Genomic DNA, 132,747 nt, shown 5'->3' with positions numbered 1-132,747 from the left:
GACCTATCTTGAGACTCAGAGATCCATAACTAGTTCCCCCCTCTTCAATGAGCAGATCTTGGTACAGGAAAAAATCTGGCTCCTAGAGTTAGGCACCTAAATCCATACTTAGATTCTGAAATAAGTGACCCAATTTTCAATACTTCTGAGCACCTATCAACTCCCAATGGGAGCCCAACTTCAGCTGGCTCATGTAAATTAGCTCTGTTTTGAACAAATTTAGATGGTGAAGCTGAATCAAGGCCAAGAGCACAAGACAAAAATAGGAAAATATCCCCAGTATAAACAGGACAAAGTCAGTTATACCATGGGTTGTGTCACTTTGTTTCCCAGTAACAACATCCTACCCAACATCACTACGCAAGAGGATTAATGGACACAAGTCAGATATCAGGAATGGCAATATACAAAAACCTGTAGGAGAACACTTCAACCTCCCTGGCCACACAATAGCAGATGTAAAGGTTGCCATCTTACAGCAAAAAAACTTCAGGACCAGACTCCAAAGAGAAACTGCTGAGCTCCAGTTCATTTGCAAATTTGACACCATCAGATCAGGATTAAACAAAGACTGTGAATGGCTATCCAACTACAGAAACAGTTTCTCCTCCCTTGGTGTTCACACCTCAACAGCTAGCAGAGCACCTCACCCTCCCTGATTGAACTAACCTCGTTATCTCCACACTGATATATACCTGCCTCTGGAGATTTCCATTACTTGCATCTGAAGAAGTGAGGTTCTTACCCACGAAAGCTTATGCTCCCAGTACTTCTGTTAGTCTCAAAGGTGCCACAGGACCCTCTGTTGCATCCTACCCATAGTTTATAATGGAAAATGTACAAAAAAAACCCCAACAACATGCTTTAAAAATCTACTTGCTATCCTTTCAAAACTAGTTTAATCGTTTTCTCAAGGCATTTATAATTTCTAATTGCATCAAGCTGATTTCACACTGGTTACAATGTTTTAATATAGAGTAGGAAAGTCACAGTCTTTATTAAGTTGGTAGAATAGGAGCATTTTCAAGTGTGAGGAGACCATTCATTTCACCTAGGTCCATTCACCTGCATAGCTAGTAAATGTTCTTTTCTCGAAATGCATGTCTGATTTCTTTTTGAACACATTAACAGTTGTCATCTCTGTTGCTATCTTTGGTGGTGCATCTTGCACATTAATTAAATGAATTATAAAGAAATATCCACAAAGCTTCATTAATGAGTCACCACTTCTTAGCTGTATTTCCCACCTTGCTTGTGTTTTTCAGTAAGGGATACTATTTTAGCTGGTTTCACCACAAAAATGTAAAACTGACTTTAAACCTTGAATGCAAATTCAAAAATTAGGGTTAAAACCTATGGAAAAAAGATTTTAGAAAAAAAAAATCCTATAATTTTACTTTGGTTGTCATTTCATAACTCAATGAAAACTGAAGTTTAATCTCCCTAACCAGTGACTAACTGTGCCCAGCAGACTCCTGGGTCCCCCATTTTGTGGCACAAAACAAACTGCTTCAGCAAATATCATTCTGCTGAAATTCTGTGCAGAAACAGGTAAGTTTCTTGAAGTTTACAGTAGTCTTAAAGGGCAAATTCAGTTGCCTGGCTGCGTGAATGAACATAATGGAAGGCTGAGCTGAACAGGAGGCAGAGGTGATTAACAAATCAATTGAAGTGAAAAAGCTAAAATGATTCACTCAATGGTGTTGCCTACTAATGTAATTAAAGGAAATAAGATGCTGGGTAGCTGAGGTACAGGCAGAGAATCTCAGATGAGAAAGGAAGAGAGAAAACAGTCGCATCTTGAAACACTGAAAAAAGGCAAGATTTTAAACCATTTTTGGGGGGAAAGGAGGGTGATTCGTTGGGGGGGGGGGGATGGGGGTGAGTCTCTGGATCTGAGTTTTCTTAGGCCCAATATCCTAAGGAGAAACACTTTGCTGTCTTCTTATCGATTCCTTTCCTAATTGTTCCCAACATTCTGTTTTTTGACTGCCACTGCACATTGGGCAGATGTTTTCAGCGAAGTATCCACAATAACTCTAAGATCTCTTTTTTGAGCAATAACAGCTAATTTTAATCCCATCATTTTGTATGTATAATGGGAGTTATGTTTTCCAATGTGCATTATCAACATTGAATTTCATCTGCCATTTTGTTGCCTGGTCACCCAGTTTCGTGAGATCCCTTTGCAACTCTTCACAGTCTGCTTTGAACCTCACTATATTGAGGAGTTTTGTATCATCTGCTAATTTTGCCACCTCAGTGTTTACGTCTTTTTCCAGATCATTTATGAATATGTTGAATAGCACTGGTCCCAGTACAGATCCCTGTGGGGACACCACTATTTACCTCAATCTATTTTGACCATTTATTCCTTCCCTTTGTTTCCTGACTTTTAACCAGTTACTGACCATGAGAGGACATTCTCCTCCCCCCCCCCATCCTAGGAATGCTTACTTTGCTTAAAAGCCTTTGATGTGGGACCTTATCAAAGGCTTTCTATAAGGCCAAGTACACTATATCCACTGGATCACCCTTGTCCACATTTTGTTCACTCCTTCAAAAAACTCTAATATAGGCATGATTCCCTTTACAAAAGCAAAATTGTGTCCATCTATGTGTTTGATAATTCTGTCATTTACTATACTTTCAATCAATTTGCGTGGGACTGAAGCTAGGCTTACCAGCCTGAAATTGCCAGAATCATAGAATATCAGGGTTGGAAGGGACCTCAGGAGGTCATCTAGTCTAACCCCCTGCTCAAAGCAGGACCAATCCCCAGACAGATTTTTACCCCAGTTCCCTAAATGGCCCTCTCACAGATTGAACTCACAATGCTGGGTTTAGCAGGCCAATGCTCAAACCACTGAGCTATCCCTCCCCCCAGGAATGTCTCTGGAGCCGTTTTTAAAATATTGGTGTCGCATTAGCTATCCTCCAGTCATCTGGTACAGAAGCTGTTTTAAATGATAGGTTACATACCACAGTTAGTAGTAATGCAATTTTATAGTTGAGTTCCTTCAGAATTCTTGGGTGACTATCATTTGGTCCTGGTGACTTCTTATTGTTTAATTTATCAATTTGCTCCAAAATTTCCTCTACTGACACCTCAAACTGGGACAGTTACTCAGATTTGTCACCTAAAAAGAATGGGTCTGGAGTGGGAACCTCCCTCACATCCTCTGCAGTAAAGATTGATGCAACAAATTACTTTAACTTCTCCACAATGGCCTTGTCTTCCTTGAGTTCTCCTTTAGCCCCTTGATCATCCAGTGGTCCCAGTGATTGTTTGGAAGGCTTCCTGATTATGATGTACTTAAAAAAAATTGCTGTTAGTTTTTGAGTCTTTTGGCTCTTCAATTTTTTTTTTGCCCTGCCTAACTATAGTTGTACATTTGACTTGCCAGAGTTTATGTTCCTTTCTATTTTCCTCAGTAGGATTTAACTTCTAATTTTTAAAGGATGCCTTTTTGCCTCTAACTGCTTTGTTTACTGTATTGTTTAGCCATGGTGGCATTTTTTTGGTCCTCTTTCTATGTTTTTTAACTGGGAGTATGCATTTAATTTGAGCCTCTATTAGAGTGGGTTTTTTTTAAAGTTTCAATGCTGTTTGTAGGCATTTCACTTTTGTGACTGCTGCTTTTAATTTCCGTTTAACTAGCTTCTCATTTTGTGTAGATCTCCTTTGTGAAGTTTAAATGTTACTGTGGTGGGCTTCTTTGGTGTTTTCCCTTTCGTAAGGATGCTAAATTTAATTATGTTATGGTCACGGTTACCAAGTTCTAGGATCCAATGGGACTACTCACCTCAGTATAGTGAAGCATTTGCGCAAGTTTTTGCAGGATCAGGCCAGGGTGCACGGGATAAGGAAGGTGGCACCCCACAACCACCACACAAACCCATCTCTTCCCCAACACACATGGGCAAGAACCAGGAACATCTTGGCCCTAAATAAATAAATGTAATGTTTGTGTGATTAATTAAACCACAAGAGTAACTAGTCATTCAGTACTTTGAGATATCTAGTTAAGTAGTTGCTCATTGTATAGTGATGTGCAATGTAGCATCTGGCTATTCTGGTTTTGCTGCCAAATTTTCAATCAAAAAGGCTTGTGCTTTTAGTACAGTGGCCAATAGTATGTCAGTGTAATAAAAAAGTGAGAGAGGGAGACAAATTTATCAAAAGATTGAAATGATTGAAATTTCAAATAAAAGAGAATTTTCATATTGAAAACATGAAAACACATTTCTTATTTTTCTTTGCAAAAGCCATCTTTGCTCAAAAAGCAGGCTCTCTTTCAACTAGAAACTTCTATTTTTTTCCAAATTATTGTATACCTTGATGAAATTTTCTACAAAAACTGGATCTTTTGTTAATTCATAATTAAATAATGTCCCTGAATTTTGAATGGTTTATCATTTCATTTTGAATATTTCACATGTATTTACCTAAGATTCTTGTGATAAAGTGATATTCACTATATAATGTTCTTTGAAATTAGATGTTACAAGTTCAATATATATGATTACAGTAAAAAAAGATAGCACCTGCTAAAGGAAAGTTATATTGTAAGTAATAAAATTTTGCACTCACATGGCACTTTTCATCTCTAGATCACAAAGCACTTTAAAGAGGTGGGTAAACATTATTTCCCAGGTTTACAGACAGGGTAAGAGGCACATGTTAATTGATTTTCCGCTGGCTCCACAATTTTGAGCAGTGTTGGAAATGGAAACCAGGCCATCTTATTTCATGTTATGCTCTGTCCACAGATGCTTATTACAAGTGGCCATACATAGGGCTTCACTAGTGGGGGTCAGGGGGAGGAAGCATAAACTTGAACATTTAATCAGCCTCTGAGATGTAGAGTATAAATTCTGAACAGACCAATGTCCAGTAAAGCAATCAAGTTCCAAAATATTGTACAGTGAGACAGATTGGAATCAGGGACTTGTGCACACTGCAGGATCCTTAGCTGCATGTGTCATCTTTGTACTAAGAGGCTGCACAGTGAGAGACGCAGTCAGGGCACACACAAATGGAAACTTGGTGAGTAGTAGGGAAGACTGATACAATAACATGCCATGTTATGCCATGTAGAAGTTTCAGCCTTCTACAGCACCGTTGGGTGAACCTTAGAGCTCTCCCTGGTGTGTATGCACCCAGCATTGTGGCAAAGAGCTCGAGCATGCTCAGTATAGCTCTCAGAGAAGGTTGTTGCCTTGTTTCTCTGCGGCTGCTAATGAACCTCACTGCAAATACAAGTATTTCATGTAGCTCCTATGGTAGTGTGTGACTGTACTCTGCTTCTCTATAGACTAATAAATTCCATTATATGGAGAGTTGTTCCCTGCATTGCATTTGAGAATGATATTCCAGTATCCCTGGGGACTCGGGGACTGACTATTGGCATGCACTGCTGACCTGGAGACCAGTATGTGACAGTCAACTAACCATTTTTCTGCTATTAACTACATTTTTTCAAACTTCACTTTACTCTTCCTTTTTTCATATTTTGTAATGGCATATCCATTTGTCCCATCCTGTATAGTCATATGCAGATTTGCTTTCTATTTTCCGCACAGATCTTTGAAGTATTTCAGCTTCTTGTGCACTGGGGAAGAAACTAGTCTAGATGCAGTTGGAGCTCTGTGGCTAGCTGTTAGTCATACCATTCCAGGTCAATAGAGTCCAGTGCTAATTGTTTTCCAATTTTATTTTGACCTGATACCTACAAGAGTATCAGAATCTCTCAAAAATATGATACATATGTTTTTACTTAATAACATTTAAAAATAAAGATTGAACATTCGTTATGGATGTCACACATACAGTGAGTACTATTAAAATAATGTAGACTTAGCTATTTTTAAAAAATCTCAGGTAGTTAGATGCCCAATCTCCAATTTCAACTGCAATAGAAACAAGACTTCTAGGAAATGCGGGTAAATCCTATCACAACATGTATAATTCATGATTTCAAGGTCAAGGGCATTCAATAGGCTCTAGTTTCACCACTTAACTGTAGTAATGTAGACAGAAACCATTGTTGTTCTTTAAAAGGCAGCAAGTAAAAACCACTGAAAATTGAGTGACTCTTCTGGAAATGAAAAACAAATAGTCATTACACTTGGCACCATAAAAATTAGTTTTTAGGGAGGCACAGTGTGTACTTTTGCCACAGTATGTGTAATAGTCTCTATCTCATATACTATAGTAAATTTAACCACTGCAAGTGGCAGATATCCAGTTTATAACAGTGCCCACTCCACTACAACTGGGTTTTTGTTTCACAAAATGATTGTAAACATTTACAATATGTCTTATAGTATTTCATTTCCAATTTGGCTGAAATGTGCAAATGTCTCATGGTTTTATAATCATGCAGTCTTGTTTGCAATGCAAAAAGCAATTTCCACTTATGGCCAAAACTTGCAAAAGCACATTAGAGGAAGTGGGATGGGATGTAGAGGTTTTTCATTAAACTAATGCTTTTTCGCTTCTATCTATCTGTCTATGTTCTTATAACATTCCTGGTATGAGACTTACTATCTGAGTCCTTGACTTTTGAAAAGTTGTAGTCAGCAGCAAATATAATGATGGATGATAAGGAAACATGGCTTCCATGGGTTGTAACTGCTTCAAGTTGTTGAATGTCAAATGTGATGTGTACATTTCAGGTTGTCTCTTCAATGTCTTTTCTTTTTCCTCAGCAAAACCAAGGGGTTAAAAAAAGTATATGTTCATATCTAGTGAGGTCTTTATAGAAAATCTGTTTTAAATCACGTTAGGGACTGATCCTGCAGAAAATCAGAATATTTCAATGGGATGGAAACCCTATAGACTTAAGTAGGTGTTGAGGGCCTCCATAGTTGGGTCCTCAATTTTTCTGTCAGCCAATCAAGCATTGCTTTGTATCTGCCATCCAATTACACTGTCATTTCCTACATGCAAATCTTATTTTTTTTAAAGTCTTTGAAGAAAAGGAAAAAAACTCATCACCTTTCCCAGCAAAAGACATGGGTTTAAAAGTAGAGTCGTTTTGTTTTTTAAACTGTACAGGTAATTTCAATTTGTCCATAAAATAATATCAGTGCAGGATTTTCAGTACAAAAGGTTTATACAGTATAAGCATGTAAGGTCGTTTTATAAAGAGAAACATAACTGCATGAACTTTAAAGTGAAATATTTTACTGAAAATAACTTCCTTATTTTATTAAATGTCCCCCCCCCCCTTTTTTTTTTTTTTTTTTTTTTTTTTTTTTTACACACACCACTGTCTCATGATTGTTTTTCTCTGTGCTCAAAGTATGTTACAAATATTCAACTGATCCCTATAGATCTAAACGTAGCTGTGTTTAAAATTCTGAACCATCACATTAAGGCAGTTTGAATTCTTTCATCTGGCCATATGGTAATTAACTGACTTTTTTTTTTTAAAAGATGTTCATTTGTTGCAGGTTTCTTGCCAGTAAAATCGAAGACATCAAAATGTTTCAGGGGCTACTATTAGCTCAACAAAGGGGCACAATAATTAGAGTGATGCATTAATCACCTAGTCATCTTAGTTTGCTGTAAAGGCAACTATCTATAGGTAATCATTAAAATTATCATTAATTCATGAAATAAAACTAACAAGATTTTTTAGGAGTCCAGTAAATATTCACCTCTAAAATGGCAATGGAAATACAATTTTGTTACTATTTTTAATGCATTTACTGTTGATGTAAGTGAAAATGCATACCTGAAATGCAGAATGCTTTTTATGTTTATTGCTTTCCATTTTTGGAAATACAACTTTTAAACATCTGCATGATCATAATACATATGTGTCCAAAATGACTACATATGTTTTTCAGTTCAATTCAGATGATTAAAAGCGGATTTAATGAGCTGTACAGGTGAAAACAATAAGTTATACAAAGGAAGGGTGTATATATTTTGCACTTTTAAACAACTTTTTCTAACAAAAAGCTTATTATTGTGTAGTATACCATAGTTCCACTTTCCAGTGGTACTCTTGCTATTGTCACTGTGTTGTCTTTACATCAGAATATTAACAGATGGTACATGTACACATTGTACTTCAAAAGTGATTTCTATAATGCAATATGTGCTTCTTGTCACTATTCTTAAATTCCACTAGGAAAAATATACCCATCATGAATCAATAAGTACATGCCAATGATTTTTTTAAAAATTGTGAATGTACAGTGTTAATTAGCAAACCAAATACTGTAGCAATGTATGAGAACCACTTTGGAAACGTAAAGCTGTTTATCTCCATGGACGTTACTTTTGTATAGAGGTTTTTCAATAAATAACTTTCTTTATTATTTGTGTTTATTGGTTTACTTATAAAATAAATGCAAGGGTTCTATTACCGACAGTTTAATGTCTGTATTGTACTACTAGTGGTTTAGAATTCTTGACCATTTTTAAAATAATTTATTGCAGTAGGAACAGTAAAGCACTCAATTGACAACTAACAGTCTCCTACATCCTGCTGGGTCTTCACTATATACATTCTAAGCGCTTTATCCAATGCCCATTAAATTCTATGGAAGGAGTCACATTGACACCAATGGGCATTGAATGAGGCCTTTAATGAATATTAAGTCACCATGGATGAAATCCAGGACCCACTGAAGTCAATGACAAAACTCCCATTGACATCTATCGGGATGAGATGTCACCTCTAAGATTGAGAGATATCTGGTATATTTGCTTTTCTATTTTCCCTCTGATAGGGAGAACTTTATACAGGCCAAAAAACAAATGAACACCCAGTACTGGAATCCTACAAAGCATGGAGTCAGATGATTCAGTTGATCATGGAAGGAGGAACCAATGACTTTCAAAACAGGCTCTTTAACCACATATTTTCAACAGACTTTCCAGTGGATCTAGCCCGCAGGCAGAAGTCTTTAGATTTGAACAAAATCCTTATAGTTGATATATGAAAAATACTCATAATCAAACTCCGTCATTAGTAAAATAGTAATTCATAGAATATCAGGGTAGAAGGGACCTCAGGAGATCATGTAGTCCAACCCCCTGCTCGAAGCAGGACCAATCCCCAGACAGATTTTTTTTACTCTAGTTCCCTAAATGGCCCCTTCAAGGATTGAACTCACAACGCTGGGTTTAGCAGGCCTATGCTCAAACCACTGAGCTATATGGAAAATTCACTGTGAAAGGGAAAGCTTCCTAAAGGGGATGAAGATTTTGAAAAGAGAATACAGTTTAAATTTAAAAAAAAAAAGTTACTTCATGAACCTAAACCTAAAAGAAAGAATCACTTGGTTCTTGCAGTTAGAAAGAGCTGAGTGTTCGGTTGTGGTTGATATTAATGTTATGTGATTTAAAATAATTGTCATTACTTTCTATAAATAGTGATAAACTTTTCGCATCACTAATGCATCAACTGGTAGAGGAGAGGCTAAATTCTCTATCTTTAAGCATAGAAGAAGCTAGCCACTTTATGGTAGTCCTAATGAAGAAATGCTACCTATCAATATTTAGTTTGGGGGCTCTATTCTCCAAAACAGATAAAGGCTTTTCTCCTGAGCAAAGGAAGGGTAAATGATACCATAGACATCAATTTAAACTTTAATCTTGCAATTAGCTGTGTGTGTGGATAGACCACTTAGCCTGCCTGTGCTGAAGTGTCCACAGAAAGAGCTATCTGTTGGAATGAGTTTCCTCTACGGCCCATTGTTAGAGTGATGTGTTCTTAATAGGCCATCCACCTTGAATAGTCCATTCGCAATGGGCTGGCTAGACTGGATGTAAACTACCTTGTAGGTGTTACCCCAGGAACAAACACATTTGAGATATAGATACATAGCCAATATTCATAACTTCAGATACAGTGATTATAGATGCATTTAAAGAGGATAATCTCATTTCGAAAATCATAACTTTTCCATTAACAATTTACATGACATACATTGTACAAGATTTGTTGCAATTGTCTAACAATGGCAATATCAATTATATAAATGGTCATATTTCAATTATACAGCATCACAAAAGTGGAGCAAAAGAACAAAATGAGAATAAAAGAAAATGGAACAGAAATGGAAGAAATGGACAAAAAGAATGAGAAAAAAAGAAAGAGGCAAAGAGGAGATAACACTATTCATAAGAACACTAAATACCACTAAGAGATTATTATTTTTTTTGCTTCCTAATTTATTTTTCTTCTTATTATTTATTCTTTACATAGAGCCATTGGTGTTTTAGATGCTTTAAAGATGTAAGAAGAAAGCTTACACTCTAGACAGACAGTTCTGACAACACTGAGAGTGAAGCAGCATTAAAACAAAGTGTCTGTGAAGGTGAGCTGGTCTGGCATGTTGTTAATTCCAAGGTTTGTGAGATTTTTTTTGCATTTGTTAACACGAGCAAAATTAAAGGATTATGAAGAGAAGTAGGTGCGAGGTTGAGAGGTTACAGATGAGATGCTAGCCAAAAAAGGTGAATTTGCAGGAGGAATTTGAAGGAGGGGAATGTGGTTGCTTTGTGTACTGAAGGATGGAGGCTGTTCTGAGCATAAAAAAGTCCTGAGATGAAAGGTTCTGAGAGTGATCTGAACATTCATAGCTCAGAGTACATTCTAATTAAATCAAGATCCAGAAGTATAAAAAGGGAGAGGGAGGTGAGAACCAAGATCTAGGCGGGGATGACAGAGTTGAAAATGAGACTAATGAGTTCAAACTTGTTAAGGAATTAGAGACAGGAAATCTATGGAGGAATTTAAGAATATGATATGTTCAGAATGGGAGGGGAACTTTACCTGCATTATAGTGAATGGACCAGAGCAGAAGAAAGGCAACAGATATGGAGTCTGGAGACAATATATTGACTCATAAACAACCTCAGCATTGGGGAGTGGAAAGTTCATTTGCCCTGTGAATACTCATCCTTGAATCTGCCCCTGAGGGTAGTTGCAGTATAGAAACCAGTATTTCCATGTCTAGAAAATAGAAAACTTCAGATAACTCATCCAGGGGAGTGTCAGCCATAGATTCCTGAATACCTGGAATTCAGTCTCTTTAGTCTGAAGGGGCCCAAAGATAACTGGCTTTATCAGTCTGTAATGTTTGCAGTTAAGTCCACTGACCTGTGTAGTTCTAACCTTAACTCATCTTTAGCAGAGGTCCTCTCATTGTACATACATATAGGCCAGTGTCTACTTCACCTATGAAAAAAAATCTATGGTACTTGATTCACCAGGGGGCTGTGCAACACAGCAGAGTGAGCTCTTAAGTGCTCCAGGTGATTACACCCTCACCCACCTCCAGTCGTCTCCTTTTTCTTCCCCACATGCCAAAACACGCACCTTTAACTTTGCTGATTGCCAGCTGGGGTCTCAACAGCAATGGTGTGCTCCTCTTTGACCTGCAAATCCAGAAGAGGGTTGGACTAGATGACCTCCTGAGGTCCCTTCCAACCCTGATGTTCTATGATTCTGTGATTCTAAGAGAAGAGACTCCCTGCCCCAACCAAGATGTCTGCTGCTGGCGATAGTGAAAGTGTGCTGACTGCTCACACCGGTGACTGCAGACACCCTCACAATAAAGCTCCTTTTACCACTCTCCTAACTACAGTGTCTGCTACTCAATCCTCCTTGCAGCTTCTATCAGGTAGGATGTCAGGGGCAGAGGGGCATAGGTGCTGACTCAGTGGGTGCTCCACAGGGAAAAAATGGTGGGTGCTGAGCACTCACCAGCAGCCCCCCTATCAGCTCCCTCCCACTCCCCCCAGGGCCTGCCAGCAGGCCCTGCAGATCAGAGCTTCCCCCTTCCTCCCCGCGCCTCCTGCCTGCCACAAACAGCTGTTTCACGGTGGGCGGGAGGCTGGGAGGGAGGGGGGAGGAGCGAGGCTGCAGCATGCTCGAGAGGGGGCACAAAATTGGGTGGGAAGGGGGTGAAGCGGGGCGGGAAGAGGCAAGGCAGGGTTGGAGACTTGGGGAAGGGGTGGGGCCTGAGGCAGAGCTGGGGGTCGAGCACCCCCCGGCACTTTGGAAAGTCGGCACCTGTGCAGAGGGATGTAATTTTTTTCAGTAAAGGATCAAATACAGGACATTGTTGCCAAAACTGAGAAACACCTCAGGGATATAAAATTAATTAAATCTGGATTGGCTGATCTGGAAGGCAGATCACACAGAAACAATCTTAAATCACTGGAGTCCGCGAGGGAAAGCTCTGGAATTTAATCCCAGACTTTTAATGGAAATATTTGATCTGTCTGAGGATTTTATAGCTGCCATTGAAAAAGCACACAGGCCTCTCCATGGGGCTAAATCCAGAGCCCTGGTAATCAGATTCCTCAGGTACATAATCAGAGAAACCAATCTATACAAGGCAAGGAGAAAAGACAGCTTTGCTTGGGCAGTCACCCAAATAAAATATTGCCTTTTCAAAATTTAGCCAGGGAGTTGTGGAGCAGGGGTTGGCTTTTGGCAGGGTCACGGCAACTGCCAAAGCAGAAGGGGCTAAAGTATTACAGAAGGTTTCCTCTACTATCTGGAGAAGTGACCCATTCATTCCAGAAGTCTCAGGATGTGGAGAGCATCATAAATATCAGTTACTTTTGATGTGTTTTGTTTCAGATTACTCCAACTGCTGGCACCTTGTTTGCCTTAATAACTGTTTGGATGCAGCTGCCCCCTATTATGTTTGGCCTCTTCTCCCATGGCCTGGCTTTTGGCTAGGTATGGTGGAGATGGAGCCCATGCATATACTGGGTTCTCTGTATGTGGGTTTGAATGATGACAACAGTGATATAGCCTGGACTGTCTTATTGCTGAATACTTCATGCTATGGTTTTGCACACTGCAAATCACTATGGCTGTCATTGCCTTAGTGAGCTTTCTGGTGTAAGGGAGAAGCACAACGCTCCCTCACCCAAATCCTGCACTGAAATAGGGGGATGGCAATTCTGGTGAAAAATTACCTCCAGGTGGGAACTATGACATTACAAGGAGCTTCATGTGATCTCAACCTACAGACGGTCCCATATCCGGTATCTTGCTGAGCCCATGCATCTAAAGTCACTGAGACTGATATAAACACATGAAGGGCACACGTCACAACATAGAATATAAACTTTACACACTCTCTTTGTTGGTGATGTGTCCCATGAGGGTTGTTATTTGTAACATTTGGTTGTTGTTGTAGTCTTTGAAGGGTTTGGAAGCAGGAAGGCAACACACACACACACCAGTCATCACAGGGGATTTGCCTAGGCCTGCCCCCTGGAATTCAAGAGAGTTTTAGTTATTAATTAGAAGTGTTCTTTACAGTGCCTGGTAATGGATGGCATCATTCCCAGGTGGTGCCAAGCACATGAAGTTAATATGTTGTTATAGTTATAATTTGTTTGTTTTTTTCCTTTTTGTTATGTTCTACTTTGTATCCCTTCATGTCACCCCACTACTCTTTTTTTCCCCTTCCTCCCGCTTGACCTCCAATGAGTGTGTTGGACCTGCTGGCACTATGTAGTCCTGACAGATGAGGTGGGCAGTGCATCCCATCAGTTCCTCATTTCACCCTTTCTACACTCATCCCATAGCTCCATGGATGTCTGGCTGCTGGTGTGATCTCTGCAAGGTAATCAAATGATCTACATTAGGCATCTAGGACTGCTTGTCCCTCTACTCCCCACTCCAATGGATTTGCACAAGGAGAGTGGTGCACAGGGTGACTGACAGATAACTTAAACTCTCTCTCCGATCTACATTAAAAACCTTAAGGTGCTATTGACTAAGATGTGCTGTTATGGCTTTAAACCTTAAACTAATATCTTGGGAAATCAGGGGATTTAACACTCCCATTAAATGTAAGAAAGTTTGTGCCTTGTTGAAAGAGACCAAGGTCAACATCGCATTTTTAATAGAGCTATGTCCTGGTGTCACACCTCAAAATCTATAGGAGCCTCTGTGCTGTTCCTTAGAAACCTAACAGCAAACGTTAGTGATGTTTGCTCGGAAAGTCAGGGTAGGTTTCTCATACCCAGAGTCACTGTAAATAGGTCTGAAATGATCCTGGCTAGCCAACATGGATAAGGCCCTAAGACTTTTCATAGACAATTTGCTGAGCTGTACAGAGATATGCACATCCCCATCAACTTTAATCAGGTTCCAGAGCCAATAATAGATAGATCCTCCCCTAGTAACAGTAAGCCAGCCAGAACCTGAAAAGTACTGGAGTCCATGATAAAAGATATGAGATATGTGATGGGGGGGGCAGATATATGCAACAGAAAGATTACTTGTAGCTGCCTCGCCTGTCCATAATACATATTCATAAATTTGAACTTTTTTCTAAGGGAAGCTAACCCAATCTGTCTCCAAGTAATTAATTGGCAGTCTCTGACCAGGCACCCGTTACTTAGATTGTAAAGTCTTTTGGGGGCAAGGATTGTCTTTTGGTTCTATATTTGTACAGCACCTAGCACAATCGGGTTCTGGCCCATGCCATACATCCAAACCAGAAGGGATTTATTAAAGGCTGGTATGGCTCAGATAACTTAGCACAGATAAAATAGCAGTGCAGTGTGATGGCCTGAATCCCCAAGCTCTTATAGCCTGGGACACAGAAAAGGCCTGTGATTGTGTGATCTGGGAATATGCTATATACCTGACAGAGATTTTGGGCCTGTTTTTGGAAAATGGGAGGGATACAATTACATATAAGGGACCACATCTATCTCTAAACCAATGGCATAATTTTTGAGTAGTAATGATACTCCACAAACTCTCCAGACTTGTATTAGTCATGTATTCTTTTTTGATGAAAAAGGATACTTTGAACCTTGAAGATATTACTAAAACCTGCGATAAAAAGCTGAAGTATCCTTTAAAGGCTCCCCAATAGTCAATTGTATTATGAAATGCAAAACATGCTTCTATAGATTTATTTACATTTAATTCAGCACAAAAAAACCCACTTTAGAATGTAGTGGACACTGCAAAAACAACATAAATTAAGCAACAGAGGGTCCTGTGGCACCTTTAAGACTAACAGAAGTATTGGGAGCATAAGCATAAATGATCTGGAGAAAGGGGTAAACAGTGAGGTGGCAAAGTTTGCAGATGATACTAAACTGCTAAAGATAGTTAAGTCCAAAGCAGACTGTGAAGAACTTCAAAAAGATCTCACAAAACTATGTGATTGGGCAACAAAATGGCAAATGAAATTTAATGTGGATAAATGTAAAGTAATGCACATTGGAAAAAATAACCCCAACTATACATACAATATGATGGGAGCTAATTTAGCTACAACAAGTCAGGAAAAAGATCTTGGAGTCATCGTGGATAGTTCTCTGAAAATGTCCACGCAGTGTGCATAGGCGGTCAAAAAAGCAAACAGGATGTTAGGAATCATTAAAAAGGGGATAGAGAATAAGACTGAGAATATATTATTGCCCTTATATAAATCGATGGTACGCCCTCATCTCGAATACTGCGTACAGATGTGGTCTCCTCATCTCAAAAAAGATATACTGGCACTAGAAAAGGTTCAGAAAAGGGCAACTAAAATGATTAAGGGTTTGGAACGGGTCCCATATGAGGAGAGATTAAAGAGGCTAGGACTCTTCAGCTTGGAAAAGAGGAGACTAAGGGGGGATATGATAGAGGTATATAAAATCATGAGTGATGTGCAGAAAGTGGATAAGGAAAAGTTATTTACTTATTCCCATAATATAAGAACTAGGGGTCATCAAATGAAATTAATAGGTAGCAGGTTTAAAACAAATAAAAGGAAGTTCTTCTTCACGCAGCGCACAGTCAACTTGTGGAACTCCTTACCTGAGGAGGTTGTGAAGGCTAGGACTGTAACAGAATTTAAAAGAGAACTGGATAAATTCATGGTGGTTAAGTCCATTAATGGCTATTAGCCAGGACGAGTAAGGAATGGTGTCCCTAGCCTCTGTCTGTCAGAGGATGGAGATGGATGGCAGGAGAGAGATCACTTGATCATTGCCTGTTAGGTTCATTCCCTCTGGGGCACCTGGCATTGGCCACTGTCGGTAGACAGGATACTGGGCTAGATGGACCTTTGGTCTGACCCGGTACGGCCTTTCTTATGTTCTTAAGCTTTCGTGGGTAAGAACCTCACTTCTTCAGATGCAAGAAGTGAGGTTCTTGCATCTGAAGAAGTGAGGTTCTTACCCACGAAAGCTTATGCTCCCAATACTTCTGTTAGTCTTAAAGGTGCCACAGGACCCTGTGTTGCTTTTTACAGACTAACACGGCTACCCCTCTGATACTTGACATAAATTAAAACACTTTGGATACATGCTGACAATCTGGAAAAGATAAGGACATACTTCTGCATGTGTTTTGGAATGTCCTCCAGTTAAATATCTGTGAAAAGTTGCCACTTTATAACAATGATTTTGGGCATTAGAAATCAAACATCAGTTGAGAACAACAAATAAGGATATTTTGGTCTCTTATAATCACAGCATTTATAGTTTCTGAGGGCAGCCATGATCATGAAGTGAATGATTTTACAGAGGTGGAAAGGTAAATCGATGTACACAACAGAACAATAGTATTCTGACCGCTCTGACCTAGTGGCTAAAGAAAAGGGATCAGCTACACACATTTGAAGAAATCTGGGCTCCATTTTTAGAAATAGTGAACTAAGGAACACCCAAGGCTCAGTAGGCAGTACAGATCTCCTTCTCCTTGACTTTCCCCACTTTCTTCCCCTCTCCCTCAGCCTCGTCTGTGTTGTTCCCGCAGTTAGCTATAAATTGATTTATTTGATTTTGTAGGTTAATAAGGGTTGTTAAAAATGTTTTTGCATATGTATGTTAACACTCAGCTGTATGTTACAAATGGCAAATTTAAGTTTTATTTTAAATGTTTTTTGCATTGCGACCTTTGCATTGAAAATTAAAAGTGAATAAAAAAAAACCTTAACAAAAAAATGTGGGTTTTTTTCAGTTTTAATAAGATAGGAACCAGGGAACATATAAAACTGTGTAATCGGTAAAAAAAATAATCTTTCCCACCAAAAAGGTAAGTTAGTGCTCCATTTTATATCTTCGGGTATTTAGTAATTATAAACATGATGGCTTGAGTGGAACATTTAAGAGCTTTTTTTGTTGCAGCCAAAACATTTATGTATGCATTGAAAACATAAAAATCCTTCTGCCCTGTTCCTTCAATTATTTGTTATCCCCAGTTTAAACTTCTACTAAGTGTTGATTCTCATTAATAGATGTTTAAATATGAATTTGTTATTAATTACTGTTTTTAATATTTTTTTCAATAGTCTCATATTCCTTTTAATTCTAATATTGGGTATAGATGGAAAAGCCATAAAACCTTGTTTGCTCAGTTTGAGAGCCTACTAGAAAGCACTTTATACTAGCTAAAAACTCAGCAGAGCATTAAAAATAGCAACTCTGTTTTTGCAGGATCTTGATGTGACGTCAAGTGTTGTTAGTCTTTAAAGTGCCACAAGGACTCCTCGTTCTTTCAACTGTTTTTCCTATTCTGTCAAAAGGCCCACTAGAATGTTAGCTGTTCCAGAGATTAGCTGCAATGTAACCTCTTAATATCCGTGCTTTTGAAGAATGTTGTATTTACCTTTAACTGATCATTTACTCTCTGATTTGTGACAATGTAATAAAAATTTGGATGCTAATTCAAGAACACACATTTGTGATTATGAATTTTCATGACTTTAGATCAGCACTCTCTCATTAGATGTGAAATGTGTTTTTTCAATTAACAAAATGTGTTTATAATGCAGAAGCTTTCAGTGTTTGAATAGTTTGTCTAATTAATCTCTCAATGTGGCTGCCAGTTTGCATTATTCAATTTACTCATGTTCATGTTCCACTGGTTTCTTGGGCTCATGCTCTATCTCAGCAGTTCTCAGACTGTGTGTCAGGATCCCAAAGTAGGTTGTAACCCCGTTTTAATGGGGTTGCCAGGGCTGGTGTTAGAATTGCTGGGGAACAGGGTCAAAGCTGAAGCCCAAGTCCCGACCACCCAGGCCGAAACCCAAGGGCTTCAGCCCTGAGCGGCGGGCATGGGCTTTGGCTTCAGCTCTGGGCAGCGGGGCAGGAGCCCTTGGGCTTCGGCTTGCCCCCCCCAACACACCCAGAGAGATGGGGCTCGGGTTTCGGCTTTGCAGGCCCTCCCACCCCCACCCAGGGCTCAGGCTGACTCAAGCTTCGGGCTTGGGGTCGTGTAATGAGTTTTGTTGTCAGAAGGGGGTCGCAGTGCAATGAAGTTTGAGAACCTCTGCTCTCTTTCTCTAGCACTGCTTGAAAACTGCAGCTATTTCTGATTATTACTCACTATACTAATATCTACTACCATTGCTGTTATGTTTAAATTTATGGTACACTTAATTGAACTTGAAAGAATAATTAGTAACACAAAACAACATTTACTAAAATGCTGTTTAAGACAACACACAGCCTAATGATCAATTAATTAAGTCAGAAGAATGGAATATGTGTAAGACGGCAGTCACTACCGCACAGTAGGACACTTTTAAAAATATACTTTTCAGAATTGTATTACACTGTCATGTAATTGCTTTTCTGTTTTCTTTCCTACCACTTCTAATTACAAAAGGTCAAATCCTCTGGTGCTTAATCAGTTTCTGGTTCATTTTTACTGGGCAAATTTCTGTTACCTTCTCTGATAGGTTTTTTTCTGGCTATAGTCCTGGTCCCAGCAAAGAAGCAGATACCATTAAACATAGTTGGTACTAATTGGTACATTTCTAGCCTGTGCAAAGAAGCCAAGCACTGAATAAGCTGGGGACCTGAACTGCCTTCTTATCCCTAAATATGCTCTGACTGGAAATGGTTGAGGTATGTTAGTAGAGCTGTGAGGAGAAACTTGCACAGCACTGCTCATGCATAACCTGATCTAGAGTCAGTGTGTTACTAAGCTGAGAGAGGAGGGATTTTTTCCTCTTCTCCTAATTTTAAAAGTATTTATTCGTTTTTGTGATTGCTGAAAATCCACAATTCTGTGGCTATAACCTTTTCATGGTTTGGATTAATCTCTTTACTCCTAAATCTAAGTTCTCATTTTAAAATCTCTAACCTTCAAGAATGCAAACAGATACAATTTTGCCCTTCTGAGTCTGCAACTAGTCAGAGAACAAACAAGGGAACATCTAGGTGGTATGCTAACTCAGAGGGCTCATTTAATTTACTATTTAAATACTAACATTGTTAACCATTTGGGTTCTTCATACTAGAAAATCTAACAGAATTGTTTAGTATGTATGTGTGTTTGTGCTGTTTCAAAGCACTGCACTGTTAGAGTTGGGTAGATCAGTGTATAGATAGGGCGGGAGGGTGACAACCAAGGCAGAGCACTTGATGCACAAAACACAGGAAGAAAGGATTCTTCCACCAGGACCACTTATCCAAATATCCACACACAGCTAACTTCTTAAATCCAACTTTTTAGGAAGTATGTATTAATGCTGCCTCCCAAGGTCTGTGAGAGTGAGGGATCATTTTCCAGGATAGGTTGTAGATCGTAGATGATGCGCTGGAGAGGTTTTAGCTGGGGGCTGTATGTGATGGCCACTGGTGTTCTCTTATTGTCCTTGTTGGGCCTGTCCTGTAGTAGGTGATTTCTGGGTACCCGTCTTGCTCTGTCAATCTGTTTCCTCACTTCCCCAGGTGGGTATTGTAGTTTTACGAATGCTTGATAAAGATCTTGTAGGTGGTTGTCTCTGTCTGAGGGATTGGAGCAAATTCGGTTGTATCTTAGGGCTTGGCTGTAGACAATGGATCGTGTGATGTGTCTTGGATGGAAGCTGGAGGCATGTAGGTACGTATAGTGGTCAGTAGGTTTCCGGTATAGGGTGGTGTTTATGTGACCATCACTTATTTGTACTGTAGTGTCCAGGAAGTGGATCTCTTGTGTGGACTGGTCCAGGCTGAAAGCTAGTAAGTGAACACTTCAATCTCCCTGGTCATTCTATTACAGATTTAAAAGTCACTATCATTGAAAAAAAAACTTCAGAAACAGACTTCAAAGAGAAACAGCAGAACTAAAATTCATTTGCAAATTTAACACCATTAATCTGGGCTTGAATAGGGACTGGGAGTGGCTGGCTCATTACAGAAGCAGCTTTTCCTCTCCTGGAATTGACACCTCCTCATCTATTATTGGGAGTGGACTACATCCACCCTGATTGAATTGGCCCTGTCAACACTGGTTCTCCACTTGCGAAGTAACTCCCTGCTCTCCATGTGTCAGTATATAATGCCTGCATCTGTAACTTTCACTCTATGCTTCTGAAGAAGTGAGGTTTTTACCCACAAAAGCTTATGCCCAAATAAATCTGTTAGTCTTTAAGGTGCCACCAGACTCCTTGTTGTTTTTGTAGATACTGACTAACACAGCTACCCCCTGATATTTAAAGGAAATGGTAATGCAAAACTGCATCTGTACAAACCGTTCCACAATAATCAATACTTCCTATGACTTGTAACTAAAACTTAGGCTGAGTATAAATGGGGAGTTAATACTCCTAAATGAAAACCAGGAGAACAACTATGGACCTGTGTTTAAAATTAGCAAAGAAATGCAGCACAATACAGATGTCATATTAAATTCACCAGCATAAATTAATGGTACATTTATGATCTTTTCGGTTAATAAACATAAAGGACATACACTTCAGCCTTAAACAGTGAAAGAAGGTTCAGAGTCCTCTAAACAAAAATCTTGACATAGGTACTGTGACAAAGTTTCTCCTCTATCTTGGTGGGTCCTGCGCTTATTGGCGGATTTTCTTGCCTCAGAGATTCACCATGTGGGTTGGAGGACAGCCCAGAGACCTTCCCCTCTGGAAGAACCCACAGTCCAGGTCAATTGGGAGGTTTGGGGGGAACCCAGGCCCGCCCTCTACTCCAGGTTCCAGCCCAGGGCCCTGTGGACTGCAGCTGTCTATAGTGCCTCCTGTAACACCTGCATGACAGCTACAACTCCCTGGGCTACTTCCCCATGGCCTCCTCCAAACACCTTCCTTATTCTCACCACAGGACCTTCCTCCTGGTGTCTGATAACGCTTGTGCTCTTCAGTCCTCCAGCAGCACACCCTCTCACTCTCAGCTCCTTGCGCCTCTTGCTCCCAGCTCCTCACACTCTCACACTACAAGCTGAATTGAACTCCTTTTTAAAACCCAGGTGCCCTGATTAGCCTGCCTTAATTGATTCTAGCAGCTTCTTCTTAATTGGCTCCAGGTGTCCTAATTAGCCTGCCTGCCTTAACTAGTTCTAGCAGGTTCCTGATTACTCTAGTGCAGCTCCTGTTCTGGTCACTCAGGGAACAGAAAACTACTCATCCAGTGACCAGTATATTTGCCCTCTGCCAGACTCCTGTACCCCACTGGTCTGGGTCTGTCACAGTACATTCTCCTTGAATACTTAGTACTGCCGTGAGTGCAGGGGACTGGACTAGATGATCTCTCGAGGTCCCTTCCAGTCCTGTGATTCTATGAATTTAATAGGAATGCTTTGATTTTTGCCTATAAGCCGACCAATATAGGCCTACTGTACATTGGAGCAATAAAAGTTCCCCACACCCTTCTTAGTTGAGTACTATGAGATGAAATACTGGATTTAGAAGAAACAGTAGAGCAAGAGTATTATTAAAGGGGAAATGTAAGTGTGAATTAGTTGCTGCCAAGAGAAGAGGATAACAAATTAGCTCTCTGGAGGCTGATGGGCCATGGTTCAGAACGAATGAAAGGGAGTGCATTTCTGTAGGGTAATGGTGATAAAACACATAGTAGCATATGATGTCTCAAATTCAGGTTGCTTGAGAACTTTGAAACAAATGTGAATTCAGCAATGATTTAAGGCAACATTCTTATTTTAACTGAATGGGTTTGCCTGGCCCTAGTTTACATTCTCTAAAAGACTGACGTCTGAAACATAAAAACAACTATAGATAGGTAGCATTTGGTGTCATTGGAATGATAGAGAGAAGCATACCTAACATTGAGGTGAACTGCTACATTTGTATAAACAAGCTTTGGTCAAAAAGACTTCAAGACCACTTCATTTCTTAAAGCTTGAGTGAATATTAGTGCATAGCGCCAGTTTATATGTCTGCCTGGTCCCTAGGAAGCACTTCACTTTCACATTTCAGAGGAGTTACTGCCACCGATAAAGTACAAAACTGTAGAAGATAATCTCAACAGAAAAAAAGGTCAGATTGTAAAACTATTGCTTTCAATTTTCTAGAAAAAAATAATCATTTTAACTTCTGAAATGTAACAAAGGCTGTTGTCAGGTTTCTTTGAGCAAAATTGTTTCCCTGAATTTTCAGAGCTGATTTGTTTATGATTTTTTGATTTGTGTTTTTAAAGCCTTTAAACTTAGGTTATTGCACCATATTTGAAAAATGGTACCACTAGGGTGTTTTAAATGAATTTGCATTACTACAATACCTGCCACAAAACCAATGCATTGAAATAGACAATTTAGTCCCTTGTGCTGCATGAACTTATTTCTGATACCATGATGACACCTAGCTCTATAGAGAGATTAGATAGAAGTGGTTTCTGCAAGAACCTGATTCATTGCCTAATGTGGAATGACAAGCACAGCAAAATTACAATCTCAGATTGCATGGAAACCATGTTATTTGTGTGAGAAGTAGAAAATAGGTGGTCAAATATTTTTTTTATTCTATTGCCCCAGGGTCATCTGACTTCTGGGTTAAATGCAGATACTGCTGTAAAAACATATTGTGCGTCAAATAAGGATGTGCATTTCACTTAAATAGAAGTTTTCCAGGAGGCTTTCAGTAACAACATGAAAGAAAAAGTGAATGAACTAACTATATGAGTTTTTAAAAAAACTTTGACGTAATATCCAAATGTGTGACAACGTATTTAATGAAAAGAGAACATATATTACTGGGCTGAGGAAATTATCTAGAGTGCATACTGTATATTTCTTCTAGGAGCTGTGATCCCCTTTTTTCACCCACCATAATATCTTCATTCCTTCAGATGAGAGTGTTCATTTTCTTGGGAGTTTCAGCAACAATGGCCTGCACAGCTCTTTTCTTTTCTTTTATTCAGAAAGGCAAAGATGTCTTCTTTGGTAAGTAACAAATAAAATGTTCTTTATTTCCTGTTTCATTTGGCTGTACTGTTGGTGAAACTGAAAACACACAGGCAATGCTTGGTAGTTTAGCTTATAATACTTTTTCCATTCAGAAAAGAGACAATGATTGACTTCAGTGAAAGTTTTTCCACAATTGTTTTCCTTCAAAAAAAAAAAATTACATCTTTATAAATTCACCACAGCAAACACCCTTTGCACTTGTGATGGATGTGTCTGATTCATGTACCTTGTGATTAGGAATGACTGGTTGTACTTTCTTGGTTGCATTCACAAGTCACATACGGTATTTACACACATAACTCTGACTTCTTTCCTAGAATCACAATCCGTACATTTAGACAGTTTAAGACTTCAGAACTACTATGAACTTCAGAACTTACGGTGAATTTTAAGCCAGTAAGGTCTATTGAACCATGGGTGGAGAAATATTGGAAGCCCCATTGTTTGGCTCATTTTAAAACTGGATTGAACTAAGATTCAAGAATATGAATGAATGAAGAACACTTCTGCCATAGTGGAGAGTAGACAAGATGAACGGTCAGGGTTTTTTGATATGTGTAGCTTATTATTTTATTCTATAACTTTAGGTAAGATTAAGATGGGAACAATCTTGGAAGCTTTTGCATTTCAAAGTAATGTATAAACACTTTCTCAAATAAGATTAGATTTGAGATGGGGGAAAAAACAACATTGCTTTTCATGGGAGATTGTGTTCTTTTCTAGACCATAACTGCCAAACAGGAAATCAAATTTGATTCCTGTTATGGACTCTCAGTTTGGTATCACTGTGTGAATTGTTAGGGAGGTCTTGGCCTGGAAAGACCTAACAAAACAGTTGGCTAGTTCATCCAATATAGCTTAACAAACTTAGCACTGGTGAAAAGCAGCTATTTCTGGCAAAACATTGTATGGAAATTAAAACTTGTGCTTCTCACTAAAAAGAGGCAGAGGCAGAGGCAGAAATCCAATTACACTATGTGTTTCAGATCAGAATCTTGTCTGGGGCAAGGCCATCAGCAATGCTCAAAAAAATGAGGCAGGCAGAGTAAATGGTTTGGTGAAAAACACCCATAAAATTATTGAAAATAGTAGTACCAATGCCACAAAAAGACATACTGTTATGTGGCTTGAACAAATCAATCTTACTTTTTAATGTAGACATTAAAACCTTTTCAGATACTCTGGCTAGAAGAACAGATGCAGAGCACTCTTTCCTCAGTTGATATACATTGATCAAACATGTTTCAAATGAAGTAGACACCTGAGTGATAACGTTAGATGAATCATAGGAGTAATTCACAATATGCAGGGGGGAAAAAAGTCTGCTGCTATCCTTAGATCCTGACATCTTTGATGACATAGAATGGCATTTTCTCAAAATACAGGTGTCAGGGATGGATTTTGGAGGCATTATGAAGACATAGATCCACTAGGATAAAAATTAACAGGGTATGTTCCAAAGAATTTCAACTGTAAAGGGGAGCCAAAGTTGGCTCTTTTCCCCCTTGTTCTTTTCCCTCTTTATTGAACACCTGGCACTACAAAACAAAGAATAGTAATAGCATAACGGCACTTACAATTAATGAAATAGAACATACAATTGCATTGTTTGCAGATGATGTGGTACTAATGGTACCAATTCAGTACAATCTATAACTTCTATTCTGAAAAAAAAAATCAATTCACTGATAGATCAAGCTGGAAAATTAATTATAATATATCTGAAATATTCAATATATATATATTTGTAAACTGTAATTAAACAGCTACAAGATTAATTTTGAGTTTGTATGGTCCAAACAAATGTACTTCAGAATCAATATGTCTCCTAACTTCAGTCAGCTAAAGGACATTAATTTTTTTCCTGGTATTTCAAAACTGATTTGTTGGATTGGAAAAACACAACATTTGCCTTAGATTGGTTGTAGCACTTAATGAAAATGGACTGGTTGCCAAAGCTTAATTTCCTATTTCAGGCCCTACCAACATGGGTAGCAAAAAAGATCTCCAAAGGCAACCCAAACAAGAATTATTACATTCGTATGGGACAATAAGTTCCCATTTGTAAATAAGAATTCTCTTTATTTACCCACTGTGGATGGGGGATTGGCAGTACCAAATTTAGTAAAATATTACTGGGTGGTTTAGTTAATATCACTATCAGCCTGAAACCCTGGTATTCCCAGTAAATATGGGTGGAAATTGAACAACAGGATTTTAAACATATATTTAGCATAGTCTTCTTATTCTTTTTAACCTAGAAGATATAGATCAGTACAAAAGAGAAACAATCCAGGGAATATGCAATGTCACATCATTCTTTCACAAGGACACTTTTGGAATGGAATTTGATAAGCTGTACCCCCTTTCCAACTCACTTAAACTCATCAGAAATAATCCAGAATTTCAACTGGGTTCATCTAATCGAATATAAAATACATGGGAGGAAAATGATACACAACCATTGACCACAATGATAAAATTATGACAATCAATCCCATCAAATTACTTATGGAGAATATTAATATGACAGTTCTGGTTTATTGGCAAATAAAGTAGTATATCAAATGCAATTCAGGCAGCCCAATTTTTAGGAGACCATGAACAATCGTAGAAACAGTAATTATGGGAAAGATCACGTCAAAAGTCCTGATCTCTGCATGGTATAACCAATCGTTACCAATGGAGCCAGAAGATATGACCTTTATGGAAAAATAGAAAAAAGGTCTAAAACCAGACATCCATTTTCAACAATGAGAAAATATCTGGATCTTGCTTGAATCCAGTTTTAAAATATCTGGAGGAAGGCTGGAACCTTATCATTTGTATAACTAGTACGCACAATTATTATAAAGTACTTTATCAATGTTACCTCACTCCATTTATACTAAGGAAATATATAAAAAGGGAGTCAAATGCAGGAGAGAACATGGCAGAACAGGGATCTTTGTGCATGTATGGTGGGACTGCCCTAAGATAATATTTTGGAGGAAAATAAACAGAATTTTCAAGGTAAGTAAAATTAGTTTACACATAGACCCCATAGTGGTTCTATTAAGTTACAGCCCAAAGGAGGTTATTGACTCAGAGAAGACCCCAGTACTAACATAATTACTGCTCGGCAGCTATATGTGATGATAGCTCCTTTTTCTGGAAAATAATAGCTCCCTCAGCATTGGCCACATGAAAAACTATGGGAAATCCTTTCAATGGAAAAATTACAGACAGCCTTATATCAATATTAAGTGGATTTTATGAAGGAAAGTTTATATCAGTAAATATCTCAATGATCAATACTCTTTGGATGACTGTTGTCTACAATTTAACTTTTAATTTTTTAATGTGTAGGAGAAACTGAAGATACCTACATTACCAGTGCTATCCAGGAGGGGGCTAACATGGTGGATGATCCTATATACCATACACTGAAAAGGTAAAAATGGTCTGTATGTCAGTTTTGCCATTAATTTCAATGTGACCCCTGTTGGGCCATAAGGATATCTCTTTAGGGGAGCATGCACTGTCTCATCGTCTCTTCACATGTTAAAAGCAACAGAGGGCCCTGTGGCACCTTTAAGACTAACAGAAGTATTGGGAGCATAAGCTTTCGTGGGTAAGAACCTCACTTCTTCAAATGCAATGACTTGCATTTGAAGAAGTGAGGTTCTTATCCACGAAAGCTTATGCTCTCAATACTTCTGTTAGTCTTAAAGGTGCCACAGGACCCTCTGTTGCTTTTTACAGATTCAGACTAACACGGCTACCCCTCTGATCCTTCACATGTTGTGAACCAATCTAGTTTGTATAACATCATATGCTGCACAGTAGTGCAATATTTTATTCATTAACTACTAAAGCATTACTATGTAAAAAAACAAAAAATACTCTAGCAAACGAGTGTTTTCTGATTGTTTGAATCCAATGAAAGATGTCAGACAGCATGAATCTTTGAGGCAAACTAGTCTGAGTTTTCACATAACCTCATTTATTTATTGGGCTAAAGTGAAGCTTTAAATAGCAACTATATTTTACCAGCATCTGAGTGAGAGAGAAACAATGGGTGATGTCATGGCTCCCTCAAAGGTAATGGCAAAAATCCCCTTGACTTTGGTGAGGCCACAATTTCACCCAGTGAGTCCATGTTAAGGAGATTTTGGCATGAGATGATGTTAGGGACTGAATAAATTCAGTAGCTTAACTAATGCCCAATGGAAGAATAGAGGTGGGTTGTTAAAAGAAATGTGAGTTAAAACACAAAAACAAAAACAAAAAAAAATAGCTTGTTTTTTTCATAGTGAAGTTGGAGCCTCGATGGTGTCGGGGAGAACAGTGAAGACGGTAATCCAATCACGGTTTGGTCAAGATGGTCGGGAGGGCACTCAATGTAAAATGTACCATTATTTGGCATGGGATCAAGTGATTTCTATGTACAGGTAGCTCTAAATATCTAAATTTATGTGCTACCCCAAATTTGTTTCTCTCCCATGCCCTCCAGCATTTTTACATTTGTAGATGTCCCTGAGGCCATTGTGTAAACAGGGTTTATCTGTATATGGTGAAAATGACTTGAGATTCGTAGATCCCAGGAAAGCTTCTTGCAGCTCTTTGAGTAGACTGAGTATGATAGAAGGTCACTTTTGCTTAGTTGCCTAAATATGGATTTGGGGGTCTACAGCTCTGCAACCAAATTTGAAAATGTTGGCCTTAACATATTGATGTCTCAGTTTCTTCATGTATAAAATGGAGCTGATAATATTTACCACTCTCACAGGGATGTTGTGAAGGTTATTTGATTAACATTTGTGTAGTGCCTTATGGATGATAAATGTCAAGTATTATTAGTACTGCCAGTTGTGCTGCTGGATTGTTGCAATCCATTAGAAACTAAATTGCAATCCAGCTAATTTCAAATAGGGCACCATACTGTTTAAATTCTTTCAAGATGTTAACAAAATAATAGATATACAAGATAAAAAGTGTTGCAATGTTCAAAGTTCATTTTTAATGTTCTTCTTAATAGAGGCTTCTTAGGGAATAATAATAATAATGAATAATATAGAAAAGACCAATCAGCAGGTCCTATTTTCTTTACCTATTATACAAAGAACACAATGATTGAAAATCCGATGACAAATTATATCTGATAAAATGAATATTTGGTTGACCCGTGGAACCTTCTAAGGCAGGATGTTATTGGTGAAAACAGCTTAGAAAGAGTAAAAATGTTGTAGGCATTTTACATGATGGGCTTGATCATGTAAGCCTCTGAGCACTCTGACCGTATCCACTAAGCACATACTTAAATGCTTAAGAGCTCAGTAGCTGCAGGCTTCAGTTCTATATGAATAAAAGTAGCACCTCCAGTTACATTAATTAGTATAAAATAGCAGAGCTGTCAATCTTCATAGTTCAGGGCATAAAATGATCATTAACTGAAGTCCATAAGAAATATGCCTTATCTTATATAATATTACACAATTCGGTGCCTTTAGGCCAATTCAGTAGGTCAATGGGTCCCATAGAAGTTAATGGAAGATTTGCTATTGACTTAATTTGGCCCTATGAATGTGTCTTATACCTTCCTCTTAAACATCAGACCCCTGGCCTTTGGAAGAGACAGGATACTGGACTGAGGGGGTTGTTGGTCTGTTTGGATAGTCTGCTAAAGCAGGTGTGTTCTTAAGTTCTTAAAATGCTTCTGTATTTTCAAGTTACTTTAAAGGTATGTGCAATTTAATAACCTAAACTATTTTCTTTATATGTAAAAGAATATGGTGCAGTTGCATTAAGACTTTAGTGAGTACAAACCTTAAAAACTATGAGAAATGAATCTTACTGCATATTTGAACTTCTGGAAGTTATGGAATTCACAATACTGCAAAAATTCAAATCATCACGCTTGAGCTCATAAATAACTGAAGAAGGCCACAATACAATACAAATGAGTTCAGCTCTTGAGAATGAAAAGCATTTCTAGGATGAAATGGCAGTTTCCTATTCAGTGTGGGATTGGGAAACTCTTAATTATTCCAAGTACAACAGTACAAAATTGTTTGCTGAATTCATGAACTAGGTTTCCAAACTGCAAGCACACTGAGTGAACAAAACTAGATTTTATTTATTACTTCAACTTGAACTAGGTATTTAATATCACCATTTGGACTCTTGTATTATTTTAGACCCTCCCCATATACTTATAAATGCTGTAATTATTGAAGAGCAACATATTAAACTCACTGACTTCAGCTACTTTCAGTGCTGCTAACTTTTTAAATGTAAACTTGATTAGACCTACAGGGGGCCAGACAGCTTCAGAATTAGAGAGGGAGTGTACACAGGTGTAGGCTCCTCCTTCCCATGGGCACTCTGATGCCCATTGGCCAGCCAGAGGGAGTTGGGCGCTAATTGTCTCTTGCTTCCCGCGATCATTAATTTAAACCCTTGCCTGGGATTTTTTGTCTCACCCTTCCTCCCCTTAGTTTTCATATAGGAACTGTGGTTTAGGATGCTTTGGGTCAGAGAAATTGAGTACTTTAGAGGTCAGAAAGGAATTTATCCCATTGGGGCCAATTTGGCTGATACCTTTGTAGTTTTGTTTTGGTTTTTCTTTCTTCATAGCCTCATGATTAAACAGGAATAGGACTTTCAAATCTAAAAACTAGGAATTTATATGAATGTTTAGTTCATCACAACTTGTAGCTAGTGCACAGTGCGGATGAAAGGGCAAAGGGTCAGCTCCCAGAAATAAAGGAGACCTAGGATTTCACTGCTGGAACTTGGGCCTGTGGGAAAAGGGGAGACCTGAAGTCTTCACAGAACATCGTCCCTCTCTGGTGCCTTCTGCCCCCTTCACAGTGGGACGAGGGAAGGGGATTCAGCAGAATGTACTGAATCTTAGGAGTAGGCAGTGGAGAGTCTACCCTGAGATATGGACTATTTCTGAGAGGCCCTGTAAACCCTGCACTGGATTACTAAATACCTGGTAAGGGTAGAGGGGGCAGATAACACCAGGGAGGGGTGCTAAGTTTAATAAAGTTGTGGCCTGCTGCTTAAATCCATCCTTGTATCTGTTCTCATTCACTTGCATGTCCTGATCAATGAACTTCTAGCAAAATGCAATATTTTTGAAATAGCTTTCCCAGATTTTAATATTATTTAGGGCCTGATCCAACTCTCACTGTTTGTTGTGCAGTTTATAATTGTCTCGTTATTTCTTTGTGCTGCCCAGGCCCGTTTGTTGTACCCACCTGTTGTCTCTCACCATATAATTAGATTGTTGGTTCTTTAAGGCAGGGGCCATTGTTCTGTCTTTGTCATTATCATAATACAAATAGTCACCATTGTTATAATTTTCATTACTATTACAATTATTCTTATTAAGATTTATTCTTTTTATTACAGTAGTGCTTAGGCATCACAATAAGGATTGTAGGCACTCAACATACACAGAGTAAGAGACTGTCCCTGCCCTAAAGAGCTTACAGTCTAACACAGACAAAGAGAGGGAAAGTAAACACAGAAAAGTGAAGTAGTTCACCCAAAGTCACAGAGCAGGTCATTGCCAAAGCCAGCAATAGAACGTGTGTCTCCTGACTCAGAACTCTAGCCACTAGACCAGGCTGTCTGCCTATGCTCTCCCTGCCTTAGGTCCTGCCTAACCAGAGCTCTGTTGGACCCAAGAATCTATCTCCAGGTGCTAGGCAGCAAGGAAACAGACTCAGTATATTCCACGAGAAATCTCTCAAATTAATTTGTACTTTACTGTCAGCAATTATGACGTGGTAAATTTGTTTCAATCCATTGGTTATTGTTCTCTCTGCCTGCTGATTTGCTAAATCTAAAGTGTAAAAAGATGATTGTCTGGTTGAAGTTAAGCTAACTAGGCCATGTTGGTTGTAACAGAGAACAATACAATTAGTGATCTAAAGGCTCGCTGCACTTTGGCCAAAATGTGATGTTCTCTAGTGAACATGTAAACCTAAGAACAGTATAACTCAGCAGTAATTTCTGGCTACATGTCATGAAGGATTCCTGGAGATCCTTAGATTTAAGTCACTGGCTTTAGATGTGTATTTCTTGTAATAATTATATGTGCCACTTATTTTTATAACTCCTTCATCCAAAAAGCTCAACGTATTTCAAATCATTAAATAATCAAGCCACTCAAAAACTTGTGTCTTAGGTAAACATTATTGTGCTCAATTTACAGGTAGGATAAACTGAAGCATAGTTAAAGTGACTTTCCAAAGTAAGACATTGGCACAACCAGTCATAGAACTCAAGAATCCAGACTCTCAGAGCCAACCATTAACCACTAGAATACACTAACTACCCAGTGAAAATACAATGGCAGTTATACAAAATAAAATATATTCATTTTAAATGTATTTTTCTAAAATATACACATATATATTTTATTAACTTACAATAACATACACTGCAATGTAGATTTAAAATGTAATTAATATACATAAATATCACTGCACTATGGCCTGCAAAGGAAAACCATACCGCTCCAGTGAATCTAATCAAAACATTAGAAATACAAGTTATGGAACAGACCACATCTTTAATTAGAGAATTCCCAACCCAGTTTCAGGTACATTGGTACTGATTTTCTATTCCCTTTCATGAGACAGGCATGCTTTCTTAGTGGGGGGATGTCTGCAGCTTAACTAAAGGCCCGCCCAAAGTCAGCGAATGCTAGCTGAGCTGAAAAGGTTCCATGATTCTGAAGAGATGTTATGAGCTGAGGGGGAAAGATCCTGGACACCCCAGAAAGCTCTGCCTAGGCCCAAAGAGCTCTCCAGAGTGGTAAGGCATCTGAGACAGGGAAATGCATATAGGTGTGTTCATTATTTTGTATAGATCTGTGTATTTCTCATGCTGTTAAGTAAAGAACAATGGTGTTTTAGAATCCACTCTCAAGGATGTCTGTGTATCTGTTTGTTTTGATTGCTACATTTCTCTGAAGAGGTAAACTGTAAGCCACAAGGCTCAAACCTCTGGAGAGGCTTTGGAAGAGATTTCAAAGTCTAGGCATTTGGCTGTAGGGTCCCCCCCTGCCAAGAGGAGTGTAAGACATGAAGTCTTCACCTGGAATATATGCCGAGAGGCCCAAAGCTAGGTACAGGGCTTAAACTCTGCCCACCACCAGCAAGCTAAGGGCACATGGGATTCAGAGCTTGGATCCCCTCACAGCAGTCTGGCAAGTATACAGCAGGAGGAGCATGACCAGATCCGTAACAATAACAAACACCTGGCCATAAACAAAATGTATCATTTAGATTTTTTTGGATGAAAAGTTCTATTAAAAAGGATCTTTCCTGCAGAAAATGTCAGTTTTGACAAAAATCCATGTTTCCAGAAGAAAAATATTTCATTTGAATTTTTTGACCAACCTTACTTATAATATTCTCATCACTGTGATATCTGTCTGCAAAGAGATGCAGTATCTTGCTTCAAAGAGTAAAGTTAGTGGCCTTTGAGAAATGTACAAAGCTGTTAGAAAGTATGTTTTGCTGTCAGTTTTTCCTGTTACAGAAATGGGATTTTCTCACTTCCCAATACAAATGCTAAATGTTCATTTTGGTGCACCAAAGAGTTAAACACTCTCTCTGTGTCACAAGGAGGTAAACTTTTCTTAATGATTTTACTCTCCTTGCCATTGAAATTCATCTTATCAAGAGATTAGATTTCAGAGATAATCATCAATGAGTTTGCATCAGAATAATCAAGAAAGAAGCATATGCAGTTTCCATTTAACCAGTGAATACAAAGGCATTTTCAAAAGTTAAGAAAAATAATATGAAGAAAAGTAGAAGGGATAGGTACAGTATATAAAGTGTCCTAAATTTTTGGTGTAAAGAGAAACTGCAGATGAGATGTAATATCTGAAAAGACCTCAATTTAGCCCTGTCAGAAATCTTTTAAGAAAGCTTCTTCCTGTGAGATTTCCAGCCCCATTTGGTATAAACTCAAGATATTAGTTTGGACAAGCTGTAGACAAGCCCTAAACTCAAAGATTCTTATGTGAACTGAACCTAAATGCTAAATATTTTGAGATTGGCCTAATTCTAATGAAAATAGATGAGATTTTCTGAACCAGACCAGAGCTAGGAATGACTGAAGTTGGGTCTTTCAAGGTGGAGGAATATCTTAAGGAAGCAGAGTACATTTTATCTGGGGGGAAAAAGACAAATGACATCCCTGGAAGTGTTTGAGTTTTAATGACAGATTACAGATGGCTCAGAGTCTTCGGTCAAAAATAAATACTTTTATTTAGTATGTACTGCACAGGAGCTATCCTGGTTTCATAATTCTAACCAAAGGGGGAAATAACCTCATTTGCAAAGCCTGTTCCAGATGCCACCACTTCAGATGCCTTGCAAACTGCTGTCTGCTGCTGGTGCCTCTGTATACCCAGGCGAGTGGACAAAAGGGACCATCTGTATATGCTGGGAAGTGAAAAATCAATTTCTGTGCCCCAAATAAGAAACTACTGTTACAGAAGGTCACTAAACATTACCAGTTATTCACTGACACTCAAGTCCTCAAGGGAGTGTCCAAAAATGAAATGAGTTTCATTTAATATTCTGTAAAACTTCACTGATCTAGGATATCTCTTGAGGGGTATAAGGTAACTCAGGCTTAAAAGCAGGTTATGAATTTTCAAACACTACCTTCAATAAATGTTAGTTCAAGGCAAAAGAAAGATACTATATCTAAAGCTAAAGGAGTATGGCCAATTCAGATGAGAAATCTTTTTGAAAATTGTCCATCTGTATTTAATTGTCCATCTCCCACCTTGTGAGAAGGCTAAGGTAATTGAGAACTGATATTTGAGAATTTGAAAAATAAGTGTAATCTGTGCAAGTTGCTCATACACTTTAGGATTTAGGCAACTATGCTCACATGTAAACACCTCGGGCCTGAATTTTCTCTCTCATACACTGTTTTTTGCACTTCTGTAATTCTTTCGACTTCAGTGGAGTTGTTCCTGAATTACACAACAATAAGTGAGATTGTTGGTTACTTTTACCCTTGTCTCCCTCAGGACTAGAACTCGGCAAATAACTGATTTTTTGGTAAGTTGGTAATTTCAAAAAATCAGGACAAAAATCATTTTGGATCAGACCAAAATAAAAAAAAATGAATTTGTTGGCAAATGAAAAAGTTTGAGAAAAAAAATGGTTTTGGATGAATACATTCCATTTTGATTTTGAGCATTTTTACATGTTTTTATAATTTTAAAATTAAATTAAAGGAAATTTGAACATGAAAAGTTGTTTTGAACCAGAAAAATCAAAACATTTAATTTTTACATTGTAAATACAAAACATTTTGATTTTTTTAGATTTTTTGGGGTTGATTGGTTGCACTGTTTTTTGTTTGTTTGTTTGTTTTTAAACAAACAATTTGTGAAACACATTGGTTTTACCAAACCTAAATTTTTCACCATAAAATTTTGGTCAAAATGTTTTGCCTCCTTCTAATCAGGACCCAGTTCCACTATCCTCTCACATGCAGAGCTCAGCTGCAGTGGAGCTCACTGAACGTAAGGCCTGGGAGACTGGGAATTTCACTCTTTGTGAAACAAAGTGCTGCACAACAGATTTCCATCCAAACTATATGTAAAGCATGAGCCTAGAGAACACATCACCAAACTGAGCGTGGCTTGTGTTCAGGGTTTTTTCACATTCTAGGGATCTGATTTAAGACTCATTGAAGTCATTGGAAGCTTTGCCACTTACTTTAGGTGGCTTTGGAACAAACCCTAAATGGTTAAATATTTGTGGGAGCTTCTTGCTATAGATTCACAGCACTTCACTGATAGAATATGAGCAGGTGCACAGTGAATTGGAACTCAGACAGCTACCCATTCTGTGGAGCTGTTTTTCTTACTATAGACACTTGTATGAGGTCTCAAGTTTGATTGAGTGGCATGTTTCTTGATTGGTTTCAGAGTAGCAGCCGTGTTAGTCTGTATCCGCAAAAAGAACAGGATGCATCCGAAGAAGTGGGCTGTAGTCCACGAAAGCTTATGCTCTAATAAATTTGTTAGTCTCTAAGGTGCTACAAGTACTCATGTTTCTTGATTGAGCACTTAACTCTATATTTTATGCCTTAAGTTGTCCATGATCTTCAATGTGACATTTAAACTAAACCTACCATTTGGATTCACTGTTCGGTTAATGCTACATTGTGACTATTGTATTGGCATTGATTAGTATTTTGTCCACAAAGTATCTCTTCCTATCCCTATGTAATACAAATTTTGCTTCAGGGCATCATCAACTCACAACAAGCATAAAAGGGAAGTGGTTTAGTTCTTCTGACAAAGTTTATTCTTATATTCCTTCTGTTCTGATAACTATTTGCCACTTGAGATGTTGAGTGACATTCCTTCTGTCCTCTGTCCAGCAGCATTATTTCTGATGTAGCCATAGAAATGAGAGAATATTATTGCAGTTATTTTCCACTGAATATCTTTAGCATTTGCTTCAGTCTAATCTGAACTATCCCAAGTGATGGTGTTTCCAGCTAAGATGAAAAAATGAGGCACAGATATGAATGCAATATTCAGAGTGCAGTTTTACCAGAGGGATTACCACCTTCTTGTTACAATTTGATGCCTTAGAAATTTGACGTGCCTGTTTTGTTGCCATATTGCTTTGCAAAGTCATATCTAATTTGTTGTCCATGAGCAACCTAAAATCTCTTTTGGCATGATAGCTTTCCATGTTACTCCCTTTCATGGAGTAACTGAACAACTAAATAGATATTCAGAAAACTTCTGTTAGGTTTCAAGGAACCTTAGTTTATATGTTGGGTTCTTTCCTAAAATATAGTATTTCTAAGTCAAATCTTTAACTATTTCCAATATGTGTACACACATTATGATTTGTTGTATTGTGGTTTCAGACCATGAGTGTTTTCCTTCTCCGTCTAGAAAGAGCTCTGTATATAATTATTAATATGTTTCTTAAAAAGGGGACCCTGAACGGAATGCATTTTCCCTTGTTAACATGGATACAAATAATTTTAACAAATATCAAAAGATGATAAAAATCTTCCCAGGCTCAATATTTTCCACTTAAGCCCTAATTACAAATATCACTATTAAAAATACATATTTTATCTATGTTATAGAAATCTCCAAAGGAGGGGAATAATAGCTCCTGCTCTGCTGCTGGCTTTTTCAAAATTTCCTGAACAAGAAAGTCAAGATATTTCCCAAGCATCTGAAAGAATGGAAACTTCAACACAAGTGCTGGAAAAAAAAGTTCACCAGAAGCAGAAACGCTCACTGCATCCAAGTGGTAAATACAACACACAGGCAGAAATCCCTGTTGATAGTTTGAGGGTTATCTCCTAGATTGAAAATGTGTTGAGTTCATTTTTATTTTATGCAGGCAGGAGTACTATTCATACCCACACCAGGACATGCTGTTCAGTTCTTAAAAGCATCTTACAAAATAATTACCTCTATTGTGTTTTATTTCTGATTGTACTACTATGGTTCTTGAGTAGCTAAACAGTAGCATTTAGCCATTAGCATCCTATGCAATCATACACATGCACTTGTATTGTCTACAAATCATCTCACAAATATACTGAATGTCCTGTGTGTTTTGTTGAGCTTCTTAGGTCGGAGGCTTTGGTCCTTCTGGAGCCTGAGGTTGGCAGACACAGAAGGGTACCGTTTGTATCTTTTTCCTCTGGGGCACTGAGTTCCTGAAATGCATTTCCTCCAGACATGGAAGGACTTTTTACTTTTCATGGTGCATCAATTTTATGCATTTTATATGCTATTATCCTTGTTGCTACTTTTACTGTGTTTTATGTAATGCACTGGAAAGTTCAAAGTTGGAGAGTTGTCTAAGTAATACAACATTATTATTAATATTTTATTTTAAGATGGGCCAAACCAACCCCCCTGGCATTTGGGATGTTTGAAATTCAGACCTAGATCCAAATATGTCATGACTTAATACCATCTCTATAAATAATAACATTGCAATAATATCTATTTTCTTTCTTAGTATTATAAATGCACCTTTTTTATCGTTCAAGAGATGGAAGACATAGACTGTTGCAAACAAATATCAAGTACTACAGTTATCCCTCTCTTATTCCCTTATTGGGAAATTCATGCCATACACATAAACTCAGGGCTTGTCTACGCTATCCCACAGTTCGGAATATGGAGATATGAATAGCAGTGCACACTGAAGTGCTATGCTGTAATTCCCTCCTGTGGAATGCACAAGCCCACCTCCTGACCCGATTGGCTTTGAGATCCTTAGCTCCAGGCCAGATCTCAACATCTGCATTGCTATTTGTGGCATGCTAGCTGGAGCCCTGCTAGCTTGAGTCTGCCTGCCTGGGCTGAGAGGCTCGCTCCCAGTAGACATACTCACACAGGCCCCAAGAAGGAGGGCTGTGAAGTCCCCAGACTTGAAGGCAGAGTTTAGAGGCCAGGGAGGGCAGGGATAAGAAGCACATAGCCCTGAGAAAGGGGGCTGTGAAATTGTGAAACTAAAAGGAGGTTAACCCAAATGAAGTGGCCCCAAGAGAGGAGGAATCTTGTTCTTAAAGACTCTGGATGTAGGTGTATTATTCTCAGGACTCAGAGGAAAAACTGAGGCAGGGTGTCTGCAGGGCCATCCAAGGTCACAAGGTGGCACTCTGGGACAGCACGTACCCACATGCTGCCCGATGGTGTCTAGATTCCAGCTTCTCCCCACCCCCCAACATTCTAATTCATTAATTATGTGTCCTCTCCACCCCCACATATGTCCATTCTCCAGCCCATCAATTAATAATTCACTTTCCTAGCCCCGGTATCAATTCTACCCATCCAGCGCCACATCTGCCCCGAGCCCCCCAGCATCACCATTGATGCTCGTTCAGTTTTAAGCGTTCTTCACCCCTCTTTCCCCAGCCTGGGGGATGGGCAGGTGCATCAGCGTCCTCTTCACCCCTCTCCCCATTCCCAGGACTCATGTGAGAAGAGGGGGGAGAGCAGACTGACCCAGGAGGGAAAGAGGGGGGCAGGATAAGAGCCACCTTGAGCTGTTGGACTCTTTCTGCACCCTCCTCTCCATCTCCATCTCTTGTTGGATGGTGTTGGATGCTTCTACTCTCCCTCCCCTCCCCAAAACCTTTTTTTGGCTTCTGAGGGGAAAGGAGTAAAGCTGTGCCTGCTTCCTGCAGCCGCAATTATTGGCTGCCTTCCCTTTCCCCACCTCTTGCAGAAGAGCAGCCAGTCTCCAGCAGATGTGAAATTCATATGAGGGTTGGAGTTTCTTGCTTTACCCTGAGGCTGGCTCCAAAAGGGGTTGAAATCACATGACTCACAATGAACACTGATGGCCACTGGGCTCCATCTCTTGCCTGTAGCTTCTTCAGTGCAGAGGCATGGCTCTTGTTACATATGGAGGGGGTGTGGCTGCAGAGACCACAGGTCATGCTCCACCTCAGAGGGTGGGGCTCTGGCATCAGGGAGTTGTAGGCCGTGGTCACTGTTGTGTTGGAATGGCATTATGTTTCAATAAAGGAATGCAGTTGTTAATGACAAGCTTTCCATGCCTTCATAAAGAGAGCACCACACTCTTAAAGTGCAATGTTAGCTCCTTTCTGTATTTAGGTCAGCTCACCTGTAACTATATTGGCCCTAATTTTTCACTAACTTTTTGGGTTCTTTCCTTTTTGTTTGTCATATGCCCAGTTCACTTTAGATATTGTTATAAGTTTTATGCAGCTTCTCAGATCCCGGAAACTACAGGAATTTGTAACTAATTCAATTAATAATTTAACCAGTTCTAATAAAACTGCCCAGATCTAGTACCTAATAAATACTATATACCTTTTCATCTAGCCAGGGAGCAGAAATAATTCTATGTATCTAGATGTTCAGGGATATATATGTATCAGGAAAGACGAATAGCTAAAATGGCCTTATTCGTATAAACTACACGGTGAATTACTTGTGAATAACAAATACATTAGCAGAAATGATGGGGTAACAGCTGACTAATGCTAATTTTTGTAATGGATTCTACGGTAACAGATACAACATTATTCTTTAACAAATAGAGCAAACAAACGGGTCATGTTGGGTTGGCTGTTTTGTTTTGTTTTCCAGATCTTTTATCAACTGATTTGCTCAGCATGATTGCCAATATTTCTGGATGCCTGCCTTACATGCTGCCACCAAAATGTCCAAATAATTGCCTAGCCAATAAATACCGCCTCATCACTGGTGCCTGCAATAACAGGTATGTAACTTGTGTTGTTTTAGGACACAATTCTCTTCCTGTTACTCATAAAAATATGTTTTTTGACACAGAAGAAAATGAAATGGTTACTTGATTTCATGTTAGATTAAAGAAAACAATCCAGAAAGAAAAAACACTATAATATCTCCACGAGAAAAGAAAGAAAACAGTATCTCCACTATTCAGTATTTCTCATAGCTGTTCCCTAGCAGATAGACATCAAAGGTACAGTACAGATTTCTTACATGCAAACCACAAAGTGGTGTTAAAATGCTTGTGCATCAGAGCCTTGGTTGGCTGAAGGTTTTGGGACACATTCAGAACATTCAGTTGAACACAGTTTTGGATGAGGGAGAGGTCATCTTTGTATAATCTTTGCTTTGAGCCTCAGAGCACAGTACAGAGATTACCAGCCTGCCCCAAAATGGCTTACCCACAGTGAAAAGTTTCCTACATCTGGCGTTCAGTGAAGGGAATGCTGCCTGGCTTCCTAGACTGGTCAGCTTTTAAAGGGCCAGGAGCTTTACTGTGTCTGTGGACATAACCAACGTTTGGCTAACCAGGATGTTTGGTGAATGGAATTTCAGTTAAATAGTATTGTATCATATTTTAATAATTTGACCCCCCAAAAATGATATATTGACTAGGCCTCTGTGAATTTCAAGAGCATAAACTCTTCAACAAGGCATTAAATCCCAGAATTCATATTTGCTAATATCTGGGTCTGCTACAGTGGGACTTTTCTTCCTGTCAAAGTTTTTATTTATAGCTCCTTCTCCTTAAAGGGCTTATTAACAAGAGCTTGCTTTTTTATTGATGAGGCCATTAGAAAAATTATGGCTGTGATTAACTTGCAGCTTTCACTATTCACGTGGCTCAGAAATAAATGTATTAACATTGCTGCTGGTTCAATTTAGTCTCCACAAACACTGAACTGCTCTCATGTCACGACACACTTCCTAACTGCATTTGATTGCTTACTTCTTATGGTAAGAAGAACAAAGATTTTCCAAAGTGCTAACTCAAGTTATCCAGCCAGAAGTTTTAAATAGCGAGAGGGATTTTACTTCAGAAGAATCACCCTGATTTGATTTGCAATGAAACTGGGGTGGGGGTAGAGATAAGTGGGGAGGGGGGAGGGGTGTTCCTTAGCTATCAAAGGGATTTGTGCCAAACTGAAAATTCCAAACAAAGAATTAACCTTGGTTTAAAAAAAATGGTTTTATTATGGAATCAGTCAGTTTTGCCACATTTTTGCAAATGATCTTAAAGAGAGTTGTGTGGCAAGCTCTCTGATAAAAGTTGTGTAAAAGACCATCCTCAAATGCATCTACAACATAAGATCAAATATGTGTGTCAGTTGATCCCACGAGAGGCCTATAGAATTGTTTAACATCTGAGATAGTACTTAATATTATAGTTGCAATTGATAACTCATTTAGTTTGGACACAGTGAGACTGACTCTCCACTATCTTGAACTTTGTGTAGTCATTTGCACACATACAAAGTGAGTATAAAATGCTACCATTCCTATTTAGTAATGTTTCACAGCCACTTGGCACTGATCAACTACCAAAAAAAAAAAAAAAAAAAAGCCAGGCTGTGGAGAGTAAGGCTTTTAAAAGCATTGGGTCTCATGCGGTGTAAATCAGTGTGGCTCCATTGAAATACATTGAGCTGTGTTCATGTATGGCAACTGAGGATCAAGCCCATTGCATTACAATGTAAACAAGCTTCAAAGGTCTCAAAACACAAAAGTAAAAAAAGAAAAAGAGTGTGAGTTTTATACAGGTATCTAATTTTTCCTAGCTCTACAGTTGCCTCTTTTGGGTTGATGATGTATCAGAATCATGTCAGTCCAGTCACCCATTAGTAGAATGCAATTCAGTCTTAGGTCAGTAAGTCAGAATAGCATTGCATGGTAATTTCAGTTTGGAACAGCTGTTGACTTGTAAGAGGAATCTAGTTAAGATGTACTTAAAAAGCAAACAGCAAATTACTTCGATTGTAGCTGTGCGTTTGATTAATTTATCTGAAATATGTACAGTATGTATATTTGGGGCAAATAGCTTGGTTTATGGACTGTTTTCTGAGCAACATTGAGATAACTTTATTTCACTGTGAAATCCTTCAAGCAAATGCATAATGTAGTAGGATTAAATGTCAGGTTTCAGAGTAGCAGCCGTGTTAGTTTGTATCCGCAAAAAGAACAGGAGTACTTGTGGCACCTTAGAGACTAACAAATTTATTAGAGCATAAGCTTTCGTGGGCTACAGCCCACTTCTTTGGATGCATATAGAATGGAACATATATTGAGGAGATATATATACACACATACAGAGAGCATAAACAGGTGGGAGTTGTCTTACCAACTCTGAGAGGCCAATTAAGTAAGAGGAAAAAAAAACTTTTGAAGTGATAATCAAGATAGCCCAGTACAGACAGTTTGATAAGAAGTGTGAGAATACTAGGATTAAATGTAGGCTTGTGTGGCATCAGCCATTCCCAAATATAGCATTGGCTACCCAAATAGATATTAACAGATTTACTGTCCTTAGCTTTGCTGTCCAAAAGTATGTGATGGGATAACTTATTGGGGCAGACTTATTTTTTAATAGAGGGCATTGGGAGGAAAGGCATGTCTGAGCAATTATTTAGCTTTGTCTTGGTCCTCAGCTAAGTGGCATTGATCTGAGTACTTTGTATTGTTTAGAGAAATGGAAGGGATTTCGAAGATTAAGGCATTCCAGTTATGTTAGGAACAGGGAAGGATGGCTTAGTTGTTTATGCTTCATGGGACAGATACTCAACTGGTATAATACAGTTTAGCTCAATTGATTTTAGTGGAGCTACATCATTTTACACTATCTTAGAATCTGACTCCTGTTCTGAAACCCCTGAAGCTATTGATTCAAAACTTGCCATATTATGTTTAGCCCTTTCCTTTTCCAGGGTAGATACATGAGTACTGCACCAGGGAGTTTACCATCTTGAATGAGATCTCATATTCCATGCTTTCATTGGATACTTCAGAGATTCTTTGCACTTTTTATATGAGCAGCATTTTGCTGAAGCATTGTTGGCCTGCACCTCCACTTTTCCCATTGTTCTGCAGTGCACTAGTTGATAGCAGAGAGTGTTGCATTATCGGAAGATGTTGTTATCTCAAGGAAATTATTTTCAAAAAAGAGATTAGAACTTTCAAAGGCATCTGGGAGTTTTAAACTCCAGCAAAAGTTAAATTTCAGTTAGGTGAATAATGTAGATAAACTGTTTAGAAAACGGTTCTTTTTGAAAATCATCATAAACTCCATAATGCTTTTTTTTTTCCTAGCTGAAAAGATGTCTTTAACTCCCCTGTATGTGTTGGGGACTGGGAGAATATCTCAGTCACATTTTTATTCTGCTATAATCAGTTTGAGTAGATTTTGAACTTTTCACTCAAGTGTAACTCAAACAGGAAATTCAGAATTTCTGTTTCAAATGTTTAAAAATAGCAGCTATGTAATTATATTGGCAGCTGATGCATGTGGAGTAAAAGGGCTGGCCATTCCCAAGGGCATCATGTGTAAATCTGATAAAATAATTTGTTTTGTAGCTCTAAAATCTACAGAAATGAGTAGTTAGGTTATTGTCTTTAACCAACAAAAGAATTTAATTATATAATTCTCATTCTTGCATCCTTATGGCCATTTATTCAAGTGCCTTTTTATGTAATAACAAAGGATCCATGCTTGCAGCTAATTCTTTGTGCATCTCCCGAGTTGTGTCCCTGACATCTCAGAAAGATATGAAAAAAAGAGTCCCAGTAAAGTATTATATAATCATACCACATTAATTCAAATATTTCCTTTCTACCTATTGATTCCAAAACCAGGCACACTAAAAAAAATTGCATTCAAAAGATATAAATCCAGGTAATAAACTGCATCTTAAAACTTCAGGTCCCTTCTAAGGCACAACAAAACAAATTTTGAGCTATCCAAAAATGTGTAATGCCAGTATGAGTGAGTGAAAAATCTCCACTTGACATAGAAGGAATTATATTTGATTACATCATAGGGATCTGTGAAACAGTAATCCTCTATTTCAACTGCCTGGGGCTAATTCCAGCTCACTTTATTCATGCAGAATTCCATGGACTTCAGGGGGAGTTTTGCTTGAATAATATAAACTGGATTCATCTCTGGATCTTTTTCACAGGGTCTTTTCTTTCCACATTTTGATCATAAATTGCCTTTTAAATAATTTTTCCAATGTGCTCAGTTTTGAAACAGCAGGTACTATTAAAATAAATAGAAGTATAATATATGAATGCAGAGAATAGAGCAGGAATCCACAAATATAGAATCAAGTGTATTTGTTAAACTACACAGGCTTGATACACTGTTTAAGATGACATTAATTCCATCATTACATAATAATAAGAAGCATCTGAAAGGGATTTTACTGCAGTAACATTCTAGTGAGCTGGTAAAATATAAAAGCAATCAGGAGAAAAATCACTGGTTAAGCAGTTAAATTAACATTTCATTATTTTTAATTGAGTGGAATAGCACTAACACTATGTGCAGTACTTTATGCAGTTTCAATAAAGACAAATCAACTGTAACTAATTTGAATGCTTTATTAAGGCACATTTCAACCTTCCAGTGTGAATTATTGCAGTTAATTAAGTTTATTACTGTCCCATATAGCTTTGCAAATTGAGCCACTTTGGTATGTTGAAGATCAGTGGAGTATTAATAAAATAATTGTTCCCCATTTAGTATCTCCATGGACATATAAATGTATGTGTAACACCCTGTAGTTCCACTTTCTGTCTCTGAACATTCCTAGTTCTTTGTGGCTGAGCCTTAGAATATCAGAGGAAACCTAATAAGCTTCAGAGGGTCCTGTGGCACCTTTGAGACTAACAGAAGTACTGGGAGCATAAGCTTTCGTGGGTAAGAACCTCTGAAGAAGTGAGGTTCTTACCCACGAAAGCTTATGCTCCCAGTACTTCTGTTAGTCTCAAAGGTGCCACAGGACCCTCTGTTGCTTTTTACAGATTCAGACTAACACGGCTACCCCTCTGATACTAATAAGCTTTTAATATTTTATCTCTGCTTTTGAATATTGTGTGTATTTAGCAAGTTATGAAATGTACTAGATTGAGCATCCTAGACACCTACTGCCTTTTGCTACAGAACTGCACCAACTTTCTCATGGTGCCCCACGAATGTGCCTCAACCCTACCCTGAGATTACCACCTCTGTGGTGACAGGGAAATTCAATTTCAATGCCTATTTTGTCCCTGGCTTTCAGGGATGCCAGTTGATCTGGACTGAGAGTGCTGAACTAATTTCACATGTGCCATTTCAGCATCATGAGATGGTCTGAAGCTGCAAAACATGAATCTGAATTTTAAACATCACAGTTTGGGGTGGGGGGCAGTTTAGGGGATTTTAGATTAGTTCATTGTAAAAATAGGGACTGTTTACAGAATTAAGATCCAGAGTCACCAAAAATTCTGAGGATTTGATTTGGGTCTGTCTCTGCTTCTGACCTGCTTATTTTGAGCTCAGTTGCCAATTTATTGATCCACTAGTCTCACATCCTTTCTCCAATGTAAAGTATTTTGAATTTAAATGATAGGTAGATTAGATATGTTTATGATGGAAGGAGGACTGCCTGGGTCCAGTCCAGGCCTCAGTGGGGTTTTTGTCATTGACTTCATTGGAGCCAGGATTTCATCTTACATTTCTTCACTCCCAGTCATGATCCCTACTCCCTAAGATGTGTTGCCTCCCTACATCCTCACCAACCCACTGATCATTTTTCTTCCCTCCAGCCTCACTCTTCCCTGCCCTAACTCCCAATTCCCAGCTCTAAACAAGAGCACTTGATGAAGGCCAGCAAGAGCCGTAACGTTTCTTTCCCTTTTTTCCCTAATGAATGAGTACACAGTCTCGAAGTCCTTATGTGGGCAAAGCACCCATAGATTTTTAAAGGATAGTAGCCTAAGCTAATAACATAAGTTAAGGCCCTGAAAAAATTTATTTTAGTAAATAAAGACTTTTTAGCCCTTCCTTTTAGTCAAGTTGGCTTTGGTATACCTTGGTGTCTTTTCAGAGATCTTTTTAATAAATAGCATAGTATCAGGAAACACACCAATATCTGATGAATATTTTAAAATAAAAACTGTTGGAAAAAAACATTTTATTTCCCCAGGGAACATCCTAGATGGGGAGCTTCCAACACTGCTCTGGCTAGATGGCTCCCCCCAGCTTATGAAGATGGAATCAGCCAGCCCAAAGGATGGAATCTCAACTTCTTCTTTAATGGATCTCAACTGCCATTGGTTAGAACACCATGGAATCATTTGAAACACTTGCATTGGGCTACGTGCATGCCTGGGACTGTAAAATATCTTTTAAATCAGTGAAGTCAAACTGCAGATGAATATGGTTCATTAGCGCTTATGTCGACAAAACTTTTCTGAAAAAAACACCCCCCTAAATGACATAAGATTTGCCAGCATAAGCACTCATGTGCACAGCGCTATGTTGGTGGGAGACACTCTTCCACCAACATAGCTACCGCTGCTTGTTGAGCTGGTTTTATTCTGTCGACAGGAGAGCTCTCTCCTATCAACATAACATGGCTATATGAACAATCTTACGGCTGTGCCACTGTAAGCTTGTAAGTGTAGACATGGGCTAAATTTTAGAATGGTGTGTTTTAATTAAGCATATATTCAGGAGTCCAATTACTGAGTCCTCTCTTTTTACTCAAACCTTACTTACATGACTTCAGTTGGAGTTTCTTTGAGTAAGGCTTTGGGCCATTATTAGATATTTAATTAGTACCTGAAGTCTAGGCATGGATTTGATATTTAAGAAAGAAGGCAAAGTCTTGGCAATTAAAACTTTAATACATATTCCAATAACTGCATCACAGTAGTGTATTCGGCATTTTATATCACCAGCACTTTGTCTGAAAATAGATTGGTAATGGTCTAGATTGAATAGCTACTGAACTGAAATTTGCTCTGAGGTACTGCCAAACCAGATTTTCATGCAGTGCTTGTTTTATAAGAGTCTGTACTTGAGAACTGTGGAGAGAGTTGGCCTATAAAGTGGCCAGTGGAAAATCCTACTCTATGTATATTTACAATTGTGTGGTCTTTTTAATGAACTTGGTGGCTGAGGTAAACAGAGAGCCATTTACTCTGCAGCTGTGATAGGAACCTTTGAAAAAGAAATCATTAGTTCACTGTAAGGAGAATATTACATGCACAGTAGTTACATAAGGCAGCTTCTGGGTGACAACATAAATGGGAAATGTACTGCAGGTAAATATATTGTTCATTTATATACAGCAATACAATGTCTTTGCACATTAAGATAACACAATTGCACAAATATTACCAACATACTGTAATTTCATCTATTATGTAATTCAAACTACTAATGTAAGGAACCACTGCGATATTACTTGATGGATTTTGGCACAGCAAATTGTTATAGGGTGACCAGACAGCAAGTGTGAAAAATTGGGACAGGGGTGGGGGGTAATAGGTGCCTATATAAGAAAAAGCTCCAAATATCAGGACTGTCCCTATAAAATCGGGACATCTGGTCACCCTAAATTGTTATAATACAGAAGAGATGGCAATAGTGAAAGGTCTGAACCAAAACATTTATATCTGAAACTGAATGCAAACTTCCCTATGTTCAGTGGAGAGGGTTGGATCTGGTGTGTCTGGTTCAGGCTCATCTCAAATTGTCAGATTTACCCTTACTGCATTGACTCAGAAACCACAGTCTTTTGTTGTGTTCACAGTCTTGTCATTTTACCCTTCACATATTTAATAATGATGGGAGACAGATTTTAGTGTTCATGTCACTTTCAAGTCCTTTTACAAATTAAATGATATCATAACTTTAAGCAGTATGATGTGGGGTTTATAGATGAAAAACTGACATTTGAATGAGAAATTTTACAGTGGATGTTATCAATTGCACATATTTCCAGGTTCATTAAGTCTTGTGCTAATGGAGTGAAACGTATTAAAACAAAGCTTGTACTATTGCATGGAATCTGACATACATTCAGCATAACACCAACAAGCTTCCCTCCCCTTTATGTTTAGCTACACTTTAAAATACCATACAATATACGAATATGAAATTAGTGCCATGTAAAAAAATATCGATTTTCTATGCTTTTTTTTTTGCAGATTTCAGTAATTTGTGTTCTTTTATTTATTATAAGTTACTCTTTAACAGCAAAACATGCAGAGTCAAGGTAAGGGATAAATATTAGAATTATCATAAGACAGAATATTAGAAGACAGTGTAGCTCAACGCCATCTCCATGGTCATTTACAATGCAGAGTTATAGTGATATGAAAACCTTTGTCCGTAAATTACAGTGAACCACAGATGGCCTCTGTGCTCCTGTGAGTAAGTTATTCCCATGTAGGAGTCTGGAAATGCCTCCAATGTGCACTTTCAATGAATTCTCCTCCATTCCTGTGTTGTGGGGTAGAGTTTCCCACCAACTTGCAATCCTGCAAAACAGCTGGGGTTTGGGGCCACAGACCCCCCCCCCCCCCCCCCATCTGCACAGAGGGTGTGTGCCACTGTACTCTCTCCCTACCTACTATTTCTGTGCAGTTCTCTCAGCAGTATGACTCAGCAGGCTGCTGTCCATGAGAGGATCTTTCACAGCCCCAAAGAGAAATCTGTGAAAGATAATGTTGGCTCAGTCAGCATTAACTTGTATTGGTTTGCCCTGATGGTTTTGGTTGGGTGAGGAGGCAACTATGCCATATTGAGTAAGCATCCTCTCATGTAAATCTCTCAGAAGGGCTTCTGCAGAGTTGAGATAAGGAGCACGTTGAGGAGCTGGCTATCCCCAACAGCCAGATTCACTGGGTCTTGACTTCCTTCTGCCTGGGAATATTCAGTGGAACATTTAATGGGTCTCTGTTTGGTACCTAAAATGCTGTGTATGTGAATAGCTTGTATGGCATGGAGCAGCGTGAAGCCCCAGTAACTGCACTAATCGGAGGCTGCCCTGCTAACACTGCACCTTGGTTAAAAGACTAGAAAACAGAACAAATAGAATGAAAACTTTTTAGACATTGTCAAAGAAAACATGTGAGATTCAAAAGACTCAGAAAAGAAACTGATCAGAGATGTGCTACTCATTTGGTAACTACACAGAAAAACTCAGCTGAAATATCTTTGAACCTGCTTTGTGGTACTGACATCTCAGCTTTTGAACAGGAATATCATACTGTCAGTGTCTTTTTAAAACAAGCCATTAGAAGTACTCCACAACATAAAATATCCTGGCAAAAGTGATAGCTTTTATCACTACTTCCTCTGCCTTTTTAGTGTTTTATCCATAAGTGAAAGGTAAATAATATTTGGCATACCAGATAAATTAGCTCTTTCTTTCCTAGGTTCGTGAAGTGACAAGAAAAATTATTCATGCATCTAATGAGGCTGTTACGGAAGACAATCTATATTCTGATATCATTATGGTGTGGGGACAATACATAAGTCATGACATTTCATTCACACCTCAGAGCACAAACAGAGCTGCCTTTCTAAGAGGAGTAGAATGCAAGATGACATGTGAAAACCAAAAATCATGTTTTCCAATAAAGGTATGATTTAAAATCCATTTGTTCAAGAGAAGCACTAGTTGGCAAACAGGTAAAGTAGATTGTGAGAAAATGGTCAAGGGATTTGACAGATCATTCAGAAATAACAAAGCAAAAAATAATAGAATATTTGCAATCCAACATCATTAATTAAGTACAAATATAATGATTTTTAGCTATGGGGTTTATGTTGTAGAGAATTCATCTTATCAGGCAAGAAAAAGTGTTGTTACTATTTTCAAGTATCAAGGTTTTGAATTCCAGTGAGGAAAGTAGGAAAATAGTCATAAATAATTCTCTTTTTAAACTGTTACTCAGCTAACGTGCAGTAATTTTACCCTGGGAAGGCAAGGATATTTCCATCAGCTAATACAAACTTTTGAAAGGAGGTGTGTTCTAACTATGTGGCTAAAATGATCTTCAGAGTTTTGCAGAAACGTACATACATGGGGGTCATTGCTTTTGAGAAGCTGGAAAAAGTTGGACTTCAGGAGCTAGTTATTTCCTAGTAGGGAAAGAAATGAGCTGGCATAGATACACAATTCTGTACCATGCCTGATGAATTTATAAGTAAGATAATTCTTTCATGCAGATGATAGGTAGCAAACTCGAAATACAGCTTGAAACTCACTAATGTACTGTCATGGAGCCTTACAATTCTACATGCTGTCCCGCAAGGATTTTCCCACTCCCACCCACCCCACTTTATGAATAACACTGAGTTGTCCACACACACACACACACACACCAGAGCTTCAGTAAAGAATTTCATGTTCAAACGCTAAAACCGGACTTCAATCCTGTAACTGCTTCTACTCTGAAGGCACTGCTTCCACTCCTGTACAGAGCTTCCTTGTGATAAATTATGGATTCCCCCAAGACACAAGACTTGGTTATCTATTGCCCTGCACCTTCTGCAGTTTTTTATGCTATTGCAAAGTAGCCCACTTTGCATTCATCTACCACTTGCATAAATGACTACATGGTGCAGGGCAATGGATGATCAGATCCATAGCCTTCTGAGTAGCAAATGAGGCTGTTGGGGAGATCATGGAGGGAGTTTTAGACTGTTCAGATGTTGAAAATAAGTTTTAGATTAATATCCTAACTTTTGGATTCTTTTCTTGACTAAGCTAATGTCATCTGAACCTTTAAATCTGTTGAGGTTTGCCCACCTCTATTCTTCATTGTTTTTTTGATTAATCCAAACCAATGACAGTGATATTTATTGTAACGATATCTGGAAGCAGTTTGAATATTTTACTCATTCTATTGACTAGTTAGGCCTCTCAGTTGTGATGTGCTTCTTGTCTGGCAGTTCCTTTCCATTAGCATGAGGTAGATGCAGTAGAACAGCAATCATCTTGAGCAGAGTCTCCCATCCACCCCCAATTTTCTTTTTTTAATTTCTCAGGTAAGAGGCTCCTAAGAGATGTGTCCTTATCATCTTGAATCTGTTTCTTCTTGTTAATTGTACTCCTAAGCATTACTTGACATTTTCACCTGCCAAGACATATCAAACATGCCATGACACGTCTCCTGGGAAGTTAGAAAACTGTGCATTTTGAAAATTTCAAATGAAGATGGTTCATTTTTCTAATGGACCCTGTTATGTGCAGAGTGTTTATAACCTGAGTTTTACTTTCTTACAAAGTTTAAAAGACTTTGAGGGCAGTAGCTGACATTTCCTTAGAACAAAAAGGCACATTAATTAAGCAATTTTGAAGCTCTCCTTTTATAACATGTAAGTACATCCATATCCATTAGATTTCTCGGATCTAATACCAGTTTAAACAGGGCAGATGAAGATGGATGTACTTCTGCTTCTGAGTTATATGCCAAGTACTTTCCATGCACTTTTGTCAAGGCAATAGGAAACATTACACAAAGCAGTTCTTTACTGTGACCAGATGAAGCATTTTTCTAACTTTGAAAAAGGAGTTAATAAAATTTCCCTCAAGAATCAGCTTTCTCCTGAAAGCTAAACTAGTTTTTTTTTTTCCATTTTGAAAAGCAAAAGAAAAAGGAAAAAAAAAACACACATAACGAACTGTCACATTCTGAGGTACAGTCCAGACCAGTGATGGGTTGTGTCACTGTTTGTTCATAACCTTGGGAGCCTCACAATGCTTTGCTGTTATAACTCCCAACCTGAGCTGCTCCCAACCAGCCTACCAGGATACCCTCAGTGTCTGTGTACTAGACATCCCTGGTTCAGAAGCTCTGACCCCAGAAGCCTGTCTACAGCCTGACCCCAGCAGCCTTTGTTACTTTGGGCAGGGTGAGCCCAACACAATCCCAATTCCAAATTTTCCTGAAACGATGTGCTATGTCCAGCCCTCTCCTGGAAAGTACAGAGAAATAATATGGGATTTTTTTGTTCCTTTAAAGACACAAAAGCACATCACAGTTATTTACTTAACTAGGGGTAAATATAACCTTCCCTTTAAACAGAGCACTGAGTTGGTTTATGGTAAAATTGAATAAATTTATTAACGAAATATAAATAGGATTAAGTGAGTTCAAGCTTAAGGAATGAAGATAGAAAAGGTTACAAGTAAAACAAAACAAAATATGGTTCTAAAGGTCGAAAAGTTAATCTAGCAAGATACAGGCTTTGTTCAAGATGTTTTTCTCACCCGTCCTTCTTCTTTCCAGCATTGGCTGACTTCCCCTCAGTCAGGACTTTTCACAAAAGTACAAGGTTTTGGCTTTCCTTGTCTTCCTAGGTGAAACAGTTTTGCCTAAGCAGGGTTTTCACCCTGTTGATTGAAGGACCATCTTTCTCAGCTTTCTCTGTTCCCTAGTGATGGATGTCAAAGACAAGGCCGGCTCTAGGCACCAGCAAAGCAAGTAGTTGCTTTGGGCGTCAGATTTGCAAGGGGCGCAAGAAGCCAGCATGGGAGCTGACAACCAACAGGGGGCCCTGGGAGCTGTAGTTCCTTGGTTAGCTCCCTGCCTATAGAGCCAGCCTTGGAGCAGGGAAAGAACTACATTTCCCAGCATTCCCTTGGCCACTAGCAACAGGAAAGGGCGGGGGAAGGAGTATGGAACTGTAATCGGCAGCTTGCTGTGAATGGTAGGGACAGAGCCAGCTCTAGGTTTTTTGCCGCCCTGGGCTTCCCCCGCACCCCTGTATTGCCCCAGCCCTGGACTCTCCCCTGCCACCCCAGCTCTGGCCCCCACCTGCACCCCCCTGCTGCCCCAGCCCTGGGCTCTCCCCCCACCCGCACCTCCTGCCGCCCCATCCGCATCTCCTGCTGCCCCAGCCCTGGGCTCTTCCCCTACCCACACCTCCTGCCGCCCCATCCGCATCTCCTGCCGCCCCAGCCCTGGGCTCTTCCCCTACCAACACCTCCTGCCGCCCCATCCGCATCTCCTGCTGCCCCAGCCCTGGGCTCTCCCCCCACCCGCACCTCCTGCCGCCCCATCCGCATCTCCTGCTGCCGCAGCCCTGGGCTCTTCCCCTACCCACACCTCCTGCCGCCCCATCCGCATCTCCTGCTGCCGCAGCCCTGGGTTCTTCCCCCCCGCACCCACACCCTCTGCTGCCCCAGCTCTGGCCCCCACCTGCAACTCCTGCCGCCCCAGCCTTTGGCTCTCTCCCCTCCTCCCCCGCACCTCCTGCTGCCCCAGCCCTGGGCTCTCCCCCGCCCCCCGCACCCTCTGCCGCCCCAGCTCTGGCCCACACCTGCACTCCCCTGCTCCCCCAGCCCTGGGCTCTCCCCCCACCTGCACCTCCTGCTGCCCCAGTCCTGGGCTCTTCCCCCCCACACATAGGGTGACCAGATGTCCTGATTTTATAGGGACAGTCCCGATTTTTGGGTCTTTTTCTTATATAGGCTCCTATTACCCCCCACCCTCTGTCCCGATTTTTCACACTTGCTGTCTGGTCACCCTACCCACACACACTCCCTGCCATCCCAGCTCTGGCCTGCAGCCCCTGCTGCCCCAGCCCTGGGCTCTTCCTTCCCACCCGCACCTCCTGCCGTCCCAGCCCTGGGCTCTCCCCCAAAGAAGGAATTGGGGGAACTAACTGGATGGTGCACCTCTCTATCTGAAGCCTAGCAAGGGAGGTATGTGGATCCCACTAGAATTTAAAATGAAAAGTATGGGAGGGGAGGCTCTACTAGACTGGGCAGCTTTAGATACAATACCAGGCATGTAGAAGGATTTACACTTCTGAGCCATGGAAGCAGAAATTGACTTTTCCTTTCCAAATTTAGCTAATATTCAGAAAGGGAATCTAGCACCTGCCTTCCAAATTTGAACACCCTCAAAATTCAGGAATGCTCAAGCTCAATTTGGGCAGCTGTTGCTTCATTTCCCCCAAATCAAATATATTGATCCACTGTAACTTGCTGTAGAAAAAGTAGAATAAATTGAGCCAGAAATGCTTCCCAGTGGTTATTAGTACTGAAATTGATCTTTTCAACAGCCATTGCTTTTTTTTTTTTTTTAAAGTTTTAGTTTTATTTGTTTAAAAGGAAGACCGTGATAGTGCATTCCACATAAAAACAAAGAATGGAACAAAAGAATAATAAAGGTACCTCAACTTTTCCTCATTTATGTAGGGCAGTCTTATAATATGCATCCAGATATCCTCCAGTCACACAAGCTGAAAATTGTTCCACTTTACTGCAGTTTTGTAACCATGCGGGAACCAGTCCTGTCTGTGTTCTGTGCACATCCAAAATTCCTGCTGAATGACCCGCCCTGGGAGCAAGTTACCAGTGACCCAGGGCTTGGGCGGCAGGAGGTTGCAGTTTGGGGCGGGGGAGAGGGAAAGGGAGAGAGCCCAGGGCTGGGCGGGGGGCGGCAGCCAAAAATTTTTTTGCTTGGGGCAGCAAAAAACCTAGAGCCGGCCCTGGTCAAAGATGGGTATCTTCCATAGTTCAATTAATTTGTTTCAGGAGGCAGGATGACCTCATGCTGTTCCTCTCTTCCTGTGGGTTGGCCCCCACCCTGTAAGTTTTTTATGGAAATGGGGCTTCCATTGTTTCTGATTCCATAATACTTAATTAGAGACAGGTAAGTAGCTGTGACATTTGCTCTTGTCTGAGCAGACTTTACAACCTAATATCAATGAGTATCTGTAATTCCTTACATAATGCTAATACATACAGTTCACAATTATATTTATCACCAGTGTTTCTTTAGCTTTCACTAAAGACCTTACTCGATATGCTTTTATACTACAGTAATATTGTATACTATCAGTTGATTCAATTTCATATCACTTGAGGTTCAACCTCCCCATCTTTATAAGCCAGTAAACCTTTGCAATTAATTCTTCTGAAAAGTAAAACCAGACCAAACTTCTCTCTCCTGCTGGGTGCAGATTTCATGCTGTCCTCTCTCCCACCAGGGCTGGCTCCAGGCACTAGCCCTCCAAGCATGTGCTTGGGGCGGCACCTGGAGGGGGGCGGCGCTCACCCGAGGAGAGCGGGGCTGCGGCTGGGCTCGCCGCCCTCCCCCGGCGCTCCGGGCGCCTGGGGAGAGCTGGGCCGCGGCGAGCTCTCCGCCCTCCTCTGCTGCGCTCCCCGCCGGGAGGCAGGGGGCGGCGGGAGGTGGGAGGCTTTTTTGCCTGGGGCGGCAAAAAAGCCAGAGCCGGCCCTGTCTCCCACTTGCTAGCATTATGTTTGCTTCTATCCCCCATCAGCCCGATGGGTCTGTTTACTGCCTATACGTGAACTGAGGTAAACACACATTCTTATGTTTAGGATAGACCTATTAAATAACTCTTCCTTATATACCTGGTTCAAATATATTTTAGTTAGTTTTAATTCCAGAATATATCCATAACTCATTGTATACATATATCATACAAGAATATTAATGATCAGTAAGTTATTAGTTTTCAAGTGATATCTCAAAACACATATTTTGTAATGTAAGTACAGAATTCGTAAATGTTAAGGCCAAAAAGAACCATTACGGTCATCTAGTATGACCTCTTGCATAACTCAGGCCACAGAATTTCAGTGGATTCCTGCATCAAGCCCATAACTTCTGGTTGAGTTAGTTCATATCTTTCAGAAAGATGTAAAGGGATCACTTCATCCAGTACTGGGATGGGATACCACAGCTGTTTTAACAGAGCACTATAACTCTTTGGGACAGGAAGAGGTGGGAAATATTGTATCCAGAAACTCAGGCTATGCAAAGAAATCTCTCTGAGACGTAATTAAATGGAGAAACCTGGCTATAAAAAACAGGAGTTTTCCTTTGTATCTTTCTCAGTAGAGATGTGCCAGAGTTGTTTAGATTTTTTCTGAGCCCAGCAGCCTCGTGTACAGTTGCTATCTGAGCCCGTGGTATCCACTAACTGAACTGCAGTAGTCAGAACTATTCATCCTAAACCCAGTCTAATTGAAATATATTCAGCCTTTTGTTTTAGAGAGGTACATATTAAAGAGGTTGCAGTCTTAATTTTCTAAGTCCCACCTGGGCTTTCTGTCTCTCGTTTTTTTTTTTTTTTTAATTAATCTCTCCTGATTTGAGGGTTAGGTATAGGGAATCTCTTTCAAACCACTAGAATGTTTCAAAACAGAAGAAACCTTTTCAGTATGACCACTACAACCCCTGACTGATTCCTGCATGGAGTCTTTCAACAATAAATGACAAAAATCACCAGCATAATTTATATCTTTAAAACAGCATCAGCTGTAAAATAGACCCATAATTAAATGGATGGGGAGATTGAGATGCTTTTTCACCCTCAATGGTTACTTCAGGTCAGAGTCAAGGCACAATGAAGCATTATTAGGGCTTCCATAGTGTACTGGTTCTGTTCTGGTTTATTATTTATTGTATTACAGTAGTTTCTAGAGACCCCAACTGATATCCCCAATGTCCCATTATGCTAGACACTGTACAGAGACATAATAAGAGATAGTTCTGAAAAACTTACAATGTAAATAGACAAGACACAAAAGGTGAGAAAGGAAATTGAGGCACAGAGAGTAGAGATAACTTGCTCAAGGTCACCCAGCAAGCTAGTATCAGAGCCAGAAATAGAATTTAGGTCTGTCTTCTGAGCCCTGGACTACCCTGCCTCTCAGAATCTCCTGTATATAAACAGAGAATTTGAGTTATCCTTGCTATCAATATAGAAAACTTCCACAAACCCTGAATTCCTTTTAAAAAAACTGCAACAAACACTTCTCTTCATGTGGTCACTTTCCGCAGAACCAATTCGCTATAGGAGTTAGACAATGCAGTGCATTGAAACAATTCGTGACTTTCATTCTGCTACACTTCACAATCAGCATGTTCTTTTGTGCATTTATAATATAATTTTAAGTTTATGTGCAGCTGACCCAGGAAAGCTACCATAGCCAGGCTGGGTGGCGTTTTTTATTTTTATTTTTTTGTTTTGCTTTGTTTTGTTTTTTACCTCCTTAATTATTCTTTGCAAAGAAATGGATTGATAAGAATATTCTTCACTGATTTTAGAGAGAAATGCCATTTTATATTCATTTCAATAAAAAACACTTTTTTTCCAGGTCATGTTTGATATCATTTGAAAAAATAACATAAGAAACCTTCATTTGCTCATTGAGCTGCTGGCTGCACACTACTTAGCCCATGAAAAAGAAAAGAACTCATTATGCAGTTCTGCCAGTCCCTTAATGTTCATTACTGCTGCTTTCCTCCACTGGGGCACAGAATGATCTGAATTAAAATTGCAGAGGCAGTTAACCAAAGAATATTCACTGTGAACTTCACAGACTCTTGGTCTGTTTTGTTGTGGTCCTCTCTGTTTACTAAGTTAAAGGCCAAACATACATTTCTTTCAATTATAGCCAAACTCTTCCAATCCTTTCCTGATAACTAGAAGCAAGAGGTAGTCAAATCCAGACAGCACTCTGTAGCTGTCAGTCTCAGAAGAAACTGTATTTGGAATAGAAACCTAGCCCTTTGCCCACCCTACCAGCTTCAGGGAAGCAGAGACCACCATAGCAGCAAAAGACTTAGTAATGGGGACAAACTCTAGACTAGAAACCCAAGGGAAAATAAATAATTGATTTTAACAACTGAAGGAACAAACAGCAAAATAAACAAAATATATGTTTACTCACAAAATATAATAACCTACCATTGAAATTATCCTACTTAGCTAATGGGGAAAGAGGATTTCTTAAGCAGGCAGGTTTTAATAGGCTTAGAAAATAAACAAGTATTGCTTTAACATGATGATAGCACTCCCTACAGTGATGAGCTTTCAGTAGTTAGAAAAATCTATTTAACAAATGAGATAAAAATACCAGCACCATGTAAAGCTGTTAAGCTCCATTCCACAGTTCCCGTTAGCCTTTTTTCACCCCTCTTAAATCAGATTTTATTTCCATAACCCCCAAGAGACTTCTAGCTTCTATGATCTCCCTCCAGCCCCTCCACACCTCTTTGATCTTTTCACAGGATATTCCAGCTGTCTCAAATTTGTGCACATGTCAACACTGGTTTTGGAGCCTGCTGAACTAACTTGTTTAAATAACAAAAGTCTAAGCAAAACAATGTAGAAATTTGAAAGGTAATTATATCACCTTGTAGGATGTCTGCAACATTAATATGTCTATCCATGCTTCTTTGCTGCTATAGTATTTGTTTGAAAATTTAACAGCAAACAAATAGGATGAAAAGAAAAAGCGGATTAGGTCAGGTGTCTCTTCAAAGCAGATGTGTTTTACTTTATCAAACGTCTGCAGATGGTTACCCTATGGGGGATATTTCAGCAGCTTCAGTAAGTGGTACCTGTACTTCCTTACCAATGGTAAAAGATCAATGGGTAAGAAAGTATAGATTTTCCCAAAAGTTCATAATTGCATATTCTTTGAAACTCAAAATCATGTTTTTAACAGCAGTTTTCATTGGAGGTGTGTATTTTTAAACTCTGGGCCTTGACACATCCTTTTTATGGCTCACCATGTCTAATTACACTGTGCGTGGTGATCTGTTAGAATCTGGAAATGATGGGATTTTCAAAAAAACTGCAGTTCATAAAAGCAGCTCTGTATTAAACAGGGCAGATAGACTTCAGACATTCCGAAACATGATTGTTTTTATTTTAGTGATTAATTTTATTTTCTTAAACAGAATAGCTGACTCAGAGTTTCTTCTAAAATGTAAAGAAATCCTGTCCTCCTCTGCCTGTTGATTAAGAAGTTCAGGGGAGACGCCTCCATGGTGCACACCTGCTAATCAATTCACAAAATGTCCAGTTAGGGCATAATCCCAAACTCATTGAAGTAAAGGGGTTGTTGATGTCATTTGACATCACAACTTCTCCATATATTTCATTGATTTCAATGAGCTTTGGGTCAGGCCCTAACTGAGGTGAAGTCTCCCTGGTCCACGTGCACTGTACAAAGACGAGCTCTCTGAAGCAAGAGCTTTTGCACAGTCCTGCTCTGGACTATGGGCACCTTCACTACATCTGAGTGTAGGCAGCTAGGTTAGCTGCACATGCGCAAGCAGCATGGCTTTCTGAAATGAGAAAACTCATGCAAAATCTGTTATAGCACACAGTGTTCAATGACTCATAACTTGATCATGTGAAAAACAATTTTTACCAGAACTCACAGGCAATTCTCTTCAGTGAGACCTGTTTGATGATGAATTTCATGGGTTTAATTCAGTCAAAGAATTGTTCAGAAAACATAGCAGTACATTTTTTTTTTAATGGACAAAGTATATTTTTTCACTCTGCCTGTTCTCAAAAATGGCTAGACCATTTTTGCTCAAACTTCAAAAACATATATACCTAAATAAAGAACACAGAGACAACCCTAGAAAACTTTAGTCCAGAAAAAAGGTGTTTCAAAAAGATATGAACAACTGAAATGTAGGGTTTAGAATGGAAACCTTTATGGAACCCTTAGTGCAGTAGTCACTTCCAGTCCAGCTATGTTATTTTCACTGCAGAAAATGTCTATTTTATTACACAGGTATTTGCCAATGATACGCTATCAACAGGAAGAGAGTGCATGCCTTTTTATCGTTCATCTCCTGCATGTGGCACTGGTGATCATAGCATTCTCTTTGGAAATCTATCAACATTAAAGCCAAGAGAACAGATCAATGGTTTAACCTCTTTCCTTGATGCTTCCACTGTCTATGGCAGCACGCCTGCTGTTGAAAACAAACTAAGGAATTTTACAAGCAAAGAAGGCCTCCTTAGAACAAATGTGCGATATTATGATAATGATCGGGAATACTTGCCTTTTGTAGACCAGGTCCCATCTCCCTGTGCACAAGACCCTAACTCAGATGAAGCTGAAAGGATCGAATGCTTTATGGCTGGGGACGGCAGGTCTAGTGAAGTAATCTCATTGACAGCTATGCACACCTTGTGGCTGCGAGAACACAACCGCCTGGCTAAAGCACTGAAAAAACTGAACAGACATTGGAGCTCGGAAACAGTTTACCAAGAAGCTCGCAAAATTGTTGGTGCTCTACATCAGGTTGGCTGACTAGTTAATTGTCAATTTATTGCTATGGCTCTGCTATGATTTAATTAGGCACAAAACTGAAAATGTGTTTTCATGAGCTGAATAGCTTTTGAGGGTCATGTTACCTTCCTGGCTGTCTCTATTTTCAACTTCAGATTTTTGGTGTCAGATTTTCATTCTTTTCTCAAACGTCTTAATATTTAGATTCCTTTGTTTGTTCAGATGCCACGCCTCTCTGCTGTCATTTTTTCTGGCATCTTTGCCCTTTCTAGCTGCATTTCCTCTTTCCTCAGACTTTTCCTTCTATTTATTCTACTGAGGTCTCTTCGCTCTTTCTGGCTCTCTCTTCTTTATAGTAATTTTGGGAAAGGAAGCAAGTAAAAAAATAGGTAAGTCTCCCACAGTGCACAAAAGTTTGTCTTTCTAATGCAAAATCTATAAACAAATATTCTCCTTCCATAAAAAGACCATAAGCTTCACACTACCAAACTAATGCATAAACCCCTAGGGCAGGGCATAGACTTTGAGCCCTAAAACTTGGGAAGGAGAAATCAATATGGAAAATAACAAAGCAGACAGGAAAGTAGAGATACAGAGTTTCATATTAAATCAATGAGTAGAAGTCTTCATAATTAAACTGAAATTCTAACATCCACCAGGGTTTCACTTTCAAGAATTATAATCTTCTACATTAAGATACTCTTATGAGATATTTTGTTTTCATTTTACTTTTAAATATAATGTCTCTCCCAACCATTCCATTGTGATTTGAAAAATCTATCCTTAGATTACAGAGTGTATTTATTGATTCACAGACAAGTAGAGCAAATATTGCATCCAGGTATCCAAATCAAGTAAAAACTCTTTACGTTACCAATACACTCTAGCCTATGAATTTGGACATGAACATTATATTTAGGTCATAAAACTAACTTTTCTTTAGCAGTTTTCTAGTGAGGAAAATGGTTATTTCTCCTTGTTCACACTGATCCAGTCTCTGTGTTATAATCCATAGCACTGGATCTGAAATATCAGGTTTGGAACACTTTGGAAACAACAGGCCTTTCACACAGTCTCTAATTGCTAGCAGCTGAAATATTTGTGACACCAGATTGTGGATTTTTCTGAAGAGTAATAGGGAGAAAAGCAGACTTTAATGATCATGAAAAAATATTGCTTTCCTTCCACCTGAACTCTCTGCAGTAAACATGGAATGAGTCCTTCAGGAAACCATGTGCATTTGATGTGAGACTACTGGTTGCACGAAGAAAGAATACACATAGAAAAATAACTCATTTTATTTGGAAACAGTATGTAATCTGTCTATTTTAGATAGTCAGGCCATTAGCCTCTCTTCCAGCTCTCCCAAGTCAATTCCTCTCTCTTAAGTGTATTTTTTGTTTTAAAATCATTGTATTAACAAGCTCAGACTGGTTATTGGTACTAGTTAGAAGAAAAGAACAAATCAGAAATCCCAAAACTAGGCTTCTGTGCACGCTGATGTTAGTGGGTAGGAATATGAAACATCATGCCCTTAAACAAAATAGTTTGCACAAGGCATTATTCTTTATGACTCTGGGCTACTTATTATCTCTACCAGTATCACAAAATAATGAGATCAGCCTGTGGCATATGAGTAATATTTTTGAGCTGACCTATCCTATTTAAGGACACTCATTCAGTGGATATAATTGTAGTAGCTTTATTAGAGTGTTATAATAACTAGAGCACAGGCAAAAGCTATGGTTGGAGTTGTCTAAAACTTCCATTCCAGGATTCTATATTCAGTTGCTCTAACTTCCTAAGATTTTCATCTTTTTGGCGGAATATGTCCAGGTCTAGTCTCTCCCTGAGGGTGCATATTTATGGAGAGCTTGAACAAAACCAGTTCATCCTTTTTTAAAAAGGAATATGATTTTTTTAAAGCACTATTTCCATTAGATTTTTTTTTTCAATGTTGCTTTTTAAACAGCTCTACTGACAAGCAAACAGAAGTCGAAACTTGACATTAATACAGCCCTTGGAAGGGACTCGTGCCTTTCAAGGTTCTGGGGGTTTGATTTGTTTTAGTTATGGACATTTGGAAAGCATGTTTCACACAAGTGCAGTAATTTGTTTAAACCACGGCAATACTTTAAGTCTTTCATAATATTCTAATTGATGAGGACTGTGCTGTGCAAACATGCACAGTTAATTCCATGTTGAAGTAAAATGTATTGGGCCCTGGATGATTCAGTGTTCAACCAAGTTCATGCTCAATGATGGAGACAAGACAGAATAATTTCAATGTTGTGACACGTGCCAAGATTTCTTTTGGGAGTGTTTAGAAAACATGTCTTTTTTTTTCCTGCACTTGCTCACAAACATCAGTGTAACTCTCCTGACTTGAGTGAGGTTACTTCTAGTTTGTCCTGGTGCAAAAATGAGAGGAGAATCAGGACTACTGTCTAGGGCAGGGGTCGGCAACGTTCGGCACGCAGCTCGCCAAGGTAAGCACCCTGGCGGGCCGGGCCAGTTTTATTTACCTGCTGACGCGGCAGATTCGGCCGATCGCGGCCCCCACTGGCCGCGGTTCACCGTCCCGGGCCAATAGGGGCGGCGAGAAGCCACAGCCAGCACATCACTCGCCCGCGCCGCTTCTCGCCACCTCCATTGGCCCGGGACGGCGAACCACGGCCAGTGGGGGCCGCGATCGGCCGAACCTGCCGCGTCAGCAGGTAAATAAAACTGGCCCGGCCCGCCAGGGTGCTTACCCTGGCGAGCCGCGTACCGAACGTTGCCGACCCCGGGTCTAGGGAAACCATGAAAGTACAATGTTTTGTTCTTTTAAAGTAATTAAAATTCTAGGAAATTTCATATAGTAAAAAAAAAATGAAGAGACTGTTAAGCTTGCAAAGTTAAGTACTCAAATGCCAGACGGGAGAGATTCCAGAAGACTGGAAAGGGCAAATATAGTGCCCATCTATAAAAAGGGAAATAAAAACAACCCAGGAAACTACAGACCAGTTAGTTTAACTTCTGTGCCAGGGAAGATAATGGAGCAAGTAATTAAGGAAATCATCTGCAAACACTTGGAAGGTGGTAAGGTGATAGGGAATAGCCAGCATGGATTTGTAAAGAACAAATCGTGTCAAACCAATCTGATAGCTTTCTTTGATAGGATAACAAGTCTTGTGGATAAGGGAGAAGCTGTGGATGTGGTATACCTAGACTTTAGTAAGGCATTCGATATGGTTGCATGATATTCTTATCGATAAACTAGACAAATACAACTTAGATGGGGCTACTATAAGGTGGGTGCATAACTGGCTGGATAACCGTACTCAGAGAGTTGTTATTAATGGTTCCCAATCCTGCTGGAAAGGCATAACAAGTGGAGTTCCGCAGGGGTCCGTTTTGGGACCGGCTCTGTTCAATATCTTCATTAACGACTTAGATATTGGCATAGAATGTACACTTATTAGGCTGCTAGACACTTATTAAATTTGCAGATGATACCAAACTGGGAGGGATTGCAACTGCTTTGGAGGACAGGGTCATAATTCAAAATGATCTGGACAAATTGGAGAAATGGTCTGAGGTAAACAGGATGAAGTTTAACAAAGACAAATGCAAAGTGCTCCACTTAGGAAGGAAAAATCAGTTTCACACATACAGAATGGGAAGAGACTGTCTAGGAAGGAGTATGGCAGAAAGGGATCTAGGGGTTATAGTAGACCACAAGCTAAATATGAGTCAACGGTGTGATGCTGTTGCAAAAAAAGCAAACATGATTCTGGGATGTATTAACAGGTGTGTTGTGAGCAAGACACGAGAAGTCATTCTTCCGCTCTACTCTGCGCTGGTTAGGCCTCAACTGGAGTATTGTGTCTAGTTCTGGGGACCGCATTTCAAGAAATATGTGGAGAAATTGGAGAGTGTCCAGAGAAGAGCAACAAGAATGATTAAAGGAGTTGAGAACATGACCTATGAAGGAAGGCTGAAAGAATTGGGTTTGTTTAGTTTGGAAAACAGAAGATTGAGAGGGGACATGATAGCAGTTTTCAGGTATCTAAAAGGGTGTCATAAGGAGGAGGGAGAAAACTTGTCCATCTTAGTCTCTAAGGATAGAACAAGAAGCAATGGACTTAAACTGCAGCAAGGGAGGTTTAGGTTGGACATTAAGAAAAAGTTCCTAACTGTCAGGGTGGTTAAACACTGGAATAAATTGACTAAGGAGGTTGTGGAATCTCCATCTCTGGAGATATTTAAGAGTAGGTTAGATAAATGTCTTTCAGGGATGGTCTAGACTGTATTTGGTCCTGCCATGAGGGCAGGGGACTGGACTCGATGACCGCTCGAGGTCCCTTCCAGTCCTAGAATCTATGAATCTATGAATGCTAGTAGCAACCTTAACTCTGCTCTGATATATCATATTATTTTTAAACTAAGGATTTAATTTAATGAATTTAGGTCACACACAGGAATAAAAACATATTTTTACATTTCGGTTACTAGATAGCAACTCTAATGTGATTCCGGCTTTCTCTGCAGTTTAAAAATAAATAACTCCCTTCCTCATTCATATAGATGTAAAGCATTTCTTGAAGCCAGTGCTGGGGCTGTACTACAGGCCAAAAGAACCTTCCCCTCAACCTCCCAAAGCCTGCCCTAAATTGCTACGTGGGGTGGTAAACGCCAACAGCAGAACCCAGCACTAAGCTTGGCAAATAACTATCTTCCTATTTTGCTGAAAAGATCATGCAATTTCTTGAAGGCTTCTCAAACAGCATGGGTCTGCTCCTCTTATACCAGCCAACAACAACCCACTTATACTGAAGACTATATCCTAATGCATTCACACCAAGGCCTGAATTAAGGTTCCACAGGCAGCCTTAAATTTGATTTTTCCTTCATTTTGCAACCTTTATACTTTTTTAATGCATGGGCTGGAGAGTACCAGCATGGGTCTCAAGGAGGCCAAAGAGGAGGAGGTTACAGTAATCAGCACAGGTGCTCACCAAGCCATGAACTTGCATAGAAGCACTTGGACAGAAAGGAAGGGTTGAGTTTGTTAAAATGGTTGGAGAAAGAACTGGCAAGATCTGGGGACAAGTGGTAAGAGTATGTATGAAAAATGTAAGTCAATTCCTTCTAAAGAGCTTGAGCTCTGTGCCTTTATAGTCATGTCCAGAAAGCATGCTGATTTTGATACAGGACTGAATGTCTAGAGATCTGGAATTTATTTATTCTAGGTTCTGCTGGAGACAGATTGTATGTGATTTTGGACAAATCATTCAATCTGTGCCTCAATTTTTGCCACTTTAAAATGGGAATAATAATACTTCCCTATCTCACAGATATGTTCGGAGGATACATTCATTAATGGGTCACCCTTTACATTAAGGTTCCATTTATAAATTGTTTGTAAAGGGTTAGCAAATATTTAGTAGATGTTATAAGTATGTAATAGACATGTGCTATAGAACTTGAGAGTATTATACATTATAGCTGTTGTTACTATGATTGGTTATTTTCTATTACTTCCTAAAGAGACCTTTCACAAATTCAGCAGATTCTACTTACTTGCCTCACAGCCATTTCTATAATTGTAAGGAATTTATGCAGCCTGAGCAGTGCTTGTAATTTATCCTGTTTGTAAGGAACTCAGGAAGCCTATGCAGGGCTTGCAATTAAATTAGTATACCTTACTACCCATCGGTCTTTGCCCACCAGAGGCTACCCATGCCAACTATAGTTTATAGGAAGTTAGTTTTCAGAGTAGCAGCTGTGTTACTCTGTATCCGCAAAAAGAACAGGAGTACTTGTGGCACCTTAGAGACTAACAAATTTATTAGAGCATAAGCTTTCGTGGACTACAGCCCAGTGAGTACCAGTCTTTGCTCAGTGCAGTGGCTGTATGTTTCCTTACCCACTAGGGGCTGCATTGTGTTCTCAGAATAAAGCCTGGTGCCACTGCTGCGTCACCTGGATCTGAATCTGTTCTGAGCGTTATCTCGTTCTGTGACAATAATAGGTACTATTCTTGGTAGGTAAGTAATTTCTGTTTCAGCCTTATTTTTGTCCTTCTTTTGGATAGTTCAATTCAGTTCACATCTGCTTTGTAAGGTGATGGTTGTTTATTCTTCCCTAGGTGGACTGAATGTCTCTAAGGCACAGTAACAGTCCATTTCTTCCTGCAATGGAAATCTGAATGGGAGTGCTCTTTTTGTGTTTGCACTCAGAATACTGCCTAAAGCCTTGTTGCAAGCCAGACACTAAGGGCAATGTACTGAATCTGAGGAGCAAGAAAAATGAAAGTGCACCTGCAGTTAAAAATATACTGTTTAAACAGAAATGTATATAAAATTCTTTATGAGCTCACCAATTGAAGATGTATATCCCGTTTCCCATGTAGAGACCAACTTAAAGCTCCAGGAAAGAATCTACATTTTAAACAGAATGACAGATTATTTTATTTTTTAGTGTTAGCAGCAAGACTTTGTATTGCACATTCTTGGGAAAACGTGACTTCTCCTGGGGAATTGTGATATAGTAAAATATGGACTATCCTTGCAATGGAAAACCTTTCACACCAAGTATGTACACAAGGGAAGCACCAAAAAAAGAATAGGTATGTAGAAATTTGGTCGCCCTTTTTAGCACACTCCAAGGCAGAGGCCAGCATCTTTTGCTAGGTTTTCTGAATATTAACCTGCTCCTGAATAGTAATGGAAGATGTAGTATGTTAATGTTAATACTCAGTCTGTATTTAGACAAAACCATAAATTAAACCCTCTGAGCCACAGGTGCCATTTTTCTGGGTGGGTGCTCCACCCTTTCTCCATCCCGAGGCCCCACCCCCCTTTGCTCCTCCCCCCAGTGACCCGCCCTCACTCCACCTCTTCCTGCCCCTGCTCCATCCCTTCCCCTAGTGCCTTCTGCCCACCGCCAAACAGCTGATCAGTGGGGGCTGCCGAACAGCTGATCGGCAGGGCCCACTAAACAGCTGATCAGCAGGGGGCTGGTGGGTGCTGAGCACTCACTATTTTTTTCCAGCTCTGGAGCACCTACAGAGTCAGCACCTATGCTCTGAGCAGTCATGTATTGGAAGGCCACTAGCAACTCTTGGAAGCCTCTTGTTAGAAATCTGTCCCGTGAATTTAAATTATTAAATTACGCTAATGGTCCATTTAATCCAATATTTTGTTTCCGATGGGACCAGTAGCAGATACTATTGAGGCTGCTCTGCAAGTATATGGACCATGATTCATGTACCTGCTCACCAGATGTGATATACAGTTATGTAGGGAGCCCGATGTGAAAATTTTGTTCTGTCACTTATGTAGAAGAGGCTGAATATATAAGGAATACGGTATTAAAAACGCTATGATGATTATTGCATGGCAAATATGAAAAGAAACACGTCTTTAAAATCACTCACTCTGATTAGGTGGCACACTTTCTTTCTGTGTCACATATACTGCTTTGCATATCAAATGCACAGAAAAATCATTTTGAATCTCTGCAGAGTGCTTAGACTTGTTTTTTAAACTTCAGCAAGAGTGTAAGTCTTTAAATACATTTTATTGTTTCTCAACACCTCTTGAGACAAGTCCAAGTTAATTAGATTGTGAGCCTGCTCCAAAGGTTATGTATTAGAGATTCTGATATGCAGTTCTTGTACTTTTATGTCCAGAATTTTTTTCTCCAGTATCCTCCTCAGTTTCCCCTTTGATTTTCTATAAAACACTTTTGTCTGGCACAGCACCACTACCCCTCAAACCCAAACCCTACCAAACCCCTGAATCTTCCAGCACAGGACTCCTTTACATTGTTAGCCTCATAATTGTAATGACCTTTGCAAAATTGGAGCCCCCGTCTTCAGCAGTGCATGGAGAACCTGAATGTGAACTGTCCTCCTCCTTCAGGCCCACTGGTGGAGGTGGAGGGCTTGACTTCACTATCCTCCTGGAACGGCGGGTAGAAATCAATCTCTTGGGGATCGATTTATCGCGTCTCATCGGGACGCGATAATCGATCCCCGAATCGACACACATACTCCACCAGTCCAGGTAGGAGTAAGCGCCGTCGACGGGGGAGCCGCGGCGATCGATTTGCCGCCGTCCTCACAGCAGGGTAAGTCGGATCAGATACGTCAAATTCAGCTACGCTATCCCCGTAGCTGAATTTGCGTATCTGAAATCGATCCCCCCACATAGTGTAGACATAGCGGGAGATCTGGCCTTTTGTTGCCTCCTGATTGGACCTACCATTGGAATAGGAGAGCAAAGGCAGCCCTTGAATTGTTATGTCTATATGGTAGAGATTCCCAATGTGCTTGTGCCTGGAGTTGACTTTGTCACATTTACATCATTGTTCTGTTCTACTTTGGCCAGTTTGGGTTGCTTGATAATGAAGCAAAGTACTCACTTTCCTTTCTCCCTGCTTCACGCTGGTCCTGGAGATGTGAGTATTACCTCCTCAGTATCTCCAACCTCTGCTTGCCTCAGAAGGGAGGGTCCAAACTTGACAAGTCCATACTCCAGCCCTTTATATGATAGCACAATATGCTACTACTGGGCCACAAAGCTGACTTGAAACCTAAAGTTACAACTGGCGCTAACAATACCCGTGTGTGTGATAAGTGTTGGCAAATGTAAAATTTTTAAATGACAACCACACTACTAATTTCCCGCAATTAAAAAAAATATATTTGACAGACAGTATGCAAGGAAAATCTAATCTAATCAAGCAGCTGTGCAGTCTTGAGAGAGCTTCTTTCTTATATGAATATAACTAATTTAGAAACGTGCATAAGTGGAAGCTGAATAAGAATGAGCAACAGCTGCCCATACTGCTCTGTGTAGAGTGACTGTTGGCAAATATGCAGTGTCATATCTTGTAGACTTCATTGGAGCTTGCTTTTCTGTGTGACATACCCAAGGTAATGAAACCCAATATCTGATGAGACTATGTTATCCCTGCTTGATTTTCAATATGCATTATATCAAGCTTCTACGGTATTTGGTCAATTTACTGCATATTCTATCGAACTTAAAATATATTTTGAGTTCACTATACTTCATATTCATCCCATTATGCTTTAATAAGTTCAAATGTAATCTTTAATCTTTTGTCAAAATGAAAAAGTTTCATTTTATTCAGTGCAATATACCTTTTTTTTCAGGGGGACAAGTATTACTAGTAAGCTTTTTTATATGCTTCAGTAATTCTATTACATTATACAAGCACTTGATAGGAGATGTTTATCAACATTTCCATTATACAATCTGATTTGTGGGGGTCTTTAAGTTGGCTGCAATTTTGTATGAAATGTCTATCAAAGGATTCTGGGAGTAACCATTTAAACATGTGACTGAAAACAAAATCTGTTCACGGTTTATGCTGGTTTAGTTTAAAGGCTCAGTAGTTTATGCTGTCCCAATCCAGTTTTTAGGATTTAAATCAATGCTGGGGATCAGGGAGTTCTCAAGCTCATTGAAGTCAAAGGGAGCTATTATAGAGAGCATTGGTAATCTGTCCATGCCAGGCTATGATCTAGTTGTTGCACCAATGGATTTGGGAGCCTGGATTGCTGGGTCCTATTCCTAGCCCTGCCACTGACTCTCTGTATGACCTTGGGCAAGTGATTTAACTTCTTTTTCCCCATCTGCAAAATGAAGACAATACTACTTACCTACCTCACCGGGTTGTTGAAAGTGTTAATTAATTAATGCTTGTAAAGTACTGGATGGAAATGTACTATACTAACGGGAAGCATTATTATACTATGTAAATATTAACTGAGATTTTTTTTCTTTCTTTTAGATTATTACTGTAAGAGACTATATTCCAAAAATCATTGGCCCAGAGGCTTTTAATCAGTATCTTGGTCTGTATAAAGGCTATGATCACAGAATAAATCCCATGGCTTCAAATGTATTTTCTACCGCTGCTTTTCGATTTGGTCATGCAACAATACACCCAATAATAAAGAGACTTAATGTTCAGTATCAAGATGACCCAGACCTCCCAAATCTTCATATGCATGAAGTTTTTTTTAGTCCCTGGAGGCTCATTAAAGAAGGTATGTTTTTATGTGGACTACATCTTTTCACATTATTGCAGCATTTTCCAAACCTCTTCCTAATTGCATTTCAAAATCTTATAAAATCAACAATATTCATTTAATTGCATCATTGGTTCAGGTTGTTGAACAGTGCCCAAAGAATTAATGTCAACCGGGACAATTTATTCTTGTTAACTAGTCTTTTGAAACACACAAACAACGTCATTAGAAACATCTAATTCATCTCATATAATCAGTCTGTTAGCAATGTTTCTGCTGTCTTAAGAAACAGACAGTGCCTCTTAACTGCATTATTATTTTCTTTTCAAAATGGAGCATATCATTATTTTGTTTGAATTTAAGGTGAATAATTTTAAAAATGTAGAGAGAAAAGTGCATGCAGAAATATTTAGAAAATTTATAATGATTTTGTTTTCACATGTACTTTGACACTGCATTGGTTTTATGTTTTAAAGGAGGTTTGGACCCTTTACTAAGAGGTATTCTAGCAAAGTCAGCAAAACTACTGATGCAGGATCAAATCATGAATGAAGAATTAACAGAAAAGCTCATTGTATTGTCAAATAATGGGTCATTGGACTTAGCCTCATTAAATTTACAGCGTGGACGTGATCATGGACTCCCAGGTCTATTACTTTTTTCTAGATTTTCTATGCTAATGATTCAGACATCACTACCTGTATTTGTAGCATACTGTAAATTTACCAACATGGTTATTAAGTGAAAGCTATGTCTAGTTAAACAGAGACATTACAGCAGTCTCTTTTAGGAATACACAACAAGAGTAAAAAGTAGCTATAATGAAGACAAAATATTCAGTAGCAATAGACATGAAAACAACCTCCTTAGTTTGAAAGGGACAAACCATAATGCAGGGGGTTACTGTATGTATCTGGAGTGGCTTTTTAGTAACTATGACTTTTATTAGAATTGGTCAACATTTTTCAAATCTCAAAATTGTAAATTTTATTTTAAAAAAATCACAATTGTTACAATTTTCCCCTATGCTTTTCAATGAGCTCTACCTATTAGGTTTTTTCTAAAAAATAAAAGACAACCATAAACCTTCAGTTTAAATTATTTTTATTTGAGCTTAAGGAGAACAATATGGAGAAAGAAAAGTCGTCTCTATGGGTTGCACAATGTAATTCCCACTTCAGGTAGACATACAAGCACTAGCTTTGATTGTGCTAGTGCACTAAAAATAGCAGTGTGGCCACGGCAGCATGGGCAGCAACCTGAGCTAGCCACTCCAGTACTGTCCCATCCGATATCCGATGTATGTACTTGGGTTGCTAGCGTAAGCTGCTGCCCATGCTGCCACAGCTGAATTGTTATTTTTACCATCCAAGATCAAAGCTAGAGCACGTATGTCTAGGCGAGCTGGGCATTACATCACTAAGGACAGTGCAGACGTACCCAAAAGGAAATTCATAGTGTGTGTATGTGTCTCTTCTGTCTCTGCAAACAGGCATAGCTCAGAAATGGAGAAGTGCAGTGCACAGAAAACGAAGGCATTGAAGTGTCTAATGCTCAGTGGCTGAAGCAGACATGGGGCAGTCCAGAGCCATGATCAAGTAGTGTGTGGGTGGTCTAGTAGCCAGGAGGGCAATCAGTCTTAAAACTACTCCCAAGCAATGGTCGGCATTCTTTCAGGGGGTCGGTAGCTGGGGGATCCAAACCAAGGGGCGAGGTGGCAAGGCAGGGCAATGCAGCAAGGCAGTTTAGGCAACAACCAGCAGGCAATGGTTTCCTCAGACAGTTTCCTCTTCCTGTTGGGATCTTTATATAGTCCAGGTATCCCATGGGAATGCTGTCTATCCTGCCAATCAGGGAGTTGGGGTGTGGCTGCTGGAGCTGTAGACACTTAGCAAAGGCTGCTGGTCAGGGGTGGTGATTCATCATTACCACTGTAGTGTGGCGGCTACAGATGCCATCTAAGGACCTCAATGGGCCTCTTTTTGATACCGGTTTCCTGACATCATCACAGTTACATATGCTACCAATGTCCTTCTTGAGAAGTATCATTAGATGCCAATGATTCACCAAAATGGTTTTAATAGTTTAGTTTTTCCAGACAGAGAAAGAGAAAATGTCATTTTTATATTATGAAGCAATTCTCATCCTCTCTCATTTTCCCTTGTTCTGGTATCAGCCTGACACACTATAACCTCTACTGCTTGTACTGACCTGACCCTGTTTGTGTCTGAAATTTGTTCTTCATTCACTCATTTCATTAATTCTAAAAGGCAACTTTGCAGCTTCAGGCAATGTAGTAAGACTTTCACAGAGCAGTTAGTTTGAGGCCTATGTTTCTTTCTCTTTCTCCCTTTCATTAATTAAAAATTAGATTCAAGGTACAAACGAATGGGCTAAGACTTTTCATTCTAAGATGCACTAGCCACAAACTTTTGAATTTTCCTTTTGCTCTATCATCAAGTCTTCAGAATTTTTAGAAATGGAAATGTTATTTTATGCCTAGTTTTACCTTCATTAACATAATGTAGCTTCAATATATCTAAAATGCCAGATTTTGCTACCCTTACTCACACTGAGTAGTACCTCACTCTGTGAATAGGTCCATTGATTTCAACCAATTTTACTAGGTCTATTTTCAGAGGGAGATGCTAGTTGGTGTGAGTAAGGGTATCAGAATCTGGCTCCTATAAATGAGTTAGTTTTGGGTGCTACGTTAAACTGTCAGATTTCAAGGCTAATCTCTCTATAAACTTAATATCATTAGGTTACAATGACTGGCGAGAATTCTGCGGTTTACCAAGACTGGAAACTCAAACTGACCTGAACATGGTAATAGCTAATAGGAAGGTAGCTGAAAAAATCATGGAATTGTACAGCAATCCAAACAATATTGATGTTTGGCTTGGTGGCCTAGCAGAAAACGTCCTCCCAGGTGGTAGAACTGGCCCACTGTTTGCATGTATAATTGGAAAGCAAATGAAAGCCCTGAGGGAAGGTGACCGGTAAGTTTATTTATATTGTTTATTTGTACATAGCACCTCAAAGGGTGCTGGGCACTTCACAGATATGAGAAGTCCCTGGCCCTTATAAAAACATTATGACAAAAGAGGGAGGAAAGAGGAAAACGTACATGCATTTTATCCCCACCCCACTGCCACTTTTTATTGTTCCTTAATCCCTTGTTTACCAATTTCTTTCTTTTTTTCTGGAATTTTCTCTCTATTCTTCCTTTTGTTTGTATGTGATTCCTACCAGCAAGGAGACCATTCCTATGGCACATTGTAAATGAACAGCAATCCCATGCTGCTATTCAGCAAGCTGATTCCTCCTGCACAGCCCCTGTATGAGACTTAAGTGGTGCAAAAAATTTTATGCAAGTGTGAAAGTTCATCCTGGGAAAACAGAGTTTTACCTGTATAAGAACTGCAGGCTCAGGCTCTGAATGAACACAAGATTCAGTCATAGTAACATAAAAACAGTCCATTTTTTAATGAATTTTAGAATCAATGGGCACCGCAGGAAGTGGTGTGGGCCAAGGGGTGTGCTGGCCACCATTCCCGCAGCCCCCATTGGCCTGGAGTGGTGAACCAGTGGGAGCCGCGATCGGCCAAACCTGCAGACACGGCAAGTAAACAAACCAGCCCGACCCGCCAGGAGCTTTCCCTGAACAAGCGGCGGACAGGCTTTGAGAACCACTGGTCTAGATAATACTTAGTCCTGCTTCAGTGCAGGAGACTGTACTAGATGACCTATCGAGGTCCCTTCCAGTCCTATATTTCTATGATTTCTATGCCTGACATTGTACCAATGTTGTTTGATACAAATGGGTGAGCTGACCCCAGTTCTCTGTGATAAAAAGATGCCAATAAAGTTAAAAGGTTTAGTGTTTAAGGGTACATCTACACTGCAAAAAAAAAAAAAAAAAAAACAAGATTGTCAACAAGATTCAGAGCCAAGGTCAACTGACTCAGGCTCACAGGTCTCTGGCATGGGGGTTAAAAATAACAGTATGGACTTTGCTGCTTGGGCTGGAGCTTGGGCTCTGAAACCCAGCAAAGGGGGTGAGTCTCAGAGCCCAAGCGGCAACGTCTTCACTGTTACTTTTAGCCCTGTGGTACAGGCCGCAGTCAACTGATCTGGGTTCTGAACTCGCTGCCATGAGGCCTTTTATTTTTTTAGTGTAGACATACCCTAAAACTGTAATTTGACCCATCCTAATGTATGGAACCAAGATTTGACCAGACACAGGAAAATAAATCATTATGCTCTCCACCATGGAAATGAAGAAGTTGAGATGGTCAAATGTTAGGACACGCTGTAATAGGAAATAAAAGGAGATTGTGAGGGACCTAATGCTGGTTGCCCCAGTTGAAGACAAATATAGCGAAGCTAGGCTATGTTGGTATAGACACATCCAGTGGAGACCTGAAAGCAATATTGGTAGGGTGGTCCTTGCGATGATCATGGACAACCAATAGAGAGGCCAAAGATTCATCCATGGATCAAATATCAGCGGACCTTAGTGAGACTAACTGTGCAACAGCAAGATCATGAGTTTTGGAAGAAGACTATAAAATGTGTCGACCCTGAATAGGGAAGCATCAAGAAGGAGGAGGAAGAAGATTGTATAGGCAGGCTGGGATAACAAGTTGATTGATAAATACTGAAGAAACATGTAATATTTTGTTTTGGTTGTCACCCCTCTAGGGGAGTGAAAGGAAAAATCTATTTTTTTTAATTTAGTGACTTTGGTTTAGTAATACAATGCTTAGGTAACCTGATGATTCATATATTAATTGAGATACCAGTTAACAAGGAGTTCAAGATATCAGTTCCCAGATATTGATTTAAGATGATAAATCAGAATTGAGCAAGATTTCTGACTGGTTGAACTCTATCCTGGTAGGATCGGAATCTCTCAGCTACATGACTAAAATTAAAATTATTCCCTTTTGAATTGGCCAAACCAAGTCCACACTTTAACTCCAATAGAATCATTTGGAAAAAAATGTTTCTGCTCCATCTGGAGTTACTCCTTTTTCCCTTGCCTTTTCTTATTCAGATGCTTCACGCTGAAAGAGGCAAAAATTCTACAGCTGATCTTTTGGCTGTCTGGTTGTAGACTATACTATGGCTTCTCATGTCTGAATTGATACCCCTAAGATGAAAAGTTTCCTTTCAAGCTAATTTATATATATATTGGTGATGTGTCCTGTAACATATGTTTAACAAATTCTGTATTGTGGAGACATGTAAGTTACAAATGCATAGTCTGACTAATGGTGCATGTAACACTGAGCGTGAGGTACAAGCAACTTACATTCAAATTTATCTTCTAAGATTTTACTTTTATATTTATTATGTTTGATTAATGAAAAGCAATAACTGATTACCAAGTCTGCATATATGAATAGTGATCATCCTTGTGCTGAAAATATCTCCATTCTTTATGGCTTGGAGGGTATCTGATTTCCTGGTGGGAGGAGGTTGATAGTGAAGAAGGGAAGAATTCAAGAGCAGTGTCAAATTGTTCTTCCCCACTCAACCTTCTGAACACACTCCCACCCACCCACTATCCATTATTCTAATGGATAACTTCCTCTTCTGATGTCAGAGCCACCTCTTTTAGATTCCCCTCCCCACCCCTTTTACAAGATGATTTCATCCTCTTGATTTTGCTAATTTTAAGGGATGGTTCTTAAGGTGCCCCTGTCAGGGAAAAAGGGTTAGCCCTTGGTCCTGCTAAGTGCTGAGCACTCCTGTAAGATACTAAGCACGCTCAACTCCCACTGACTTCCACAGGAGCTGGGGATGTTTAGCATGTTGCAGGAGAACTGAGCACTTTGCAGGATTGAGCCCATAGCCAATTTTACATTGAGCACATACATCTTCAACCAATGTAGTTGTTGTTGTATTGCCGTTAGTACAGTGCATATTCCTTAACTGTAACTAAAAAAAACTGCTTATTTTTTGTCTCATAATAATAGTGCACTCTGCAAACAGAACTAATTAACACCTCTAATGTAATCTTTTTAACAAGCACCTACCAATCTTTGCAGATTTTGGTGGGAAAACAGTCATGTTTTCACAGAAACTCAAAGGCATGAACTAAGAAAACATTCTTTGTCCCGTATAATCTGCGATAACACAGGCCTCTCAGAAGTGCCACCTGATGCCTTTCAACTTGGGAAGTTTCCTCAAGACTTTGAGTCATGTGACAATATACCAGGAATAAATTTAGAAGTGTGGCAGGAAAGCAATCAGCAAGGTAATCTGAGAATTAAATATCTTTATTAAATGGGTCGGAAGAATGGTCCAGTGGCTAGAGAGTTGCCCAGAACTTGGGAGACATGAGTTCAAGTGCCTGCTCTAACACAGATTTCCTGTGACATTAGGCAAATCACTTCATCTCACTATACTTCAGTTCCCCATTTGTAAAATAATACTTCCATACTACACTGGATGTTTTGAACATAAATACATTAGTGATTGTAGATAGGTGATAATTGTACAGTACTCACCATTAAAAAGTCAACATTTAACAAGAGTTACCACATACTGATATCTTAAATACTGTACTTAGGCCCTTAAAAAATCCTGCTTAACTTGAGGCACATGAAAAGTCCCACTGAAGTCAACATAGAGTAGACATGGAGAGTGATGTGCGAGAGATAAAAATAGTAAAGCTGAAATGTACCTTTAACTCATAATGTGTCCTTTTTATATTTCTAGAGGAAACATGTGGATTCCCAAAGGGAATAGCAAATGGAAACTTTGTCTATTGCTCAGAATTTGGAAAATCCATGGTGATTTACTCATGTCAACATGGGTACCAACTCCAAGGAGAAGAACAATTAACCTGTACAAGCAGAGGATGGAATTTTCAACCACCAGTTTGTATAGGTATCTGTATTCACACATCTGACTTTTTAATGACCAAGACTAATACAATTGACCAAAAATAAAAATTTCTTATTATTTCCTGTTAAAAAATAAACTATTTCAAAACTCCTTTCCCTTTCCATGTTCTGGCTGCCATAGAAGCTGTTGTATATGGTGAAAAGATAGCTAACCTTCTGAGGTGGTATTGATGGGCCTCCACAGCTACTTCACACTTCCCTTCCCAGCTGCAGAATCTCAGAGTCTTCCAGTCCTGATCCAGCAATTGGGCTTATGCAAGTGATACCAAGGGAAACTAACTAGTAAAACATGAACTATTAAACTAGCATGAAGCTATGTAGCTCCCACTGGGAATCTCTTAAGGGAAAAGAAGTGAGAGTTGTACATTTCCTCTTCCTACAGCCAGAATCATAACAACAGCTAGGGACTGTTCCAGGCAGTTTTCTGGTGCTGTTTCAGTGGACTCTCTCCTGTACATGACTAGTACAGTACCAGCAGCCTATGCATCCAGCCAGTAAGTGAGGCAAGAGCTACAAAAAAAATAAAAGGGAATTTTGATCTTAAAACAAAAAGGCAAAATGTTTTTGTTTTAATAATAATAAGCCCCAACAGGTTTACTGACGTGCTATAATTATTGCAGCTTGAAACATACAGCTGATTGAAAAATGACAAAGACATTTTTTCTTGTTCATTCAGCAATTTTAATGAATGTTTATTGAAATTTTCAGGGGCTGGCTTTTGTTTATCTATCTTCGTCTTCCCATTTCTCCCCTTTCTCCCTCCCCCTTTTTTTTCTTTGGAGGGAAGGAAATGGGGAGAGAGAGAAAGAGAAAAGAGGGACCATTGCAAACATTGTATTAATGGAATTTCACTATATATGAGTTTACTTTATGCAGGATTCCACACACTCTGTGTGCTCATCTTTGTGAGTTTATATAGACTCAAATGGTTCAGACTTCATGAGAACACTCAAGAAAATGAACCCCGAAAAAGGCCATGTTTAGGAATTCTTCATGGAGTATGGTGGCAAATTAATTTGAATGCAAGTGCTACAGCTGATCTTCAATAAGTCTGTTTATCAGCATGTCTATGGAAGTGGAATAAAAAGCTTTTTACTTTAATTGTAAACCATATATAGAAAAATCAAATGAAATTTGCAGCTTTCCCCTTTATTCAAATCCTACTTATCCTCTGAGTTCCACCCACATAAATACCATATAAAGAAATAAAGCTGTTAAATGAATTATAATAATTCTTTTTCAATAGATTAATGTTCTGGCAGCAAACTGAATAAATAAATTACATGAATGACTCATTTCTTGTCCTAGTTTTTGTTAATATGTTAAGTAATGTCAACAGAAGGCTGTATATCTGCTATAGGAAAACAAGCAGTATAATAAACACTGCATTTATTAATAGAAAACCATCAAAACACCCTTAATGCAGATGCTACTTGAGTTTTACAGTAGGAAGCTCTTACTTTGTTACATGCCTGTCTGGGCAGTGTGTTAAACATAGTACCATAAATTAAGAATAAATCAAGTATTAAATAAAGAAGGCATTTCTGAAGATGGTTTCAAAATTACACACATTTTTGGAAGAAAAGGGGGGTCTAATGGCAAGAGTATAGCACTGGCAGCACTGTACCCTAGGGGAAGGTTCACAGGAAAATTGAAAGCACCAAGAAGTTTTGTGGTGAATGTGTGTATGTGTGTGTGCAAGATTATCTAATGTTATGCACGGTGCTTTCAGAAATTCAATAACTTGCGATTTATAACTTGGAAATAACTATAGCTTAACTTTTAGTGAACAACCACAGATTATTTGATGACTGCACTAGTTACTCTCTTCTCTCTCTTTTTTTTTTTTTGTCATTTCCAGCAGTAAAAAGTTACACATAATTGCTTTGCAATTTTGCTCACATATAAGAAAGGAGTAATATTGACATTATTGATACATATTTTATTTTTAGTTCACAAATATCCTTCTCTTTGGAATACCTGTTAGAGACAGTTGGTGTGTACAAGAATGTAGTGAACTAGGCTATTAGTTTCTGACTCTCTGTTATCGATGTGTTTCCACGTTATAGATATCAATGAATGTGAAAACCAAATTAATCCATCGTGCCACACATCTGCTAAATGCATTAACACCATAGGCGGCTACCAGTGTGTTTGCACAGATCCTTACGAACTGGCAGAAGATGGAAGAACGTGCTTAGGTAATGTAATGATCCCTCCGTCCATTAAAACTGTTCCAGTGGTCTGGGTGTGCAAATTGTAAACCTTGGGTCAAAAATGATTTGTTATACAAAATATGTTGTTAACAGATTATTCACACACACACAAACACACACACACAGAATGTAAACAATCAGACCTATAAAGATACAGTCAGATTTTGTTGGGCAAAGTCAAAGCATTGAGTATATACACACAGCAATCATCCTTCAAATCTACAGCCTAAACCTCATCGTTTTCACTTTTCCTTTGTTATGCCCCAAGATAGTATTTGACTCACTACCTACCTGAGTCAGATACTAGATAAAGAATACTGATATTACTGATGTAACATTATCAAGTCATTAAAGTTAAAGTGGAAAGTTTTTAAGAGCAACGTGAAGCTTTAGAATACACAAACTTCCCTTTAAGAGAAGAGATGCAGTAGTAATAATAATTATCTATGGGTTGTAGCAAAATGCTTGCACTTAGTAAGTTGTTAAGCCTATGGAAGCTTGAATATTCTAGATTTCTCTTGGTCGGTGTTTAGAAAACACACTCAATGTGTTAGATGATTTTCCCTCATTGTTTGAGCAAAATTCAGGATGCTAACTTCCTCTTCTAACCTGAGCTGCGGAGAGAGATAAGCAAAGAAAGCTTCAAGATTTTCACAGAGGGAATACCTCATGCATTGATAGAGAGGTTCAATAGATTCACAGATTTTAAAGCCAGAAATGATCATTATGATTGGTCTGATTTCTCGCATAAACAGGCCATACAATAGTCAATCTCCATACAGTCTTTATAGCCCATTCAATCCTAGACCTCTATGCTCAGACAAATGACAGGAGTAGTTTATGTGATTTACCCACCTATGTATTGAGTTAAGGCAATTCAACCATTTCCTATTGGCAAATGAGATGAGCTCAATTTAGCCTTGCTGGTGCATGAGGGTGTGAATTGCTATCCTTGTTCCAGTGAGGAGATCTGCATCTCCATCATTGCATTGTCATCTTCCCCTAGAGTTTCTGCTGGGGAAAGTAGATTTAATTTGAAGCTGGAGTTCCATATAATCCCTGCTGGCAGAGTGTGCTCCAGGGATGCACAAAATTAGCATATCCTGCTGCATGTGAGACAGTGATACTCACTTTTGGAGCTGCACTGGCTGGCCAAGTGCCCCTCACCAGATGACTTGTACTTCCACAACTGCTCCACCCTTCTGGCAGAATCCTGTGGCGGTCAAGAGCGGTGGGGTACTTAAAAGGGCAGCATATTTAAAGTGGGGATGGCGTATTTAAATGGGCAAGGCGCATCTCTATGTCTATCACACACACATGGTGTGTGTCTCTGTCTCTCTCTCTCTCTCTCTCTCTCTCTCTCTCACACACACACACACACACTCTGTCTTTCACACTCACCTCCCAACACATACTTGTATTGTTGTTATTGTTACTTTTTGAGACTTCTTTCAAAGTGTGTTATTTTAGTTTTTTGACTGGTCTATGCATTTCATAATTTTTATTTCTCTCTTATACTTAAATTTAATTCTTTGAGTGGTGAGTTCTAAAATACCTACTCTCTCCTGGCTGGAGTAATTATCCCTATGGCAACTTTTTAAAAGTATATATTATATCTAGGGTTTTGGTTTCTACTGGTGGCGCACATCTGCACATTCCCTTGATATGGTGCACATAACAAAATTCATTCTGCACATGGATGGAAAAAATTAGAGGGAACACTGTGCAGCCCCTTGATTTTTCTTTTTAGAAATGTCTATTTGTCTAGTTTCATGGCTTGCCCACCTTTAGAGCTCAAAAATCAGTGCTTCTGAGGGTGAAAGGAGAAGGACGAGTTCCCCAAAGTGCCAGCACAGCTCCAGGTTGGAGGGATAGGCAGGTGACAGGGCTAATTCACATTTACAAAATGAAACTTGGTTATCCTGGTTATTCATTATTATGAACCTCCAAAAAAAAGGGGTGGACATTCACACTCTTTTGAAGGTAAACATAATGTGATGTATTCTTCAGAACTCTCTCTATATAGCACTCTATTTGGTTCAAAAGTTTTCTTTTTTTAAAGCAATGGTGTATTTTGTAACATTATTGATGGGCTGTGAATCTCATTGAATGTACAGTTTTAGACTCCCATTTCACTGCAACCTCAGTTATAGAACCCTGAAGCCAGCTGGACATTGCTTTGAACTGCACAATGAGAATGTCAGCTGATAATACCCAGAAGAGTCATGCCATATATTGTTTCCTTGCAAACAGCAAACCACTTATTGATGCTTGTCAAACTGTGGTTTGGGACCATTGATGGTTCTCAGAGCACTTCCAGATGGTCTACAGAACTACTTCTTTCATAGTATTGAGGCATATGTCAGTCTGCAAGGAGTGACACATACTGTTGGTTGTGTCACATGCAAGAACTCATACAAGGTTCACAGATTTTTTTAATCTACAGAATTGGGGGGGAAAGACATCATTCAGTATGCTGTGCAGGTGCTTCTTGTCTGTCTTTGCTGCATGTTCCTTTAAATTCAGTCATGGGCAAATTTGTGGACTACTCCAGATCCAAAGAGGTAAAACTAAATTTCTGATTAACCCAGACAGATTCAATCAGTAGAGTCTGCAGCAACAAGGGGAAGATTTGATACAAATATATGCGAAGTCCTAGCCTCAGGGAGAAAAAATAAACAGCATAGGTACAGAAAAGGGTGGGGGCCGGGGGGCATAGCCAGCCAGCCATACTCACTTGAAGTAAGTTTATTTTCATCTTGTATCTGTAACACTGTCATGCTTTACTGTGTAATCACATAGTGTAGTTGTCACAGGTCAGGTATAGGACTGGGAGGATAGAGAAGGGAGGGGGTACACAACAGAATATATCTTAAGAACAGGATCTGCAAAATGAAAAAAAGAATCACTGTTCAAAGATCTCCCATTTTTTAACAATTATACACCTCTTAACCCACCCTTGCTAATGCATTCATCCTAACCACACCTCAGAGTGACACCACTAGACATTTCTCTTTCAAATTCCTCCTTAAATATCTTCCATGGAACCATCCAGTGCTGAAGTCCTCACCAGTAATGTACCCATCCCCTTGCCATTGAGCTGTTATCCAATGTACATCTTTGTTTAACTGATTGCAATGACCTTGGGCTTTGACTTTCATTTGTTTGTAAAGTGCATTATATGTTTATGGTGCTGTTGAAATATCAGTTTCCAGAAGAGACAGTGTAGATGTCTCAACCCCTCACAAGGATATGAAAATATTATTTATAATATTTAACTCTGTTCTGGTTTGTTGTATAATAGGATATGACAGGGTTCAGAAATCCTACCTGCTTTCTAAGAGGCAGGGAGTGAACTGCCTTTCCAGAGGTCACCTGGATGCACAACAGTGTGGAACAATGAAGCAGGGCTGGGGGCTGAAGACCCAGTCAGGAACTCAGAGGGACCCTGGGAAGCTCTATGAAAAGACCTTGGAGGCAGAGCAATACACTCAAGGCACAGACAGATGAGGTTGTGGAAGAAACTTCCCCGATCTTGCGCTCCCAACGTAGTGTTTCCTGTGCTCTGGAAAACAAAACACAGGGAGTGCTTGCTCCTGCTGCCCCAGGATTGGGTCACCATGTGGGACAGAGGTCATGACTCCATTTCCTCTCTGTACTGGACCATGAAGCAGGGCTGGCGCATGAGTGGAGAGTAATCTGGGTGGGTGGAACAAATTGCCAACCCCATGCCCATGTGAATTGAGAACTCTTGGCTCCCATCTTGGGGCAGAACAGCTCCATGTTATTCTATACAGGGATGTGAGATAAATGCTACAATCTAGCTCTCTGTGTATGGGGGGGGGAAGGGTTCTGTAATCTGAGCTCAGACCCTCTATGCCTGATTATGTTTAAATTAAAAAATATATATATTTCGCTGAAACCTATGAACAATGAATGTACCAGTAAACACTGGAGTCCAGGGATACCGATTTCTGTCATGGTTCAAGTTTAAAGCTGTAGAAGAAAACCTAATTGGATAATAAATTCCCTGGGTCAGCAGGCTCATGCCCCATCTTGCTGAATAATCTGAATTGCTTTATAGTATAACTACCATAAATGCTTTTGAGATTGATTAATACCTCAGCTTCACTCCGGCCAATCAGTCAACAGCTGTTTATTCCTGTTTACTATAAATCAACAAAAATTACCCTTTGGATTTAATCTTTATTGACAGACTTTTTAAGAAGAACACAATCCCTCTCCCTAAATCCAAGGATTAAACTGCATGCATTCCACATTTGGGCTGTGATCTCATCAGATTTCGTTAGCAAATTACTGTGTGGTCAGGTCAATATCTGAAGAGGACAGGGCCGGCTCCAGGGTTTTGGCCGCCTCAAGCAGCCAAAACAAAACAAAACAAAACAAAAGAGCCGCGATCATGATCTGCGGCAGCAATTTGGCGGGAGGTCCTTCGCTCCCAGGTGGAGTGAAGGACCATCCGCCGAATTGCTGCCAAATACCTGGACATGCTGCCCCTCTCCAGAGCGGCCGCCCCAAGCACCTGCTTAACAAGCTGGTGCCTGGAGCTGGCCCTGGAAGAGGAAACCTCCTAGGCACATACTTCTCTATGAATTTGTGCTAAACCCATGTTCCAGCACTCTTTTTGAAGGTATTGTGTTCCTGGAGGTCTAACCTTTTGATGTCCATGTAAAACTAAGGTATTGATCGCTTGCAGTAAAGATTCTTTGGCACTTTCTACAAGGATAATGGGTGTTAGCTATAGGGTCTTAGCCATACTCCTGTCTGGGTAATTATACTCTGCCTACTTATTGTTGCTCATGCTGTTTCAACTAAGTAAAAGGTGTACAGTATTCCTGTGTACTGTTAAAGAGCTCCCTGATCCCAGAGGTGGGTTAAATTTGTAAAGAGCTTTGAGATCTTTTTCAATAAAATGCAAAAAATGTACGTTTGAACCATTATCATTAATTGAATTGACAATAGATTACTTTCCTCAACAGCCATCTGTGGTCAGAAAAGATCCAGTTTTTATGCAATATGTAAAAGTAATAGATTTAACCTGTGATATTTCTTTTAAGTATCATCTTTTAAGTATCTTCTTTTAAGTATCATCCAGATTGTTGGTTGTTTTTTTGGTGATATTGATTTAATAATTTTTGTTAGAATAGCATTTTTTCAAACTCCAAGCAGTTTCCTGATACATTTGAAATGAGTTTGTGAACCTGTGTGAGAATGCAACCCATCTCCTCTGTAAACCGTCAAGCTGATTATCATAAATAAGCAGGTGGAATTTGGAAGTGATTGGAATTTGGGCCTTGTTCAGTTTAGAGTGATTTAAAATTGTGAGAGCACTTCATATTATTATGCGGATTTCAATCTTCTTAAAAACTTGAAGAGCTCTAGTAATGTTAACTATCCTATGCTGTATAGTCATATAACACCTTCACTCCCTTTTTTATGGGTAGGATTCATCATTAGGCCCAAGGCTTTCTTTTCTGAAGTTGGAAACATTTCTCACTCAGTCACAAACCTGTACCAGGAAACTTGATTGGGGAAGTTAACGAGTTAAATTGTTGAAATGTTCACCCCACACCTCTCGCATTCAGAACAATGATAAATATTGTAACACTGATTAGTTGCTAATCTTTGGTTTATGAATTCTGCTTTCTCCATTGTCATGTCCTCAAATTAAGGAAGTGACTCAATGTATTCAGTCATCCTTTACAAAAATGATGACTAGAATAGGAGATAAACTTTACAAAAGGTAGGAAGACACCCCTTTGAACCAATAAAAGAGAGAATGTTTAGTGGCCCATGGGCAAATCATTTAGAAAGAGATTTTCAAAGCACTAAAGGGACGTGTAACTCCTAAATCTCCTAGGTACTTTTGAAAATCTCTCTCTAAATTGTCACTGCTATTAGTGAGTGGTATAATGTGGGCTACTTTTACAAATATATATTATAATGCCATGAAAACCCCTCTTCCACCGACTCCCCTTGTAAAAAATCATACAGTGGAAACTATGGGGGGAACATTTTAGAAGGAAAGGAGTGAAATGGAATGAAGAGAGTGCCATCCAATGGCAGCAGCATATCGGGGTGTATAGCTGAATGATGGGAAGAATTTTGTTTAGGATAACATTTTGCCTGTTTTTTGTCTTATCCAAATATCATCTGTCTGAATTAGAGATATATCCTAACGGTATATCGTTGATGACACACAGCCAGACAGGTAATATTTTTTTCAGTAGTGTGATCTAAAATTGCCAATTTTCCTATGAATTTCTTATGTGAAATTCAGCTGAGTTCTGCTTTTGTTGTGGAAATAAATTCATAATTCCTCTGGGGTCATGAAGAAATCTCAGTAGAGCATTTCTGTGCCGTATGGGGTTTTATGCCTTACTCTGTGAAGACCTTTGATTCTGAAAAATAAGTGGGGATAATCAGCTGAATAACAACTCCCAGTGTGACGTGGTCAAAAGAGCTAATGCGATCCTGGGATGCATAAACAGGGGAATCTAAAGTAGGAGGAGAGGTTATTTTATCTTTGTATTCGGCACGTGTGCGACTGTTGCTGGGCTACTGTGTCCAGTTCTGGTGCCCACAATTTAAGAAGGATGTTGATAAATTGGAGAGGGTTCAGAGAAGAGTCACGAGAATGATTAAAGGATTAGAAAACTGGCCTTATAGTGTTAAACTCAAGGAGCTCAATCTATTTAGCTTAACAAAGAGAAGGTTAAGGGGTGATGTGATGAGGTGTATAGATAGCAGGCCCTGGTTCTCATGGGAGACTTTAATCACCCTGATATCTGCTGGGAGAGCAATACAGCGGTGCACAGACAATCCAGGAAGTGTTTGGAAAGTGTAGGGGACAATTTCCTAGTTCAAGTGCTGGAGGAACCAGCTAGGAGCACAGCTCTTCTAGACCTACTGCTCACAAACCGTGAAGAATTAGTAGGGGAAGCAAAAGTGGATGGGAACCTGGGAGGCAGTGACCATGAGATGGTTGAGTTCAGGATCCTGACGCAAGGAAGAAAGGACAGCAGCAGAATATGAACCCTGGACTTCAGAGAAGCAGATTTTGACTCCCTCAGGGAACTGATGGGCAGGATCCCCTGGGAGAATAACATGAGGGGGAAAGGAGTCCAGGAGAGCTGGCTGTATTTTAAAGAATCCTTATTGAGGTTGCAGGAAAAAACCATCCCGATATGTAGAAAGAATAGTAAATATGGCAGGCGACCAGCTTGGCTAAACAGTGAAATCCTTGCTGATCTTAAATGCAAAAAAGAAGCTTACAAGAAGTGGAAGACTGGACAAATGACCAGGGAGGAGTATAAAAATATTGCTCAGGCATGCAGGAGTGAAATCAGGAAGGCCAAATCTCTCTTGGAGTTGCAGCTAGCAAGAGATGTTAAGAGTAACAAGAAGGGTTTCTTCAGGTATGTTAGCAACAAGAAGAAAGTCAAGGAAAGTGTGGGCCCCTGACTGAATGAGGGAGGCAACCTAGTGACAGAGGATGTGGAAAAAGCTAATGTACTCAATGCTTTTTTTGCCTCTGTCTTCACGAATAAGGTCAGCTCCCGGACTGCTGCACTGGGCAGCACAGTATTGGGAGAAGGTGACCAGCCCTCTGTGGAGAAAGAAGTGGTTCGGAACTATTTAGAAAAACTGGACAAGCACAAGTCCACGGGGCCGGATGCGCTGCATCCAAGGGTGCTAAAGGAGTTGGCGGATGTGATTGCAGAGCCATTGGCCATTATCTTTGAAAACTCCTGGCGATCGGGGGAGCTCTCGGATGACTGGAAAAAGGCTAATGTAGTTCCCATCTTTAAAAAAAGGAAGAAGGAGGATCTGGGGAACTATAGGCCAGTCAGCCTCACCTCAGTCCCTGGAAAAATCATGGAGCAGCTCCTCAAGGAATCAATTCTGAAGCACTTAGAGAAGAGGAAAGTGATCAGGAACAGTCAGCATGGATTCACCAAGGGGAAGTCATGCCTGACTAACCTAATTGCCTTCTATGAGGAGATAACTGGGTCTGTAGATGAGGGGAAAGCAGTGGATGTGTTATTCCTTGACTTTAGCAAAGCTTTTGATACGGTCTCCCACAGTATTCTTGCCAGCAAATTAAAGAAGTATGGGCTGGATGAATGGACTATAAGGTGGATAGAAAGCTGGCTAGATTGTCGGGCTCAACGGGTAGTGATCAATGGCTCCATGTCTAGTTGGCAGCCGGTTTCAGGTGGAGTGCCCCAAGGGTCAGTCCTGGGGCCGGTTTTGTTCAATATCTTCATTAATGATCTAGAGGATGGTGTGGACTGCACTCTCAGCAAGTTTGCAGATGACACTAAACTGGGAGGAGTGGTAGATATGCTGGAGGGTAGGGATAGGATACAGAGGGACCTAGACAAATTAGATGATTGAGTCCAAAGAAATATGATGAGGTTCAACAAGGACAAGTGCAGAGTCCTGCACTTAGGACGGAAGAATCCCATTCACTGTTACAGACTAGGGACCGAGTGGCTAGGCAGCAGTTCTGCAGAAAAGGACCTAGGGGTTACAGTGGACGAGAAGCTGGATATGAGTCAACAGTATGCCCTTGTTGCCAAGAAGGCTAACGGCATTTGGGGCTGTATAAGTAGGGGCATTGCCAGCAGATCGAGGGATGTGATCGTTCCCCTCTATTTGACATTGGTGAGGCCTCACCTGTAGTACTGTGTCCAGTTTTGGGCCCCACACTACAAGAAGGATGTGGAAAAATTGGAAAGAGTCCGGCGGAGGGCAACAAAAATTATTAGGGGTCTGGAGCACATCACTTATGAGGAGAGGCTGAGGGAACGGGGATTGTTTAGTCTGCAGAAGAGAAGAATGAGGGGTGATTTGATAGCTGCTTTCAACTACCTGAAAGGGGGTTCCAAAGAGGATGGATCTAGACTGTTCTCAGTGGTAGCAGATGACAGAAAAAGGAGTAATGGTCTCAAGTTGCAGTGGGAGAGGGTTAGGTTGGATATTAGGAAAAACTTTTTCACTAGGAGGGTGGTGAAGCACTGGAATGGGTTACCTAGAGAGGTGGTGGAATCTCCTTAGAGATTTTTAAGGTCAGGCTTGACAAAGCCCTGGCTGGGATGATTTAGTTGGGATTAGGTCCTGCTTTGAGCAAGGGGTTGGACTAGATGACCTCCTGAGGTCCCTTCCAGCTCTGATATTCTATGATTCTATGATTCTGTGACCCACACAAGGATGAGGAATGTGCAAGAGAGGCCCTGGGGACAAGGATAATCCCACCCCTCTGGCCCTGTCAATCATACATGAGGCCACTAAAAGGGAGGGAACTGCAGTTAGTGGGGAAAGATGAACACGACTGCGCTAAGCAGCAGACTGCAGGAGTGACCCCTGAAGCCTCAGAGGGAATCCCTAGCCAGAAGTCCATCACCCCAGCCCAGACTCCCAGGGTAATAACCATTTAACCCCACTGCAATTTCTTCCATAGCTTTCCCTAGGGCCTCCATGATTACTGCTAGCACTGGGATTACATAGTCTCTTTCTGGAAATTCCACTTTTAGTTCCTTTTCTTACTTGACTATTGAATTTGATTAATAGCTTTTTATAATTTAATATTTTGACTTGTAAACAAAATATAAATTGCTTCATTGGACTATTTAATCAGTTTGTATGATACATACACAAAAAGCAATTTATAGTTGAGACAAGTTTATTACAGCTCCTCATGGCTAGATCAGAGAAACGCTCCTTCTCATAAAAGGGTGCTAAATTAATAATCCAATAGACTAAATCTTTAGTGCAGAGAGAGCATGGACACTGGCAGGGCAAGCTTCTCAATAATACTCAACTGATAAGTCTCAAGTGTGTTCTGAATGGATCACTTCTAGAGCTGAGATTCTCAGGTATTCAAATCAGGGCTGGCCAGAAAATGTCAATTCTGTTTCACAAAAAATGTTCAGGTTTCAAAAATTATTTCCATTCCAATGCAGAATGAAAATGAAACTTTTTGAAATTCTTTGTGAAAAAACACAGGAGAGTGAGACACTCATCCCAGAATAGCCAGTCGCCTGGTGGTTAGGGCACTCATTTGGGAATTGGGAAACTCAGGTTCAAGTCCCTGCTCCAAATCAGGCCATGCTAGGACTTGAACCCTGGTCTTCCATATGCAAGAGAAATACCCTGACCACCAAGTGACTGGCTATTCTGGGGTAAGTCTCATTCATTCATATTTTGGTGTCAATGAACCAGCATTTGGCAATGGAAAAATACTTCACTGAAAAATTTCAACCAGCTCTAACTGAAATGTCTGAGATGGTCAACAAAGGTGACATTTATATCAGTTATTATGGTGTCTTTTGTGTATATAGAATCTGAACTGAGTCTGCCAACGTGTGCAGTGTACTTGTAGCCTAGTCGGTCCCAGGATACTAGATAGACAAGGTGGGTGAGGTAATAGCTTTTACTGGACCAACTTCCATTGGTGAGAGAGACAAGCTATCGAGCCACACAGAGATTTTCTTCAGGTCTCTGTGTGGCACGGAAGTCTGTCTTTCCCACCAACTTGCTGGTTCAATAAAAGGTATTACCTCACCTTGTCTCTCTGCCAACATATGTCAGGCTAATGAACAGACATTGGATGGTAATGATTTTGATACTGCAAGGGTGATGAATGCCTTTCTCAGTGGGAGTTTTACCTAATTAAGCACTGAGTAAAATCTGACCAAGGATTTCAGTATTTGACTCATCTGTTTCTCCACCTTTCCTCTGTATGCTTTGAGGTGCTTTGAATAGGGAGGGAGCAGTCCTTGTGTTCCACTGAATGCAGGGACTACCATTGTGACTTAGCTAGATGTAGACTATGCAAGAAATGAGGGAAGGCTCCTTATTCCTTTCCTTCCAATTGTGTACCTGTGTAAGGATGAGGTGCAGAATCTGGCACTCTATTTGCTATATAAGCCTGATTTCTTATAGATTGGATAATGATGCATCTTGGTATTATTATTATTTATTTGTATTGCAGAAGCTCTAGCATCATTGTGCAGGCAAGAAACACATAACAAAAAGATGTTCCCTGCCCCCAAAGAATTTACAGTCTAGGTAGAAGATGAGAGACGACAGGTGGAAACAACAGACGGGGGGGAGGAATCACAAAGTAACAATGAAACAGTTATGGTCTACAAGATACACAGCAGTCACATCACACCTGCTGGCTAGTCATTATTAAGTAGGGAGTCATAGATTTAAGGCCAGAAGGGACAATTGTGTTCATCTAATCTGACCCCGTCTATAATATAGGCCACAGAACTTCCCCAAAACAATTCCTAGGACATATTTTTTGGAAAAAAAATCTAATCTTGATTTAAAAATTAAACAGTGAGGAAGAATCCACCATGACCCTTGATAGATTGTTCCAATGGTTAATTACCCTCATTGTTTAAAATATACACATTATTTCCAGTCTGAATTTGTCTAGCTTCAACTTCCAGTATTTTATAGATAGCAGTGGAGAGGCTGAAAGAAAGATTTGAAGGAGAACAATGTAGTGGCCTTGCAGTTCTTCCTATTTATTGCAGAAAGTATGAAGTTACTTGTTAGAAAACTACTATGACTGACACGTTAATACCATTTGCTGTTTTTGCTGATGCAAATGAAACATGGCTTTTTTTCATGTTTCAGATTCTGGAAGGATTCCTAAAGGCTCTTTAATCTCCATCATTTTAGGAGTTACTATGGTCAGTGGTTTGGCAGTATTAAGCTGGATAGTAATTTGCCGGTGGTAAGTTTTACTTTTTTTTTTTCATCTGTTTTATCTAGAAAAGCAGTCATATTTTTCTTCCCTCTTGAAACTTTCCTTACTTCAGTCTTTTTCTTTCTATATAGTCAACAGGTGACAGGAAGTTATCTATTTGTGATCCTCTGTAGAGTGTAATTCTGACTAATGTAACCATTAGATATTCAAGTCTCTTTATTATATTTTTGTAATGAAAATATGAATAGGCATTATCCCACCTTTGGGTGCTGCAAAGAACATCAAATGGAATTTCAATGATACCTAAGATTTTTCAGCTAACTAATTTATTTCAATTGAAATACTATCTCATTAGAGATAAAAGTGCTCTGAAAGATGGGGGGAAATAAAGGGTGTTTTTGCAAGTGAAATACTTTTTAAAAGAAAACCACTTGCTGCTGCTTTCACTTCTGTGCCTGTGAGGTCATTGACTAAGAGATTTGGTTCTGTAGATGACCTTTTAAGATCCTGGGTTCATAAACAGAATCCTGCTCTCTGGGGGAATGAGGCTGTTGGAACCTATTGGCAAGATTCGGAGGAATAAAAGTAGTAACACACATCTTTAGGGCCCTGAGCCTGCTGCCGCTGAAATAGTGGTAAAATTCTCCTTGATGTCAGTGGTGCATGTCACAAACATTGTCTGATTACTCTTTCTAAAATCTCTGTGAAGTACACATTATCATCCAGATTTTCCAAATGGGAAACTGAAATGCTAAAGGCCTGATTTTTAAAGCTGTCCTTCTTGCATAAAATTGTGCCCACATTTAATTGTGGATTTAAATGCTAGCATTTAGACATAGCTCAGTTAGGAATACAATTTATCCTGCCAAAATCCCTTTTTTCAGTTGCCTTCAGGGAAACAGTACTTTTTTTGCACACTCACTTGCATCCTACTTTGTGTTTATTGTGCATTCTTTTAAAGTGTTGAATGGTACACCATTGCTAGAGACTTGTATTTGTGTCAGTACATTTTGCACAAATTTTGGAGCTCAGGCTTAGGACCCTTTGAAAGCCATTCAATCTGAAAAAACTATCAGTGGCCACTCATGGCTTTAATTGGCTTTCATTTTTAATCTGGGCTTTAGGGCAAGGACAGTCTGCTGTAATCGTGTTACCTTTCTGTGTCAAATGCACCTAGAGCCTATATAAGACATTTCTTTAAATACTGCTATAAATCAAAGGAAGAAATAGAATGAACTTTCCTTACTGCAGTGCAATAGGTATGATGCTGAAAGCACTGACTAATCACAGCAGGCTCTCCAGTTGGCCAGCAGTCTCAACATTGCACCCTGTAGGGGGAGGAAATCCAGCTGACTGGGGATGAAAAGAAGCATGACATTTGACACATTTGTCAAGCCCATGACAAAAATGCTGCCTTTGTTTAAGTTAGCAGTTCTGCCATAGGTGTCATTGGAGCCCTAGGCATTGTTATTTTCAGGTTTAGATAGGAAAAAAATAATCCATGACTTTTGACATTTGGGATTTTTCAAGTGGGTGGGTTGACGTGCTTGTAAATAAACAAATGGATTCATTTCACTGAGAAACTTGAGAACTGCAAGCTAAACTCTGGGCTGCAATTGAGGTTAAGGAAGAGCACCAATTAAGCAAAAAATATTGGGGTGATACAAGGGAGCAGTATAGTGTACTCTCAGAGACACCTGTTATTTCTTTAAAGGGTAGGAAGGTTTCTTTCTTACACAACATAAAATCAAAACAAAAGATATACATTCAAACAAAATTGGAGCATTAGATTGTATTTACAAATGTTGTTTATGATATAGAGCAACTACTAAGTTTGTTCATATTGAATATTTAAATATAAATGTCAAGTCCATAGACACATTGCACACAGACAAGCTCAGACATTGCTACTGTTGGGTTAACTTATGCACAAGCAATTCAAGGTAAAGGAGTTCAGATCATAAGCACTGGACTCACTTTGAAAAATCAGCAAAACTTCCTTTTCCCCAGCTTGGTGTTTCATGGTCTTTTAGAGGATGCAAAGCAAAAAATGTGATTTTTACACCTTGTGGCTTTGCAGAACAACTTTATCCTGCTGATCGTGGAGTGCATGAACAAGGGGAGGCACTTAGTGTGCTGAATTTAATCACAATTATTGTCGTCATCCTCCCCACCCATTTCCTCCACCTGTTGTTGTCCCATCATAAGAGTAGTCTGCAAGGTCTTTGTGGAAGAGACTGTTGTTGTTTTTTTATTATATATGTAGAGAGTACCTAGCACAATGGGGGGCATTAGCATTTTGGAGACCCTGGAAATATTAGTATTTGATGGACCCCATCAAGGTAGCATTGAGGATTGCAACTGACCTACAAAGTGAACAATAATGGATGAGAACCACTTTCTCCATTATTTCTTACCAGGATTTACCCCTCCTTAGTTTAGGAAAGCACTCTCTCTAATAGTCTAAGATCTAGATTAATTACTGACTTGACTGAAAGCAAATTATTTTATTTATTTTTCTGTCTCTTTCTAGGAGCTCATAGAATAATGTACAGTGCCGTGCCACGCCACTGTGTCAGAACATTAGTAAAGGCAAATAAACTAAGACTGAGGGAACTATTCAACTGGCCGAGATGTAAAACAAAGGTTCTGACCCTTTGTGCTAATTAAACATCCCATGGCTGCTTGTGTAAATGAGAGATTGAGAGTTACATTCAAAGTGTCTGTGCGCTGTGATGCTTTAGGGAGTTTTTGACATTTCTCACCAAGACGATAACCACCCCTGTCAACTAGGAAGTATTTAAATTAAATCAACTTTTTACAACAAAAACAGAATATTACCTTATAAGAATTATTAACTTGTTCACTATTTCCCTTTCTGTGATGAGAATTTTCAGGGTTTAGCCATCCTGGGTTATTGTCTTTAGACAAAATCCAAATTGCTCAGCTGCTTCAGGGGCATTTTTCAATGAGAATAGTTCTGAATGTGTCTTTAGTTTTTTTCTAGCCCAGCTAACTGTGTGATTATAATTTTTGTCAAGGCTTGTGATCAGCTGCAAATGCAGCAGCTAAATACTGTATTGATACAAACGTATGAGCTACTGACCCCTTAAAAATTGTGGAAGTGCTTGTTGCCACAGGGGTATTGAGTGCTAAGACATCTTTTAAACCAGCTAAACTGTGCCAGGCTACAGAGTCTGATCTGACTAATAACCTGAATTAAGTCCTGACACCTACTTCTGTTTTTGTCTAAATTCAAATGTAAATTTTAAGTTTAAACTATTAAAAATACATGACAATGATACACTAAAATTTTATCAGAATCGTGGTTACGTTTTAGAGTTATTCTAGTCACAATGAGCTTTGACCCATTTAAGACCATTTCTGAGTGAACTATCCCACTATATCCTTCTCCCATATTATTTAAATAAAAGCAGAACTCAGTCTGCAGAGCTACTTAACATGGAATGAGCGCTAACACTTTAGGGTGAAATCCTGTCCCATTGACGACAATGACAAAACTCCCATTGAGTTGAATGGGGCCAGGACTATAGCATTTGTGGTGTTGTAGCACTGTTCCCTCTGACACATTTTTGAACCTGTGATGTATGTAGCTATGATTCTTTGTTTTATGGTCGGTGGTACAGTTCTGCACATTTAACCCCGCTCTGTGGTCTGCTCCAGGAATGCTCACTCAAGTCTCAGGCCTCTAGAGCTGTGTCTATCCTGCAGTTAAAAACCCATGGCTGGCCCATACAGGCTGACTTAGGCTCATGGGGCTTGGGCTTGCAGGGCTAGTTAATTGTGGAGTAGGGTTTCAGGTTCGGGCTCGGACTGCTGCCTGGGCTCTAGGACCATGCAAGATGGGAAGGTCCCAGAACATCTACACTGCAATTAAACTGCCACTTAGACCAAGTCCTGTGAGCCTGAGTCAGCTCTCACAGGCCATACATGAGTGTCTAATTGCAGTGTAGACATACCTCTATCTATCACCGCTCTTCAGCTCCCATGCAATTCACTCAGTGGCAGATTAATAATTTTGCCGCCCCTAGGCCGGGAAATAATTGCCGCCCTGGCCTGCCCCGACTCCGCCCTTTTCCTGCCCCCATTCCAACCCCCTCCCCAAAGTCCCCATCCCAACTCCTCCCCCTCCCTTCCCCTATTGGATCCCTTCCCCAAATCCCCGCCCCCGGACCTGCCTCTTCCCCCAGCGTGTGGCGTTCCCCCTCCTCCCCCCTCTCTCCCTGCCCCGCGAAACAGCTGTTTCGCAGTGCAAGCACTGGGAGGGGAGAGAAACAGGATGCCGCGGCACACTTGCAGAGGAGGCGGAGGTGAGCTGGAGCAGGGGGGCGGGGCGCGGAGGGGAGCTTCCGCCCCTGAAAATTTGCCGCAATAATACGGTGCTGAATTCACTGTGTTAATCCCAGCAGGTCTGACTAATGTCCAGCCCCTGTGCTTCTTTTTTTCTCTCTTCAAGGGCAATGACCAGTGAATGCCAGTGATTATAAGTAATCAAACGGCTCTGTCAATGCAGAGTACATTTATTTAAGGACAAAAGCATACAGAGAAAACATATAAAACAATGAAAGGCTCTAAACACTTTACCACTAGCCTCTCCCCCCTCCCGCTCCAATCAGTCTTATGGAAATGCTGGCAGGTTCTATTCCTTCCAGCTCTTCTGCAAGATTTGCTCCCTCTCTCCCCCCCCCCCAAAGGTCATGTCAGGTTATTGAATCAAAATGAAGGCCCTCTCTTAGGTTAAAATACACCTTTTATACCTTTCTGTGTCTTGGGCTTGTTGGGCCTCCTGTACTGCAAACTACCCCAGTGAACGGTACTTCTCTGGAGCGCTCTGCAATCCCAGGGGCTGCAGTAATTATTCCCACTGTTTTTAGTTCCTCGAGGAGCTGTGGTAACCCTCTCCGATGGAGAAGAACACAACAATATGTAGAACATTCATAAGGTTAATACAATATTCCCCTAAAGATACTGCATGTGGTTGCAATATCTGTCACATGCTGCACCTTTAAAATTCAGGAGTCAGTATATCGGTTTATTAGAGGGAAGGGACATGAGGGAATTCAAGATGGGGGATCTTACAGAGTGAGATCTCATGCTGTGTTTTCTCTCTCATGGAGATTTTATATTCTTTGTTTTTTTGTTATAGAAAACCCCATCATCAATTTTCTTTGTCTTCCATTGAGCCAAATGGTTACTTTTGTTTTAGATTAACAAAGACAACAACAGAAGATGGAATGAATACACAAGCTCCATGAGAGAAAGTGTAACCTTCACTCTGTAAGATTGTCCATTCTGAAAGTTTCCTAATCCTTTCCCTGGCAGTCATGCTTCTTACACTTAAAGGCACAGCACATAGAAAACAGAATCTTAGCTACATTCACCTTGGAATGTAAGGGGATATGAATGACATCTAAGACCAAGGCTCTGGCTATTTCGGTCATAAAAGATCTTATGGAAGGGGTGCTGGAACTAGGGGTGCTGGAGGTATAGCAGGACCCCCTGGCTTGAAGTGGTTTCCCTCATATACAGGGTTTACAATTTTGTTCAATGGCTTTCAGCACCCTCACTATAATCAGCCATTCCTCAACATGAGGCTGATGTCTGCAAGGGAGAAGAGTCTCTCATTGATGAGACTTAAGACGGCTGAGGAGTCCAATTCGTGCTCTACAGGTTTTTTCATATATATGAGAGGTGGTTGTTTGGAGAGAGCACAACTGCTGGCCATGATGCCAGGATTCTCCTTTCTCTGTCATTTCTCAGCCTCTAGAACAGTGTTTCTCAAACTTTTGTACTGGTGACCCCTTTCACATAGCATGCCTCTGAGTGTGACCTCCCCCTCCTATAAATTAAAAACACTTTTAAATATATTTAATACCTTTATAAATGCTGGAGGCAAAGCGGGGTTTAGGGTGGAGGCTGACAGCTCACACTCCCTGCCCCAAGTAATAACCTCGTGACCCCCTGAGGGGTCCCGACCCCCAGTTTGAGAACTCCTGCTCTAGAGCAAGGCAATTCTCTTCAAAACAGACTGAGGCTTGATGTATGATGTGATGCCATTGCAGTCTATTACTAGCCAGCTTGTCCCAATTCATGGGGTCAATGGCTCCCTTCTTAAGATATACTTTCAGGGTGTCCTTGTAGGGTTTTGTTTGTCCCCCGTGGGTCCTCTTACCATGACAAAGTTGAGAAAAGAGGATTTGCTTCAGAAGACAAGTAGCAGCCATCCGCACACAATGACCAGACCAGCGAAGTTGATGTTACATAACATTTGCCTCAACACTCGTGATGTTAGCTGCAGAGAGGATGCTTGCATTGGTGCAACAGTCTTCCCATCTGATATGGAGAATCTTCCTAAAGCATCCCTGGTGGTACCACTCCAGATGCTTATGATGGCTTCAATATGTCACCCATGTCTAGCACCTGAAAAGAAGAGTGGAACTATAAAACCTGTTTCAACGCCACTGTCCAATGGTGATTTTTACAAGAAAATGAGTGCTAAAGCAATCCCCTGGAAAAATATTGGGGGGAAGGGTACTACGATTACAACTCACTTGTCTATATTCTATTTTTGAGATCAGTTAATTGTTAGTCAATTCCCCTCCTACAAATCCTGCCGTGTAAAACTGTGGTGCAGATTGGTTGCTTTATTTCCATCCCCACAGTGGCTGCATTTCAGCAATATGCACATGCAGCCTTCTTAAAATCTATTGGGATGAAATGTGCTATATAAACAAAAGGTGTTCTGTATATATGATCAGTGGGGAAACCCAAATGGAAAAAGAAGGAGTAAAATAAAAGGAAAAGCGACAGATCATCATGAATGAGTAAAGATCACTGAGCCATGAACTATCAAATTAGAAAATATGCTGGAAAGTCCACTTTGCAATTTTACCTTGCAGATATAGACCTTGGCAGTATAATAGAAATAATATTTTTTGCAAAGATAGGCTTTTTTACAATATAAGCCATATAAAATATGCTAGAGCAGTTTTCCTATTTTCTCCTTTTTCCAGAACAAATGTATTTCTTGTGGCTATTTCTCAGAATCTTTAACTCTTTTACTGTTAAACATTCTCTCTCTCTGTTACAATAACAGACTGTAATGCCATACAAGCCCTGAAGAAACCTCCTCTGAAATTAATCCCTGGATACAGCTAGGAGAGGTGGGGAGTTTTATTTAAGATCATTTATTACTAAATTATCTTCTCTACTGCAAAACACAATAGACACTGACTGGTAATTTATGTAATAAAAGAAATAATAATTATATGTTTACAAAGTAACCCTTCAGGCTTGTCTGTATGGCAGGGCAATGAGCACCAGCGGGGTATAATTTCTAAAGGGCACCAACATGTTACACACTAACTGGCCCGTTTAGACCCTGCTGGCATGAACTAAAAGTTCCCTATTACTACATAGAAATAGGAAATTTTCAGTTCACAGTAGCAGGGTCTCCATGGGCCAGTTAATGTGCAACCCATTGGTGTACTTTAGAAATTACACCCGTTTAGTGCACATTGCTGAGCAGTACAGACAAGCCTGTAGAGACAGTGAGCCTGATTCTCATTTACAGCAAGGCTCTTTTACTCTCTGGAGTGTAACTATAATTACAGCAACCATTCTAAACTAGCAAATCTACACAAGAGAGATTTTTGGAAGGGAAGTAAAAAAAAATAACTTGTTCAATTGAAATTACAGGAGGAGGGAATTAGACAGGAGAAGGTAATCATCCATGTTGGTATTTAGCCAGAAAAATACGTTTAACACCTTTCAAATTATCACTGAGAAACAGTTAAGTGGTTCTTGAGAATTTGTAATGAGCAAACTGAGCATTTAAAAAACATTACTCACCAAGTTGTTTCCTATGGTCTTCCCAGTTCATCTCATCTTCTCCACTTGTGTTATTTAGAACAATAAGGTTTTCAGGGCAAGGTTTGTCTCTTTTTTTTATGTCTTGTATAGTTTAGAGCTTAACTGATACTAATAAAGAGTCAATAGAAGAAAATATTGTGGGTAAGGGAAGTGCATGGAGGAAAGATGGGATGCAGTTATTAGTAGCATATGAAGTGGGGAATCTAGAGATTATATCATATTCCCTACTATATAGCCCCCTTACTTTGAACAAACAAATTGCAGTATTTTATACTGGAATATCTTTTTTCAGAGAGAGCCACTAAACAAAGCTAGAGATCTAAAAATGCTTAAAAGATGGGTTATGCCAGGCCTAGATCTGAATTTTATGGTGGTCCCATAGAAGTCACCTAAATGAAGTCCATGAGAATACTTGTGTGCTTAAAGTTAAGCACATATATAGGTCATGAGAAGGATCCGATCCTAAATTACTCATAATATAGAGATTAATTAGATGTCCTCATTCTGAGGGTAGAGACTTGAAGACCTTGGAAAAACCATGATTCAGAAGTGCTCTAAGAAGGGGAAACGAACGCTCATGTATTTGATAGAAAATAACTGCTTTTAACAGCATCGAAATGCAGAGTCATAGAGTAAATTCCAAAAGTAATGAGGTGTGGAGGGAGACAATAAGTACTTCAGAAGCATGGAGCACTTTTAAAAATATTATTTGAAATTGTTCCCAAAGCCTTTGATGAAGAATATGACTTTGGTTATTTTTTCCCTACCAGACGTGAAATATAAATGAAAGAGATAATGTTACAGTGCTGAAAAATGGTTATGTTACTAACAGGTTTTATATTTACTTAAGTTTTTGGTGGCTAGGAAAGGTAGTTTTCACACTAGGAAACTAACTTCGTTCTGGAATACTGTTACACCCAAGAACCCCTGGGGTTTCAAATCTGGTGCTGTTGTTGGCATCCTTTCAGCTGCAAAAGATAGTGGGAATTGCAGCCTATGATGTAGATGGGTTGCAATGTCTCATATGACTGAATAGTCCAATCCAAGATTTAAAGCAAACAAAAGAAAGTATTTTTTCACACAACGCACAGTCAACCTTTGGAACTCCTTGCCAGAGGATGTTGTTAAAGCCAATACTATAACAGGGTTAAAAAAAGAACTACCAGTAGATAAGTTCATGGAGGATAGGTCCATCAATGGCTATTAGGCAGGATGGACAGGGATGGTATCCCTACCTCTGTATGTCAGAAGCGGGGAATGGGCGACAAGGGATGGATCACTTGATGATTACCTGTTCTATTCATTCCCTCTGCGTCACCTGGCATTGGCCACTGTCAGAAGCCAGGAGACTGGGCTTGATGGACCTTTGGTCTGACCCAGTATGGCCATTCTTATGTTCTTATTTGCATGATCTTTGGCAGTTATGGCAAATGTATGTATCTTGGTTTGGAGCTGTTTGCTTCCTACTGGCTCTTTTCTCATCAAGCTGTAGGAACCAGTTTCTGTCATGGACTTTGATACCCAGATAGAGACGATGTCACCACTTGTTATGATCACTTGCCAAGATTTGCCATTGGTCAGGATCAATTCCTTCATATCTCGCTTGCATGTGTCTTTATAGCGAAGCTTGGAAGTCCTGTTGTTCTTGTTTCCTCTGATAGTGTGTAGCATGTCCTTGGGTATGTATCCATCTTCCAACCTACTCAGATGGCCCAGCCAATGCAGTCATCTTTGTTTGAGCAGGGCTATCACAGTTGGTCAATTTGCCCTTTGAAAAACCTCTGCGTTGGTGACTTTATCCTGCCATTTGGTATTGGGTATGTGGTGTAAACAGCATAGGTGGAAACTGTTTAACCTTTTCTCCTAATGAGCATAAGTTGTCCATGTTTCCCCAATGTACATGAGAATGCTGAGGACACAAGCTTGGTACACTAGCATTTTGGTCTTGATTGTAAGCGTTGAGTTGTTCCATTCTCTTTTAGTCAGTCTGCTAAAGGTGATGGCAGCCTTTCCAATGTGAACATTTAGTTCTTCATCCAGTGAGAAGTAGGTGGTCACTGTAGAACCTAAATAGCTGAACTTTTGGACTACTACTAGCTGGTTTGCATTTAAGGTAATTGAAAATCTTGAAAATCTAATACAACCGTTTTCTTGATGCTGATGGTGAGAGCAAATGCCTGACAGACACTTGAAAAGCGGTCCATGAGTTCTTGTAGTAGATCTTCATTGAGGGCTATGAGGGCAGCATCATCAGTAAATAGAAATTCCCTGATTAGCACCTTTTTGAGTTTAATCTTTGACTTAAGTCGGGACAGGCTGAAGAGTTTCACATCTGATCTTGTGTAGAGGTACACTCCATCTTTCATGTCCTTAAATGCACAGTTCAAGAGTACCAAGAAGATTCCCAAAGAATGTAGGGGCAAGAACACATCCTTGCTTCACTCTGCTTTTCATCTCAAAGCAGTCTGAAGTGGACCCATCAAACTGGACAGTTGCTCTCATGTTGTTGTGGAATGAACATATAAGAGTTAACAGGGTTGGTGGGAATCCTATCTTTTCTAGTATTGCAAATAGCTCTGCTATGCTGACTGTCCACAAAGACCATGTAAAATGGTCAGTTTTGCTCTCTGCACTTTTCTTGGAGTTGACGCAGAGAAAAAATCATGTCTATAGTTGATTTTCCAGCCCTGAATCTGCGGTGTGATTTAGAGTAGACAAGAGCTAAGCAAGGCCATTGATTTGCTATCAAGTGGCAAGGCTCCTGGAAAAGATGGCATCCCAGCAGAAATCCTCAAGTGTGGGAAAGACAGCCTATTACCATATCTTCATCAACTGCTACTTAAATGCTGGACAGAGGGTGAGATACCACAAGAGATGTGTAACACAAACATTATTACTTTGTATAAAAATAAAGGCAAAAATGGCAATTGCAACAACTACTGGGGTATCTCGCTACTAAGTGTAGCAGGAAAAGCTTTCGCAAAAGTCATCTTAGTGCACCTAGAACAGCTGGCGAATCAGGTGCTGTATGACTTGGGTAAGTCATTTAGAACATGTTTACACTTGCTTCAAGTTCATATGAGTTAGAGCTCTGTTTATAAAGGCTGGAGGAGAGGGTATTTCAGGAGAGCTGAGCTACAGTGGAGTTTCACAGGAACACATTATCAGCACTCTCCCTGATATTCTCTAGGGCAATGCGACTCCACATCACCCCCAATTCAGAGATGTACTTAAATCCCAAAATTCACTGCCAAGTGTACATGTCTGCTTGGGACTGTACATTATAAGTAGTGGTTATTAACTTGTTGAATTCAGAATTGTAAAGGGATAGTAGTGATGCTTTATAAGATTATCCTCTGTAATGAGGCCAAGCCAAGGTCATTGTCACATGGCTAATTCCCATAGCAGGAAGACAGCCAGTTCAATAAGTTAAGACTATCTAGAGCACCAGATTACTCTTTTCCCCTGGTCCTGAATCAACAGTCTTTGTGCTTGTTTCACCTTTTTGACCTCATTCTCCTGTTGATGTTGTCTAAATCATCTTTCTCATGTATTGGCTGAATGACTTTAACACACCAAAGTACGGGTCTGAAAATTGGCTTGTATCGTTCATGGATAGCTAGTAGTGAATAAAGTTTGATCTCCTACTTTACCTTTCATACAAAACAGAAATGTATACAGTCTCTTTTAACTGTCTGTGCTTATACCAATAGAGCAACTATAGTGATACTTGATCATTGTGATGGAAGCAGTTAATTTTAGTTTATTTTCTTCTGGTAATATTTTCAAAAGTACATAAGTGTTTTAGGAGCCTAAGTCCAAAAGTGACTTGGGTACCTAGGTCCAGCTGCTCAAAGGTATTTAGGCACCTAACATATTGATTTCAAAGGAAGTTAGGTGCCTAATTTCCTTTGATGATCTTTGTGCTAGCTCCTAAGTGCCAAAATTTTACCCTTCTCCATTTTAGGGTGGAGGGATGTTACCTTTTTCCCTATAAGCGTTGTAACACAGGCATTAGATGTTGTTATGAAAAACATCCTTTTAAACCAAACATAATGGAAAAAGAGGAAATAAAATATTAAATTAACCATGAGTGTATATGCTTTGATAATGTTAAATCAGGAGCTGATCAAAAAATTGAATTTCCATGCCTCAGGAAATCCCAATATTTTGAATTTTTTTTTCTTTCTGAATCAGGAAAAAAAATCAATTTTTTTCAGAGATCAGAAAGTTGAGAAGAATTTGTAATCAATTTAGAAATCTTAAAACATTTTCTTATAATATTTTCAATTGAAATGAAATACTTTGACATTCATGAATTGAAGCATTTAATTTCTGTTTGTTGAGCAGAATTTAAATGTTTTGTTTTGACGCATGATATTGAAATGAATCTGCCGACCTGCCACACTGCCTCATAGGAGTTGTAGTTTGGGTTCCTCATATACCCATTCTCTTCTATGGATTGGGCTTCCCAGCCAGACTACATTTCATGTGATACATTGCAGTCACAGGCTGTGATGTCTCATGGAGGTTCAACCATAGGGGAGACTGTGATGTAGCCTGGAAGAGGTAGCTAACTGGGGAGAAGAATATGGTCATCTCCTATGTGACATCACGACAGCTCAAGTGGACACAGATTAATTGCAAAATGACAGGAAACAAAATGTTTTGACTCAGTTTGACAAATCAAAATGTTTCAATTTGGGATGACCCAGCCCAAAACTACATATTTTGTTTAAGTTTTCCCAACATAAAGATGAAATTTCTGTTTCATAGAAAACATTTTGAAGGAAAATTTCCATCCAGCTCTAGTTAAATCATTGCTACATACATCATATTCACTCAGACAAATCCTCAGCTGGTTTAAAAGGGGGTAGCTCTGCAGAATCAATGAAGATATGCCAAGTCATAGCAGCTGAGGATTTGGCCCACTGTTTGCCTACACTGAATACTGCAATGTTACATGGGGAAGAAGATACCCCCTCTCCACATTTCTCCTATGGAAAAGGCAATTTTTCATGTACCATCCATTCAACAAGAAATTTGAAAATGTTCAGTTTTATTGTAAATATACCAGGAAAGGAGTTTGAATTAAATTGTGCATAGATTAGGTATGGTTTTATTTTAAAGAAAGCAAAGCATTGACTATGTACAGATATATAAAGAATATTACACTATAAATAGTATAAAGACTATGCTAATTACAGATATATAATACAGATGGTAGGGGCAGGGCCAGTGGATCTGCAACTAACTGGATTCACTGTCCCACTTCCCCAAAGCTAGGAGAATACAGCAGCTCTCTGGGTTGGCATAGCCCAGAGGCTGGAGTAGTAGCTGCAAAAAAAAGTTCTGCTGCTGCTCCATAACCTGTAGGAAATGAATTCATTCCATTCACTCCCCGCAAACCTTTCCCAAATACACACTATTTACTCGGGCTGTGCAAGCTTTACCACCTTCTATCCCATTTTGTTTGCACTGTTCTCTTTCCATTATCAAGAACGGGGTTGAGAGGAAGAGCTCCAGGGAAATATTAGTGCTTAGAAAGGTTAAGTGGCATTTTGGAAGCAAATTAATTTATTCATCTTCAGGCAAATCAAAGGCAGGGACCACAACAGTGTAAATGTCCTAAAGAAACAATTTCATCCAGTCTGTGGGGAATCCATTGCATGAATGACCAGTAATGTCTTCATGTCTTCCCTACCAGAGAAGAGATTATAAGCTATGAAAGTCTCTATGGGGTCTGTTTTCCCTGGTGATTAGTGTAACTCTTATTAAAATCACTTGGAGTTACACTTACGAAAGGGGATTTCTGATCCAATACCCATTGAACCTGGATCAGGCCCTCAGAGGAGAGGAGGCATGTTTATGTTAGACTTTTACAGTTTAGTCCATTCTTTATGGATAAAAAATGATATTTTCCAAATACATTTCAGATACTAAAATGATCTTGATGGCATTAGTCACTGATACCTTTGCCAGGTGTCATTCTCAAACACTATGTGTTTGGGTCACATAATGCAGTGTGTGAGTGAATGTAGGCCTGAAGGAATGCACCTTTAACTCTGTTCCTATCAAAATATGATGTGAATACTTCACATAGCACCACTTTCAAATGTATCATTCTATTGTTTTCCCATAAGCCTCCTTTGCCTTCTTATATTCGTCCACCTGTCAGATAATATGCAATGATGATAAGCGGACACTTCATGGGATTAAATCTTTTGACTGCCCCATGGCTCATATAAAGCATATCTCCATTTGGATGATTCAGAGGAAAGGAACAATGTAACACTTGTACTGAGCTAATTTACGTTTGACCCACTTACATGTTCAGCATGCTTAACAGCCAAAATGCAGCCGGAAGATTGTACAGGTGATGAATTAGCAATGCTTCATCAGCATCCTCAAATAGCATTGTGCTAAATCCCAGCTCCAAATTCACATTTCATGCAGCTGAGTGCTCTTACCAACATTTTTCATAATTTCTCTGTAGATGCAGATTGTGAACATGCCTTTAACCAACACATTTTTACAATATTTACTTGAAAGAAGTCGATTACTTAGGAGGCTGATAAGGGGTGTCAGCTGCTTTCATTTAAGATCACTAATTTGTACACCAGCACTCTTTTGTAACGAATAAGGCTCTATATATGTCACAGCCCTGACTTTGGTGACATAACACATGACTTTGTAACGTGGCTTATCTGTGAGACATCATCAGATGCTGCGCCTGTGTTTGCTGATGGTGGTCTAGTGACATGACACTGAAAAAATGGATCAAATCTCTAAAAGATATTTTTCAATATTTTCTCTGCCATAGTTAATAAATGTTGGAGGAGAAATTATTATGGAGAGTTGCCCCTTGAAGAGTTAGGGCCCAGTCCTGCAAGCTGAGCTGCACAGGTGGTCCCTGCAGCTGTGCAGAAACCTGTTGAATTCACAAAAAGAAGAACAGGAGGACTTGTGGCACCTTAGAGACTAACAAATTTATTAGAGCATAAGCTTTCGTGGACTACAGCCCACTTCTTCGGATGCATATAGAATGGAACATATATTGAGGAGATATATATACACACATACAGAGAGCATAAACAGGTGGGAGTTGTCTTACCACCTCTGAGAGGCCAATTAATTAAGAGAAAAAAAACTTTTGAAGTGATAATCAAGCTAGCCGAGTACAGACAGACAGTTAGATAACAAGTGTGAGAATACTTACAAGGGGAGATAGATTTAATGTTTGTAATGGCTCAACCATTCCCAGTCCTTATTTAAACCGGAGTTGATTGTGTCTAGTTTGCATATCAATTCTAGCTCAGCAGTTTCTCGTTGGAGTCTGTTTTTGAAGTTTTTCTGTTGTAATATAGCCACCCGCAGGTCTGTCACTGAATGACCAGACAGGTTAAAGTGTTCTCCCACTGGTTTTTGAGTATTTTGATTCCTGATGTCAGATTTGTGTCCATTAATTCTTTTGCGTAGAGACTGTCCGGTTTGGCCAATGTACATGGCAGAGGGGCATTGCTGGCACATGATGGCATATATCACATTGGTAGATGTGCAGGTGAACGAGCCCCTGATGGTATGGCTGATGTGATTAGGTCCTATGATGATGTCACTGGAATAGATATGTGGACAGAGTTGACATCGGGGTTTGTTACAAGGATAGGTTCCTGGGTTAGTGGTTTTGTTCAGTGATGTGTGGTTGCTGGTGAGTATTTGCTTTAGGTTGGGGGGTTGTCTGTAAGCGAGGACAGGTCTGTCTCCCAAGATCTGTGAGAGTAAAGGATCATCTTTCAGGATAGGTTGTAGATCTCTGATGATGCGCTGGAGAGGTTTTAGTTGGGGGCTGAAGGTGACAGCTAGTGGTGTTCTGTTATTTTCTTTGTTGGGCCTGTCTTGTAGGAGGTGACTTCTGGGTACTCGTCTGGCTCTGTCAATCTGTTTTTTCACTTCAGCAGGTGGGTATTGTAGTTTTAAGAATGCTTGATAGAGATCTTGTAGGTGCTTGTCTCTATCCGAGGGATTGGAGCAAATGCGGTTATATCTTAGAGCTTGGCTGTAGACAATGGATCGTGTGGTGTGTCCTGGATGGAAGCTGGAGGCATGTACATTGGCCAAACCGGACAGTCTCTACGCAAAAGAATTAATGGACACAAATCTGACATCAGGAATCAAAATACTCAAAAACCAGTGGGAGAACACTTTAACCTGTCTGGTCATTCAGTGACAGACCTGCGGGTGGCTATATTACAACAGAAAAACTTCAAAAACAGACTCCAACGAGAAACTGCTGAGCTAGAATTGATATGCAAACTAGACACAATCAACTCCGGTTTAAATAAGGACTGGGAATGGTTGAGCCATTACAAACATTAAATCTATCTCCCCTTGTAAGTATTCTCACACTTGTTATCTAACTGTCTGTCTGTACTCGGCTAGCTTGATTATCACTTCAAAAGTTTTTTTTCTCTTAATTAATTGGCCTCTCAGAGGTGGTAAGACAACTCCCACCTGTTTATGCTCTCTGTATGTGTGTATATATATCTCCTCAATATATGTTCCATTCTATATGCATCCGAAGAAGTGGGCTGTAGTCCACGAAAGCTTATGCTCTAATAAATTTGTTAGTCTCTAAGGTGCCACAAGTCCTCCTGTTCTTCTTTTTGCGGATACAGACTAACACGGCTGCTACTCTGAAACCTGTTGAATTCAGTGAGGCACCACACAAGGGCAGGGATCCTCCTGTGCAGGTCAGTGTGCAGGACTGGGGGCTTAATGGATAATATTTGTAGACAAAGTTCAGTTATTGAAGTGTGAAATACTATTTCCTGCTTCTAGTGCAAATCTCAATTTTCTTCAGTATTGTTGCATCTATTTATGTATTCCAATAGATTAGAATTTAGAAGAAATGCAAAATGTTTTTTACCAAAAAAAAAAAAAGGTACTCAGCTGTGGGTTAAATCCTGCCTGTGCAAAACAGAACCAAACTGGGAGTGGGAGTGAAGCTGGGTGGGAATAATGATACCTCTGTGCCAGAGAAGCATATTTGGCAGTCTATATATATAGCATGTTCCTCAAGCTTTTTCAGGTTGTTAAACCCTTATTCAAAGTCTAAAAATGTCACGACATCTTCACATTCACAATAAAAGTAAGAGCAAAAAATTATATTACAACTACTGCCACCACTACTACATTTGACCCGACAGACTTTGAAGGTTTTGGCCATTCTAAAGTTTTTTTGGACATTTTGTTATCCGTGCTTTAGAATTGTAATAAAATTGTCAACAGCTTGCACCCCCTGCACCTCAATTGCCTTTTGTGATTCCCTCCTCCCTGACCAGCTAATTTGTTAATTGCTGATTCAGAGAAACATCCCTATTCAGGCAATAAGCACTTAAACATGTGCCAAAATATAAGCACATGCTTAAGTGCTTTACTGAATCATCAGTGTCTTAAAATAGAAGTAAAATGTTCACCTCTTCTCCTTTTTAAATGTCTCTTATTCTGCAGTTTGGAAATTGTTATATATTTCTTTGCCCTCACAGGTTTGAGTAAGACTTCAGGTTTGATCTCATAGTTATGTAAACTATACTTCCCAATAACTATTTAACAGTTTAGGACATATATTTTGATTTCATGCTGAATTGTGGCAGTTTGATAATAACATGTTTGTTTGTTTTAAACAGGACGCAGTCTGCTAATGGATCAGCTCAAGCAAACATGTTAAAGGATAGAACACATCTATCTGCAGAAACAGACAGCAAAAAACACCATGAAATGAAGACTTCACAGCCCAATATATTAGTTGATCCAGCTGATAAGGTATAATGTGTCTCAAAACAGCAGGGAATTTCTTAAAGTTTGAGTGAAATCTTGTCCAATTGACTTTGATGGGAGTGTTCCCACTGAGTTTTATAGGGCCAGTGTTTCATCCCCAAAATGTAATTTTAGGTCAGGTTTTCAGTGGGCCTCCAAAAATACATTGACAAAACAGAGGGTACTGTTTGGTGGTTTGCTGTTTGACATTTTTATATGACCAAGTGCTCATATTTAGGCTAAGGGCATGAAAAATGGATGTGCTAGCAATTTCTGTAGCACATCTTTAGAGGTCCGCAGAAAATGTATGCATCTTTAGAGGTGTGCAGGTATGTGGGGCTCTCTTATATCTCATTAGTACAGGAGCTTTCGTTCAGTAATTTTAAGCATATGCTTGTCTTCTAGTTTAGTAGTAAATGTAAATAAATAAGCAAATAAAATTCTTGCCTCAGAAATAGGAATGAATAAACAGATTCAGATCAAGAAAAATGTATCACCCACCCCTGAAACCAAACATCAACTGAACCTTTTCTCCTTTCCCTGGGAAGAGCTAGAGGAGGAAGGATTATGTTAGATACAGGAGACCCAGAGATATCAGCAGAAAGGTAGCAATAGGCTGGAGTAAATCCATGGATCCAGAATAAATGGGAAGTAGAATTGTTTTCAGATAAGGGATGATACATTTTCTTTGTCCATATGAGAAAGTGGGCAGTGTTATTGTTCACAAATTGGGTAACAGGGACTTTAGGTCACCATACAAAAGGGAATTATAATAGCCACGGCAAGAAGAGATAGAGGAATGGGTGAGGTTTTCAGCAAAGATGGAGCAAAGGCATTGCCGTACATGAACAATAAATAGGCGCTCAACCTGCAGTCGGATCCATGAGAACAAACACCCTGCCCATTGCATATCAGGGCCATCATCTGTAAAGTATGGCCCTGATATGCAATTTTTGGATGAAAGCAGCAATATACTTGTATTGTTATTATCATTAATCAGCCACGGTCCTCTAAAGAAAGCCACTAGAGTCCCAAATAAGCAACACATTTTAGTATGGGCATGAGTGTTTTGCTGAATCAAGGCCTAGATTTAGATGTAAAATTAATGTTAACTTTTCTCTCTTCTGCTTAGGATCATGCCAATGGTCCCCAGATACTACTCTGCATGTAATTATTTTACTATGTTTTAGAAGATAATGAACAGATACAATGTACTTCTTTGTACTTAACATTTTTTAAAAAGAGCTAATTAAGAAGCAGTTGGAACGATCCAGATACATTTATGCCAGACTGTTCTTCACTTTTGGTACAAAGATCTTTCATAACTATTACAATCCTGCATTACACATTTGTTTAGACTTTTGGTAGTACATATCACCATTTAATATCATGTTCCAAATGATGTTTCATTTTATTCTACCCCCTTTCTCATAGTGCCACTAAAGCAATTAAACCTGGAGATAATATCTGTTGCAAAAGCGCATCGCATTTTGCTTCTGAAAGTCTGAAAAAGATGCTTTTCATCTTTTAGTAAAGAGAAAACACAGAGGAAGTCAGAAACAGTTTTTTTTTTAATTCTAGAATATTAAGTGAAATATAAGAATAGAAATACTTACTCCATTTTATTTATTCATATTTTATCCCATCTATACATGTTGCATATTTAGCCATTGGCACAGATACTTAAAATATGATCATTTCCTTCCATAGTACTCATCTGAATTAATTGTACTTCTTTTACATGCTAACCCTTAGATATTTTTAAATTTCTTGATTTGAAAATCTCTATCCTGGAATTAGGAGGTAAATAAAATGAATCTATGTGTTAAGAAATAAGGATTCAAACGTGACAATTGCACTTAGACCAAGATGTTGCAATATTTCTGACTGTCCTTTCTGCTGATATTCATAATTAGTGATCCCTGCACAAGCTTCATTTTTAAGACACAATGTCTTAATGCCGGTTATCTATTTGTACAATTTTCAAGGTGACTTTGCAGCTTACCCATGTGTACAGCACCTGTAAAAATGTCTATAAATATTTTTCATATCAATAACAATTCTAACTGCATTTTCAGAAAAAGAGGTCTCATTTGTAGTGCTGTCGGATGATCTAATTTTAACTATTTCATTATTGCCCTGCAAATCAGACTATTTCTTCTGCTGCTACTCCTTTCAGATATTCCTCTCTCCTTTAGACTAATACCAGACACTCCCAAGAAGATGGATTTTATATATTAATTTCTCATTTGCAAAGGAACATGAGAGAAAAAAATACTTTATTTGGAATGTTTTTCATACTAAACATCAGAACAAGAAGAAATACTGAACAAACAGGCAAATGTAGATTATAAAAAACCCCAGAGCTGCTTCTTATGAATATAGCAGTTAAAAAGGACATAATTGTCAGGGTGCATGGAAAAATAACTTTCCCAAGGCATAAGAACAAATAGAACCATGAAAGCATGCAGACAGCAGAAAACAAATGACAACACAGATTCAGCAACGATTGAGAATCACAAAGATATTTCATTGACAAACTATTTGTGTCACTGTCACTGCCAGTGGCTAATGCAAAACTGTTTACAGGACTAGCAATGAGATTTTCCAGACTAGGTCTTCAGATTTTTTGCTTGCCTTCTCTTTTGTCAACATCACAACATATTTTCAAAGGAATGGGTGAATAATGTTACTGCAGTATAAGGCAGAATCGCAATGTACTATGTAGTAATACAGATTTACTGTAAGGCATTACAAGATAACTGGAAGTCTCTAATGATCTCCATTTATCACTTTGAAATGACAAATTCACCTTCATCAGAGGGAGAGAACTATTAAATATTGCTATAACTATGGCTCGTCTTAAACTCTAGATCTGATAGAAAGGAAACTCAACTGCATGTTCTTTAAGGACTTGCGTGGTTGATCAATTTGCCATAAAGTTGAACTATTGACAGCTAATTCATATTGCCTACTTTAAGAATATAGTGGAGCTATCATAAATCAAGAAACGCTATCAAACTGTTTAAATGGTAGGTGAGGCCGGTGACATTGCTTATTATTTAGCTTTACCAACACTCCTCATGATAAGACCCTGTTTACAATTTCTTATAACTTTCTCAAACTTTAATCATTTGAGCTGAAATTTGCTATGCTAGGTGGCTGATTTAGGCTGATTTTGAGGGCGGGGGGGAGAGATTTTACCCAAACCAGTTCAGCCACTTCAAAGAATGACGAGCTAGGGAAAAATACATTGTTTTGCCCATATTAAATTCTGGCAACCTTTTCTTCGAAAAGTTCTAGTGCACCCAGGTTTTGAAATTTGGTGGGGGTGGACCTCTGTGTCAGGGATGTGTTTTATGCTGTCCCCTGTGCAAATCTACCCAAATTTGGCTAAATTATAAGCCTTTGGAAAATCACAGTTCACATATAAGCAGTAAAGACTTACTAGACCCTCACAGCAATGTAACCATGCTGTATGTTCAGCTTAAAAGGAGAGTGATTGCATGCAAAGGTCATGCCAGTTGTTATGAAATATCTTATTATGTTTGTCTTGTTGAACAAAAAGGGGGAGATTTTTAGATGATAAAGATAAATCTTACAGCGCCATGGCAAGAGCCATTCAAAATAGCTGAGTTATAAATAAAAACACTTGAAATGTTTCAATTTTTTTTTCAAGTTTTGCAGAAGTTCATTGGAAGTTGGTCATCTCCTCACCCCTCCCCCGCTTCTCACTCCCCCACAACCTATATAATTGACAATATCAGCACAGCTTTTGTTGTTGTGGTTTAGTTCAGGACTGTGCATTTGTGACTAGATGGCTCTCCTAGTTTTTTTTTGACTGCTCCTGCCATGGAGTGCTGAGTTCACTGACTTAAGCTGAGTTACTCTGGATTTATACTACTGAGAGGTGAACCAGACCCACTGTGTGTGTAATATTGCAGATGCAATATAGTAGTTTCAACAATCTCTAGCCTCATTTATGAGATTAATTTTCATCCTGCACTAAAGCTTCAGAATTGGTGCCGATTTTTACAGCAAATGTAATAAGCTCTTAATAAAATTTAGTTTATTAATATTTTATTGTATGCATTTTAAAGTGGCTTTGTACAACATCCTGGGGTGATTGCATGGGGGATGTTCTCTAAATATTAATGTAATTAATTGTGTTTGCTTAATGAACAAGTATTAAAAAAGAAATAACGCATGAGCAAATTATGTCATTCTGCATAACATGGCACCAAGATTGTTGTTCTATCATCAAGTGGTAAAAAACTAAGCATTGGGAGGGGAAATGTGTGTATGAGATAGAAAGGAAGAGTGGTACTGTGGTGGGGGGGTGGGGGTAGAACAGAGATGCCTGCCTAGCTATAGGGCAGTTCAGGGGAATAGAAGGGTCCAGACTGTCAAAAGCTAGATTGAAATGCAACAAGGAGCGGAAAGAGCCTTCATCAGCAGAAATAAGGAGGGTACTAACTACACAGAGGAGCGTGGTTTCCAGCTCATGTGAAGACCTGGACCAAACAATAGGGGAGGTAAGAGGTTAAGTGTCCAGGTATTTTTGTGAATGGAGCTTGTGATGATGGAAAAGTCAAGAGCATTGAAAAAATACATGGGAGTGGAGAAGAAAAGAAAAATATGACAGGGGCCTGTATTGTCTCAAAGTAGGGCAATATTGGATTAAAGGTAGGAAGCAGATTCTTTGCATCTCACTAGGAATGGAGGATACATTGGAAAGATAGCATAGAGAATAAATGGCACACAAAAGGGACTAAGGATTGCCAGCACTTTTGGAAATAAGAGAAGAGCAGAGATTAAACTTTTCAGTCAAGAGTTTATTCCTGCAGAGCTTCTGATAAGACTTGCAGATCTCATAGTGGATATGATAATGGTGTAACGTTATTATTTTCTGAGGCGCTGACATGTGCATTTGAGGGTCTGTACTTGGTGGATATGTCAGAGGGAAGTTGAACAGTAGGCAGAAGTGCAAAGTTTGCTTTCAAGAAGATTGTTAAGTGTGACAGAATATACCCCTGTGTTCACAACCTACACACTATTGTAATAATGTTTGTCTAAGATATACTTTGTGAGGTATCATTTAAAAACTCATGATTTGCTGATCAGTAACATGGCAAAAATGCACATGGCAGCATTACATGTGAAGTTATAAACATAAGCTGATATCATGACTAAAAGTATGTTTTCCAGATAAGTCTGGAGAGTGGCCAAATCAGTTCCTCAGAGACAGAGGGCAAGCTGATGCCTCAGATAGGTGTAAACAAGGCTGATGGACCATTACCTCCTAAATGTCCATTCTGTGGCAGGAGAGGGGGCCGGGGCAAAAATCTACATCTTAGCAAAGAAACAACATGGAGTTTCCTTCCACACAGGAAGGACTATAAAAAGAAGGGGCAGACACTGCATTTACTGTACCTGAAGAGACAAAGGAAGCAGCTATTGGACTCTGGGTAAGGGATCCTGACCTAAAGGGTTTGGTCATTCAGACTGTTGAAAGCATGTGGTGAGAAAACTTTGCTTTGAATCTAATGTAGTTTAAGTTAGGCATCAGTAAGTGTTTTATCTTTATTTTTCTTGTAATCATTTTTTGACTTTTATGATTTGTTACTTGTACACCAGGGGTCGGCAATGTTCGGCACGTGGCTGACCAGGGTAAGCACCCTGGCGGGCCGGGCCAGTTTTATTTACCTGCTGACGTGGCAGGTTCGGCCGATCGCGGCCCCCACTGGCCGTGGTTCGCCGTCCCGGGCCAATAGGGGTGGCAAGAAGTGGCGCGGGCGAGTGATGTGCTGGTCGCGGCTTCTCGCCACCCCTATTGGCCCGGGACGGCGAACCATGGCCAGTGGGGGCCGCGATCGGCCGAACCTGCCACTTCAGCAGGTAAATAAAACTGGCCTGGCCCGCCAGGGTACTTACCCTGGCGAGCCGCGTGCCGAACGTTGCCGACCCCTGTTGTACACACTTAAAATCTCTTTTTAAAATTAATAAACTTGTTTCATTGTTTTATCTAATTCAGTGTGTTCAAGTTCAAGCATCTGGGTAACTCCATTTGGGATAACAAGTTGTGTACATATTATTCCCTTAAAGGAATAATGGACTTAATATATTTGTACTGCCCAGGAGAGGGCTGGTCAGTACAGGACATACATTTCTGGGGGGATATCTGAGTCTGGGAGAGTGTTGGAGTCAACCTGTGATAATATTTAAGGCTGGTAAGAGCCAGGGTGTGCCTGGCTAGCTACAGCGCACACCAACATCACTGGGAGTGACTTGCACGCTGGAGGCTGTTTGTGAGCAGTCCAGATTGGAGGCTATAGCTGCAAGGCATTGTAAAGGGCACCCCAGGTTATTGGGCTGGCGTGACACATCGACTCATTGGTCTGGATTGTATCCTGGTATGTCACAATAAGTCAGAGAGAGAAAGGGATAAATGCAAATCTCAGTAAAGTAGGGAGTCATCCCTGACCTAAATCGGTGCATCTCTCCTGACTTCAGTGATATCACACTTTTTTAGGCCAGGCCTTAAACTGGCACAAAAGGAAGCAAAATCAAGCTGTAGAGTCTAGTGAGATCCAAAGAGATGCAATTTCCCACCTGTGCTTTTGAGTAACAGCTAGCTTTCACTAACTTACAAATATTGTCAATTACTGTATTCCTTTAATCAGGCATTTTGGTTTTAAAATTGTAACTGACACAATATGTCTGTTATCTTTATATCAGATTGTTTAGTTGGTTACAGTATCTCTTATGTCAACATTAATTTTCAGAATGTGCAAATTCTGTTACATTAGAAAACAAAATTTATATGCCATTTTCCATGCACACAGTGCAATTCCCCCCTTGTGTGTCATGGGAGCTGCTCCAATTGAACTGACTGTTAGCGAAAATGTTATTGCATACAACTGAAGTATAATGTTGTCGAGTTCTCTTTGCAAATAATACTGCATGTGACAAGCAAGATGATGAAGAAATCCTCTAAAGAGAGTTCATGCCTTTTCCTCCTGCCCTTTCCCATTACAGCTTTAAACTTTAAGATGGAAAATTCTCTAAACCAAAGGAAAAAAACACAAAGACCCTAATTCTGATCTTACATATATCTAATTTACATTTGACTTCAGTGATGATTAGATCCAGGCTCAAAACTTAAGGCAAAACCATGCTTTTGGTTTTCTTTCTGGTTTATGCTAGGGTCACAGATCACTTATGAAAGGCTGCCTACACATAATACATAGATTGCTGTAAGAGCACAGTTTGCAACACAGCTATATCCAGAGGGCTCTGAAATGAAGGCAGAGGACCTCCAGGATTTTGGTGGAAAATAATCCATTTAATATTTTCCCATAAATTGTGGGGTGTTTAAGGGAGATTTCCAAGGTAATTTATATACAAATGTATATATATTATATTTAAATTGAGCTATGAAAAAAATATATTTTTTTTAAAAATCAACCTTAAACTGTTCTGGCTTATTAAATTGCAGGCATATCTTCCCTTAAAGATATTTCTCCAAGGGATATAACTCAGTACAATATGCTGTATTTGCACTTGGTTTTAATGCCTCTATATAATGCTGGCTGATTAATTCTGTTTTAAAAGAAAGCACTGCTAGCATCTGATCATTCGCAGGCTCTACAAAGATTCACATATGCAGAAATAATTTTCAAGAGCTTGTATTTATCCCTTCCAAAACACTAAAAAATAAAAGTGAAAGGTAAATCAATGAGAATGTTTGAATAATTGAAAAGAAAGGATGATGATGTGGATGCGATTGCTGATTTAGAGTCAGACTCCTAGTAGTTATATTTTTGGATAGGTTTGCATTTTGATGTATGTTGCAAGAAGTGAATAAATGTGTTGATCGCAGCCCTGCTACACACATTAATATTTTATCATGGAGTTTACAAGAATAATACACCATTTAAAACTCACAAAACAAAAATGAGTTTTGCGGCCAAATTGTGACTTGAAGCCACTTGTTCCCAATGAGGATGGTGCAGCTCCACAACCCTTCCTGCAGCAACAGGAAGTGCAGAGAACGTGTGTGTAGTGCAGTTACTTAGGTTCCACCAGCCATAGGTGCTGGAATTAGAGGTGCGGGGGTGCTGCTGCACCCCCCTGACTTGAAGTGGTTTCCATTATATACAGGGTTTGCAGTTTGGTTCAATGGGTCTCAGCATCCCCACTAAAAGAATTAATCCAGCAGCAGGTTCACCAGCCCTGTCCTCATCCAGCCCTGTCATCTGCTCTTTCTTTAGCACTTCCCACATGACAGCAGGCAGGCAGTCCCCATTTGGGTTGTGCTTTGAACCATTCAGAGGTGCGCCACCTAAGTAGTCTTCCCATGCTGTGCCTCCCAGCATGGAGCAGTGTACCAGTTCATAAGAACATAAGAGCTGCCATACTGGGTCAGACCACAGTCCGTCTGGCCCAGTATTCTGTCTGCAACGGTGGCCTGTACCAGAGCTTCAGAGAGAGAATGTACATAACAGGGCAATTATTGAGTGATCCATCTTCCACTCCAGTGAATTAGGGTCACCCCGAGCATAGAGTTGCATCCTTGGCCATCTTGACTAATGAAGAAATCTATGGACCTATAGACCTATCCTCCATGAATGTATTCAGTTCTTTTTTGAACCCAGTTATATGTTTGGAAATCACAACATCCCATGGCAATAATTTCCATAGGTTAGTTGTGTGTTGTGTGAAAAAGAACTTCTTTTGTTTATATTAAATCTGCTGCCTATTAATTCCATCAGGTGACCCTCTGGTTTTTGTATCGTGGGAAACACTTTATCTATTCAGTTTTTCCACATCATTCATTATTTTATAGTCCTCTATCATTCCCCCCACATCTCTTTTCTAAGATGAACAGCCCTAGTTTATTTAGTCTCTCCTCATATGGCAGCCGTTCCATACCTTGATCATCTTTGTTGCCCTTCTCTGAACCTTTTCTAATTCCATTATTTCCTTTTTGAGATGGGGCAACCATAAGTGGACACAATAGTCAATCTATGAGCACACCATGGATTTATAAAGTGGCATTCTGATATGTTCTTTCTTATTTTCTATCCCTTTCCTAATAGTTCCTAACATACTGTTAGCCTTTTTTGACTGCTGCTATGAGTTGAGCAGAAGTTTTCAGAGAATTATCCATGGTGACTTCAAGATCTCTTTTTTAGGTGATAACAACTAATATAGAACCCATTATTGTATATGTACAGTTGGGATTATTTTTTCCAATGTGCATTACTTTGCATTTATCAACATTGAATTTCATCTGCCATTGTGTTGCCCAGTCACCCAGTTTTGTGAGATCCCTCTCTAACTCTTTGCAATCTGCTTTGGACAAAACTAACTTGAATAATTCAGTTTCAAATTTTGCGACTTCACTGTTTATCACCTTTTCCAAATCAATAAAGAATATGATGAACAGCACAGGTCCCAGTACAGATCTTTGGTGGACCCCACTGTTCAACTCTTTCCATTGTGAAATCTGACCATTTATTCCTACCATTTGTTTCCTATTTTTCCTTCCCTCTTATCCCATGGCTATGTAGTTTCCTTCAAGGTCTTTGGTGTGGTCTTTGTCAAAGGCTTTCTTAACATCCAAGTGTTCTATATTGACTGGAGTACCATTATCTACATAATTGATGACTCCCTCAAAGAATTCTAATAGATTGGTGTTGACTGTCCCCCACACATCATACGTCTATTCAGATGGCTACAGACTAGACCCACATCCGTTAAGGGGAGAAAAGTACAAGACTTGAGTATTTACTTATTCTAGTGGGTGAAAGAAGGCTTCTATTTTTTTATTATTATTATTTTTGTTGAACCTCCTCCTTTAACATTTTTGTCTTCCCAGATAGACTCATTGGTCTCCGATACACCACATCTAATATTACGGAAGGTTGCTAGTAAATTAGTAACTGCTTCAAGAAGCAATTACCAGTACTTCCATGAGTGAGAATTCTTCAAAAACACCTTAACCAATCATGCTATTCTCATGTGGAACAGAGAGTAACACCTCAGTAGTGATTAGTTCCCCAATATTCAGAATTTAGTGGGTTTTGTCCACCAAATGCAGGGTCCACTCTTGTCAGATGTTGTGCTCTTCCTCTGAATTGCAGTTCAAGCTTAAGGCCCAGTGAAGTGACCAGGAGCTGGTGATGCTGAGTTATTCTACAGAGGTGATCAGTGCTTTACAGGACAAGGCCCCTTTCCTCCACCTTTGATCTAGCTGTGTTTTCAACTCCTGAGTGTTGCTTTGATTTTGGGGTACCAAAGAGAAACTAATTTGAAATTGACAAATTGATCTTGCTTTCATGTATGAGCAGTTTAGCATACTTTCAGTAAAAAGAAGAACAGGAGTACTTGTGGCACCTTAGAGACTAACAAATTTATTAGAGCATAAGCTTTCGTGGACTACAGCCCACTTCTTCGGATACTTTCAGTGTGAAACAAGAAATCAATCCAAGTTTTTTAATGGAAATATACAATTATATATTTTTAAAATATCTTTATAAAACTATCAATATGCACATGTGCCAAAACAGAGCACCCATGTGACCTATATGGCATGGCCCAGTGGAGAAAGTATTCAACTGAGACTCAGAAGATCTGGGTTTTATTCCCAGCTCTGCCCCGGTCTGTTCGGTGACCTTGTTCAAACCACTACACCTCACTGTGGCTCATTATAAAATAGGGATAGTGATACTGACCTCCTTTTCAAAGTGCTGAGAGATCTTCTAATAAAAATGCTAAATAAGAGCTAGGTATTATTACTATTCATTATTTTATTATTAATAATAATATTATTTCCTATGCCTTTACTATTTATTACACTCACTTCAAGTATAAACTTAGGGAACAATTCAAAGGCCATTAAAGCCAACAGACGAGCGCCAGTTGACTACAATGGCCTTAGGATCCAAACTTTATAATGCCAGCTCTTTTTGTCCATTCTATGAGCAATCCATCTTTCTTTCAGTGTTATATAACTAAAGATAATGAAAGGATTCTTCAAGGCTGAGCCCAGGTTAGTTCAAAATGTTTATAAATCTTGGTGAACATTTGACAATATTGGAATGAATTTTGAGTCTCTAACCAAAAAACCAAAACCACGTACGTTCTGCAAAATTTAAATTTTACACAGCTGTACTGTGGAAGGACCATGCATGCAATAAATTTGTACCTTTCAGCCAAACTACAATTCTCAGGCTTCTTTTTAAAGACATGGCTAAAAAGATAAAAAACAGATCAATGTTATACTGTTAAATAGATAATGTATCTTACCAGAGTTAGGAACTTCTATGATTCCTGTCTTAATTATCTGCTATTTTGCTAGCCCTTTTATGATAATGATTTTAATTTGTATTCAAGGGTCCTATAAAGCAAGATATTCATAACTTTTTCGTCACCGGTATAGGAAAAGCAAACAAATGAATATACTTTCACCATATCTGAGCACATGGGAGTAATTACATAGTTTTATTACTCAGATTAAGAACATATAATAGTTGTTATTAGCAAGAGCACAATATATATACTAAAGTATATTATTCTATAAATATGTATTTATTGTTTATTAGTTGTTTGTACTCAAAGAGCCTATATTTTAGGAGTAGGGTGATCAGATGTCCCGATTTTATAGGGACAGTCCCAAAATTTGTGGCTTTTTCTTATATAGGCTCCTATTACCTCCCACCCCCTATCCCAATTTTTCACGCTTGCTGTCTGGTCACCCTATTTATGAGGTCAGATCCTCAGCTGGTATAAATTGGTATAGTTTCACTGAAGTCAATGCAGCTGAGCTTGCCTCATTGACAACAGTTGAGGATCTGGCCCACATCCCAGAAGACAGAATAATCTCAAGATTGTTTTTCTTTAATGTTGTCATTCTTAGTACAAAAGCAATGTGCATGGGCATTGTGGAAGACATGTGCTTTTAGAAGAGATAGGAATTAGTATATGGGGATGGAGCAGTAGGAAAAGAACTGTGAAGGTGATTGAGGGGGAAGACTTGGAAACTGAGGCTTTGGATAAAATTTTCAAAAGCATCTAACTGACTTAAGAGCAAAGTCTATTTTCAAAAGTGACTTAGGGCAAGATTTCAAAGGTATTTAGGTGCCTAAGGTTGAAGATAGGCATCCAGTAGGGTTCTCAAAAGTACCTAGGCATTTTTGAAATACCAGTAGGTACCTGTTTTCCTCTTTAGGCACCTAAATACCTTTTAGAAGTCTAGCCCACTGCAAATTTTCTTTTTATATCAGTGCACTGCATCTATAATAGGGGCATTGGAGTAGCTACATTGGACTAACGATAGCAGTGCAAAAAAAAGTATATTCAAGCCTGAGAAGACATATAAATGTCTGTCTGTGTGTGTGTGTGTGTAGTAACAATGGAACAAAATAAGTGGCAATTGAGCATAATTCCTTCTAAAGTTAATGGGATTTAGGCTTTATGAAAGAGCACCCACTTTAATCCAAACTAATGATTTCACCTTTTTAGTAGTGAAAACTTGTGTTACTATAACTAATTCTCGCTCATGTTAGTTATTGCATATCGCTTTAGAGGAATTCAGATCAAAGCCTCTCAAATAAACAATTAGTAAACATCAATCTAATTGAAAATTTATAAACAAAAAAAGGGCAAGTAAATTATTCTTTGCAAATAGTTTGTGAACAGCTCATTCTTTACCATGAAAGTTTTTTCCACTGGTGAAAGTGCTTTGTCAGTGACAAATGGTGTTGCCAAATAGCTTCAAGGATGTCTCATGACTGTCAATTTTCACTACCTTATATACATCCTTAATTAATAGCCCTCAGATCAAGCAATCACAACTGAAGTTTCTTATGGAAAATGATTTGTCTTTTGTTTACCTCCGAAATTCTCTTCAAACTGTAGATGTCAGGTAACCCTTGGCAGATCATAATCTATGTTCAGCACTAGCTGATAAATCATGGAACAAAATTTGGTCCTGTCCTACACAGGTGCAATAGAGAAAGGGCAACAAGGTTGAAGGAGACACAGGATCAGGCTAGGACAGAATCATAAGCCTTCAAGCTTTCAGGTGGAGACTTGACTAATATGGTTGGTGGCACTCCATACCCCAAAATCAGACAGCTTGAGAGTCATGGCCCATTCCTAATACTACTGCTGTCAGAGGGTGATGGTGGGGGGATGAGGGAAGGTGCATATGGGCTGCTCTCTTGGATCAGCAATAAACAGTGCTTCTTCCAGATCCCACTGTGTCCTATACAGACCCAGTTGCTCAGGATTAGAAACCTTCCACCCAACTGTTACCACACATCTGCCTCCCATGCCACATGTGTCAGAAGATCAAGGGCAAAACTTTTCTCAAAGTGAGTAGCATAACATCTGTGAAAATCAGAAGGGACAACGTGTAAAGCAAAAGACTATACATATATATAAAATATACATATGATAAATAACTAATTTTATTTCACCAGAGCACACACTCTAATATAAAATTGCCTGCAGTCCTTAGGTTAGGCAGTATATTTTCTTTCCCATTTCTATTGATTCCGAAAGAAAGGAAACAATCTCATTTGTGGAATACCTTACTTGTTGGAAACTGAGCAGAATTATACCCCCTAAAATCTTTAAAGCTGCTAATTGTTTTAAAACTGCTCTAACACACTGAATCTATTGCTAATTAACATAACAGAAAATGGGACTTTTGGACATGAATATTCAGAGCATTCAAATCCTCACATTATTGCCTTGGTTTGCCCACTGTGACATAGCTGCTAAATTTTGTGCAGCTCTTTGTGTGCCATTTATCATGGATGGTGGAATGTCATTGATTTCCTTTCCCATGCCCCGCATCAAGCAGTGAGGGAATGACTTTCAGCTGGAAGAGATAGCTGCCACTCTTTACCCAGTTGATAGCTTGGGGGTGGCAACTGGTGGCTGGGGGACTGACTGCAGAGAATTGTTGGGGCAGTCATGCTCGGGAGAGGCCAGAATTGAGCCACCATCACCTTCTATCCCCACCAGCTCATTGGCCAACATTGCCTCATGCACCTCCACTTTCTACTGCTTCTCCAACCTAGTTGTTCCTCCCCAGCTTGAATCCAGCAAAAGGAGAAGCACATGAGGAAGAAGAGAGGATGCCTGTAGGATAGGCAATGCAGTGGCTCCCAATGGCTGGGAGGACTGTCGTGAAAGAGCTGCCAATGGTGTGAGTGTTACATGAGGTGCATAAAACTTGGCAGCTCTTTAAAAGACAGCAACTTCCAATTAAGTTATTAACATACCATAAAGATGATTAATGAATTATACGCAAAAGTCCATTCAACTTAAAGATGTAAGTAACCCTGACTTTGAGAGGACCAGTGTAGTTGTAGTCATGTTGGCCCTGGAATATTAGAGACAAGATGGCTAAGGTAATATCTTTTATTGGACCAACTTCTGGTGGTGAGAGATACAAGCTTTTGATGCCCACAGTGCTCTTCCTCCGGACTTGGAAAGGCGCTCAGAGCATAACAGCTAAATACAAGGTGGAAGAAGTTGTTTAGCATAAGTAGTTAGCAAATATTCTAAGGGACCATTCAAGGTAGAGTGGCCTGGGAGCTTAAATTCATAACTCTGCTGATGCTAAAAACCATGGACTGAACAGACACACTAGATTTATAGCTTATTACAACAATCTGTAACCCACTAACCCCTTTTGTTTGTCCTATGACTGCAGAGGTGTTAACAGGCCACTCTACCTTGAATGGTAGTGCAAACTGTCTGGCACATCACAGAGGATTACCCAATCTATGCTCATCCTGGAGATGTCACAGTCATTAACATGGCTACCCCCTCTTCTCTGAACTTAAGATCCAACTGTAGTCACACCATTGCATTGATAAATGAAAAGTAATGCCCATTGGAAACCATAATCCCAACTATACATATAAAATGATGGGGTCTAAATTAGCTGTTACCACTCAAGAAAGAGTTCTTGGGGTCATTGTGGATAGTTCTCTGAAAACATCCACTCAATGTGCAGTGGCAGTCAAAAAAGCTAACAGAATGTTGGGAATCATTAAGAAAGGGATAAATAATAAGACAGAAAATATCATATCGCTGCTATATAAATCCATGGTACATCTTGAATACTGTGTGCAGATGCCCCATCTCAAAAAAGATATATTGGAATTCGAAAAGGTACAGAAAAGGACAGCAAAAATGATTAGGGGTATGGAACAGCTTCAGTATGAAGAGAGATTAATAAGACTGGGACTTTTCAGCTTGGAAAAGAGACAACTAAGGGGGGATATGATAGAGATCTATAAAATCATGACGGGTGTGGAGAAAGTAAATAAGGAAGAGTTATTTACTTCTTCTCATAACACAAGAACTAGGTGTCACAAATGAAATTAACAGGCAGCAAGTTTAAAACAAACAAATAAAAGGAAGTATTTACAATGCAGAGTCAATCTGTGGAACTCTTTGCCAGAGGATGTTGTGAAGGCCAAGACTATACCAGGGTTCAAAAAAGAACTAGATAAATTCATAGAGGATAGGTCCATAAATGGCTATTAGCCAGGATGGACAGGGATGGTGTCCCTAGCCTCTGCTTGCCAGAAGCTGGGAATGGACAACAGGGGATGGATTACTGGATGATTACCTGTTCTCTTCATTCCCTCTGGGGCACCTGGCATTGGCCACTGTTGGAAGACAGGATACCATCTCAAAAAAGATATATTGGAATTCGAAAAGGTCACTGACCTTAGTGGGAGCAGGAGCAGGCCTTCTATTTTTAATTTTGTACTCTTCTGCTGCACTTAGAGAAGTAAATCCAACATAGTTCACTAGCAAACAACCATCTGATTGCATTGCTTATGCAACAAAAACAAAAAGTAAATTGGGGAGTGAGAACAGTGTGTTGCGGTCCATAAGAATCAGCATTTGCCAATTCAAAAGAGACAAAATTATCAGGTGTTTTAAACTTCTAACTGTGTAGTACAAATAATATAGAATAAGAAACCAAAAATTAAACTGTCAAATTATGAGTATCCTGTGTTCTTTTAAAGCAGACTAGTAGAGTCACAGTCTGCTCTCATTTACTCCAGGAACTCTACTGGAGTCAGTTGGGTAAGTGAGATCAGACTCTGGCTTGTAGCGTGTAGCAATCTAAATGATATACTCATTTCTTTTCTGTAGGTACAGTTTATCTTTCAGCTTGCAGCAGAAAAATATAACTCACTGTCCCTAGAGACTTCTCTTGAATAAGTATTACTTGTGCCATATGCATTAAACTTGAGCTTTCCTGCCCCTGCCCTGTATTTGTCTTGTATACAGAATACTAATTCACAATGATTCCAGTTGAAGTAAAGGTCCAGTATAAGACAGATGAGATTGGAAGTGTCTAGGATCTGCTCTCAGAGGAAATTACCAGACAGAGATTTTCTTATGTTGCCAAGGTCCAGAGTTGAGACCTAAAACAAGGGACAAAAGATTAATCCATCTAAACAACTAAATGTGGTCTCTTTTTTTTTTTTTCTAAAGCCACACATGGACTAATTTAAAATATTGCAGCATCTTATTTTTATGGTAAAGATCTCCATTTTGGGTTGCTATCTATTTAGTATATTTTTATTTCCAAAATAAAATATTGATTAAACAATAATCTTTTATGCATGATAGTTTATAAACACTTTATAAGTGTCTATGTGGACCCATCACAAAGAGCTGTATATTAATCCTGTATTGCTTTCCCCTCTATTTTGAAAAGTAGTGTAGCTGGTACAATACATATTTGATCGCACAGCACCATCTACTGTGGGAACTGAGAAGTGCAACAGTGTTTTACCAAAGACTGGTAACAGCTGTGTTAGTCTGTATCCACAAAAAGAACAGGCTGTAGTCCACGAAAGCTTATGCTCTAATAAATTTGTTAGTCTCTAAGGTGCCACAAGTACTCCTGTTCTTTTTGAGGAGTACTTGTGGCACCTTAGAGACTAACACATTTATTTGAGCATAAGCTTTCGTGGGCTAAAACCCACTTCACTGAGATGCATGCAGTGGAAAATACAGTAGGAAGATATAGATATATATATACACAGAAAACATGAAACAATGGGTGTTACCATACACACTATAATGACAGTGATCAGTTAAGGTGAGCTATTACCAGCAGGAGAGAAAAAAAACTTTGTGTAGTGGTAATCAAAATGGCCCATTTCCAGCAGTTGACAAGAAGGTGTGAGGAACCATAGGGGGAGGGGAGGAAATAAACATGGGGAAATAGTTTTACTTTGTGTAATGACCCATCCACTCCCAGTCTTTATTCAAGCCTAATTTAATGGTGTCCAATTTGCAAATTAATTCCAATTCAGCAGTCTCTCATTGGACTCTGTTTTTGAAGTTTTTTTGTTGTAATATTGTGACTTTTAGGTCTGTAATCGAGTGACCAGGGAGATTGAAGTGTTCTCCAACTGGTTTTTGAATGTTATAATTCTTGACGTCTGATTTGTGTCCATTAATTCTTTTACGTAAAGACTGTCTGATTTGGCCAATGTACATGGCAGAGGGGCATTGCTGGCACATGATGGCATATACCACATTGGTAGATGTGCAGGTTAACGAGCTTCTGACAGTGTGGCTGACGTGATTAGGTCCTATGATGGTGTCCCTTGCTATTTAGGGTCCCTAAGGTGCCACAAGTAATCCTGTTCTTTTTACCAAAGACTGAGTCACATTGTTGTGCTTAGGTATACTCAACTGTTTGGTAGGGGTGTATTGTTAATCAAAGTAACTTAATTTGCAATATCTAAGTCTCTCATTGTCTGGGATAAGCTTTGTGTTCCTTTTCTTTTCAAAGTTAATTTTGTTCATGTACACTTTATACAGCAGTTTTTTTCTTGTCTCCGTTTTGAGGATAGTGTAGTTTTGAGGCTCACCTCTCTGGGAAATGTTCTTCACAAGCAAGTAACTTGTAGAATCAGTTGTTGTGAATGTAGCAGAGGACTGAGAAATCAATCCCTGGATCTGTTATAGTGAACTGAGCATCAGCTGTTGTCTTTTTGCTAAGCAGATTAATTTGTTTAACATGTTTAGTTTTCCTTACAAATACATATCACGTTATGGATTTATAATATACTAGAGATTAGACTGGTGTAGAGACCTCAATATTCATGCAGAAATAATAAAATTATTATAACCTATTCTTAAAATTGTAGGTCATTACAAATATGCCTGTGCCTTTACTGAATTTGTTACCATTACTTTCATACATATGGTGATTGGAGAAAAGTATCTCACACGAATATACTTTTTCTTATTTAATTATATGAAATGTCCCAGCTAAGAAAAAATCCTAGGAATTCTGTTCTTTATCAATGTGACAAACTTCCCAGGTGTCAAGGAAGATTACACCCCTCCCCTAAGCAATCAGTCTGTTTATTACACCCAAGTGTGTTTATATCAATGCTAAAAGTGGAACTTTTCTATGTTTCTGTATCAATTCTTTAATGCTATGCTTTGAAAAATGAATGTAAGTTTGATTGTTATATAACTGTTTTTTGTATAGAATATTTGATAGGAATTTTTAATTGCAAATTGTATCTTGCAACTGGTAACCACCATTTGGTCTAAAAGGCAACACAACCAAAGAGTGGTTGTCAAGACCAAGGCGCCACTCTCGTATAAGGTACCAGTTTGGTATAGCTATATATTATACAGAGGGAACTCATAACTTCACACATAAGGTTAACACATTCATCTTACAATGATATTAATGCTCAGTGTGCTATTAGTTTTCAAATGACAACTTACAAGCCATATTTTACACACATCATTGGAGTAGTGTGATTGCAGTAGGAGTGTGAATATAGGAGTGACCCATGGATTAATGCCTCTTTGGAATCGATAGCGCTCCCTCATCACTTAACTCCCACACAGCAAGCAGAAATTAGAGGGGTACTTCAGACTCACCAACAGGTGTTTTCCACCTTCCTCCTTTTGCTGTACACTGGATGGAAATGGGACCCAGGTTCTGATTAAAAGTTCGCCCTTCAGGGTTAATAGGAAAACAGCCCAGACCCTGCAGAGAGAAATTGCTGACATGCTGGTGTTAGGGGTGATCCATGGTCAAATAGTCCATAGGCATCACCCATTGTACTGGTTCCTAAGAGGGATGGGGTAATCAGATTCTGTGTGGATTACAGAAAGCTCAATACTCCCACACAACATATGACACAGCCTCATGCCTCGAACAGACAATTTGGGAAAAGGTCCAATTCCTAACAATGACTGACCTTTCTAAAGGTTATTGGCAGTGTCTTTGGACCCAGATGCCTGGCTCAAATTGGCATTTACCACCCCAAAAGGGCTCTTTGAGTTCCTTTTCCTACCTTTTGGCCTCAAGACAGTTCTGGCATAAATAGATATATAGCCTTCCAGAGGCTGGTAACTAGCCGAGATAGGGGAGTTTGCCCTGGCATATATAGATGATATCTGTAGCTTCAGCCAGGCTTGGGAAGACACATGACCCAGCATTCTGACAATAGGCATAAATGTAAAGGTGGAAAAATGAAAGAGTTAACCACATGTACTGCACACTACAGGGATATGGCAGTGAAGTACAGACAGACGTTTTACTTAACATCACTTAACCTATATCCTTTTTTTAATTAGCTTGTTTTACGTTTAATCTAAACCAGCCCAGTGCTGTGTTTGAATGGAAGTGATTGTTAACTCCTGCAAATGTGGCAAGCTGCTGGTTATTGTCTCTCTAAAGGAGAAAACAAAACAGATTATTTCTTTGAGAAGTCCAGGAGAGGCTGGACACTTCAGGCCAGATAGTTTGGGGAAAATTTGGGACCGGAAGTGTGTTGGGGTCACGTGGCTAGTAGTAGGAGACTGTAGTAGGAGACCAGAGTGTGGTTGTGGTGTAACAAGCAGGCTGCTGGAGTCAGAGTTGCTGAACCAGGTCTGCTTAATGCACAGACATAGCCCAAGCTTGTATGCTGGCTAGAAAAGTCCAGACAGGAGCCTACAGCAGCAGAGCCTTTTAAGACTCATGGGGTTACAGGATGAGTAGGGTCACAACTCCTTAACTGGTCTGGATTGCAGCCCAAAACATGACACCTTATTTATGCTACCAGATCCTCCCCCACACCCCATCCTCCCAGTGACCACACATAGCCAGGGCCAGAGTCTTTCTGTCATAAAGGGTTTCACATGTTCACATGATATGCTTGGTGTCAAAGTGAGTAATTAGAAATCTCAATCATATAGTTTACCTTACTGAGCAGTTTGATGATTTTAAATGTTCCTTTCCAGGGATTCTGGAGTTTATTCCACCTTACTAGGATGAGCACCATAACTTCGCCCCCTGTATCATATGACAATGCACACACAGTGCAATCATACCAGACTTTCTGTCTCTCCTGAGCTTTAGGTAGATTCTACCAGGAGAAACTCATGAGCTCATGGCCTCCCCTAAGAAGAGGCGGTACCTTCCCATTCCACCTTCATTCAGGCAGGGGACCCCCTACCATCCTCCCATAGAGCAGTTCTAAAGAGAAGAGTCCTGTGGATTCCTGGGAATTTCCTGATAAGCAAGCAGCAGGTGAGGTAGACATTTATTCCAGTCAGCAGGTGTTAGTCCACAAAAGTTTTCAACATCATTTTAAGGGTTCCATGAAGACTCTCAACCAGCCAGCTATTCTGGGGGTGATAGGGAGATAACTGAAGGTGTTGAATCGCATATTTTCCCCATAGTCCTTCATGTAGGGCAGATATAAAATTTTCCCCCAATCAGTCAAAAACTCATGGAAAAACCCCAGACATCTGAATATGTCTAGTAAGGCTTTGGCCACTTTTTCTGCCTCTATAGCGGACAAAACTACTGCTTCTTGGTAGTGGGTAGTGTAATCTACTACTACTAGAATATACCTTTTTCCCCATCCGGGTAATTTTGCTAAGGGACTGGTGTGATGTTTTGAGGTTTACCCATACCACTAAGGAGTTCAGTCAATGTCTGCCTTAACCTTGGGTGTCTTGCGACTGTTCAGCTTTGGTTCAGAGCTTTGACCAACTTGGTTACTCCTTGGAGGCTGACCTTTGTATCATTCTAGTCCTGAGCTTCTCCCCAGATTGTCCTATTTGAAGAATCAGTCCCTCTCACTGGACCCTCACAAAAAAAGTGTTAGGCCTGGTCTACACTAGGCGTTTATGTCGAAGTTAGCGCCGTTAAATCGAATTAACCCTGCACCCGTCCACACTGCGATGCTATTTAGTTCGACATAGAGGTCTCTTTAATTCGACTTCTGTACTCCTCCCCGACGAGGGGAGTAGCGCTAAATTCGACATGGCCATGTCGAATTAGGCTAGGTGTGGATGGAAATCGACGCTAATAGCTCCGGGAGCTATCCCACAGTGCACCACTCTGTTGACGCTCTGGACAGCAGTGCGAGCTCGGATGCTCTGACCAGCCACACAGGAAAAGCCCCGGGAAAATTTGAATTTGAATTCCTTTTCCTGTCTGGCCAGTTTGAATCTCATTTCCTGTCTGGACATCGTGGCGAGCACAGCAGCACTGGCAACGATGCAGAGCTCTCCAGCAGTGATGGCCGTGCAGTCTGGGAATAGAAAGAGAGCCCCAGCATAGACTGATCGTGAAGTCTTGGATCTCATCGCTGTGTGGGGCGATGAGTCCGTGCTTTCCGAGCTGCGATCCAAAAGAAGGAATGCAAAGATCTACGAGAAGATCTCTAAAGACATGGCAGAGAGAGGATACAGCCGGGATGCAACGCAGTGCCGCGTGAAAATCAAGGAGCTGAGACAAGGCTACCAGAAGACCAAAGAGGCAAACGGACGCTCCGGATCCCATCCCCAGACATCCCGTTTCTACGAGGCACTGCATTCCATCCTCGGTGCTGCCGCCACCACTACCCCACCAGTGACCGTGGACTCTGAGGATGGGATACTGTCCACGGCCGGTTCCTCAGACATGTTAGGGGACGGGGAAGATGAGGAAGGAGATGAGGAGGGCGAGGCAGTTGGCAGCTCTCACAACGCTGATTTCCCCGACAGCCAGGATCTCTTCATCACCCTTACAGAGATCCCCTACGAAGCGTCCCCAGCCATTACCCCGGACACAGAATCTGGTGAAGGATCAGCCAGTAAGTGTTGTAAACATCTAAACATTTATTTTTAACAAAACAGGAATATTAACAATTAAAAGAATGGGTTGTTCATGATTAGTGTGCCCTAGGCGCTTAACGGTTTAGTAAGGGGCAGTGCAAGTTTTGAAAAGAAATCTAGCAATGTCCGGTTTTCAGTGATTGTCCTGCACAAGCCGCTCTACTGTGTATTCCCTGCTACTGCAGCTACAGTAAAATGCGGTCTATATGTGCGGGGATAGAGCAGTAATCCTCCTGGGACATCTCGATGAAGCTCTCCTGGAGGTAACTTGAAAGCCGTTGTATGAGGTTCTTGGGGAGAGCGGCCTTATTGGGTCCTCCGAAGTACGACACGTTGCCGCGCCACGAGATTATCAGGTACTCGGGGATCATTGCTCTGCACAGCAGGGCGGCATACGGCCCTGGTCTTTGGAGGCTTTCCCGGAGCATTCTCTCTTTGTCGCTCTCGGAGATCCTCATCAGGGTGATGTCGGCCATGGTGACCTGCTTTTAATTAGGTAGGGGAATGTTAGTGTTGGGACTGCTTTCCCGTTCCTTTACAGAACTGTCACCGCTGGTTTGCAGCCACGCGGTGGAGGCGGGAGAGGGGCAGCCGAAAGGGATCATTCCCGGGGACAGCCGCGAGGGGGTGGGACAGGGGCAGAGTTCCCGCTTGCCGGATTGCTGGCAGCAGGGACTGACATTGATTTAAATGTGAAATGAGGCCAGTGGTAATATAAAAGTTTTAAACTGCCACAAGTGTACGGCTTACCATGTCTGCCTGCAACAGAAATTCCGTTGTGCTGCCTCGCTTCTCAAATGTGCTGTTCAAGACCCCAGGCACAGAATGCGAAGGCCGAGAATTCGACCTTGTGCTGAGTGCGCATGTGAAAGGTGCTGTGCATGGTCTTGTTCACAGAGAAAGACTATGTTCTTTGTTCACAACTACATTTATCTTTCAGAGGAATTCACTCCCTTTTTCCCATTTCCACAGCCCCGTCTGCGACTGTCTCACAACCTAGCCTGGAATCACACTCCCAGAGGCTAGCGCGGATTAGGCGTAGGAAGAAGAGGACACGGGAGGACATGTTCTCTGAGCTTATGGCCTCTTCCCAAGCCCAGGCAGCACAGCAGACCCAGTGGCGGGAGAACTTGACCCGAATGCACCAAGCCAACATGGATCGGGAGGAGAGGTGGCGGCAGGAAGACCAGCAGGCGACTCAAACGCTGCTTGGACTACTGAGGGAGCAAACGGACACGCTCCGGCGCCTTGTGGATGTTCTGCAGGAACGGAGGCAGGAGGGCAGAGCCCCGCTGCAGTCCATCTCTAACCGCCCTCCCCCGCCACCAAGTCCCATACCCACCTCACCCAAAGTGCAAAGAAGGAGAGGCGGCAGAGTCCCTGCTAACTCTCACTCCACCCCTGCAGAGAGCTCTAGTAGCAGAAGGCTCTCATTTCCCAAAATTTGAAAAGTTCTTTCCTTCCCGCCTGACACAAGCCCACGTCCAAGTTTCACCTCCCAATGCCATGTGTAGTTGATAATAAAAAATTTGTTTCTGTTAACTACTGTTTCAATCATGTTCTTTTGGAGGAGGAGGGGAAAGGGGGTTGGAAATTGGACAGGACAGTCTCCTTTGGCAGGGTACATAGTCGGGGGCAGGCACAGCAGCAGGGCACATACACAGTGCAGTGATGCAGTGACTAGTTGCCCCGGTTAGTCTGGGAGGTTGTTTTGATGTAATGTTGGGGGGGGTGGGTTGCTCTGTGACTTTGTGGCGGGGGAGGGCAGTTACAGATCTTAAGCGCCGGTCCTTAGACAGGATCACAGAGCCACACAGCATGGGATCTGTAACCGTCCTCCCCCTGCCACAAAGTCAAATAGACCTCCCATACACACAGTCCCGATCAGGAGGGGTGACAGGCTCCGTTGAAACAAGCATCCCACCGCAGCGGAGCCTGTCAATCCTTGAGTTTAGAAGCTGCATTCGCATCACAACACTAGACCCGCCCCGCACCACAGTCTGCGTCCCAGTTTTAAAAAATTCCCGCTAAAACAGTATTAAAGAAAACGGTGTGCTTTAACAAAGTAGAACTATTTTTATTTCGACACGTGTGTTGGAGGGGGGGTGAAGGGGGTATGTAACTGGATAGGATAGTCAACATTACCTGGGTAAAGAAACGGGGGCAGGTTTAGCTTCTCAGTACACAAACTATAAAATCACAGGTTACCCTGCTCACTCAGGAACTTTGCTTTCAAAGCCTCCCGGATGCACAGCGCTTCCCGCTGGTCTCTTCTAATCGCCCGGCTGTCTGGCTGTGAGTAATCACCAGCCAGGCTATTTTCCTCAACCTCCCACCCCGCCATAAAGGTCTCCCCCTT

The 132,747-nt window shown here is 39.8% G+C and overlaps 2 protein-coding genes across 2 annotated transcripts; both read left to right on the top strand.

The window, feature by feature from the left end:
* Positions 1-23,077: 23,077 nt before the first annotated feature.
* On the top strand, positions 23,078-112,410 carry TPO (thyroid peroxidase). Its single transcript, XM_005289655.3, has 16 exons — positions 23,078-23,135; positions 26,508-26,592; positions 36,312-36,481; positions 39,310-39,442; positions 45,657-45,786; positions 48,901-49,107; positions 59,055-59,570; positions 69,369-69,627; positions 70,086-70,256; positions 72,374-72,611; positions 75,669-75,877; positions 76,342-76,512; positions 78,599-78,730; positions 90,422-90,521; positions 108,074-108,209; positions 109,336-112,410. The coding sequence occupies exons 1-16, from the start codon at positions 23,078-23,080 to the stop codon at positions 109,372-109,374; spliced, it is 2,754 nt and encodes a 917-aa protein (XP_005289712.2). The 3' UTR covers positions 109,375-112,410.
* Positions 112,411-129,369: 16,959 nt separating this feature from the next.
* Positions 129,370-131,996, top strand: LOC135982206 (uncharacterized). Its single transcript, XM_065587761.1, has 2 exons — positions 129,370-130,366; positions 131,361-131,996. The coding sequence occupies exons 1-2, from the start codon at positions 129,964-129,966 to the stop codon at positions 131,834-131,836; spliced, it is 879 nt and encodes a 292-aa protein (XP_065443833.1). The 5' UTR covers positions 129,370-129,963; the 3' UTR covers positions 131,837-131,996.
* The last annotated feature ends 751 nt before the right edge of the window (positions 131,997-132,747 follow it).

The sequence above is a fragment of the Chrysemys picta genome, chromosome 3, assembly GCF_011386835.1.
Source record: "Chrysemys picta bellii isolate R12L10 chromosome 3, ASM1138683v2, whole genome shotgun sequence".
Taxonomy (NCBI): Eukaryota; Metazoa; Chordata; order Testudines; family Emydidae; genus Chrysemys; species Chrysemys picta.
This window is presented reverse-complemented; position numbering and strand designations above follow the sequence as displayed.

What these genes read in the sequence shown, in the direction of transcription:
- TPO (XM_005289655.3), top strand. Translation starts at nt 23,078, where the DNA reads ATGGCCTGCACAGCTCTTTTCTTTTCTTTTATTCAGAAAGGCAAAGAT. An exon ending in GCCCTGAGGGAAGGTGACCG is followed by an intron (nt 72,612 to 75,668) that starts GTAAGTTTATTT and finishes CAATCTTTGCAG; the next exon opens with ATTTTGGTGGGAAAACAGTC. An exon ending in GCAGGAAAGCAATCAGCAAG is followed by an intron (nt 75,878 to 76,341) that starts GTAATCTGAGAA and finishes TTATATTTCTAG; the next exon opens with AGGAAACATGTGGATTCCCA.
- LOC135982206 (XM_065587761.1), top strand. Translation starts at nt 129,964, where the DNA reads ATGGCAGAGAGAGGATACAGCCGGGATGCAACGCAGTGCCGCGTGAAA. An exon ending in ATCTGGTGAAGGATCAGCCA is followed by an intron (nt 130,367 to 131,360) that starts GTAAGTGTTGTA and finishes CCATTTCCACAG; the next exon opens with CCCCGTCTGCGACTGTCTCA.